The sequence below is a fragment of the Nannobrachium achirus genome (assembly GCF_963921795.1).
Source record: "Nannobrachium achirus genome assembly, chromosome: 17".
NCBI lineage: Eukaryota > Metazoa > Chordata > Actinopteri > Myctophiformes > Myctophidae > Nannobrachium > Nannobrachium achirus.
The window spans coordinates 50,360,330-50,476,334 of NC_137824.1; the positions used below are offsets into that span (position 1 = coordinate 50,360,330).

General features: G+C 41.3%; 3 protein-coding genes across 3 annotated transcripts in view; all 3 read left to right on the forward strand.

Annotated features, from left to right (window-relative positions):
* Positions 1–1,845, forward strand: part of tapt1a (transmembrane anterior posterior transformation 1a) — a gene marked incomplete at its 5' end in the record, with an annotated part of 35,236 nt that extends 33,391 nt beyond the window's left edge. Inside the window, one exon of the mRNA XM_080745439.1 lies at positions 1–1,845. This exon is cut by the window's left edge and continues 1,560 nt beyond it.
* A 3,909-nt stretch (positions 1,846–5,754) lies between these two features.
* prom1a (prominin 1a) lies at positions 5,755–96,106 on the forward strand (the record flags this gene model as incomplete). Its single annotated transcript, XM_080746108.1, has 25 exons — positions 5,755–5,998; positions 42,718–42,776; positions 43,816–43,842; positions 49,505–49,710; positions 66,329–66,449; positions 67,036–67,099; positions 67,707–67,796; positions 69,053–69,282; positions 69,620–69,694; positions 69,960–70,023; positions 70,500–70,659; positions 71,463–71,615; positions 72,527–72,650; positions 73,380–73,483; positions 74,809–74,893; positions 80,681–80,827; positions 82,034–82,105; positions 84,034–84,126; positions 86,011–86,028; positions 87,120–87,173; positions 87,321–87,401; positions 87,491–87,559; positions 88,630–88,719; positions 90,854–90,969; positions 96,003–96,106. The coding sequence occupies 25 exons, from the start codon at positions 5,755–5,757 to the stop codon at positions 96,070–96,072; spliced, it is 2,616 nt and encodes an 871-aa protein (XP_080602234.1). The 3' UTR covers positions 96,073–96,106.
* A 6,458-nt stretch (positions 96,107–102,564) lies between these two features.
* Positions 102,565–103,182, forward strand: fgfbp2a (fibroblast growth factor binding protein 2a; the record flags this gene model as incomplete). Its single annotated transcript, XM_080746109.1, has 1 exon — positions 102,565–103,182. One exon carries the CDS (start codon positions 102,565–102,567, stop codon positions 103,180–103,182), a length of 618 nt encoding a protein of 205 aa, XP_080602235.1.
* Between the last annotated feature and the right edge of the window lie 12,823 nt (positions 103,183–116,005).

The window sequence follows — 116,005 nt, forward strand, 5'->3', positions numbered from 1 at the left end:
CCATCTACACCAACAGCAAAACAATCTACAACATACAAGCCTGGCTTGAGCTTGTGGATCAAAACATTGATCCCCCGCCATTATACGGATGCTGTGTTCAAGTGATTAACCCTATGAACCCTAGCATCCCTATTCTGGGGTAAACATTTGGTGAACATAGCAGATCATTGTGAGCTTGTAGAACTCTGGGTTGTTTAAGTGGTTAACCATTATCAAGATGTATTTATTTCAAGTACTGTACAATAGTAGAGGTGGCTGGTTAATTTTACAATTACATCAGTGGCCACTGTGTGGGGAAAAGTGCATTTTACCTGCTTTTCACTATATGATGCATTTAAAAAATTTACATTTTAAAAACAATTGAGTTAATTCAATATGTCAAATCTAGAGGATTCGGCCCGTAAAAGTGTTGTTTTATCAATGAATGATGTACAGGATTTCTCATCCTAGTGACCATAATTTGTATTATTGTGTTTTCTGTTGTTTTGTAAGAACCCCCCCTCCCCCCAAAAAAAAGAAAGAAAGGGGGAGTATATCTCCTTTAATTCTACCAAACTAATTACACTCATTACATTTTAGAGTGGGATGCCACCAGGACAAACCCCCTTCATTGTTTAACATTACTGTACCTGCTGGGACTTTGCTTGAATGTTTGCACTGATGGACCATGTTGTCTTAAATATGCTACGCAGTAGCATAGAGCATTGCTACAGAGTAGCTGTGTACCTTCGTTTTATGCTCAAGTAACGTTTTAATGTTTACATCCTATGAATACAGAAGCAATATTGCCAAAATCACCTGCCCTTTTTGCCCTTCTGCCTTTTATTTTATTTTTCCTTTTCATTTACTGGCTTTGTGAAGTTGTTTGCTATGATCTGTATTATGAACATGTATAAGAACGTAATATACAAAATATAATGTAAATGCTGGATCATAAGTTTGGAGCTACCATGTATGTACATTTCCGTAGTGTTCTAATTCAGTCTAAGTTCATTTAGCTCAGTTATTTGATATAAAAAATAATCAATAATGGCATGTTGTGATACCATGTTATTATTGCAAAACCTTTTATTTTGAAGACTACATTCATTACATCACAATAATAAAGAAGATACTTCTAATTGTTGAGCTGCCAGTTATGATAATAGTATAATAATATATAAAATAATATATCATAATATAATAACTTGCGCATGAACTCCACGCTGCCTACATGTAGTTTTTTATCAGATACCACGTCTGCCGTGGCCAGTGTTTACCATGCTGTGATCTGGCTGTATTTAAAACCTGGGGACAAAAAAGTAACTGGGCCATTGGCCAAACACTGGCAATGGAAACCTACACTATTTTCATGCAAAAGATCAAATAATGTATCAAACCCAGTGGCTCTCAATTGTTTTCTCGTTGAAGTCAGGCAGGGTCTGATATATCGCAGTAGATGACTTGATGTCCCTTTTAATATTCCCCTTTCTGACTTATTTGGGATTCCAGCCCACTGGTTGAGCAACTCTGACATGCCTTACCAGACTGCTCCATACCATATAAATCCATAAGGCTTTGATGGTACTGTACAATAAAGCTGGTACTAGTCTGTTTCATACCATAGCAATCTATATGGCATTGACGGTACAATATACAGTATCTGTTACCAGACTATGTTCCATACTATAGCAAACAAATTCTTATTGATGGAACTGTACAATAATTGCTGGGCTAAACACAGCCAATGGAGTCGAGGTTGATGTGTTCTCGATGAATGTATAAGGCAATGATGGATCACTGCACTACTTGTTTTGTTTAATCACTTTGGGTCACACTTTTATCCTTCTATTTATATTGTATGAAATGGCCCCTGTTTGAATTAATTAAAGTTGTTGTTTTTTTAAAGCTTGTCTGAGATTGTAATGTTGGAAAGGTAACTCTGGAAGAGATTTCTCATAATCTATAAGGCAAATTGCAGGATGAACCCTACTCATTCTTATCATTGTTAAAACCTTATTGTGCTGAAGATTGTTATTGTTCTTCTTGCCACCTGTTTTTTTGGACAGGTGCTAGTTATGCAGAATATTTAAACTGTAGATACTGTATCATGTTTACACAGATGCTAGGTTCTTTGCATTCTAATCACGTGAGCATTTAACCTGTCTATTATTGACTCGAGTTTATGCCATTTGCTTTTGATGTTGCACTTTCTAAGTCACTTTGGTTAAGCTAAAGGCTTAAATTGTAAAAGTGTAGATTCCGCGATGAATGTGTATCTGTATGCATGTAAAGCAGGGTGATGTTTATTTGTTGCTGTGCTTCACACCAGTGGCAACCTGAGAGGTGAGGGATAACTCTGTTAGAGGTGAGGTAAGGTGGAGTAAATCTGTCTGACTGTTCCACAGGACCATAAGCTCCTTATCACTGAGACCTGCCGTACCTTTCTCTCAGAGAGTTTCCAGTTAACTGCCTTAACATACGTACAGTACAGTATAATAATAGCCCTTCTGTAGTATAGACTTGAGTATAGTAAGCCTTTAGTGTAGTAGTCTGAACTTGGTCAGTAACCTACAGGATTTGAGGATGATATGAGTCAGTCTGTGTGGACTGTAGTTAATGCACATATAAATGAGGAGATGGAACAATATACTGAGAGAAAGAATATTGATACTTCTCTATCAAAAAACGATAGATATATGGGGGCGCCTGCTGGCCTAGTGGTCAAGGCGCATACCACATACTAGGCTATGATGCCTGTTGGCGTCGCTGGTTCGATTCCCGATCCGGACGACCTTTGCCACATGTCATTCCCCATCTCTCTCCCCATTTCCTGTCAGTCTACTATCCTATCAAATAAATGCATAAAAAAGCCCCAAAACAAATCTTTAAAAAAAAAAATATATAGATATGACTACTATGCCCATTAAAATTAACAAGGAGGAAACTGGCCTGACAATTCATAACAGATAAATAGTCCTAAGGGGAAATAAATAATTAGCGTTGATTGAAAAAACATTAAACCCATTAACTTTTATCGTTGTTTAGGTTTAGGACATTCCCTACCTAAATTATTTTAACACATCTACGCACATTTTTTCTGCTACCTCTAGTAAAACACGTTCTCACCCACTGTGTGAAGCATTTATGTTTAGTCTACTCTACAGCAACAGTCTCAACATTTCAGCTATGCTCTAGAGTAGTGGTAGGAAGCAGGCGGCTCTTGGGCCAAATTATTATGATTACACACTACACAGTCTGTGTGCACCCGGCAAATTATTTTCATTTACAATACAGTCTGCAGGTAGATCAAATTATTCAATTTCCCATTCTGTGAATGTTATGTTTTCACTGTAAACTTTCCTCTTGAGACTTGAAGAAAAACTTCTCTCACGTTTAAAAAAAACAACAAAAGCTGTGTTTCACATGCCTTAAATTATACATTGTTTCTCTCCGTTCTTCTAACAGACCTTGAACCATGAAAGAGCTCTTGTTCGAAAAAGAGTATGACTGTCTCTGGATAAAATGTTCTTTTGAAACCTTTTGATGAACCAAATAGGTTTCTGCCACATTCAAGGATGGGGCCTGCACAAAAAAGGATTACACAATGCGATGTGAGAGTGTGGTCTAAGCCATCACCAACTTGGGACACCTGGATCACTGCCCTCCACACCCTCCTATCCATCATCAGGGTCTTGAGCTCTACAGTGTTGTTAGCTAAACTGTATCACCCTAAGTAGGTGGTGTGCTTCTTGCCCCTCCTGGCTTTGCCCTAGGTTGGCTCCCATAGAGTCAATTGACTTGCCTCTAGTTCTGGGTGTCAGCCTCATCTTTCGCTTTCTGAACTTGTCCGTGACCCGTGGTAGGTCCCCATAGAGGTCCTCATTTCTGATGCGGTCCGTCCATGTGACACATAGTGCCATTTGCAGCATTCTTGTGTAGACTCCATCCAGGGCTCTTTCCTGTTGTGCTGTGAAGGTCCATGTCTCAGCCCTATACACCATAGAAACTAACTTAAGGATTACACAAGCATGTATGTGTGCACCTGTAACATTTGATTCCTCCTGCATTTCTATCAATTGTTATACCACACACAGTGTCAATTAGACGATACAACGTGCTTCATGCAGTTGTGGACCACCTAATGGCTTAGAAGAACAATAGCCCGAAGCTAAACTTAATTGCCGACCCCTGCTCAGCACTGACTGACAAAACCGTACGCAGCCTTGCTGATGTTAGGGTCCAGCCATAGCAGGTCTAATCAGGTTGAAGAACGCCTCTGTATTATGTGATCAAAGACGGGCCGGCATAGAATTCCTGTCCGGGGGCTCAAGCAAGACCCTCTGTGTTACTGTTCTATATAGCCTGATCCTACACAAAGACCCCATTGTGTCCGTATACATGTAGTTCCTAAAAACGTGAACCCCACCTGTCCTCTCTTCTTACGCTCTGCCAATCACAGCTCCCCATGGGACGTTGTCACACACAGGTATCCTCTTGTCTGTCAGCCAGCCTTCAGGGCAGGTCAGCAGGGTCAGAGGTCGGGGAAGACTCAGAACACCTGTGTCCTCCTGTGCTATATGAGAGGAGTTTACAGTGCCATGCTGCTGGAACAAACAAAAACATAGGAGTATATCATTAGTTTAATGCAGTGGTTCTCAAACTTTGTAATTAGCAGGTTCATTTGGTTCAATTTGTAGGCTACACACACAGACCTGTTTGGAACCCTGCCTGAGGGTCCCCCGGACCTCACTTTGAGAACCAGCTGGCTTAATGAGATAAAGGCAAAGCATACATTTACAATTTAGGCCTACATTTTAAACGTGTCTATGCCAGTATGTATTCACTTATTCCAGTGGTGGAAAGTAACTAAGTACATTTACTTAAGTACAATTCTGAGGTATTTGTACTTTACTTGAGTATTTCCAATTTCCAAATACTTTTACTTCTACTCCACTACTTCTCAGTTCTCGGATCCAAATATTGTACTTTTACTCCACTTGGTCTACATTTATTTGATATTAAGAATGTTATCCCTTTGAAAACTTGAAATCGGACATTCTGCATAATGAATAATTTTACTTTTGGTACTTTAAGTACATTTTGATACACTATACTTCTGTACTTTTATTCATGTACATTTTGTACAGTATTTCTATTCTACATTACAGTATTGATACTTGTATAGCTACAGAGCTACATAGATAGATACATAGCTACTTTAAGTAAAACTTTCGCCACTACTGGCTCACTAATCATAATACTCTGTTTTCTCCCGGCAGGAGGAGCGCTTCGACGAGGGTTCCCACACTACAACACAACACACTGGAGCTGTCAGACGCGCGCGTTCGTTTCGTTCAACGTCGGTTCGCGCGGCCCCGCGGCGCGCATCTTCTTCCTGCGCGCACATGTGGAAGCGCACAGCCAGTCAGTTCAGTTCAGTCGCGCTCCTCACTCCTCATCCTACTGGACACAGACACAGACCGCGGACTGAAAAGGAGAGGAGAGGACGGACACAACCAGACGAGCACCGCTTGATTCGCGTCCATCAGGAAGGAGCTACTCGCCGTGGGAACGATGACGATCCTAACGAGCTAAAAAGACGCAGTCAGTCCCTTTTTGGGGGGACTTTATTAGTCTTTCCCCTTCCCCTCCTTTTCATTTATGTTCATTTTAGGTTAAGGTTCAAGACAGTCAGTTATCTACCGTCTATTTAAGCCTCCGTGTGTGGAGTCGTTTGGACTGGAGCGCACCATGTTGCTCTCTGCTGGAGCGATGTGGAGGACAGGTGTCCTGCTGCTGCTGTGGGGTCTGCCGTCCGGACACACGCAGCAGCAGCAGAACCACGAGGAGGAGTCCCGGAGGAGACCACCGACGCCTCCGGGAAAGTTGGATTTCGGCTACGTGCCTGCGGGACTTTACGAGACAGTGGCCCACTACGAACCTGGGCCGATAGGGATCCTCTTCCACATGGTGCACGCGTTCCTGCATTTCATCCAGCCCAACCATTTCCCCCAAGGTGAGGGTCATAAATATACGCAATATTGTTGGTCTATAATGTTATTTACAGTGGTGGTGGAAATAGTAGACCTAGAAGTAAAGGTATCAATACTGCAATGTAGAAATACTCTGTTTACAAGTAGAAGTCCCGTATTCAATATTTACCTGTACTTGAGTAAAATTACTGAAGAAGTGGTATGTGGTATCAAAATGTAGCCTACTTAAAGTACAAAAGTTAAAGTACTCATTTTGCAGAATATCCCATTTCACAAGTTTTCAAATGTTTAATTCGACAAATCTTTTCAAAATAGCAGATCTACAAGTTCACAATGCGTCACCATGCGATGCTTTGTGAGCTTGTAGATTGACTAATGTAGGCTGTGTTTTGACTGGAGTGAAGCCATCCGACTTTGCAAAACGGGAGGTGAAGTGAGCCGACGATCAAAGTTCGCTGCGCATCATGTAGTGTAATTACCGTAGGAGCTCGCTGGGGCTGTGACGAAAGCAGGCAATGGTCCTGAAAGATACATAACGTATATTTTGAGTGTTTTATCAACACAAAGCAGCTCTACGGTTTACCCTATAACTCTATGGGTTTACCCAGAGGAAAGTAACTAATTATTTACTCAAGTACTTTTAATTTACCAGAGTAATTTTTTTTCTCAGCTTGTAGATCTGCTATTTTCAAACATTAGTAGGCCTATTTTTACTTTTTCTACTTTTACTTTTATTCCAATACTTTTGTACTTTTACTCAAGTACATTTAGATTTTTTACTTGTAACAGAGTATTTATATATTGCAGTATTTATACTTTTACTCAAGTAATGAATGTGAGTACCACTGGTTTTACCTCATACTATAATCCAACAATAATAGTAGGCCTAATAATAATAATAATAATAATTAATTGGCTAATCATTGACAGCAACTTGAAAAAAAAAAAGAAAAAAAAATCAGTGACCTCATTTTGATTGAATAGTCATGATATTTGAATATTCATGATATTTGACATCTATCTATCTATCTATCTATCTATCTATCTATCTATCTAACCATTACGGCCAAGACCCTTGCAAATTAATACTGTCCTTTGCCGCAGCGTGATTCACACTTGCAAGGGAATTCCGTCCTTGTCCCTTTTATGCACATATATGAAGTACCCTGGTGTCATAAATATTAAGCCCAAGTGGAGTAATATAGCTTCAAAGTGGCCTACAACTACTATAGTAATAATACAGTAATATAGACTTTCTATGGACTTTGAGCTTTAACCAAAACACTTCCTTCATAGGTTTGTTCACCATTCCAATTGGAATCAACTAACAAGGTCCCACTGTACCTCTGATAATAGTTTTGAATGGTTTTACAGTGGAAAAGTGGAGAAATATAGCTCCAAAGTTGCCTACAACGCACATATTTTAGACACTTTCTCTGGACTTTGTGCATTAACCAAAACACTTCCTTCATAGGTTTGTTCACCATTCCAATTGGAATCAACTAACAATGTCCCACTGTACCTCTGATAATAGTTTTGTAAGGTGTTACAGTAGAAATGTGGAGTAATATAGCTCCAAAGTGGCCTACAACGCACATATTTTAGACACTTTCTCTGGACTTTGTGCATTAACCAAAAAACTTCCTTCATAGGTTTGTTCACCATTCCAATTGGTATCAACTAACAATGTCCCACTGTACCTCTGATAATAGTTTTGTAAGGTTTTACAGTAGAAATGTGGAGTAATATAGCTTCAAAGTGGCCTACAACTACTATAGTAATAATACAGTAATATAGACTTTCTATGGACTTTGAGCTTTAACCAAAACACTTCCTTCATAGGTTTGTTCACCATTCCAATTGGAATCAACTGACAAGGTCCCACTGTACCTCTGATAATAGTTTTGAATGGTTTTACAGTGGAAAAGTGAAGAAATATAGCTCCAAAGTTGCCTACAACGCACATATTTTAGACACTTTCTCTGGACTTTGTGCATTAACCAAAAAAACTCCTTCATAGGTTTGTTCACCAATCCAATGGGACTCAACTAACAATGTCCCAATGTACCACTGATAATAGTTTTGTAAGGTTTTACAGTAGAAAAGTGGAGAAATATAGCTTCGAAGTTGCCTAAAACGCACATATTTTAGACACTTTCTCTGGACTTTGTGCATTACCCAAAAACCTTCCTTCATAGGTTTGTTCACCATTCCAATTGGTATCAACTAACAATGTCCCACTCTACCTCTGATAATAGTTTTGTAAGGTTTTACAGTAGAAATGTGGAGTAATATAGCTCCAAAGTGGCCTACAACGCACATATTTTAGACACTTTCTCTGGACTTTGTGCATTAACCAAAAAACTTCCTTCATAGGTTTGTTCACCATTCCAATTGGTATCAACTAACAATGTCCCACTCTACCTCTGATAATAGTAGGCCACTTTGGAGCTATATTACTCCACATTTCCACTGTAAAACCATTCAAAACTATTATCAGAGGTAGAGTGGGACATTGTTAGTTGATTCCAATTGGAATGGTGAACAAACCTATGAAGGACGTTTTTTGGTTAATGCACAAAGTCCAGAGAAAGTGTCTAAAATATGTGTGTTGTAGGCCACTTTGAAGCTATATTTCAAAGCTTCAAAGTTGCCTACAACGCACATATTTTAGACACTTTCTCTGGACTTTGTGCATTAACCAAAAAACCTCCTTCATAGGTTTGTTCACCATTCCAATTGGTATCAACTAACAATGTCCCACTCTACCTCTGATAATAGTTTTGTAAGGCTTTACAGTAGAAAAGTGGAGAAATATAGCTTCAAAGTTGCCTACAACGCACATATTTTAGACACTTTCTCTGGACTTTGTGCATTAACCAAAAAAACTCCTTCATAGGTTTGTTCACCATTACAATTGGAATCAACTAACAATGTCGCACTGTACCTCTGATAATAGTTTTGTAAGGTTTTACAGTAGAAATGTGGAGTAATATAGCTCCAAAGTGGCCTACAACGCACATATTTTAGACACTTTCTCTGGACTTTGTGCATTAACCAAAAAACTTCCTTCATAGGTTTGTTCACCATTCCAATTGGTATCAACTAACAATGTCCCACTCTACCTCTGATAATAGTAGGCCACTTTGGAGCTATATTACTCCACATTTCCACTGTAAAACCATTCAAAACTATTATCAGAGGTAGAGTGGGACATTGTTAGTTGATTCCAATTGGAATGGTGAACAAACCTATGAAGGACGTTTTTTGGTTAATGCACAAAGTCCAGAGAAAGTGTCTAAAATATGTGTGTTGTAGGCCACTTTGAAGCTATATTTCAAAGCTTCAAAGTTGCCTACAACGCACATATTTTAGACACTTTCTCTGGACTTTGTGCATTAACCAAAAAACCTCCTTCATAGGTTTGTTCACCATTCCAATTGGTATCAACTAACAATGTCCCACTCTACCTCTGATAATAGTTTTGTAAGGCTTTACAGTAGAAAAGTGGAGAAATATAGCTTCAAAGTTGCCTACAACGCACATATTTTAGACACTTTCTCTGGACTTTGTGCATTAACCAAAAAAACTCCTTCATAGGTTTGTTCACCATTACAATTGGAATCAACTAACAATGTCGCACTGTACCTCTGATAATAGTTTTGTAAGGTTTTACAGTAGAAATGTGGAGTAATATAGCTCCAAAGTGGCCTACAACGCACATATTTTAGACACTTTCTCTGGACTTTGTGCATTAACCAAAAAACTTCCTTCATAGGTTTGTTCACCATTCCAATTGGTATCAACTAACAATGTCCCACTCTACCTCTGATAATAGTAGGCCACTTTGGAGCTATATTACTCCACATTTCCACTGTAAAACCATTCAAAACTATTATCAGAGGTAGAGTGGGACATTGTTAGTTGATTCCAATTGGAATGGTGAACAAACCTATGAAGGACGTTTTTTGGTTAATGCACAAAGTCCAGAGAAAGTGTCTAAAATATGTGTGTTGTAGGCCACTTTGAAGCTATATTTCTCCACATTTCCACTGTAAAACCATTCAAAACTATTATCAGAGGTAGAGTGGGACATTGTTAGTTGATTCCAATTGGAATGGTGAACAAACCTATGAAAGAAGTTTTTTGGTTAATGCACAAAGTCCAGAGAAAGTGTCTAAAATATGTGCGTTGTAGGCCACCTTGGAGCTATATTACTCCACATTTCTACTGTAAAACCTTACAAAACTATTATCAGAGGTAGAGTGGGACATTGTTAGTTGATACCAATTGGAATGGTGAACAAACCTATGAAGGAGGTTTTTTGGTTAATGCACAAAGTCCAGAGAAAGTGTCTAAAATAAGTGCGGCCTACAACGCACATATTTTAGACACTTTCTCTGGACTTTGTGCATTAACCAAAAAACTTCCTTCATAGGTTTGTTCACCATTCCAATTGGTATCAACTAACAATGTCCCACTCTACCTCTGATAATAGTAGGCCACTTTGGAGCTATATTACTCCACATTTCCACTGTAAAACCATTCAAAACTATTATCAGAGGTAGAGTGGGACATTGTTAGTTGATTCCAATTGGAATGGTGAACAAACCTATGAAAGAAGTTTTTTGGTTAATGCACAAAGTCCAGAGAAAGTGTCTAAAATATGTGCGTTGTAGGCCACTTTGGAGCTATATTACTCCACATTTCTACTGTAAAACCTTACAAAACTATTATCAGAGGTAGAGTGGGACATTGTTAGTTGATACCAATTGGAATGGTGAACAAACCTATGAAAGAAGTTTTTTGGTTAATGCACAAAGTCCAGAGAAAGTGTCTAAAATATGTGCGTTGTAGGCCACTTTGAAGCTATATTTCTCCACTTTCCTACTGTAAAACCTTACAAAACTATTATCAGAGGTAGAGTGGGACATTGTTAGTTGATACCAATTGGAATGGTGAACAAACATATGAAGGAGGTTTTTTGGTTAATGCACAAAATCCAGAGAAAGTGTCTAAAATATGTGCGTTGTAGGCCACTTTGGAGCTATATTACTACACTTTTCTACTGTAAAACCTTACAAAACTATTATCAGAGGTAGAGTGGGACATTGTTAGTTGATACCAATTGGAATGGTGAACAAACCTATGAAGGAGTTTTTTTGGTTAATGCACAAAGTCCAGAGAAAGTGTCTAAAATATGTGCGTTGTAGGCCACTTTGAAGCTATATTTCTCCACTTATCTACTGTAAAACCTTACAAAACTATTATCAGAGGTAGAGTGGGACATTGTTAGTTGATACCAATTGGAATGGTGAACAAACCTATGAAGGAGTTTTTTTGGTTAATGCACAAAGTCCAGAGAAAGTGTCTAAAATATGTGCGTTGTAGGCAACTTTGGAGCTATATTACTCCACATTTCCACTGTAAAACCATTCAAAACTATTATCAGAGGTAGAGTGGGACATTGTTAGTTGATTCCAATTGGAATGGTGAACAAACCTATGAAGGAAGTTTTTTGGTTAATGCACAAAGTCCAGAGAAAGTGTCTAAAATATGTGCGTTGTAGGCCACTTTGAAGCTATATTTCTCCACTTTTCTACTGTAAAACCTTACAAAACTATTATCAGAGGTAGAGTGGGACATCGTTAGTTGATACCAATTGGAATGGTGAACAAACCTATGAAGGAAGTTTTTTGTTTATTGCTCAAAGTCTAGAGAAATCGTCTAAAATATGTGCGTTGTAGGCCACTTTGAAGCTATATTTCTTCACTTTCCTACTGTAAAACCTTACAAAACTATTATCAGAGGTAGAGTGGGACATTGTTAGTTGATACCAATTGGAATGGTGAACAAACCTATGAAGGAAGTTTTTTGGTTAATGCACAAAGTCCAGAGAAAGTGTCTAAAATATGTGCGTTGTAGGCAACTTTGGAGCTATATTACTCCACATTTCCACTGTAAAACCTTACAAAACTATTATCAGAGGTAGAGTGGGACATTGTTAGGTGATACCAATTGGAATGGTGAACAAACCTATGAAGGAAGTTTTTTGGTTAATGCACAAAGTCCAGAGAAAGTGTCTAAAATATGTGCGTTGTAGGCAACTTTGGAGCTATATTACTCCACAATTCCACTGTAAAACCATTCAAAACTATTATCAGAGGTAGAGTGGGACATTGTTAGTTGATTCCAATTGGAATGGTGAACAAACCTATGAAGGAGGTTTCTTGGTTAATGCTCAAAGTCCAGAGAAATAGCCAAAGTAATATATGCGTTGTAGGCCACTTTGAAGCTATATTTCTCCACTTTTCTACTGTAAAACCTTTCAAAACTATTATCAGAGGTAGAGTGGGACATTGTTAGTTGATACCAATTGGAATGGTGAACAAACCTATGAAGGACGTTTTTTGGTTAATGCACAAAGTCCAGAGAAAGTGTCTAAAATATGTGCGTTGTAGGCCACTTTGGAGCTATATTACTCCACATTTCTACTGTAAAACCTTACAAAACTATTATCAGAGGTAGAGTGGGACATTGTTAGTTGATACCAATTGGAATGGTGAACAAACCTATGAAGGAGTTTTTTTGGTTAATGCACAAAGTCCAGAGAAAGTGTCTAAAATATGTGCGTTGTAGGCAACTTTGGAGCTATATTACTCCACATTTCCACTGTAAAACCATTCAAAACTATTATCAGAGGTAGAGTGGGACATTGTTAGTTGATTCCAATTGGAATGGTGAACAAACCTATGAAGGAAGTTTTTTGGTTAATGCACAAAGTCCAGAGAAAGTGTCTAAAATATGTGCGTTGTAGGCCACTTTGAAGCTATATTTCTCCACTTTTCTACTGTAAAACCTTACAAAACTATTATCAGAGGTAGAGTGGGACATCGTTAGTTGATACCAATTGGAATGGTGAACAAACCTATGAAGGAAGTTTTTTGTTTATTGCTCAAAGTCTAGAGAAATCGTCTAAAATATGTGCGTTGTAGGCCACTTTGAAGCTATATTTCTTCACTTTCCTACTGTAAAACCTTACAAAACTATTATCAGAGGTAGAGTGGGACATTGTTAGTTGATACCAATTGGAATGGTGAACAAACCTATGAAGGAAGTTTTTTGGTTAATGCACAAAGTCCAGAGAAAGTGTCTAAAATATGTGCGTTGTAGGCAACTTTGGAGCTATATTACTCCACATTTCCACTGTAAAACCTTACAAAACTATTATCAGAGGTAGAGTGGGACATTGTTAGGTGATACCAATTGGAATGGTGAACAAACCTATGAAGGAAGTTTTTTGGTTAATGCACAAAGTCCAGAGAAAGTGTCTAAAATATGTGCGTTGTAGGCAACTTTGGAGCTATATTACTCCACAATTCCACTGTAAAACCATTCAAAACTATTATCAGAGGTAGAGTGGGACATTGTTAGTTGATTCCAATTGGAATGGTGAACAAACCTATGAAGGAGGTTTCTTGGTTAATGCTCAAAGTCCAGAGAAATAGCCAAAGTAATATATGCGTTGTAGGCCACTTTGAAGCTATATTTCTCCACTTTTCTACTGTAAAACCTTTCAAAACTATTATCAGAGGTAGAGTGGGACATTGTTAGTTGATACCAATTGGAATGGTGAACAAACCTATGAAGGACGTTTTTTGGTTAATGCACAAAGTCCAGAGAAAGTGTCTAAAATATGTGCGTTGTAGGCCACTTTGGAGCTATATTACTCCACATTTCTACTGTAAAACCTTACAAAACTATTATCAGAGGTAGAGTGGGACATTGTTAGTTGATACAAATTGGAATGGTGAACAAACCTATGAAGGAAGTTTTCCATAGAAAGTCTATATTACTATATTATTACTATATTACCTGTAGGCACTTTCTACAATAAAACCTTAAAAAATTGTTATCACATGTACAGTTGGATAATGTGAGTTGATTCCAATTGGAATTGTGAACAAACCTATTGTGGAGTCTTTTTTTATTTTATTTTCAGAGAAATTGTCTAAGTAATATATGACAGACAGACAGACAGACAGACAGACAGACAGACAGACAGACAGACAGACAGACAGACAGACAGACAGACAGACAGACAGACAGACAGACAGACAGACAGACAGACAGACAGACAATGCCTGGTTGGTTGTTTAAGTTGGCCAAAACCTGGCCATATTTTCCTAAATATGGAGATGACTGATGTCTCACATCATAGATGTCTGATGTCATAGACCACATGAGATTGACACAATAAGTCCATATATGGGCATTCCCAGATTTGGGCTTAATATTTATGACACCAGGGTACTTCATATATGTGCATAAAAGGGACAAGGACGGAATTCCCTTGCAAGTGTGAATCACGCTGCGGCAAAGGACAGCATTAATTTGCAAGGGTCTTGGCCGTAATGGTTAGATAGATAGATAGATAGATAGATAGATAGATAGATGTAAAATATCATGAATATTCAAATATCATGACTATTCAATCAAAATGAGGTCACTGATTTTTATTTTTTTTATTTTTTTAAGTTGCTGTCAATGATTAGCCAATTAAATATTATTATTATTATTATTATTATTATTAGGCCTACTATTATTGTTGGATTATAGTATGAGGTAAAACCAGTGGTACTCACATTCATTACTTGAGTAAAAGTATAAATACTGCAATATAGAAATACTCTGTTACAAGTAAAAATTCAAAATGTACTTGAGTAAAAGTACAAAAGTATTGGAATAAAAGTAAAAGTAGAAAAAGTAAAAATAGGCCTACTAATGTTTGAAAATAGCAGATCTACAAGCTGAGGAAAAAAAGAAAATACTCTGGTAAATTAAAGGTACTTTAGTAAATAATTAGTTACTTTCCTCTGGGTAAACCCATAGAGTTATAGGGTAAAACGTAGAGCTGCTTTGTGTTGATAAAACAGACAGACTCAAAAGATACGTTATGTATCTTTCAGGACCATTGCCTGCTTTCGTCACAGCCCCAGCGAGCTCCTACGGTAATTACTACATGATGCGCAGCGAACTTTGGACGTCGGCTCACTTCACCTCCCGTTTGGCAAAGTCGGATGGCTTCACTCCAGTTGTGTTTTGTATAATAGTTTTCTTTCAAATAAATGTAGTGGAGTAAAAGTAGCCTACAATATTTGGATCCTTGATATAGTGGAGTAGAAATAAAAGTATTGGATACTCCAGTAAAGTACAAATACCTCAAAATTGTACTTATAAGTTTAGCACTTGAGTAAATGTACTTAGTTACTTTACACCACTGCTAAGCACAGCATACTAGACTATGAATTACCTAATAATTCGAGGACCAATCAAAAACAGCCGAGGCTGTTACTAGGCCTGTTGTAGCAAGGAGTTTTCAGATAGGACTTCGTAAGTGGTTCGATTTAAATTGAGTTCTAATCTAATTGGACCACTCCAGCTACTAATTGGACGGTGGAGTATGTATTGCTGAAATACAAATGTAGCATACAGTTTATTTGGAAGCAAATTCTAATTTTCCTACAAGACTGAAATCAGTTTTCTCCTCTGGTCTGGATCACTCTTTCATAATAGGCCACTGGTTCTCAAACCTTTATGTCAAGGACCCCAAAATGTACTCTTATTAGCCCTCGGACATTTAAAAATGTATCCCAGATACCCCCATAAGAGAAGCTTTTTACGGTTCTAGCTGTGATTCCCAACCATTTTAATTGCAAGGACCCCCAGTTTGACATGCATTAGGCTATACGTATACGGCCTACGGAGCACGGACCCCCATTTAATGGTATTTTTATCTCTGAGACCCTCATTTATAATGTAAAATCAATGTTAATTTAACTCAGAGTGTATCATTTTGCTGAGGCCCCCCTGAAACTCTTCAAGGACCCCTGGGCCTGGGGGTCTGACCACTTTGAGAACCATGTCCTATGCTCTTGAGGCTAGTAATGTAATGCTGTACCCAAGGGTGTCCCACCAAATTCTGAGCCCTTGGTACAAGGATTCACTGCGGGCCCCCCATGAATGTTCTTCATAGGGGGTGGGGGTTTAACCCATTTAGTCTGGGAACGCATTATTACGCATTATTTTGTGCTTTAACAAAAACATTGCAGATATACAAGCTCACAGTGTGGCACCGAGTGCCACACTGCGAGCTTGTAGATCTGCTATTTATGAAAATTCGTGAACATTTGTTCAAGTCTTTGAATATTTCAAATCCTCCGAAGGTTTTTTGAAAAACCTATGTTTCTATGTCAGTGGTGCTCAAACCTTTTCATGTGAAGGACCCCCAAAAGAATATGTATTTGGCCACAGATCCCCATCTCAAAATATTTAGTTCCAGTTACCCCCCAGAAGCTGAATTTGAGTTACATAATATGTTCGCTTAAAGAATACATATATTCAACGATTTGCACTCATTTTCAAGACTTTTCAAAAATAGCAGATCTACAAGCTATTTTCAATAGATACAGTATAAAATAATTAAGGCCCCTCCACCTTGGGCCCTAGCAATCTGGCTAGCCATCATCAAAGAAAGGGGAACGCCCACTCGGGTTGTCCCTCTTCCTTTCTTCAGTAGCTCCAGGTCCAGACTCTGTCTCGAGAGAATGGGGCCCTAGTAACTCAGTCCCACTCCCCCCCTTGTGATGCCCCTGGCTGTACCCAAAAGCCAGGTTTTGAAACTGCACACCACCCTGTCCCTGATGCGTAAAACGGCGGTCTGCTATCCGCATATTGGAGACGTCTTCCACGGGAAGTTTATCCTTGCGCGTTCTAATTGCGTCCAACGGAGCTGACAGTGCACTTGATGGTCGCATTCTGCCTGTGATGCACGCTGTGTCAGAATAATTACAATTACCCATTTCCAATGCTGACAGACAGTCAAGTCCTAACTTGAGCAACAGTAAAAGTAGTGAGAATCAGAATGGATGCCTGATCAGGCTATGGCTCACCGCCATAGAGTCCAATGTGCGCACACAGCGCTGTACAGCAATTTAATGCAATTAGAGTTGACTGCTTATTGCTCAACCATGTGAGGTGTGGTGTGTTTCACTGCCTGGGTCGTGGGTCGTGGATATTTAAAAGATATACTACTGTATGGTCTCTGTTTGTGTACTCAATTGGAACATGGATTAGTAGCTCTCTCCAGTCACCTTGTTAATGAGAGGTAATCTTATTATAAACTCCACCTGCCATATGCTGCTGCCCTTTTGTTTTCTACTAGTAAGTCACCGGTAGCCTAATTGTGATCTGAATGGCATACGAGCGCTGAAGCCAAGTGTGTTTTCAGTCACAGAGAGGTCCAGACATCACAAGATTATATGCTTTGTTTTCACATAATTTGTATAATGGCAACACCTCATCATTAACCCTATTAAACTGCATAATGGTTGTCATCAGGCTGTGAAAGGTGGATGGTTGTGGAATGTGGATAATGAGCTGTGCAGACAGTTATTGAGGGTAGGGTTAGGTGCTGCAAGTTTGTCTGGATTGTTGGTGAAGTATGAGGGGATGGGTATAGGATGCTGGATATTGAAGTGTGTGTGTGTGTGTGTGTGTGTGTGTGTGTGTGTGTGTGTGTGTGTGTGTGTGTGGGGGGGGTTAGGGTTAGGGTTAGGGTTAGGGGGGGGGGGGGGGGGGGGGGGGGGTTACTGGAAGGATGTGTGGATGCTTGTTTGGGTGTAGGTATAGGATGCTGGATGTTGGAAGTGTGAGTGGATGCTTGTTGTATGTATGTAGAGTAGGTCCTGGGTGTTGAGTGGATGCCTGAGTGCAGGGTGGGTACTGGATGTTGTGGGTGGGTGGAATGTGGTTGGTTGCATGTGGCGCCGTCTCTTCCCTTGTCTTTGGGTGAACTGCAATGCCAGCTAACTCACACATTGCAAGACATGACGACCTGGAGGAGTTATTTAATCCTACGTTGAGTTGATATGCCGAGGAAGGATTCCAAACCGCTCACCCCAAAACACCCTCGCCCCAGGGGCAAATCCGGCGACCGCCGAACGGTCACCCCAAGCCACGTTTGCATTGGTGTGTTAAAATTCTCTCTATTGGCATTGTTCAGGGGTAAGACACATTTTAGATTAAAATGTCGTGTGCACAACCATGGACTGATTGGACTCTACATGAATTGTGGGCAAACATGCAAACATTCTGCTCGTTCGGGGTGTCCGGCAAACTGAGGGCGAGTGTGTATTGGGGCGAGCCTTCCGGTTAACCTGAGGAAGGATCACGCCGAAACGCATCTGTGTTGGTTGCTGCCCGTGCCTAATTAAAAAAATTACAAAGATTGAACTGAGTGCTGGTTATCTTATGATGATGTTGAACTTGTTTTGAACCGTGCGCCCGGTACAAGTATGGTTATGTAATCCTACATAACCATACAGTAGGAAATAATCTGCCAACTGTACAATGGTCACGAATAGCGTGAAAAATGTATAAAACATAAATAGATGAGTTCAGTTCAGGCTCTGCTAAATATGACTCAGCATGTTAGATGACAACCATTTAAGAGCAGGAAGATATGCTCTGACATGGGTTACAGCGTATTGCATAACCGGGTGGCGCATGCATGCATTCCCAACTTGTATCGTTCCCGACTTGCGTGGTCTAGTTATAACAAACTCCCCCAGGGGAAAACGGAACCCTCAGGGAAAACAAAGCCTACTGGTGATGGAGGCAGCAGCCGAGCACATATACTGTACAGCCTTCAGTGACACTGACAGCAATAGGATCTAAGAACAATGAATGAGGTGAGCTTAAATAGACAGACAAATTGGTCAATTTGCCACATCACATTCCGAGTAACTCTCAGTGTATCTGAAGTGCGAGCTACAGTACGCATAAAGATAGGCTGTACCTATTAGGCCTAGTGGAGACATCTAGGCTCTTGAAGCTACCAAATATCATAATGTATTGTATAATTAATATAATATTTATATAATTTCTTCATCGGATGCTTTTGCTCTCTCTCTAACGCCATCATCATGTCCTCTGTAGGCTGTGTGAATGTCTTTATAATAATTTTCTTAATAATCTCACCATGGATTGGTGCTTTTCTCTGGAATCAAACAGACTGTGAAGCGTGCTGCCTCCCAGTGTGTGTAGGAGGCATTAGTAGCTGTGAAGCAACAGATGTCTATCACTAACACACCCACAAATGAACAGAGGCATATTCCAATGAAGTTGTTTTCTTTCTTTCTCTGTTGAGTTGAAGCCGGCAAGAGCTGTTGGCAAACACCCACTCTCATGCACGCACGGTCGCACGCTCACACACACAGTGATGTAGACCTTACACCCCTCTGCCCCCCGATGCACATATCTAATCTAACTATTAATCTACCGAATGTCTGAATGTCCGTCCGTCTGTCCGGAACCCGCATGCTGACAACACTGATACTTGGGTGTGAAAAACACATGCAATCGTAATTGAAGGACACAGCGGATGTTGGTGGTATACTGTGTATATCGTGCTGTTCTCATAGCTCAAGTGTGTGTGACTCAACACATCCTCCCTGTCAGTGTACACTAGAGGAAAACACACACACACACACACACACACACACACACACACACACACACACACACACACACACACACACACACACACACACACACACACACACACACACAAACAGAAGCTCAAATACTAGTAGGTTAAGAATCAAGTATTTCAGTTATGGAAATATTATTTCTAACCTTGATGGCTACCCGGCCTTATGACTTGTTTAATCATGTCTAGAACAAAGGATTAGGTGACCTGATGAAGGCTGTATTGACATCGAAACGTTGTTACATTATTTTCTTGCACACTCTAAATAAAAACGGCTTTAATTGTCAGATTTTGCTCCAGTGCCTTCCTCCTTCTAGTTTGTGTTATTCAGAATTCCAACCAGAGGTGCCAAATAGTGAAATAAATAAGAGTGAAAGTTTATATTTTGATCCCTAGGGTCTTTGCTTTGACAAGGGACCCTCAGTCATTCCATTAATTAGATTGTTGTTGTAGTTTAAATTATCCAAACTAAGTGATATACTGTATAGTCTTAGTGATTGGAAGTTCAAGCAACTCCCCTAATTCCTTACCGTCTGTCATTATACCACTTCCTGTTGTTGCTTGGCAGTCGTTTGGGTGTAGATAATAAACTGTAGCTTCCGCTGTGGTCACTGCTGGAGTGCTAACAGCAGTAGATACTGTATAGGAGATGATGCTAGAGATGGATGATGCTAAGCACAGAAATGGAAGCTGATGCTATCAATTGTAGAGATAAGGGGCAGATAATTCTAACAGTAGAGATAGAATATGATGCTAATAACAGTAGAGATGGGTGTCGTATGATACAAACGACAGTAGAGATGAGGGATAATGCCAACAACAGTAGATAGAAGATGACACTAACAACACTAGTAGGGCTGTCACGATTACAACATTTAAGTTTACAATTAAATGTAATTTCTAGGCATTGTAAACAGAATCTGCACAATAATGTAATTACTTTTAAGCATGATGAATAGTGGAATTAGCAGAGTGGAAATAGCCGATCTACAAGCTCAAAGCTTGTCACATTGCGTCACGTTTTGAACTTCTGCTATTTCCAGTCCACTAGATAGTTTTTTTATGTTTGAAAATCTATGAACATTTTTAACATGGTAATGATCACGATGATTATGCAAAGAATTCTTACGGTTATGTGATTATGTAATGATTGTGACAGGCCTAGACAGTAGAGGCAGATGATGCTAACCAACAGTCCAGAGACTCCAGACTCCTTGAGATGGATGAATGCTAAGCACAGTAGAGATGGGAGATGATGCTATCAATAGTAGAGATGGGTGACAAATGATTCTGACAGCAGTAGAGATGAGGGATGACGCTAACAACAGCAGAGATGGCAGATGACACTAACTACAGTTAATTGGACACCTGCTGAAAAGGCTTCAGTGTTTTCTTTCTCTGTTCAGGAACACGTTACTACAGTATAGCTGGAACATTGAGTCAGTGGACTGGTTAACCTAACCGTAGTTGAGCACAAGCAGTGGTTGCCAAGGAAACCCAGCAGCAGCCATCATTGCCAGTATATTTTGGTTGACCTCAGTGACCTACATATGTGTGTGTGTGTGAAGAACAACAAAACTACTGAGCTTGAAGGGGTGCACTTGTATGAAAGGTCGATTTGTACAGTCTGCTTTAGTGCAAGAAATGTGATCAGTGCAACATATGGTTTATTATGGCAATTTCAAGACATTTAGAAAATATAAATAATATGTAAATAATAACTTGATCGGATCGGTGATTGATCGGTATCGGGTGATCAAACTTTTGTGATCGGTGCTCGGTGATCGGTTCCAAAAAACCTGATCGGACCATCCCTAATGGCAAGATATAATATCGTCGCTGTCGGGCAGAAACCAAATATGAAATATCTCCATATTTCAGCTTTTCTTTTATGAATGCCCTGCTTGATCATACTACAGTGTCACACAAACAAAAGTATCAAAAATAGTACTTGTAGATCTGCTATTTTTGAGCGGTGGTCACAACGCTCCTATACGTGGCCGTGTGTGTGGGTATGTCTGTCTGCGTGTCTGTCTGTCTGTCTGTCTGTCTGTCTGTCTGTAGCCTGCAGTAACCTTTTCTGACCACACATGTTAAGGGAGGGGCGCTGTTGTTCAGGCCAGGCCAGACCAGGCACACACATACACACACACGCACACACACACACACACACACACACACAGGGGGGAAGGGGGGGGGGAACCACCGCTCAGTTCACACGGGTGTGATTTTTACTTTAATTTTAATCCTGAAAAGTAACGGTTTTGGACATGAGGTATTCACCCGACAGCAAAGATATGAAAGTTTCATGTATCATTTCATAATTTCTTCTTAACCCATTCAATCCGGGAAAGCATCAGTAGTATCATATTAGATTTTAGAGTTCAGAATACAACAGTGGTTTACTGTTCAAAACTTCCAACAATACAGTAAATACTGACATTATTTTTGGCAAAGGCTGTGTGTTGAGACCGTAGGTCGCAGTTTACTATGAAACTCGGCAGATCCTGTCCGTACGGCAGTGAGTGGGTAACGCCTCAATGTCTATAGCTGGCCTGTTGTGACGTGATGACCTCACGGACTCCATATATGGATATAGCTGACCTGCTCTGACATCACATTGATGACTCGACCAGCTCAGCAGAAGGGTATACATGCCAAAGCAGCATGTGCACACACCCCTAAAGGGCGAGGTCGCACTCGCTTCTCGCCCTTAGGGTGTCTCACTGGTATTATCTGTGGTCCTTTTTTTTAAATAGCTCAAATGATGATCCTCCATCATTATGACAACCAGTTGCGGCTACATTTCCTAATTAAGAGGTTTAATGCTGAAACCAGCTGGAACAATTGTAGGGAACAACGTTGTTCTGTTTCCCAAAAGGCTTGGCTAATTATGTTTGGCAGATCTGTATCTTTTCTCTGCTGATAGGGGGTACATCAATGACTTGCTTTGTCAGCTAGATGGTTTAATTAATGGGCTCATATTGTATTTTGTGAACTTTGATCATATGTTTACTTGTTGTCAAATAATTGTGTTGGAGTGTGGGATAAATTATGACCGCCTTGTTGGTGGTGTAGGAGTAGGATTCCACAATGTCTCTTGAGGCATGCTCGTGGATTAAAGTTGCCATGGCTGTTTTCAGTCATCTGGATTCCATAGAACTTAAAACGTAAAGAGACAATTGTAGATCAGCTGTCTTGAAGTGGTCAAACTAGCAATATGTTCAGAAGCAAAACAATCTTCATTTAGTCTTGTTATTTCATATAAAAGCAAAGGTTAAAGCCTCAATCAACATAGTTTTACATATTGTGTTATTTGCTTTGGACACAGCAATAGTGCCGGGGGGCTATAAGGACAAACTTTTGAGTCATGAGATTTTATTTTGCTTTAATCCATGCTGCTGCAGAATGCATTGGATCCTTGAGTAATTCAGATGACAGCAACATTAACTATACTAGATTAAACTGACGCCAGTTGAGGAAATGCGAAGCAATTTGGGCATTAAGCATACACTAGTTTGTACCAATCGTAATGTAAGCTGTGCTAACGGATCCTGTATTTGTTGAATATTTCTACCATTGCAGTGGTGCTAGGGCAGATGCTTAGGGGTGAATAGGGGTTATGGGTCATGCTGGCTTAAAATTGTACAATTGTGTGTGTCCCAGAAAGCACGTAAAGGGGAATGCACAACTGGAGTAAAGGGCCATCAGGACCCTCTGTGATCAAGACCGCTCCATATACTGTACTCCAGTAGATTCAGCACTAATATTGTATGTGTTCTGTACAAAATTCAGCCAGGAAGCAGAGTCACAACATCTCCCATAAACTGTTATCGAATGTAATTGCATAGCAACACCCACTGCCTTGGGCACAAATATGTCTCCCTGCGTTAGAAAGGCATCCGTGCCCTTAATATTTGATGTATTTATTTTTTTCTCCTCCTTCCATCTGTTACTCAATAGCATGAAATTAGGTTACATTATGAGAAGGGTTCCGTTCTGTATAAAACAATCACTTGATTCATCTAATTTACACCTACAGTAGGAAGTAGCAAACCAGTGGTCCCGTAGCATCCATTTGTGAAATGGATGTATAGTGTTCCTTAGAAAAGTTCTAACCCTGACCAACAGCACATGCATGTTTTGCTCAGTATATCATCTCTGTTGTGTGGAATGAAACCTCATGTCAAAAACTGCTACTTTTCAGGATTCAAATTCAAAAGTAGCAGAAATAGCACACCTACATGCTCAAAATGAGCTGCTACTTTTGTTTTGCTTTTGTGTGAAGCTGTAGTACACGACTACACAGGTCTTCAACAGGGGGTGCGGGACCCCTAGGGGGTCCTCGGAGTTACCACAGGGGGTCCTCCAAAAGTTTTCTCCTTTTTTACATTAACCACTTGAACCTAGTGTCAATGTTCTGAGAACATTGGCCAAATCGGCTATTTTTGGCCAAGAGGTTTTGTGTGGAGGGGGAAAAAGAGCAGATTAAGTACAGAGTGAAAGGTCAAGTTTGTTAGGTATTGACGGTTCAAGTGGTTAAATATCTGAAAACACAAATTGACATGAATCCAAAATACGCTGATGATCGTGCTGTCAAACAATGAAACTACTGTATATGGAATCTATGATAAGGTTGTGGGGGTCCCTGCTTCATCTCTCTCTCAACTAAGGGGTCCTTGGCCTGAAAACGTTGAAGACCCCTGCTGTAGTATGATCAAGTATAGCAGGGAAATTATTGCTTTAAAAAAAAAAAAAAGATTTCAAAAGCTTTTTTTTTTTTTTTTGCCATTTTTCACATTTATGTTAAAAAATAAATCATGATTCTATCCATTTTGAATAGCTTGAATACATGATTACTATGCAATTGACAGATATTATTGACATTGGTTCTCAGTTAATAAGTAGTATGTTTAGAAATGGTAGTGGTACGGCCCACCCTGCTCGCTGTAACTTGTACATGTTTAAAATAAAAAATATGTCGTAGCCCCGACCCCCCCCACCCTACGAGGTGGTAGGGGGTCCCTGCTCCATCTTCCCAACAGTTTGGGGGTCCCCGGCCTGAAAACGTTGAAGACCCCCTGAAGTATGGCATTGATTTACCAAAAAACACAAAAATGTTAAAATATGGAGACAAGAGGTTTCTGCCCGACAGCGACGATATGTATTCGTGTTCCTCTGCAGTGTGTCTGAGCTGTCTCACAAAGTCAAGTCAGCTTGGTTACAGTGATGCCTGTGGCGTTGCACTGCTCCAGGACACCCATGGGTATGGCCCTCTCCTCAGCATAATGCCAGCTGATCACCAGAGGCAATGTGTCAATCTGTCACATAGCTGAGTAGGCCAAATGTACCAGGCAGTGTCTTAACACACATATTGTAATTGCCCATATTTTTACACATCTGTGCACATTTTTAACAACTGTATTTGCTGTGTGTGTGTGTGTGTGTGTGTGTGTGTGTGTGTGTGTGTGTGTGTGTGTGTGTGTGTGTGTGTGTGTGTGTGTGTGTGTGTGTGTGTGTGTGTGTGTGTGTGTGTGTGTGTGTGTGTGTGTGTGTGTGTGTGTGTGTGTGTGTGTGTGTGTGTGTGTGTCATGTGCAGTGCACACTAGGCGTTCAAGACAGGCACACATTGCTCCTGCAATTTACGAATGCTTCCGTAAATGAGCAGCTCTGAACATGAGTAGTAAATATGGCAGATATCCTGTAATTTCCCCATTTGCATGTCCCGATTAGAGCTGCTTAAGTAACTTATTTAAGATCTGTTTCAAAAGACAATAACTATAATATAACTATAATCTTTTTTTTTTGTCACTACTGTAGAGTTGTATAGATGGGTCATGAGCGCCCTATTTCCATGCTCACAGCTGCCTACTTTGCTGTGATCAAATGTAAGATGTTTTAAAATACATTTTTTGGGAACACTGTGTCGTGATTGGTAAAATACCTTGCGGAATAGCATTTCCGTTGGAAGACGGCAGATTCCTCTTCTTGAATTAAAACTGCTGAATTACTGTACAGGCCGTCTCTAGAGAGGATCTAGAGGTTATTTTCTTTCCCTCCAAGCCTGAGAATGCATATTAAAATATGCATTAAATGTTGCATTTGAAATGGATCCACAAATCAGGGATTAATGTTGTCTGACAGCCCTGCTAATCTGCAGGGACTAGGGCACTGTACCTAGATGACAAAATAAAAGATTTTCCATTTGAAATGCGTTACGGGTCACAAAATGATACAAACACAAACTGTATTTGCACAGTATGTGCAGTACATCCATTTCAGGATGGGGAAAGGAAAACCTCAGTACATCATTCAATTGGTATCTGGAACCGTATAAGCCGGATCTAACATCAAGGAACCAGAATCGGTTCCATCACATTTAGAACTGTTTCTGGAACTGGTTTTATCACACTGGCAGACTTCATGTCTGCTATACAATTACAATACCAGTGGTTCTCAAATGTTGGAGACCAGTGCAGGCCACCATAACTCTGAGAGAATGTACACTCTTAGAGTTGCAGACCTGTAAGTGTCCATTTGGAACCCAAACATTTTCAGGCCAAGGACCCCTTAGATGAGACAGAGATGAAGCAGAGACCCCCACAACCTTATCATAGATTCCATATAGTTTCATCGTTTGACAGCACAATCATCAGCTGTGTACTTGGATTCATGTCCATTTGTGTTTTCACATATTTAACCACTTGAACCGTCAATACTTAATAAACTTGACCTTTCACTCTGTACTTAGCCCGCTCTTTTCCTCTACACCAAACCTCTTTGCCGAAAATAGCCGATCTACAAGCTCACAGCGAGGCGTGAGCTTGTAGATCTGCTATTTTTGGCTAAATTTCTCAGAATATGGACACTATGGTTCAAGTGGTGAATAAAAAAAAGGAGAAAAAAGGGTTTATATCACTCAAAGATTTGGAGGACCCCCTGTAGTAACTCTGAGGACCCCCTAGGGGTCCCGGACCCCCTGTTGAAGACCCCTGTCCTAAAGGATCCCAACCGTAGGCACGACTGAGAAAAACAAGCATGCATGGCCTCTGGCCAGTCGGCGTTCCCTAGATGAAGGATAACCAAAGTGGAGGATAAGATGAATTATGTGACATTTAAATGGTAACTCGGTAGCATGTTGAGCAAATTGAGGAAATGTCCTGAATTATGGGCCATGAAATTGATTGTCCTTTTCCTGAGCTATTAGTGTGCTTTTAGCTCTTACGAGCTTCTTGGCGTGTCTGAGTTGCTCCCGAGATGACATTTAGTTTTAATGGAGCCTTACACTTGGATTGATTAAAAGAAATTGTTTTTATTTTTCATCCTCTTTTCTACCCAAGTGAAATTTGTTTCACTTAAAATGTTACCCTATGGACATTTAGCTGATGCTCTTTGATCTTATGAAGAGAAACTTGTAATGAATGAACATCTAGCCACTAGGCAATCCTGCTGTTTATTTGCCAATTGCCGTATATTTGATTAGTTTTCTTGTTAAAGAACTGGAATGCAGTCCAGCACTCGCTAAACATTACAGCTCCCCTCTGCATATCAGTCAGTATTGTCTCCTTGGGGAAAAACAAGATTCTCGACTAGTGGAGTTCAAACTATTCGTTGCTACTTTAAAATTATGCTATGTCTAATGCAGGTTAACTGATTAACCTTCTTCAAGGTTGTTATGTTCCCTTTTTTTTAGCTGCTCAATAGGTGTTAGTCCTTCATGGAAGGTAGCCAAAACACCATTCCTCAAACATAATATATATTTTTAGAAGATATAATTACATTTACACAGACTTGGCAACAATTATCCAAAAGCAGTGAATGTAGAGGGCTCTGACAGACTGCTAATTGACTCCTGGAATGTGTTGCATAACCACCACCCACCCACCCACCCCAGCCCCTGAACTAAGAAGGCCACTAAATCTGTACCTCCTTGATCATTGATGTGTACTCTTTAAAAGGGGAAAGAAGTTCAACAGTATAGCAAGGCATTTTGCTGGAGTAATGCAGCGATTCTTACAGAGGCACGAAGTGCATATCATTAACAAAGCCTGCTTTAACAGAGGCTGGCTGAGTGACAAAGAGAAGATAAGTGCTGTGGCATTAAGATAGCTTTAACGTTTAGACATTTCAAGGTAATATTATAATGCCACTGCCAGCTTAGGGCTCTGTGCTATCTGACAGAGCAGCTAGAGAAACGGATAAATCCAAAGAGAATGAAAGCACGGCTACAGGAGAAAATCTAAAGATTCCAGGAGCAAGACAGGCCAAAAAAAGATAAAGGGTTATTTGTAAATCATTTTGTTTTATTTTAACATAGTTTTATTGGGGGGTATCTTGCAGATTACTGTAGTCAAAGGACAATGAATCAGTTCCCCTTTTGAATAAGAAGAAAAAGGACAAACAAACACTAAGACAATAACAGACAAGGCCAAAAAAAGACTGAACCCCTCCCACCCCAAAAGAAAAAACAGACAAAAGAAAAAGAAAAAACAACAAATCAGCCAAAAAAGAGTAGCTGACAGCATCAAGGACAGAAAACATTAGATCATTTTGTAAATATAAAAGAGACAAAGAAATCAAAAGCATGCTTGGGGTTGTTTTGAGAGAAAGTAGCTGCTACTAAAACTAAAGCTACAGTGTCTTGTTTTGGGGCATGTTATATTTGGGTCAGGCCTGGGTATCTAAGCAGGACTGGAGCAGGGTGAGACGAATGAAGCAATAGCCTCTGTCCTAGTGAATTGATGACAAGTCATGCATCCCCTGTCCCCTTTTGTCCTATTTCATTGGTAGTCCACACTGTGGCTATGGAGACACAGCAAGAACGTAATACAGGTTCACCAGGTTCAGATTGGAGTAAAAAATAATGTATTGAGAATGATGACATTAAGTAACTCTGCCTGTTGCCCAGAAGCCTAAATACCCCCCCTGCCCATGAGGGGATTCCCTTTTGACTGAGCAGTAGGTGCTTGTTTGGGAGACACAGGCTCTATTCCAGGTGGTTACACAAAAAACACTCAATTAGTGCAGGACTGGTGACTGACGAGTACATACGCAGACAATGTACATTCAGACAGGAGACATTAGAAACTAAGGCAGCAGACAAAATCCCAAAGCTAAAACATCTCGATTGCCTGGGTCCAAAGTACCAGAAGTAGTCGTATGATCGCATAGCCTTACATTAAACGTGGCTTTTAGCCTCAAGCCTATACCAGGCCTTGGCTGAGCTGAGCGATGTTTCTCCCACCTGAGTGGAACATGTCACGGGAATGAGGGCGAATAAGAGGGTGAGTAATTCAGCACTTGACGATCGACTGGAGCTGTAGTATGCCTCTAGTCTAGATACCATCATTAATTCCTTAATGCTAAGTAAGTGCTTCAGGATCCATGCTATCTCTTGAGCCCATCGTGATTTTAAACGATCACTTGTACACCAGTGGTTAAATGCCATTCATGCCATTTTGGAAGTGGGAACTTTACCAATTTCGAGTAGGAACAATCGAAATGAATGGTAGCCCAACTCATATTCCTGGTCAAACTCTGGGCTTTCTCAGAGCCCTGACTTCTCTGAAAGACATTCAAAGTGAAGGTTTTGAACAAGAAATACATAATGTTGGAAGGCTTCCATTTTCTAACAATTTAGTTACATGTCAATGTGTATGTCAATTCCAAATTTTTCCCATACTTGTCTAATCCCTGTCACTGCTGAGTGCTGACCCATAAATGAGTTGGTCATGTGGGAGAGTGTAACACAGTGTAGACCTGTCTCCTCTGGTACACATGAAGTTGCCAGCTGCTTATTTTCACCTGATGGAGAGGAGTTTCACTAGGAGGGCATAGCATGTGCGGAGGAACACGCCATTCAAGGATCTGAGGACCCATTGCAAGAGCTTGTGTCAAGGCCCTCACAATAGCTGCCCTCCCCCACAAATGAAAAACAAATCCAACTTAAACACATGTTATGCACTTTCAGCACCATGGAGAGCTCAACACAGAAAACTTCAAAACTGCTTAAAGGAGTAGTTCACCCCAAAATGACTTTTTTTTTATTGATTACTCACGCCATGGAGACTTGAGTTTAATAATATTTTTTTCTATTTGTCGCATTCCTAAGATAACATTTTGATTTTAGTAAATTTACCCTATTGATTCTGGAGGACCCAAATGCATCCGGAATCAATGGGAGGAAATGTATTGTCTTAGGAATGTGACAAAAAATTAAAAATATTATTGAACTCAAGTCTCCATGGCGTGAGTAATCAATAGAGTAAAAAATAAGTCATTTTGGGGGTGAACTACTCCTTTAAACAATTACCTTGGGAAGTGTCTGAAACAGCTGGTAGTTTACAGCACTTCACACTTTTCCAGATAGCTCACATCAGTTGGGAGAGCGAGAGACAGGGGGAGCGAGCGGGAAAGAGAAATCAGGAAATAAGTGGGTCGCCGCCTGTACACAGAGAGAAATAAGTTGTTTATTATTCTAATAATGTCAGCCCCCTAATGTGTGAGTGCTGCTCTGATAAGATTGTCTTTGTCCAGTGATCTTGTTGCGTCATGCTAAATTGAAATCTGAGCAAGAGCTGACAGTCACCCCTTGAGTCATGCCCGCATGGATGAGCTTGAAGCGTGAGAAACTTCTCTCCCCAGTTGTTACAGTCACAGGCACTGTCAACATGAATTTCATAGCAACGCTGAGCTTGGAAAGCAGTTCAACGAAATTGTCTCTGCAATTAATTAATCTGCAGGCCAGTGGTTTCTTTAACTTTCTTTCCCCAGCAAGGCACTGATTGCAGCCGACATGTTGCACAAAACATCCTCAGCATCTACATTGCCAACCGTCCTCCATGTTTACGCAGCTGTTTTTTTTAGTGTACAACTTTGGATGGCCTTTTTATTTCCTCTCGAGCGTAAATAAAGCCAAACAGACGGTAAAATTACTCCATCATTCATAATCCATAATTCAATTCTTGCATGTTAGTTGGGAGCCTCCTGGAGTGCTCTGTTCTTCGCCCTCCTGAACAGCCACCATGACCACTTTTAAGCATATACTTTCCTGCTTCTGTTTATGCTAAAGAGGTAGCCTACTTCTACAAAGCAGCCAAACAAAGTTTCAATTGATTGGCTGTCCATTTAGTTCTGACGTCAACCACGCGAATGCTCTTGAGGTGGGAAGTAAGTCGTTTCAAGTCGAAATCTTCTCAGTACCCACTTGGTGTAAACACACCAATAATATCCATATTAGAAGCCGGGATGTGACAGCTGAGTCTGCGCTCCTACAGTGCGTGCAGTGATTGACTGATAGAGCCACCAAGGCGTGGATGGATACCCTTGAGTGATCTTCAAAATCCTTGCAGAGTAGTGCTGCAGACAGTTCAGCACCGCCACTGGTTAAATGGTCTCCTCTCCTCCTCTGTCTTTGGATCATGTGATCTGTCTGTCATTGTCGTCATGGCAGCATGGCTTTAGCCACAGTAAGCTGATAAGGTAATCAGGGAAAGTGTTTACCTGCCCCCCCCCCCCCTACCCCAGCAGCAGCATAGACAGTCCCCTGGGTTCCCTAATAGCCAACACATCTGGTAGACAAGGTTGCATGCAGACCACTTATCCTTCTGGCCGTGAAACTGTTTAATTGACATGAACTGAATTATAATAGCTGTGTAGGATGATCATTGGAATACGATCATTTCAAAAGGTCTTAACAATGTTTAGTTAGAGCATGAGTTGTTATGCCCTTGATCAGTCTCAAAATAATCTTGTCTTTTGTTAAGGATCCCCGTTCCCCACATTGATATTAGGCCATGGATCCCCATTTGAAAAGATGTTGTTGCAGTGTACCCCATAAGAAAATATTTCTGTTTTAGATTAGATTCAGTACATAATTCTACAACTCTGTTTACAATTGTAGAAGGTGGGCAAACACAAAACAGTGGAGGAAAGTGAAACCGATGATCTGAATATTCGTCATTCATATTCACTTTTCTATTGGGTTAACTTCTACTGGGTGAAATAAGTTTGAAATTAAACTGAATGGTAATGTTCATTGCAGCTTTTGTGAAACTTACACAGTTTATCCGACCCAATTAGCTCACTTCAAGATGCCACTAAAAAGAATGGCTTACTGTCAGGTTGCTGAGGAAGTGGCTATAACTGGGGCATCATAGCGAATTAGACAGCCATGAGTAATAGTTTGTGTTTGGAAAAATAAACAGAACTGTGGATCCATGGAACAACAACTCTAATAGATATATCATTTGGGGCGAAAGTGGAAGCATTGTTGACTCTAGTTTGTCCTGGCAAATGGAATAGCATGAAGTTGTTTGTTGCTTTTTAATACTTGTCATTAATCTTTCTGTAAATAGTTTCCAGGGAAGCAATTTACAGTATTCAACCCGTCCTAGTTCTAGCCTGGCTATTAAAATGAAATAACACTGATAAAACAAAAGTATGAATATTCTTTATACAGTACAGTGTAAGTTCAGGGCTCAGCACAATCTCGATTACACTGCAAAATCCTGAGTGTTAATTTATTTCTTATTTAATTCGTCCTGGATTTGTGTGCCTCATTTTACAATTCCGTGAATGACCATGAAAATGTAAGTACCTAATGACCCGGGTCAACATGATATACTGTAGCTGTGTGTGTGTGTGTGTGCGTGTGCGTGTGCGTGTGCGTGCGTGCGCGCACGTACATGTACGTCCCTCCTCTCAAGCATGGGGTGTTCTTGCCCTTGACAACATGTTTTCCACTTGAGTACAGACTGTCAGGTTGGCATTTACTGTGTATATATAGTTTGTACATAATAATGTATTCACGTTGGCAGGCGTTGTGCCTGTGTTCTGTCCTAGAGATGTTGGCTTGTGCCTCCATGTGAGTCCATCTCGCTCAAATGTTCACTTGGCACAAGTTGGCAGCCAAGTGGAGGCGGAGACGGTTGATTTCAGAGTGGACCTTCAGTTCTGTCTGTTTAGCCTGGAGACGGCTGTTTCAATCGAATTCACTGTAATCCACGTGTGTGTTCTCAAATAGGAGTACAACAGTTAATCAAACAAATACATTTTAACGAAACAAAAATTGCGATGTGTTGTGAGCTTGTAGATAGGCTTTTTTTTTACTGACACATCATACGACAAAGTGTAAAATAGTGCTTAATCAGACTTTATTTTTCACAGAAGATAATAGATTTGAGTTGCAGCCCTAATACAGAGACATACAGTATGGGTGCATGTATGCACATGCACAGTTGCATACACACAAACACATGCAAAACCCACATGGGTCTCCATGTGCACACACTCGCGCACATACGCAAATCTAGGACACTAGAATGATGTCCGCACACAAACACAACCAGAAGCTCTACATTGCATTTGCACAGCAATGCTGTATGTCACAGAAGAAGATTAATGCTGCCATATTATCTCAGCATGCAACCACTTTTTCCCCTCGAGCCTAACGCCGGTATCAACACCTTGTTAATTGAAATGTTTTGGGTTGCGTTTCTCACTGCGGTTTAAGTCGGCTTGACCACTTAATACCTTTTTTATTAGCTACAGCAGCATGGACATAAATGAAGAGGAGTCTGTCTTATCACTCTCTCTCCAAGCAGTCCCTCTTTTTCTATGCCCCCCCCCTCTCTCTCTCTCTGCACTCCACACCAGTCTCTTTGATGCACTCTCTCTCTTTGTCTGTTGGTCTACCCCCCTGACCCCACCCTCCATCTCTGGCGGTGTGAAGTTGAGCTTGATTCCCATCTCCATAGTTACAGGTGCCTTGGCAACAGTGTGTTTACCTTGTGCGGAGGTGTTTTTGAGTGCACTCAGGAGGAACCTCGCTTCTCTATACAGGCACAGAGCAATTTAATTCTTCGCTGAGGAGAAAAACTTCAATCTTATCCCCTGTGTTAGCAGCACTTATGGTATGGGTGTAATTAGTTATGGCCATTGAGTCTAAAACGGTTGAAAAACATTCAGTATTTATCGTTGGTACAGAAATGGCCAGTGTAACATTAAATAGGGCTGTCACAATTATTACATAATCGTCTAATCGTGATTATTTGACATTATCGCAATTATTTTGTCATAATCGTCATAATCGTGAATGTTGAAAAATGTCCAAAATAGTGGAAATAGCAGATCTACAAGCTCACAACGCGTCGCATCGCGACACGTTGTGAGCTTGTAGATCGGCTATTTCCACTATCAATGTTCTTTTTTTAAGTATAAAGTTGTCAGATATGTCAGTATTTTCTTTGTATATTTAGGCTATGTGTCATATCTACCATGTGCAACTTAAAAGCCTAAAAGCCAAACAGAAATGTAATTGTCAATGACAAAAACACAATTAAATCGTTAATCGCCAATTATTTGAGTGACAAATAATCGTCATGTAAAATTTCATAATCGTGACAGCCCTAGGTATGGGTGTAATTAGTTATGGCCATTGAGTCTAAAACTGTTGAAAAACATTCAGTATTTCCAGTATTGTTGGTACAGAAATGGCCAGTGTAACATTAAACATTAATACCATTATGAGTAGTATAACCATTGTTTCTGTTAAACTGTGCCTCATAGAGTAGATCCAGTGGGAACAGACCATCCCTCTACCTGCAGCCAACCTCATAATGCTGTATAGCTGGGGTCTTCAACAGGGGGTCTGCGGTCCATCTAAAAATGTTTTTTTTTTTTTTCATTTTTCACATTTATGTTAAAAAATCACACCCGTGTGAAGTGGAGCTGTGTGTGTGTGTGTGTGTGTGTGTGTGTGTGTGTGTGTGTGTGTGTGTGTGTGTGTGTGTGTGTGTGTGTGTGTGTGTGTGTGTGTGTGTGTGTGTGTGTGTGTGTGTGTGTGTGTGTGTGTGTGTGTGTGTGTGTGTGTGTGTGTGTGTGTGTGTGTGTGTGTGTGTGTGTGTGTGTGTGTGTGTGTGTGTGTGTGTGTGTGGATCATGTGTACCGATTTTTGTGACATTTGAAGAAAATATGTAGGAAAAGGAGCAAAAAGTGTGTTTTGGAGAAAATTCAAGATGGCGGAAAATCTATCATGGCGCAAATGGGCGTGGCCTATATGGGGAGATGCGTCATGACCCAAGGAATCCAGGGAAAAAATATTTTTAATTTTCCGACCTACGGTTCAAGAGTTACAGGCCAAAACGTAAAGTGGGGTGTTATGGCGCCACCATGCGGCCAAATGACACAATTATTTTTTATTTAATCCTTGAAATCATTATGAACCGCCTCTCCAAGTCTTGAAACTCTAGCCCCTATGGTTTGCGAGAGACAAATAATTGAATGTGAGTTTTTGCGATTCCCATTATAAGTCAATGGGGAAAATTAATTCACTAATAAATTAATATCAATTAAACTATTGAACCTTTCTCTTAGCAAGTTACTAGCCCACGATTCCCGAGTAAGCCTGTCGATTTGACATATGGCGCGAGTGTGTGGTGGCAAAACTGTGGGACTAGTAGCGTGCCGAAGTTTAGGAAGTTCAGGCTACATACAGACACACACACAGACAGACCCACACGGCCACGTATAGGGAGCCTGTGCTTCACACAGCTCCAAAAATAAATCATGATTCTATCCATTTTTAATAGCTTGAATATATGATTACTATGCAATTGACAGATTGTTGATATTAATGACTTTGGTTCTCAGTTAATAGTATGTTTAGAAATGATAGTGGTACGGCCCACCCTGCTCGCTGTAACTTGTACATGTTTAAAATAAAAAATATGTCGTAGTCCCGATCCCCCCACCCTACGAGGTGGTAGGGGGTCCCTGCTCCATCTCCCCATCAGTTTGGGGGTCCCCGGCCTGAAAACGTTGAAGACCCCTGCTGTATAGGCTACAGTACATGCAGTTACCATTTTAATCCAGGTTACTAACACAAGTAGTGTAAGTACTGTACACTAATACAACTTGTTGCCTGTTCCTGGGATTTCATTCATTACAATACTTTTCCATAGCTTGTTAGACAATGAATCCTCTGACACAAGGTAATAAAGAAAAGAATACTAAACATGATTTGGCAACTGGCTGCATTAATATAACTGTATAATACTTAGTGTTTTAAACCGTAAATGTATTATAATTTATGGTGTCAATAATTTTTAGTGTAAAGGTACAGTAAGGTTTAGATTTAGTATTAGAATCGTTTGTTGGTTGTTTTTCCTTCACTCCCAGGGTTCTGTCAGCCACATTGCATCATGGGTAAATGATACACTGTCAATCAGAAGAGCGCGAAGGGCTAGGCCTTCTTTTCATTCTCCTTTTGTTTGTTAGTTGATTTAGTTTGACGGCCATACTTTCCATTGTTCTTCCTTTCTTACTATCTCAGCACATGGTGGGTCCTTGGGCAGAATAAGCATTCAGCTGCTGCTGTCACCCAGTGATTTACTGTTCTGGGTGGGCGTCCTGCACCCGTAGCCTCAATGCAGCAGTTAACCACCAACAACGAAAAAAGAGAAATAATTGGGTTCTTCATCAGTCTTTCTCCCAGTCTCCCCCTCCCTCCACCCTTCTCGTTCATGTGTCTGACATGACATTTGTACCAACAACCTACTGCCACTTCACTCTGTCACTTGCTGATGATGATGTGGTGACCTGACCTGCCATAGTAGTTGCTCAATCCCTTCATGTGATGCACATGTGCACACAAGTTGTTGTCATGCACTCTTTATTTGTGGCTGTATATTCATTTAGATGAGATGCCACACGGTAAAATCCTGAATGTTCATTTAATCTTGAGGATTTTACCATGCAGTCAGTGTGACATTGTGACGCACCAGTTTTGTTTGTAATTTCCAAAAATAGCGTTTGACTTGACTCGACTGTACCGTCACGTGACCCACAAGGGATATACAGTAGTGCTCCATTTCGTGTGTGTGTGTGTGCAAATAAGAGTCAAGAGCGGGGTTTTTTTGTGCTGCCCAACTCCTCACGCGTTGTCAACGTGTGAGGCTGGCTGACCCCCGGCATTTAGAGAGGACATCTTGGTAGCATCCATTAGAGAAGGCTCTCTAATCTCCTGTAGGAAAAGGTGATAAGCTTTCTCCTTAAGAGTGGTGTGGTGTGATACGTCTTGTCTTTTGTTAAAGTGATGTTATCGTTGGAGCCTTTCCTGCACTTTGAATCCAAAGGTTCCTCAGCTCCGGATTAGCAGGAGTCTGTCACGTCACTTTAGTCCGGTGTCCTCAAGAGATAATAATGGGTAATTTATACTCGGTTGCTACATTTTTCTGTTGAAAATCTGTTCTAATCAACGAGCGGCACGGTCTGATATCTTAGTTTTTCGTACCCCATATCTATCGGACAGTGAAATAATTATTGACATCAATAAACGGAGGAAACACGTTATAAGTTATAATAGTATCTGGGTTTATTCCAGGGAAGGGATCTTACAAGCATCAGAACGACATGGTTCCAGATCAATTCTTCCTACGTTAACACAGTGATACAAAGGTTTTATACACATTGCGGGTTACGTCTTTACGTCAAGCCATCAGTCGACATTATTAATGTGCTCCGTTTCCTAGGCAACTATAGGGTTGGTGTGACACCAAAACTTTAAACAACTCTGGGCTTAACTTGATATTATGGCTTTCTGTGAGAGATTCTACCAAAACCAAGCTGATAACAGCCTCAGAGGCACAGACATTTTAACCAAACGGATACTCCATAGACATGCTGGCTACCTAATATGAACGAGCACATATATATCGATAAATACATATTTTCACTATCACGGTCGTTCGATGAAGTACGTATCAGCCATTCCATAAAAAAAGGGCCCCAATGCAATCTCCACTACAGCCATGTGTCATGTCGTGTCCAAAGGCAAATACTGCGTCCCCACTTGCTTACTCGTTAGTCAGATGATAATAATGGTGTTGGCTTAGTCGGTGCCTAGAGACACTATGCAGGGCCCTGTCTGGATCCACAAAGCTGCTGGCCTAGAATCTAATCCAACCAGACAGAGCCTTTGTCTTGCGAGCCTGTCTTCTTTCTCAAAGATGGGGGAACAGACCAGCCTCTCCTCTTTTTAAGAACAGAAAATGTTGAGGGCAATGTTGTCATCATCACAGGCGTTTTACATTGCTATAGAACTATAGAACTGTCAGCTGGATATGAGAGGAGAGGAAAGGCAATCAAAAGCTTAATGGCATTATGTATTTACCACCAACACAGGCACCATTCAGCTGAACCGGGTATTTAAAGTCGTATTTTATCTCGGAGTGCGTAGGCTTGGATGCTTTACTCAAATCAATTAACCTCCCCCATAGACACCCAGGGGGACCGTTGAGCACATTACTCATGAGGGATCATACTTTAGTCTGTTTTATTCTTTATCATCTTGTATCTTGTCTCGCTAATAGGATAGGACTTAAATTACCGTAAACTCAGATTCCTAGATTACCTTGCATCTTGTAAGTTGCTATCTCTGCCAGGCCCGAACTGCCCGGTTATGTTTTTGCACCTGTCCATGTGTCTGTCTGTATGTGTCTGTGAGCTGCAGGTAATCTCAGGCGCAGCTGGACCTATTGCTGATCGATGGTTGATGGTTTAGGGCCAAAATACCAAAAACTACTATGGAAAAATACTCGCACTACTGAAAATTGGAAATACTCCAGTAAAGTACTTGAGTAAATGTTTCTTTTCACCACTGCAAAATACTGTACATCTTTGACTTGCTTATACATTATGAACCAATGAGAAGTCTCATCATTCAGGACCAGCCTCCTAACTGTGTGTTCACAGAGTTAAAGGTGTGTGAATGGGTGAATATAATGCACATTGTAAAGTGCTTTGGCTAAAAGCGCTATATAAATGCATCATTAGCGTTAATGGTTAACAATTAACTTAATTGATGACAGCCAATGATTTTCATTAGACTGAAGCTACTGAAAATCTGGGTCATCTTATTAGAGTTCAGTTAAGCACAAAACAATACCTGGCCCCAATGTGTCGACAAAGATTTGTCCCCCCAAAAAAGAGAGAACATGTCTACATTGCAAAATATTGTCATCATATTTTAACTGTTCTATATTTTTGCACTCTGAGTTAAATTGACAGACAGGAATTTACAATGTAGTACGGATGACTCCCCCAGGCTTCTCCCACTGGACAGAGCCAACTGGGAGTTGCTTTGGCGGTGGGCAGACTAAGGCCATGCTGGAGGGATCTCCCAGCTGGTACCGAGAGTGCCCTCAGATCTCCCTCGAGAAGCTGAGGGAAAAGGCTCTCTTTGACCCAGATAAGCATTGAGAATTGTCGGATGGATGGATGGATCCAGTCAATGAGAGGACAGTGTGCATGGATGGAACCTGGCTCAAACTACACCAGTTTGGTGCAATTAGAGACTTTAGTCAACTGTATCCTATTCACTGACTGTAACCAAGACTTGATTTCAGTCCAGCATTTCCTGTCCGTCTTCCCTTTACTAATATCTACACAGCCTACTGTATTATTTAATATTTTCTCTCACTTTCCTCCTGTTGCTTTCTAGTCATACTGTATTTCTCTCTCTCTCTCTCTCTCTCTCTCTCTCTCTCTCTCTCTCTCTCTCTCTCTTCTCATTCTCCCATCTCATTTCTTCTTTGCTTTTCCCCACTGTATTTCCGCCTTCCTCTTTTTCTCTTTATCTGTTCTCCTCGCTCTGTCTGCCTCTCCACTCTCATTCCCACATTTCTTTTGTTCTTATGCACTCTGCTTCTGTCAGTGTGAAAAACACATTCATTCATATGTCAATTCATTATCTCTCTATCTCTCTCTCGCACGCACGCACCGACCAACGCACATACAGTCACACAGCGGTGAAGATTCATCCTGTTGGAATCTCTGATGGCCTATCCATCCATGAATTCTTTTCATGAATTCCCCCACAATAAACATTATTTGAACTGGGGACTCCCCTCCCTGACAAGCACTTGGAATTGTAGGAGTTGAGCCATTACATGGTTTGACTCGGTTCCATAGATAAATAATATAATAGCAGATGTACAAGCTAAGGCGTTGTGAGCTTGTACATCTATTTTCAAAAATGTTGTCTCTTTCTCATATCATTTGTTCATTACTTGCATTACTTCAGTATTTATTTTCTTTCTTTTTTTGTGTTAAAAGTCCTTCAACTGTCACTTAACTGTCATCTGGGGACCTAAAAGATACTCTATATTTCTCTCTCAACCTGCCGTCCCTTTAGGCATGTAATTTAGTAGGTTACATCTTATGTAGTTTAATATAGCAGGAAAAAAGATATTGCAGCTCATGCATCGCAACGTGAGTTTGTAGTTCTGTATTTTTTTTTCTGTTTTTTTTTTCCGGCTATGAATTTCCCGGTGTGCCTTTAAGTTTAAAAACCTAAAATTCATCAGCCACCACCATTATCTGCCAGCATTTGACAGACCATGTGGTAATTTTCCACCCAGGTCTAGATTGAACACCAGGTCTAGTGATTTCACATTTGTAAAAGAAAGTTACTGGAAAGTTTCTATTCTTGTTAGAAGGTCAATGGAGTGCTCCTACAAAACCAGGTCAGGCAGGGCTTTTATATGGAACCCAACACCCATCAGAATGGGAAAAGTGATACATAAAAGTCTGCCTTCAATTGTCTACTTGCCGGAGTTGCCGCTTTCCCCCGCTGTTGACTGCATCGCTTTACACTGACCCAATAACACACAATGGTTCCAGCCGTAGGCCATTTGAAGGTATGGCTGTTAACCTACAAAAAGGTAAATGCAGGGTGGAGGGGTGACCTACTGAGACTTGAATGAAAAGTTAGGTAATTGTGCTGTAACAGCCTATTGATAAGTTTACCACACACAGAATTACAGAACATCTTATCTAATTACAGTACCTACACCGGAAATGCCAGAATTAACTCTTGGCCCTCATTGTGTCCTTGTACAGTTAACCACTTACAACATGGCATTCCTATTTTGGGTAAGCAATTATCGATGACAAATGTAAAAACATTTTCAAGAACATTTCAGAACTTTTCAAGATCCAGATCTACAAGCTTGCAGCACCTACCGATGTGACGCTTTGTGAGTTTATACATCAGTTATTGTTGGCTAGCCGTATATACAGTAACAGGGTCTGTTTGTGTGTGAATGTCACACAAATTGCTTGACCAATCTCAGTGGTAAACTTTTAATGCACACAGAACAATACAATTTTCCTCATACTGTGTGTTTTATACGTTTTGAAATATTTACCTTACCGTTTTTTAATGGAAGTCAATAGGGCTGTGATCCTGTTGAAACCTTGCCAAAATTTGGAGTCCATAGCGATACTGTAGATCATTGCCATCATACTGATGATGACTGATTTCATAGGCTGTCACATAAAGTCACATAAGTGGTTAAACGTATTTTATTAAATGATTTCACCCACCTATCTTCTTACAATCCATGGCAGGTCTCCACATAGGCCCTAGCTTTACACACAGTTCTACAGGACCTGGAACAGGTCCATCCTCTCCTTTGTAATGTATTCGTAAATATATTATTTGTTTAGCAAAAGTGTAAAAGTTATCTTGCTGGGGAAGACGAGAGAGGAAATGACTCCCTGCCGCCCTGGTATGTTTTAGTATTCCGTCTCTTCCTCCGACACAGCATCATGAATAAAATAAAACCTCTTTAAATGTGTGTGCTGAAGAAAAGCACTGCTGTTCAGGGATATTTTAAGATGATATCTGATTCTAATTTATGTACTAGTTTAAAGTGAGCCTCCTCACAGATAGAGAACTGTTTCACTTTTCCTCTGGTTTTGTTCTGTTGGCGGCATTCCTGTGTTTGTCAGGTTCAGTTGGAGGTCGGACATTCTGGGGGTATTCTGAGCTGTCAGTGATACAGTCTGTTCCAGCAGCAGCACAGCTTTCATCCTCAAAAACCAAAGGATCTTATCTCTCCCAAAGTAAAGGCTTCTCATACTGACTTTCAGTGTAGCAGAGTGGTTCAGAGCCTCTGCCTGATGCCCAAAAAAAGCCTAATAAGGGGGATTCCCCTTTGGGCTTGTGCAGTGGTTCTCAAAATGTGGGTTAAAGTAAACATGATTTTGGCGGGCTCCCCAGATGACAGTGAAGTGACAATTTAAGGACCTTTTTAATACCTAAGAAGGAAAATACCATTATTGCATCAAAAGTAATCAACAAAATATACGAACTGGTCAACCATTGGCCAAATTGTCAAATTATTATGTGAAGCGTATTTTCACAATTAGTATGTGTGTACTGTGGAATCGAGTCAAACACAATGTAATGCCTCAACTGCTACATTCCAAGTTGTCAGGGTGGGGGATAAAACATAATGGTGGCTTCTGCATAAAGTTTATAAACGAATGCTACTGTACATGTTCCTTAAACAATGGCTGGTTCTTTCCTAAATTAATTATTAGCCTATTATCGCTTTGTCTTTTAGAATCTCCATAAAGTAAAAGGAAGTATGCAATATGCATTAAATGTCCAAACAACAACAACGCCTGTGTGAAATAGAAGCTTTTGGACATCTTCCTAATACAAATGTCATGCTTTGAATAATGGATTAAAAATGAACAAAAAAGACAATGCTGTCATTTATTCCTTGCGATTGAAAATATTCATTCTTCGTGGGAATACATTGTGCCTGAATGCGTTGCAGGGAGAGTAAAGCCCTTGTGTGTTGCATCTTTATTCTTCTAAGCCTCTTGCCCCTGAGAAGCATGTCTGTCTGTGGTGTTATTATACAGTACCACAGACAGTGGGACACCATGCACGAGGAAACCTACATTACTGGAGGAATACTGTAGGCTCATTGTTATTGCTTTCTACTGATTTCTTTCTGATGTCTTGGATTTTAACTGTAGATTGTCGGAAGAAGCACAAAACACAGTGGAAAAAACACATTTCTGTGTGTGTTTTGCCAGGGCTGAAAATAATTTGCTACACCAAATTAAATTAAATAAAAAATAAAAAAACGTTATTAAAAGGACTAATGATGCCTGGTGCAGAACACCTGGCATATAAATCATCATGCATGTCAGAGTGGGAATCTATTGGCATCAATCAATGCAATTGCACTCTAATTACACTATTTCAAACTGTACATGTCATGAAAGCGTGTGAGTGTAAGTGGTATTATGCATTATGTTTGACATGATTTGTCACCCATAACCACCAGTAACATGGCTCTTGTTTTTTGTTTGTTTTTTCTGTTACAGACCTTATTACCAGCCTGGCCAAGGATAGGTTTGGAGCCATCCAGAATGAATATCAAAAGGTATAACTTCAAAATGTAAAGTGTTTGTGTGAGCTTAGAATTCGTTTTGGTCCATTTCTCTACTGCTTGTTGCATTGTTTTTCTGATAAATTGTATACACTAATTAAGAATATACAAATTATTTATAGATCTGCCGGAGCTACTCAGTACATCTGTACTATGCAGCTTGACTTTGAAGCAATGTGTTAATACTTGCCAAAGCCAAGGTGAAACCACATAAAATAGTCATTTTCTCCGGCACCACCTCGTGTGAACACACACTGAGTGAGAGGGTGACAGACTGTGAGGCTGATAAATCATTTTTCATTTATTTTTTTTGTAGCTCGAACTCCAATTACCAACATTTATCTTCACGTATTTAATTACTCTGAAGTTCTGTAACCTTCCACAGCACATACATTTAAAGACTAGAGTGTGACAGCTGGCTGAGTGTTGTCAGTGGATGGGGAACTGACAACCAGGTAGTTCTCAGCCTGCCCGAATCCGCTGTCCACTACAAACAATACCAACTGGCAATCAAACACACAGCACATTGCATGAGAGCTTATGTATTTTCTGTCTTCTCTGTGTGCAGTAATATTCCATGCATGTCAGACTGAGTTATTTAGTTTTTTGTCTTGTTTCGTCACTGTCAAGCAGAAGCCTCGTATCTCCAAGTTTAAAATTTGTGTTTTTTTTTTTGTAAAGTAAAGCCCTGCTTCATCATACAAGGCTGTCGCACAAGACTAGTGAAAATAGCCGATCTACAAGCACACAACGCGCGGTGGCACCGCGAGGCGTTGTGTGCTTGTAGATCGGCTATTTTCACTAGTTTAAATCCTTTTTTAAATGATAAATACAAAACGGACGATTTTGGACATACAAGGTTTCCACCCGACAACAATGATTTATTTATCCATACTGTATGTTTTTGAATCTGTGGCCTTTTTGTGTTTTTCTTTTGCTCTTTCTTTGACTCTGTGTTGCGTTTGTCTTCTGCATGCCCCTCTTCATCTGATCTGATCTGATCTGATCTGATCTGATGCGCCCTCACACACAGCCAGAGAACATAGTGCTGAGCCTTCAGGTAAAGTCTGCTCATCTGACCTCCAATAGACCCAGCCATCATGTCTAACCCGCCATCTTTAACCATCATACTAGTCTAGTTATTCCTATAATCACAGTCATCCCTTCCTATTAAAACCCCACCTCCTGCCCTCCTAGAATGCCCCAGACCCCCATACGGTGTATGCTCTGTTTGACAAGTGTGGTTGCAGTAAATAGAGCCATATAGCATTGGCACACATGTACTTAGATGAACTCTGTAGTTAGGGAAGATTAGTGAAAATGTGACGGTTCCAACTGTATTTTTACAACATACTGGTAACCAGGCCTGGCATTTTGTCATTTTAGGGGCAAGGCCACTTGACCTTTGGAGTTGTCAATTTTTTGAGGGCACAAAGGCCAAATGCCACGGCTGGAAGGCCATCAAATAAAACAAGATTTTAGTCCAAATAGATAAATGATGGTATTTACAATCTGATCCATGCTCAGCCCTGCACCAATCAAAGTCACTGGATTGGTTTAAAGATGGGGACTCGGGGGAGTTAAGATTTCAGAATCTCAACAAAAGACACTGGTGTCTACATGACAAGAAATTGACACCAGTGTCTACTATCTACATATCTACATATTGACAAGAAAGAGACAGAGGAGAAAGTGGTACAGCCAGCTGATTGGTTTAAAGATGGGGACTCGGGGGAGTTAAGATTTCAGAATCTCAACAAAAGACACTGGTGTCTACATGACAAGAAATTGACACCAGTGTCTACTATCTACATATTGACAAGAAAGAGACAGAGGAGAAAGTGGTATAGTCAGCTGGGGCAATGCAACAGTGTGCACTAGGTTTCTGAGGTGGAGGTTAGGCCAGCTTGATGTGTGTGTTCTTCATGAGATGAGAACAGAGCAGCTGAGAGCCAGACGTCGCAGGTGAAGCACAAGACATGATAACTGGGCCAAGAGTTTCTAGTCACTATGACAACAGCAAGGCACAAGTTACACATTAGGGCATCTTCAAGATGTTCTGGCTTTTGGAAGAACACAATAACATTTTTATCAGAATGTTATGGCGGCAGGCACGACATTTGAACATTTTAAACAGTACTGCCACCAGAGTATAACTTTGCTCCTACTCGTCCAAACATGGTTATGATGCAGTATGAGCTTCCATTATGCCTGATTTATAATTTGTTGAGCATTGTGTTGCGTGCCGAAATTAGCTGACGCATCACAACGTGCTACATTGTGAGCTTGTAGATCAGCTACTTGCGTTGTGTGACACTGCCACCCAACTAATAATAAATCAGGCCTTAGGTTTCCAAAGATAGAAAATGTAGTTCTGTTTGTGTTGGAGAGCAATGTGCAAAAATGGGTCTCATCTCATCTCCCTGGTATACAGTATCAAATTTGTTTGTTAACCAAACTTTGGTTGCTTCTTTCATGCCCATATCAAACCAAACTGAGCAATGTAATAGAAAAGAAAAAAACATACTCCTGTATATGGGTAATGGTATGGCTATTTTAGTTCATTTATGCAATAGGACATTGCCTCCTCAGCTGCATTTCTGGCTAATATCCGCTCAATTCTCAGAGATGAATTACACACACACATGCAAGCGCACGCACGCACGCACGCACGCGCACAGGCACACATTCACACAGCAGAGAGAGAGGCCTATACATTTAAATCACTGCCGCACATACACACAATCACACACATGCACACACTTGATCTTTGGTGTGCTGATGCACCAAGAATCCTCTCTGTAATGTAATTCCCATGAAACTGACCTGAGCCAGTGATTTATTTAGCACTGCTACAGCCTATATGCAATCTCAGATATTACATTCTGCAAAGAGAATCTCCAAGTATGTATTCAGAACATGGCCCTCAGACAGGCCATGTTCACAGAGATGATGTTCAGCGGGGTAATTGCCCTGTTGAGCTTCTGTTTGGTATGGAAGCCATGTAATGTCTTGTTGGTTACCAGACTTAGAAAACTTTAATGTCCTCCGAGAGGCAAGTTACAGAACATAATGGATAAATTAAAAGCACATGAAAGCCACAAAAATAATCCAAAATCATCTATGGAAGCAATCATATATATACCGAAATCCTAACTGTTAATTTAACACTAAATGTTGCTCGTAAAACTGGTCACTTTCGTGACTCGTTGATATCGCAGACCTGATGTGCGAGTTGTGATGATGCCAACATTCGCAACACTCTCTTCTCCTGTCTTCCTTGTCAGTCTGTCTACCTGTCCTGATAATTGGGAAGCATAACGGTGTTTCTTTAATCTTTACGCCTGTCTGTTGTTGTAAACTACCTGACAGGCAGCCAGTTGTGAGAGTCTTACTCAGCCGAGCGGCGGCTTTGCACGGTGGATTACATTCCACCGCTGCCGATTGTAACGTTTGCACAAAGATTTGTTCAAATGAACAGGAAGTGGTGATGCACATCGGAAATCGGTCCAGAGGAAGAGGGGGGGGCAAGAGAGAGACTGTGTGAGTCCATTCACTGGTGTAGTGATGATAGCATAGCCCGGCTTTGATCCCCCGACCACAAGTAGAAACCACTAAACATTGTTATGACAACTTACAGTATACATATGCCATGGGAATGACCAATCCCCCCTTTCAATTTCACCAATTTCCAAAGCCCCTGCTGAGCTTTTCAGACAGGAGAAGATTAAGGGAATAGAGTGTGTGGGTGTGTGTGCATGTGCATGCACGTATATGCGTGCACGTGTTGGGGTAACATGAAGAAAGGAGGTGTGACATGCTCCTGAGAACCTGCCACGAACTGACTGCAGTTGATCTCTCTGCGTAGGGAATTCATGTAATATTTTATGAGACTGGGGCTCTGGAATTCTTGTTGAGTCATGTGGGATGTTTCTCGCGTTCAATCAAAGTTGCGGATTATCTGAGCTCTGTGATGAATAATGGATACCGTGGTACAGTGTTCTGTAGAATAGATGTAATACCAAAGCTGTCAGTCGCTGACAGTAATCCTTTTTGTTTTTGTAGACGATTTATTTTTGTATCTTTTTCTTTAGTGAGGTAAATGGGAGGGAATTGCTGAATGGGACACAGTGTAGGTGAGGCACTGTTAGATGAACACCGGTAGACAGTATTTAATCCTTGTGTAGCAGGGGAAAGTCTGGTTCATGAGACAGCAGTCTATGAACCACTGCACCATCACTGTATTCAGACATCTCAGCCATGTGTTCATCAGCTTCATTTGACATAAACCATAGTTTTATGGGGGCCGTTTTTAGCCCAAGAAATGTTTTTCGTGCAAAACAAATGCTTGCATTGGATTCAGAATCATGAAAAAACCCTAGTTTGACCCCTCACATGCTACTTAACGCATATTTATTTTTTGTATTATTTTACTGTATAGTATTGATTGGCTCCCACAAGTTTCCCTAGACAAATCTGCGATGTCCCTATAGCCAAAAAGTTTCCATATGGCATGTTCTAACTGTGTGCCAAATGTCATGCTTTTATCATAAAGTGCACAATTCCATCAAAATACTGCCCGAAACGCCCAGACTATACTACTTCGTCTTTTTCTCCACCCTGCTAACCACCTTACTGTCCAACCTTTAATGCTAATACCTGCCTAAATCTCTGCCCTATGGTTAATGCTTTGGTTCGACAAATGTCTCTTGACAAAAATATTTTCAACAGAGAAATTATATTGGCTGGTTGACAAAACATTCTACAGCAATGATATCTTCAAGTGTACAGTATGCAGTGATGTACTGTATTTTCAGATATTGTCACTGTCGGATGAAGTTGGATTTGTAGAGAGAGAGAGAGATGGAGTTGGACCTCTCTACATATTTTATAAAATTGTGTTGCAGAATAACGTTTTCATAGATTTCATAGATAGCTTCATAGACTTGTTTGACAGTGCTCTCGTCAGTATGGGATAAATTCATGTTTTTTGGTTTGTAGACTTATCTAATATGGTGGATTCATGTTAATATGTATTTTCAGACGTTTTACCACTTACTGTGAATACTCAAGACTACAGTAAGTCAACTTGACAAGCACACAATTTGACATGCACACAACGCCTCGCAGTGTGCTTGTAGATCGTCTTCTCGGCTTATATTCCCCTCAAAATAGAGATTCTAGGTGGTTAATGAAAAAGGTTCCAATCTCACTAAGATTTGGCAGCACCCCTGTAAAAACTCTGAGGACCCCCTGTTGAAGATCCATGCCATACTATTGTTCAGGCCGAGCCTCAATCTTATCATGGACAAAGCCATGTGTCTTTTCTATGGATGTTTTCTTATCCTCCTACCTCGCTTGTGTTAACATCCTGTCTTTTTTATTGCATTTTCTTTCACATTTCACATGGCTTTGTTTTATCATTTTTAATCTGCTATTAATTTGACATTTTCAGGGACTTTTCGGTGTCTTTGTGTAAGACAGTACTGTATGTGTAACAAAACACCACCATTCACAATCCTCACAATCTCACAATCTCCTCCTACAGTTAAAGTGGTTCAAAGTAATTTTGGTATTTTTATCTTATCTTCTCTTTCCTCGTCAGTCCTCTGTTTCCTATGTGATATCCAATCTAGATTGGAATCAACCTCTTTAGCAGTTTTCTGATCCGGTCTAGAGCGGATATAACTTTGCGTCGTCAGGCGAGTGGAAACCACGGCGGAAATCAAAAGCGTGCTCCTCTGAAATGATTCCCCTCTACCAGATTAAATTGATAATAATGATTAATCCCCAGTTTCTTCAAGTGCCCATAGGGTAGTTGTTTGTTAAATCCATCTTTCGTTCCAATTGGTAGCGTGACTGGCGAGAAGACTACACTACTCAATTCTTCATTCATGCGGGGGAGGTGGGACAAAGCGGATTCAACCAGAAACCACAAGTGGAAACCACTTCCTAGATATGATCGGCCTAGACCAGGGGTCTTCAACAGGGGGTCCGGGACCCCTCCTCAGAGTTACTACAGGGGGCTGCCAAATCTTTGTGATAGGATCATTCTTTTAAATTAACACCTTGAACCCTCGCATCCTTATTCTGAGGAGAACTTTAGCCAAAAATAGCAGATCTACAAGCTCTCGAGAGCTTGTAGATCAGCTATTTTCGGCAAATAGGTTTGGTGTAGAGGTAAAAAAAAAAAGAGCAGACCAAGTACAAAGTGAAAGTTAACTAAAAACACAAATTCAACATAGACTGATGACAGTGCTGTCAAACATGTCCATGAATCTATCTTTATCGATGAAAATCTCCATCACACATTTATACAATATGTAGTGGGGGTCCCTGCTTCATCTCTCTCTCAGCTAAAGGGTCCTTGGCCTGAAAATGTTGAAGACCACTGGCCTAGACCCCATCATACTGGTCAGTTTGGAATGAAAACCAGGCTTTCTTCCGCATGGAAAACGTACTGACACAAGGTCAATCTAATCGCTCGCTTCTCATCTTGCTCTGGCGCCCTGCTTCGCATCTACGTGTTGTGTACCTTCCTCTCCCAATCTTATCCTAACCCTTTCTCTCTTTCTCTTTCTCCTCTCTCCATCCCAATACTCGGTTCCCCTACTCTTGCCTTCTTGTCTTTGGCCTTTTCCCTCTTCTCCTTTCAATCTCACGTCTCCCATTCACTTCTGACCCATCCCCCCCCCCCCCCCCCCCTGTCTTTCTCCCTGTAGGCCATCTACTACGAGATAGGCTTCCTGGTGTGTGCGGTGCTGGGGCTGCTGTTTGCTGTGATACTGCCCATAGTGGGGCTGTTCTTCTGCATGTGTCGCTGCTGTGACAACTGCGGCGGCGAGATGCACCAGCGGCAGCGGAAGAACGCCGACTGCCAGCGCGGCCTGCTGGGCACGCTGCTCTTCGCCACCTCCTTGCTGATCACGTGAGTCAAAACACACACACACACACACACGCACGCTCGCAAACACATACGACACAACATACATGCATGTGCGTCCTCAAACGTGGACGTAGTCTATGTGTGTGCTTGCTCATAGAACCTCACATGCGCGTGCATGCACACATGCACGCACACACAACCAGCCATCATCATACGCTCCCATCCCCCCATGGTGCTCTCGCTATATATAGTAAAGTCATACAGTAGACCCAGTATGTGGCAGCAACCTTCATACATCACAGTATATCCTGCAGAGACAAAGCACTTTTACACGCACCACCGAGACCCATTGTTTCTGTTGGGATTTAGACATAGTGTGCTGGAGAGAAGCGTTTCTCAGTGGTCCTTGAAGGGGTTCCAGGGGGGTCCCCATCAAAATGTGTTAATATAGCTTCAAAATCGGTTTAATCACTTGAACTCTATACTGTACATTGGTTATTTGAATGGCCAATCTACAAGCAATGCCACACATTGTGGGCTTGTAGATCGGCTATTAAAAAAGAAGAACATATGACATTTTTAATATTAAAAAAATGTTTAACTACGCAAATCTTGTATAGGGGTCCCTGGAACAAAATATTTCAGATTGGGGTCCACGGTGCAAAACGTTTGAGAACCACTGTTGTAGAGGGAGGGTTTAGTTTTCGGTTAGAATAAGGTTAAAAATGCGGTTTCCATCTTTGAAGTAACTACTGTATATATAGTACTGTAGTTGAGAGGTGAGAGACACAGCATGTGTGTCAGCTACTATGTGCCAGCTATGTGCCAGATAGACCTGCAATGACTGCAAGAGGGGAAGCCTGAATCACTTGCTGAAAATAATAGATTTTCAAAAACAGATTTCAACCGTTTTTTCAGTATTTTAAGTGGAGCAGTGCAGTTATGTGGTTTCAGCTCTAGCTCGGTACCACTGTTCTACAGTTTGCCCTTTACGAATTCTCTCCATCACCTCCCTCTGTCCTCCATCCCATTAAAAGGCCATCAGTCACTCAGAAGAGCCGGGCTACGGCAAACTCAATCCCACACAATGTCCACATGTTTTATGGACTCTCACAAGTGCTCCAGCCACAAAGGAGGGATCTCTGAAGGCTAAACACCCTTCATCCCCCCTCCCCCTCAACCTCCAGAGGACAGAGGAACTAGGAGTGGTACTTTAAGCTCGACACCCTGAGCTGTCAGGTCTTTATCGGTCAGATCGTGGTTATTAGAAATTCCACAGCAATATCCTAGCCGCCCAGACCGCCGTTGGCCTGTGAGCCCACTGCCTTACATTGCTTGTTATTAAATCTCCCTCAGCGACCAGGCACAGACACAGACACAGACACAGACAGACACAGGACACTCCAGCACTTGTAATGAAGCAATTACAGGGCAGGACTGAGGATGAGCAGAGAGCCCCAGTCAAAAACCCAGTAAGGTTTGATTTTCACACCGCTGCCCAGCTGGGCGCTCCCGAGTCGACGCCTGACAGCTCAGACTTCCCAGGATGATATGTGCATTCAGTCAAGGAGGTGGTATTTATATTTCAGAGGAGTGAGGTGATGGTATTTGAAACGCAGGGTAGGTAGAAGGGAGGACAACAATACGCTGGCTATGGATGAGGGAGGAGGAGGAGGAAACGGCTGTGACTGAACGGTGCCGTTTTGAACTAAAGTTGGTTTGATTCACAGAGAAATATCCCAGGAAACGCTTGTCTCTTAGGAGCCTGTGTAGCCATCTCTGGGGAAACAGAGTGCGCACCAGACGAATCTGCCAGAGCTAAAAAGAATAAGAAGAATAGCCCTGCAGTGATATTACTGGTAGTCTGGCCATGCCAGGCTAGTACAGTACGCGCCTAGCATTGTGTTTTGTATATAAGATGTATTTTTTTGTAAGTGTAAAGGATTTGTCCTCGTAACATGGGTACACCTTCACAGCTGTTAGGGAAGGTCCCTCAGATTTACTGGGGACATGGCCCCAACTATACAATAGTGACATTAGGCCTTTAGACCGCGCTTTATACCATAATAGATTTTATTGTCAGCATTCTGTCTCTAAAATGACAGTGTGAAGAATATAATTGGACAATAGAGTACATACATAGGCATAGAACGAACACACACACACACACACACACACACACACACACACACACACACACACACACACACACACACACACACACACACACACACACACACACACTGTGTTTCACCAGTGTTTCATCACTGTCAATGAACAAAACCACATGACTGCCATTTTGTGTTTTCTTGAAATTGAGTTTTTACTGTCAGAGCAATTTATTAGCCAGGGGCTTCTTGGACATTTTGAAAGTCCATCATTTCAAAAAGTAAGCCAATGAAAAGCTCATTTTGTCACGTATAGGCCTATAGGGTATGTGAGATTGTCCGGTTTTTGACCCAGCTGTCCTCTGGCCGGACACATAATTGTCTGACATTTGCATAGAATATCAGCCATGCATTTCGTTTTGCGCTCGCACCTAACTGTCACTCACTCACTCGCTTGTTTATGCTGGCACGGATGAAACTGACGCCAAGTACTGTAGTTGAAGATGCAAAAAATGAAAACTTCAATTAGAGAAAATGAGTTGATAAAGAAAAGAAAATGGACATGATTATTGTCAGCCACGAAGGGAAAGGAGCCATAGAACGTCATGATTTGACTTTGACAGAATGACTCGATCTGAGAACTGCAGGTAGTCCTACCCTCTTGTTCTTTCCCCATCCTGTCGGATCGCCAAATGAGATCAAAATAACGGCAGCAGATCTATCCAGTATCATATCCTATGACCACAAGTCTCCTATTCTCTTCCACTCTCTCACCGTTTTATCATTTCAGATATGCCAGTCCTTACTAGATTTACATAACTCTGTAATAATTGCATTCAACAATAAGCCAAGAAATAGACAATCTAAACATGTAAAGAAAAGTATTATAAAATATATCATTTGTGAATGGTCTTTGGTTCCTTAACAACTTGGGTGCCAAACTCGTTCAGTAACGAGTTAAGACCACTAGGGGTCACCCTGCCAAAAGGAGTTGTCTCGTTCCTGAACGAGTCAACAAGGGGTTAACTGGTACAGCTCTACGTGCAGCTGCCTGCCCTCTGAATGACCCTAGTCCATACGTCACCCCGTAGCTCAGAGAGAGAGAGAGAAAATGGCACGAGCAGGTTGCATTGATTTCCATTCTAGGCTCAAACATAAAAAGGGCTTTATCTATGAATGAGGTGAAAAGAACGCCAGGGAAGCAGAGATCTGATTGTTTTCACGGCGACACTTTACCGCGATGGTCGGCCGCGGTTTGGATTTTAGTTTCGTGAGCGTTTGTAAACAAATGTATTTTCTTCCTCAATCGTCAGTGGACACCCACGTGCACACGCACGAAGCTTCCGAGGCTCTTCAAAATAAAGCGTGAGTGAACGGCGGCAGCAGCAACAGCTAGAAATGTTATAAACCTTAACATCCCATGTGTTAAATAAATGGGGTCCCCAGCTAAATGACTTAAATAGAGCATCAAGATCAGTTTAAACCACTTTGTACCTATTTTACACGATTTGAAAATATCTGATATGTAGTTAAAAAATAATCTGAGAGTCCTTGACATGAAAAGGTTTGATATCACTGGTGTAAACGCATTCGAAGGGCCGTGTTGGTTCCCCACACAGCGAGCCTGGAAAAGTGTCCTACTTTCTGAGGTCCGGCTGGTGGCCACCCTAGGGCACGTGATAACATACTGATAGGGTATGTGACTTTGATGTTAAGAACCAGTCATGTGAAGTCTAGTGCAGACAAACTGTGAATTTGACTGAAGGCTTGTCTCCAGCACCACACACATACTGTACGCGATAATGGAATCCGTTGGAGACGGGGTTGAATAAATTAGAAGGCGTGGCTTGTGATTGGCTGGAGCGGAGGTCGGGAGCGCTCGGCTGTGGCCACTTGGACCGCGCGGGGGGAATGTTAACCTCTATGCCTAAACCTAACCCTAATCTAGTAACCCTGACGCTGGTGAACCGAAAACAAGCGCCCCTTCCCCCACCCTCTCCGACGATTCCATAATGGCATACTGTACAGTACTCCTGTTGGCCTAGGATTGAACTATGCCAGGGCCTTCTTCCCTCCCTCCTCTGTCACTCCCCTTGAACTGACTGCTTCCGCACTTCAGAGAAGAATACACATGGGAATGATAGGCCTTAAAATAGTGCAAGCCCATGTCCAGCCCACAATAGACTTGAAACCAATAACACTCTTACAAGAGCCGTGATGGTGTTGTTTCATTCACTTTCCAAACTGCAGCCCCGTCTGTGTTTTCCTATTAATTAACATGTCATGTATTAAATCATCCATACAAACACGCAGACCCACATGGACATATATTGCATTGTGCCTGCCAGCCATTGTAAAGCCTCACTCCGCATCATTAAAAAGAATAGCGGGGAGCCTATTTTAGTCCCACAGAAAGCGGCTCTGATACGTCCTAGCCCCCACGCAGACTTATAATGATAAGATGACAGTGAGAAGATCCCTCTCTTTGTTACAGCTGAGAGGAGAGACCCCTGCCTCATGCTATTACCCAGCATGCATTTCACTGGTCTATTTCAGGATCTAAAGTGTCTAAGGCTATTAGCACAAAGGGGTCCTTACAATATGGGCTGAAGTAATACTAATCATTTGGGCAGAAGTAATAATACTACGTGAGGTTTTCTCAGTGACAGGAGAGCCAGCACCATGAGTCATGACAGCACACGCACACTAGTATTTACTGTTTAGTAACAGTGAGGGTGTGTAATTTTTAATTATGAAGCAGAGTTTCTTAGCTATTGCGATTACAGTATATAAATTGCATGTTAGCGCTTGAATAGCGCTGAATATTTAACTGAACGTGACTCAATGAAAGTTAACGGAGGTGAATTTTCACCACTGGCCTGCCTTCTGTTGGGAGTGCAGAGTGCTGACACGGCCACGGTGTCAGGAAACTAATATATTGTCGCTGACGGGCAGAGACCTTGAGCTCTATTATGATCCAGGTCTTATGCCTTATGCCTTAACTTCTTTGCCTTTTTTTTACTATTTTGAAAAGCATTTTTAAATACTTCAAATGCTGATCTACATCTGCACGTTGTGAGCTTGCAGATCAGCTATTTGAAATATAAAAAAAAATATGTCTATATAGTAAAAAAGGCAAAGAAGTTAAGGCATAAGGCATAAGACCTGGATCATAATAGAGCCCCTTGTATCTCCATGTTTCTCATGTTTGTGTTTTTTCTTAAATGAATGCCCTACTTCATCAAGAGTGTCACACTAAAGTAGTGAAAATGTCCGATCAACAAGCTTGTGTTGCTCTCGCAATGCGACTATTTCCATTATTTTTTTAATAATAATAAAAGGTTTTGTACATACAGTACAAGGTTTCCACCCGACAGTGATGATGTACAGTACGCATGCAGACACATACAAACACACACACACACACACACACACGCACACACACACACGCACACACACGCAAGAAATATAAGGATGCATGATAATCCATCTCTTTCTGTCTCTCTGTCGCTCGCTTTATTTCATGTACACACTGTACACAATCTACAGATGCCCATGCATGCATTCATACATGCACACACACACACACACACACACACACACACACACACACACACACACACACACACACACACACACATACTCTCTCTCTTTGTCCTCCACGCTACAGTATCTCTCTTGCAGACAAACAGTTAACATAAATTATATATTCTCTCACACAGAGGCTTGAACACAGATGTGCACAAATGCAAGCATAACATTTGTCATTTTACCTCTCACATCATGTCTCAAACAGACCCGCATTTACACATTTTCTCACACTTAGAATCCTTTGTTAATTAAATCTCACTCTTTGATTAACAGGGATGATTTTGTGCATACACACACACACACACACACACACACACACACACACACACACACACACACACACAGAGCGTCTCACACTTTTACATTAACCACTTATGCCCTATTTTATAACTTGTTGTATGGTGTCGCTCAGCACAAATAGCAGATCTACAAGCTTACAACACATTGTATTGTGATGCATTGTGAGCTTGTAGATCTGCAAATGTTGCTCAAACAAGGATGCCAGGTAGAAAGTGGTGAACAATTCTCCCTCACGTTTGCCGTGCACCAACCCCAGGGAGTCGGGTTTATTTATAGTGTGATTAATCTTAACACTGTGATGAGCATTAACTCAGACTGTCAGTAAAGAATCCACCATGACCGTATACATGTCACTGTGGCTGGAGATGACCTGCTAATGCAAGGCCTGAGGGAGGCAGAGCACCCATCCAAGTGTAACAGGGGTCTCTCTCACAAAGACTGTTGATTTATTGCTGGCATAGACTCAAGTATGTATGCTCAATGCTGGTGTATGAAAGAAGTGAGATAATAGTTGAAATCGATGTACTGTACTGTTACTCTATTAACCACTTAAACCCTATTATGGTTGACCAGAATCCCTCAGGGCTCTATACGTATAGTGTGTTAATCTGCTGAAAATAGTTGATCAACAAGCTCATCATGCGTGTGTTGCAACAAGCTGGGAGCTTGTCGATCTGCTATTTTCCCACAATATGGATTCTGGGGTTTTAAATTAGTCATTCTTATTAATCAGATTCTGTGGCAGTCAAATTTACATGCACACAGCACAACTTCATATTCACAGTAGTACAAAAACAGGTCGTAGGGGTGAACGTTTTTCAGCGTGAGCGTAAAAGTTGAAGTGAGCCGTTGAATTGCCTGGCAACCTTCCATTAAACAAAGAAAATGTATTTGATTACCTCAAATGCACGTTCGGGACATCTCATTTGGTCAAAGCACCAGACTTTTGTCTTTGTTTATTCTAATTTAGGTAGGGTGTTGGATGTAAAAAAGAATGGATCTATATGTTAAGAACACACTAGGTTACAACCCCTTGTTATTTTGTAGATCTACTCAGCGTTGCCTGGCAATGACATAGTCAAATCATCTGTCTTAAAGGGACAGTAGGCCTACCTCCATGACATTAACCAACACCAAACAAAACACTATTAAAAACAGTTTATTCAATATTTAGCTACAGTATTTAAAAAAATATATTTTGGTAATGAGTAATGAGTTCTGTTCAATGATGGGCCAAAACATTTCATTTCCCAACTTCATTAATTTAAGTTAAGAAATGATAAACAATACAGGTTTGTTAATTGTGACCGTTAGGTCGCAAGTTACTATGAAAACATCCACCGGCTGGCTGGCTGGCTGGCTGTCTGTCTGTCTGTCCGTCACGTCACACTTTTGCCCTACATGTGCCCCTACCTGACCTTTAGTGTACTGTATACATAGACCAGTAAGACTCCCTAATCGGGAGATAAGCAACCGTCACGTCACATACACAAACTTTAGAAGGCAGTCGTAGCCAATCAGGAGGGAATATGGGAAATGGGACAGATCCATGTTGATGACATTACTTTAGAGATACCGTGTACCGCTTTGTGTGATTTTAGGGCAAAATCTGTAGGACTTGGGGAACAGAGCTGCCCGTTTCCCGGCTAAAAAGTCTACAGTCTGTTTCTTTTAAAGTGCTGCAGTTTCCACTAACAGAATGACCCCCACGGCTTAACTGAGAAGTCAGTATTCACGTCAGTGCTGGGCTGTGTATTGTGGGTTTAATGACCTGTTGTCTCCAGTCTAGCTAGCACAGTCTGGCCATAGAGGAGGGCGGACAGCAAGTTAATACAGCAACCTCGTGTGGCACTGTGCCAAGGGGCCTAATAGTTCTTTCGTGTCCAAATGAAAGGGCTCCTGAACTAAAAGGCTAAATTATGCATCCACCAGTTGAATTCTTAATAGGACGATGGTACATTGAAGGGAAGGTGTTTAGGCCGTGACCTGATATGACTGACAAAGTCATGTGCGCGACACATGACTCGTCTAAATGGCATGAAAGAGAAACACTTTTTAATGGCCTGATCATTCAAGTGTTCTAATACACTGGTCCTCACACTGGTGGTGTCCGGGGACCCCCAGGGACAAGCGTACAATGCCTCACAATGTAGGTTGCTAGGGGGAGTAATTAAATAGTGGTTCAACCAGATAGGCAATACCACATTTGGTTTATTACAAATGTATTATTGTCTGTCTGGTTGTATCTTCAATATGAAGATACATTGGTTATGGTATCTATAGCAATAAGCTACTGTACCATAAGCAATGTGTGTTCATTCTCAGCTCAGGGGTAGAGAAACCGTCATTAGAGCACAAAGGGTTCCCGAAGGGTTCCCAGTTCGAATCCGGGCTCCCCCTGAGTTAATGTCGAAGAGTCCTTGAGCAAGACTCTGAACCCCTAGTTGCTCCCGGTGAGCAGGTTGGTGCCTTGCATGGTTTACTCTGCCATCGCAGGTGTATGAATGTGTGTGTGAATGGGTGAATGTAATGCACAATCTATGCAAAGCGCCTTGGATATAAGCTATTTAAATGCACCATTTACCATTCATGGGTTGATTACTTCCTTTCCATTTTTGATACTGGAGCACAGTGTTGCTATGAATGTGAATATCCATTCTGTACAAGTATTTCTATGGTGGAGACTGTCTCAGTTGTCCGCCTGCATAAGAAAACGTTGTGACTTTCATTGCTTGTGACTGCTGAAACATGGGCTTATCCTTCATTTTAAAATTGGATGCGAGTTCTGCTATATTAGGAACCGCAGCTTTCTCGTGGCCGCTACACCGTGGCTATTACCGTTGTGCAGGAATGTATTTCATACAAAATGACAAAAACGTATGCCATGTATCACCAAAATGTTTTGGGGTATACTTATATCAATGTCACTGTTGCACTACACAATCTGGCATCCCTATTTTTTATATCCCTTATGTCATTATAGGTAGAAATGTGTCGCAAGCTTGTAGAACTTCTCTTTTTGAAAATGTTTTAAATAGAGCTTCAGTTGTTAAGCAATTGTAAGTTTGGGTGTGTTTGGGTTCAGATGAAATTTGATGGACATTTACCATCATTTTGCACTATATACTGTAGGACATTTTATCATTTTGCACTGAAGTCTGTATTAATCGCATACCTGTTACCGAAAAAATAAATACAAAATCTGTTGGTTGCAGCTCTAATTGTCAATTGTTTTATGATTTTCCTCCTGGGAGTGAGAGAACAGTTTAGCCTGTTGCAGCAGTGTGAGAGGTGGTAGAAGGGCCAGCCGGGACACTGTTCTGACCTACAGTGTAGCGACCCGGTCTGAATGCAGGCCATTGTTAGCGTTAGCAAATAAGCTATGGACCCACCAGACCATGTAACTCTATCCAGCCTCCAGTTGGTGGCCTAGATTCTGGGGGCTCTGGTTTGGACGCTGCTCTGTATGAGCTTCATGTGCCATGTGGGCATTCTTTCAAGAATTTAGTTGTCAGAGGAGCACTGAGCAGGGACGTGCTGGGCCCCTGATTCAGCCCGGGAAAAAGAGTTGGAGAGGCCCTCATTGCGCGCTATAGAGAGATCTCTCTCTATAGCGCTGCTGCTACTCAAAGATTTGGCATTTCAGATCATGACAAGTGACAAGCCAGTGGGCCAATTAAATGAGTTATATTTTGTTGTTGTCGGGTGGAAACCTTGTATGTCCAAAACCGTTTGTTTTGTATTTATCATTTTAAAAATGATTTAAACTAGTGAAAACAGCCGATCTACAAGCATACAACGCCTCGCACCGCGAGGCGTTGTGTGCTTGTAGATCGGCTGTTTACACTACTTTTGTGCGACGGCCTTGTATGATGAAGCAGGGTTTTGCTTTGCGAAAAAATGTACAAATTTGAAACTTGGAGATACGAGGTTTCTGCCTCCCGACAGTGACGATTTACTTTGTTGGCCACCCAGCCCCCAAAATGGAACGAAGGCCGACATTTTATTTGTATTTTTTTCCCAATGGCCAGCACGTCCCTGCTGGTCAAGAGACATTAAAGCATAATTTCTAGACAGTGTTGCACAAAAGGTTGCAACAGCTTCTACGAATAGTCGGCAGCCACGTTGCAATACGAGCGTTGGAAAACTGGACTGTCTTCTAGATTCTAGACTAGCCTGAGAGATGCTCAGGACAGGGTGCATTATTCCTCTGAGAATGAATATACTGAATGACAAGTGCCACCGTCCAATGAATACATAGGCCTACTGTATCTAAATTTAATATGTTCTTTTCTGGGGTCTGTTGTTGAACTTCTTGGATCTCCTGTAGACTCCTTTGAGCACTTATTAAGATCACCAACAGCCAGCAGCCACCTGCACCAAACTCCAGCTACTGTAGCTTACAGAAGCTACATAAGTCAAGAATATTTATGAGACAGATCAGAATTTTCATTGTTGTCTTCAAGACTTCACCAGGCCGACAGTTCAGGAGGTGAATACTATGCTTTTGTCCCTGTGTCTGTCTGTCTGTCTGTATGTATGTCTGTCTGCTAATCTCGAACAGTGTAGGACAGTTTGAAACTTTGCATGCACACTCCAGTAGGCAAGGAAGGAACTCGAGCTCAAGATTTCAAATTGGCCTCATGGTGGCTCTATATCAGGCAACATTACATTTTGGCCGAGGTTTATAACTCTTCAGTTAGAGCCATTTCTGCCTAACTATATTTTACGCCATCTTGCATTTTCTTAAAACTACTTTTTTCCACTACAGGCCGGATTACCAGCCTAGGTGCCTGCACCACAACGCCAGTAATCTGGCTAACCATCGTCAAATAAAAGGGAACGCCCTCTCTGTTTTGTCCCTTTTCATCTGATGCTATCAGAGTCTGTCTTGAGAGATTGCTACGCCAGTAGCCCAGGCCCATTTTATTGTTTTTATTGTTTTGTATTACACTTTTATTACACATGTCTATTTCATCAGCATGCATAACTAAGGTGAGCTACACAAAATAATACCAGACTGAACTGAACTAGACTAAACTAGTCTAGTATATTAAATATGAGTGTAAAGTTAAAGCCATACTGTGTAAGATGCCCAACTAGTGGTCATTAGCCCTATAGCAAACCGCGGTCGCGTCCGCGTCTTTCGGACGTTTTTCGTACCTTCAGACCCCCGCGTCTGCCTCCACCTCGCTGAGATCTATCTTTTAAGGGGTCCCTTGTTCCTGTGCGTTCAGTAATTCCAGAGATACGGACTCCTTCACCCTGCCTGGTAGGCGAAATTACCTAGAGAAGGGATGGTACAAACGGCGACAACAAATATGGCTGCCATAGCGACCCCACTTCAAGATGCGCTGTGATTGGCCGGCAGTTGTATAACCCTCGCTGTGATTGGCCGGTAGTGTGATGACGCAATTTTGGCGCGAGATCCGGTCCACGGCAAGGATCTCAGTTTACATACAGAGAAGGCTTTACAGGCTGAAATTCACGGCGCGGATCTTCTAAAACTTTTGTGATTTAATAGTTAGGAGAATTTTAAGATTTGTTTTATAAAAAAAGTTACATAGTACAACTTTAACTAAATTGCACTAAAGTAAGCCACCAAACAACTAGCTGTTGAATTTAGGAGGAGGATCCTGCACCACACACACACACACACACACACACACACACACACACACACACACACACACTGCTCCTCCTCAATGAGCCATTGTTTCACATCAGATTCCACTCAGCGTGCCCGACTCTGGCAGCAAAGAATGGGCGAGAGACAAATACAGACAGAGAGAGAGAGGAGTCACGTTAGGGTCTCCTCTATGTAGGGGGGTGCAGAGAGGGAGGGAGAGGGAGTGGAAAGGGAAACCAAGGAAAGAGTGAGCTAGAGTGAAAGAAAGTGTTTTTGTGTGAGTGTGTGTTTGTGTGCATGTGTGATAGATAAAGACGATGGCTGAGGGTGTGATTGTTAGATTAGTTTGTATGCAGTGCGTCTGTATGTGAGAAAGAGGACAGAAAAAGCTTACAATAGTCTTTTGTTGTGCGGTAGCCAATAGCTATGTTGCCTCTGCCCTGATGGGGATGGCTCCACTCCAGTGTATGTCTGGCTGCCTGGCTGTTTGGCCCACATACTGGCCCAAGAAATATACTATTACTTTATACCTACACAATAACAGGCTATACCCCCATCTCTCTATAGCAGCATATAGTCCCTGTGGTTTGGCATACGTTCGCTAACGACACACCAACGGTATGGCTCGGGCCTTGCACAGATAACAGGCGGGCAGACACAAATCGTTGCTGTCAGGCAGTAAAGGCAGAAACCTCGTAATTCTTTCTCATAAATTCATGCACAACTTCTTTATACTACAGTGCCACACAAGCAAAAATAGACGATCTACTACCTCACAACGCTTTTTTTTTGTGAAAATGTGAAAGTGAAAATTGTTAATTCTGTCTGTGAGTTCTATAAATATTTAACCAATGAAAAGTATTGACTAGAGCTTGTGACAGTACATAAAACATCTGCTGATGCAAACTTGGACACATCATCACTCAGTGTTGGTACCTGGAGTCACTGGCAGTGTTGTTGTACCCGAACGCGTTCAAAGAACGATCGTTCATGAACACGTTCATATTTTGAGCGAACGTGAACTGAACGTAATTGTTTTCGCTTGATGAACGATATTGTCGAAAGCGGTCATTCTGACGCCCGTGAACGGCGTTCGTCGGCCGTTCATGCCGCGCCTCCGCGGTCGTCTGTCCTCTCGTCTCTCTTTTCATTCACATGCTCCAATAGCACGCACTGCACGCAGCTCCTCGTGAACGTTGATATGCGGTGCTGTCTGCACTCTGCAGCTGCACTGTGAATCTCCTCCTCGTTACGTCTCGCAAGCGAAGCCTGACTATACTTTGTCCTATGTGTGTTGCACGGCGAAAATAGCTGATCTGCAAGCTCACAACGCGTCGCATCCACAAGACAACGTGAGCTTGTAGATCAGCTATTTTAACCAACGCGGAAACATGCTGTGCAATGTTAAGTTCGATGAAATTATTGCTGTGTGTGGTTCTATATGGGCTGTGTCAATAATTTTGACAAATAATAGCATGCAGTAACGTCTAAACATTTATATATATATATATATACCGGTGTGTGTGTGTGTGTATATATATATATATATATATATATATATTTTTTTTTTTTTATAGCCAAAAGTATGAAAGAAATTATGGTTAAAAAAAGAACGAAAAAGAACTAAGTTAGTTCATTTTGGGGAAACATGAACTTTAGTTCAAAATATAGAATTATGAACTATGAAATGAACTAGTTCATTTTAGAAGTTCTGAACTTGAACTTGAACTAGTTCGTTTTGAAAGTGAACTTTCCCAACACTGGTCACTGGGTGTTTCAGGTCTCGCAAAACAGACACCCTCCTCCAGGCGACCCGACCGAGGCTGATCAGACCTCGGCCTCTGTCCAAGTGGCATGCTACTTACTGCCCCCTCTGTCTCTTGGGGACTTAAAGGGGCCCACTGACTAAATAATAACTACCTTGGATCAATTGCAACTCTTCTCTTGCATTTCCTGAAAATTAACAGTTTTGGACATACAGTATGAGGTTTCCACCTGACAGAGATGTTATGCTTTTTGTTATACCATAGTCACTCAGTCAAGTTAGTCTGCTGGTGTGAAAAGCAACAGAAAACCTCAGCCTCAGCAACTCTCTGGCTCTATCTGTGTAACACACCTGTGTAGTGTGTATCAACGCACGCTTACTCTGCGTGTCCAGCAGACACAGAAACACACTTACATAATATTATTAGATTCACACCCAGTAGTGAATGCACTACGCACATACCCACACACACACGCACGCACGCACGCACAATGCAGCCTGGCAAAATGCAAGGCCTCTTTGAGGTGTAGACTAGGGAAAATAAATAATCAAATTAAATAAACAGGCAATGTAACAACCAGACAAGAGCAGCATACTCCACCTCAAGCATGTGTTTGTTGGACACACATTTACTTGTGAATTATCCAGAACACGTACACAGTTATTGCTTTAGAAATTAACTCACAATGAGAGGAATCCACCTGTTCATGCCTACTTCATGTCCAGAGGCAAACGTTCTAAATATTGCATGATCCTAATGAAGCATCATTTCTATTAGTCTACAATAAACAATCACACGGCACAAGATAAACAGACAGACATGCTACATGCAGACAGAGTCACAGACAGCTGCATTTTAACCGATAAAGCCCATTTCTGAGTAACTGGATCATCCTTTTATTTTTTTGTATTTTGTATTTTTTTCTTGCATACTTAAACCTTGTTTACAACAGCACAATGATTCATCTTCCATTGAACTGCGCTTCCCAAAGCCCCAATGGCATCTGAGTCATTTCTATTGTTATTCCTGTCTCTGCGTCATCTGACATCATTCATAAAGCTGCTTATTCCACTCAGCATCTCCAGAAGTGAGCTTCATCCTGTTATACAACCATATCACAAAATCATCGTTTATCGTCGCCGTCGGACAGAAACCTCTTATGTCAATATTGTAACTTTTTGTGTTTTTTCCGTTAAGTCAATGCCCTACTTGATCATACTACAGCGTCACACGAAAGTATAAAAAGTAGCTGATCTACAAGCTTGTTAATCTGCTACTTTTGCTGTTTTTGAATTTGAATCCTGAAAAGTAAAGAGATTTCCACCCAACAGATACTTGTAGCTAGATGTACTGTAACACCGATAGCCCACAACAGTGTAGGAAAAAGTGCTCAAAAATCTTTTGGAAATGGCAGATCTACAAGCTCACAATGCGTCGCATCGCGACATTATTGTGTGCTTGGAGATCAGCTATTTTCAAATGGCCTAAATGTATATAGGGTTGAAGTGGTTAATGTATGTTTTGTAATAATTATCAATCAACAAAGTAACTAGTAACTACGGTTTTCAAATAAATGTAAAGGTACAATATTTGGATCCGAGAAGTAATAGTAGTGGAAACTGGGAATACTCAAGTAAAGTAGCCTACAAAATACAAATACCTCAAAAGTTTACTTAAGTACAGTACTTAAGTAAATGGCTGGTTGGTGCTGGGCTGTACTGTATATAGGGCTGGGATGAGAGAGAGCGAGTCATAGAAACTGCTTAACATTATGGGCTGTCTTCTCCCTTGATGTTGTTGAAGCTAATTAAGCCAATGCAGTGAGCTTCCCTGGTCCGTTTGAAGTGTGCCTTTTAATGGCGTGTATTATGCATTATGCAATCATGTGTGTCTGCATTTCATTTGAATGTGTTCAATATCTCCGGGGCTTTACATTCTACAGATAGCAACTAAGTAACAACCGCTTTTTATACAATTTTCCATGTTTTCCGCTGTATATTGAAGTCTATTAATTACTCATAGACTCTTATCAGTCTGGGATAATCTCTCGGTTTAGTGTTGTCAACATGACTTAAAAAAGAAGAAAGAAAATACGGTATCTCAATTTGTGCTAATTGTGTAAGATTCGGAAACACAGGATTCCCATGGTTCAAGTGGTGCATCCAGCAACTAGAAGCAGTGCTCTTCCGAGCACAGGTCTCCACCAGGCCACACAAATCGGCCTGTTATAGCGCCACCATGAGGCTGATTTAAAAAATGTGGGGCAGAGGTTCTGAATCAGCATCCAGGGAGTGTGTGTGCTCAGTTTGGCAGCGATCGGGCCAACGGCGCCGGAGATTAGCTGGTAACAACCAGGCCACACAAATCGGCCTGTTATAGCGCCACCATGAGGCTGATTTGAAAAATGTGGGGCAGAGGTTCTAGATTGGCATCCAGGGAGTGTGTGTGCTCAGTTTGGCAGCGATCGGGCCAACGGCGACTGAGATTAGCTGCACACAAACTGCGAGGACACACGGACACACGGACACACGGACACACGGACGGACAGACGCACGGACGGACGGAGGGGAAAACATACTCTCCCTCAGCCTTCGGCTGGTGGAGACAATAAGCTCAAGGGCTTGTTGTACATGTGAGATATAATTGTTCTTGGAGAAGTGGATAGGTCGTAATGATGTTGCTGTTAATTCATCCTGTAGGCAGGGTGAACAGGTGGTTATGGTACAGTAGTTTCTGTAGTGTGATGGTACATGCTGACCCCTGCTGGTTAATGGGCTGTACTGCACCATTTTGTGACAATTATATTATTCACCAGCAGTGTTTCTTACTGATGCTTTAGGTAGGCCATGCCATTTGTTTTCATCATTTCACTGAATTGTATTTAACGCTACATGGAATAGGCAGCCTTGCTGCCGCCTTGACGATAAATTCAACTTCTAACTTTCTTAACTCCAGGCAAATGGATCAGCACAAGACAGTTTGTAGTTTTGGAGCATGTGAGTGAGATGATGTGAAGAGGAATTGAGCTAAACGTAACCTATTTGTGTTTTTGCTCTCTCTTTCTGTGTGTGTGTGTGTGTGTGTGTGTGTGTGTGTGTGTGTGTGTGTGTGTGTGTGTGTGTGTGTGTGTGTGTGTGTGTGTGTGTGTGTGTGTGTGTGTGTGTGTGTGTGTGTGTGTGTGTGTGTGTGTGTGTGTGTGTGTGTGTGTGTGTGTGTGCGCGCGCGCGTGCGTGTCTGTGTCTGTGTGTGTGTGGTTGGGCATGCAGGATCGGAGTGCTAATTGCGTATTCTGCAAACCAGAACCTAAGTTCTCAAATGAGAAATATAAGAAGACTGGTCAACACCAACATGAGAGATCTGCATATGTTCGCTAACGACACACCAACGGTACGACTGGGGCCAATTTAACCGTAATATGTTGAAATATTTATATTAGTCACTGTACCACAGATTCTGCAGGTGTCTTTCTTATTATTTTTTATTTTGACTTCTTTCTTATTTTCAGTATTGCTTTTTATATTTTCAGATGGTAGGAATGTTCCCTGCACAGTAATACGTTCCTTCTAGGCCATTGTGCTGATGAAACGCATAAAATAATAAATCATAAACGCAAAGGTTCATTACATGCAAGGCCTCCATAGTTCTTCAGTAATCCAATTTGCTTGTTAAAAAAGATTCAACACGTTCACTACTGTACTGAAGAAATGCAATGAATCCTTTAGATTTATGCTTTAATGTGTGTAATATTTCTGTCTGTCTGTCTGTCTGTCTGTCTGTCTGGCAGATGAGAGAGTGAAAGGCAGGTTCGGTCTGTATTGCATCAACCTGTTTGAAGTGGCTGTGTGTGTGTGTGTGTGTGTGTGTGTGGGGTGGGTGTGAATACTGTAGAGGTGCTAATTAGACGCCTCAAACTATTCAACGTCGCCTATCATTAAACTCTGTTCTGCTCTGTTTTTCTTTTGTTGATTTACAGCAAGTTGATTACCTAATATCCCAGTATGCCACTGCACAGGACCAAGTCATCTATGATCTAGATAGTAAGTAGAGCTTCTCTGGCTTCTCTTGGTGTCTGATTGGGCTCTGTTTATTGAATCATGTAGACAGAAATGATTCACCGGTATGAACCTATCTCTCATGTGTTGTGCTTGTTATCTAAATTCACAGAGACACCCGGTATGACGGGTAGCGAGGCCCTAATTCACACTCGCCCTAATTCTTTTCCGACGACCTCACGCCGACCGCACGCTGGAGCGGTTCTTGTGTTCTTGTATTTGTTTTACTGAGGATAAGGTTATAAATAAGTAAATAAATACATAAGAGTTACAGTAGACATAGTTATACTGAGGTTAAGATTAGGAATAGGGTTAGGTTTTGGCAGCGTTTTACCAATGTTAAGGCTAGGAATAAGGTTAGTTCAGGAATACGTTTAGGAATACCAACCTACCAACCAGTCTGCTGGATAGACGCCCAAGGCGAGTGTGAAATTGGGCGAGCAGACTGGTATTCGTATGACGCAGCTGCTTGCTGTTCTATATTTATATTCTGTTAACGTTTTGTATGTGTGTGTTTTTGCTGTTACGGCACTACAGTACGTCCCTGCTAAAGACGATTTTTTTAACCAAAAATGCGATGTCCATTCTACAGATATAGGTCCGGTACTGGGCGGAAGGATACAGGACCAGTTGGAGAAGGAAGTGCTGCCAGCCTTGGAAGGAGCACTGAGTATGGCTGGAGGTACAGTATCCACCCTTTTCTTTCTTTTTCTTCTTTTTTTTATCTGTAAATTACCATACTATTACTGTATGCTTATTCTTTATTTGGCTGACATGAGTTACGGACTGCAGATATATCCACTTTTCTTTATTCATTCTTTTCTTTTTTTTTGTGGTTAAAAAAACGAAAGGAAAACTGAAGAGTGCCTTGAAAGGTAACAGTCACTGAACAGTGCCTGTCATCCCCTGACCTTGTGACCTTTGACGCCAGTGGCTATTGTGATTGGTTCCCTTGTGGTTTTCCTTAAGGCTGGGGGGCCTATCAGAGCCCATTGTGCCATCTTAATGAACGACAGGCATTTACTTCCACATTAAGTTCATGGCATCACCAGATCTAGCCGAATCACCTACTCTGAACTCAACATGCAAACCCTCTCTCCTTCCCCAGTTGTACTCCCCTATACTGACTGTAATGCCTGATTTAGACTTAGTTGTACGACGGACTTAAAAGAGCGATCTACAAGCTTCCAATGCGTTGCATCGCAACACCGTCATACGACTTAAGTATAAATAATGTATTAAATACGGTTCATGTGCATCTCTGTGTGTTTGTTAATCGTTAGAGGGTGTGTGCGTGTGTGGTACATCTCTGAGTCCGTCTTTTACCCTCCTCCCCCTGTCTCTTCTTTCGTCTTCCTCTTCTCTTCGTTTCTCTTTTTGGAGCGGTGAAGCTGGCTCCCACCGTTTGACTTAGTGTGTCCTCAACCCTGTCCCCCTGTCCTGTGCAGCATGAACAGCAACAATGGACCGTGAGAGGTCAATCTTTGCCCTTTTCCAATTTGACCCATTAAGTCAGTGTTTCTCAACCTTTTTTCTGCATGGGCACATTTTTCATGTCCCAAGAATCCATGGGCACACCAACATAATACGGGGGTGTAAATATCGTCACTGTCGGCAAGAAACCTTGTATCTCCAAATTTCAAATTTGTACGTTTCTTCGCAAAGTAAAGCAGCTGCTTCATCATACGAGGCTGTCGCACAACAGTAGTGAAAACAGCCGATCTACAAGCACACAACGCCTCGCGTTGCGAGGCGTTGTGTGCTTGTAGATCGGCTGTTTTCACTAGTTTAAATCATTTTTTAAATGATAAATACAATACTGGCTTTCAAGCAGTTTCAAGGGGCACACTTGACGCTTCTCAGGGGCACACCAAAGGTCCCCAGGCACAGTGGTTGAGAAACACTGCATTAAGTAACATTCCTGGTTTTCCTGTGCAGCCATTCGTGAGAGCAACGAGGCGCTGGAGAACGCCAGCGTGTCTCTGGAGCTGCTTCAGGAGGTATCGGGGAAGCTGAACTTCAACCTGAGAGTGCTGCGCTCCAGCCTGAACCGCACCCTCAGCGACCCCGGCTGCAGCGACGAAGAGTCGGACGCCACGACTGCCCAGCTCTGCCATGGCATCCGCCGCTCCCTGGACGAGCTCCAGGTCGCTGCCAACTTCTCCCGGGTACGGTACTGGATGGTAGTGGTAGGTAGGTGCTACTTACCGTAGCACTCGCCCACCCTCGATGACCATGAAGTAAAGTAAAAAAATGTTTTAACATTATAATTTTGGAAGTTCAGGTGCTAATTGTTTTCTTAGATTGCCTACTATTTCTTTCGATTTGATGTATTGATGTTGATGTACTGATGTATTTATTACCTTGCTTATTGTAAGTCGCTCTGGATCAAGAGCGTCTGCTAAATGCTTAAATTGTAAATTGTGAATTGTAGGTATAATTATTGTGTATGCATAAGAAATAATGAATGTCGCTAACAATTTCACAATTTGTTTTGCGTTTCAGTTAGACAACTTGAACACTCAGCTGGGAAGAGTTACTGACCTCCTGAGGACTGACCTGTCCAGTATCATCCAGAAGGTGAGCTGTTGCCACACACTGCAAGAAAAACTTAAAATTACTGGTTCTTGACCCTAAAAAACTAACAAAAACAAAACATCCATGATTAGGGTGGTGGAAATATTAGATATTAGATAAAACTCTATGGGGGAATAACATCAATGGTCTCCATATACTGGTACACATAGAACAAAAACACATGGGACAAGACGCTAAAGATGCTTCAGGTGCTACATTTCCATCCTGACAGAAACATTAATGTGATCTCCTCCTTTACAAACCACAGGGCTACTCCTCTCTCAATGACACCCCAACCATGGTATCTGACCAGACTAGAAGTCTGGTGGGAGGTAAGGAACAGTTGACACTCCTACACTGGACCATTATGTTCAGAAAACATTCCTCTTTCTGTTTTAATCTAACAACTTGTGTGTCATGTTGCGCATTTGTGCAACTAAACTTTTGGAACCCAATCTATACCACTTTCTCTGTTTCTTATACTCTCCTCTTTTTCTCTCTCTAACCCCCATCTGTTTCTTTCTTTGATTTGATTTGATTATTTATCTTAAACAAATAAAAAGTGCTGAAAACTCCATACTCCATACATCATCAAGACTTTAACAAAGCAGAAACCTTTGTGTTCAAGAAGGGACAGAGAGAAGCAAAAGCTTATTTTGTCCAGCCTGCTTCTTACCCTGTCATATAACAATACATTGTAAAATAATATGTTATAATACAAAAATGACATACACAAATCAATCATAAAAGTAATATCTCTGTATGTTTCTCCCCCTCTCCCCCTGTCCATTCACTCCATATCTTTCAGGTGTGCGGGACCTGGTCGCTGACATTGGCATTAACGTTAACAACGTCACCAAGGCCTTCCCCCTGCAGCGCTGCCTGAGTAATTTCACCGTCTTCATCAGCCACACTCACTCCACAATTGAAGACTACTACCCGGAGATCGACCAGATGGACTTCTACAGGTAAATGTGGATCTTCGTAACATACAGTTGTTTTAACCACTTTCAACATGGCTTTCCTATTTTGAGCATGTCAGTATAAGGCGAACATTGTGAAACATGACTGTTTCCTGGTCCTAGAAATACAGTATGAGTATATTGGGCTTAAGTGGCTAAGTGTTTTTTGTTTGTTTTATTTTATTAAAAGAAAGATAGCTGTCATGCTGTGTCATGCTTTGGACGTGTAGATTTGATCTTGAAGTTCATGCTGCACTGTGCAATTTTTAGACAATGAAAAGTATTCAGACACAAAGCTTGGACATGGTAGATTGTTGCATAAAAAGATATCTATACCTTTGTCACTATATTTATTGAGAACATTTAGTGTGTTATTGTTACCTGTTATTGTTGCTATTTCTCTAACCATTACCATACCTTATAGTGAGGGGTCAGACTGTTAGTCTGGGCCTGCCCCCTACAGGTTAACTAGCTGTATTGCAATGGTATTTGTGCCATGACCAGCAGCTTTAGCTCTGACGTTAGTCGTTGCAAATTTAACGTTGGCTATTCAAAAATAGCAGATATACAAGCTCACAGCGCAACACTTTGTGCTGTGCTGCAAGCTTGTACACCTACTATTTTCTAACATTTATTGAAAAATCTTGAAAGTGTTTGGCAAAATGTTGTATCGTTTTGAATTACGAAAACATTTGACAACTACCAATTTAGAATGCATTTGTTGAATCGGCGAGTTTGTCTCTGCCCGTCATTGACGGAACTGCGGCTGTGGCGTGGCAGTGAGAGAGCTGTGTTCTAAACCTCTACAGGTGGATTGCGTGCATCGCCCTTTGCTGCATGGTGGTCCTGGTCCTGGCCTTTAACTACCTGGGCCTTCTCTGCGGCACCCTGGGATACGACAAGCACGCCTCGCCCACAACCAGAGGCTGCATCTCCAACACGGGGGGAACGCTGCTCATGGCGTGAGTGGACTCAGCTACTCACCATGTTCCCTTTCATTTGTTTTTAACTCTCAAATACCTGGAACGCGCCCGAGTCGCGTTAGATTTTAACCACTTTAACCATTATTTTATGCTTTAACTATTGAAAAATAGCAGATATACAAGCTCACAGCGCGGCACCGAGTGCCGCGCTGTGAGCTTGTAGATCTGCTATTTTTGAAAAATCGTGAAAATGTGTGCAAGTCTATGAATATCTTTGACCCGATCTTTGACCCGACTTCTAAATCCTTCTTCTAAATCATGTTGTTCTCAAACATTTTCATGTCAAGGACCCCCAAAATTACAGGTATTTGGCCGCGGACCCCCATCTCAAAATATGTTGTTCCAGGGACCCCCCAGAAGCAAATATTTGGTTTACAAATGTTCGCTTTTAAATAGACATATTCAAAGACTTGCAAAGAAAAATCATGATTTTTCAAAAATAGCAGATCTACAAGCTCGCAGCTGTGAGCTTGTATATCTGCTATTTTTCAATTGTTAAAGCGGTCATTAATCCTAGGCCTAAATGGGTTAATTACTGTTGCCAGAAGAATGACCTGTTCTTTTATATTGACTGTGAGATTATTGAACTTTGAATCAAAGTTCCACTTTTGTATTATGAATTCACTAGACGGATTCAACAGACTGTGCACCCGCATTAATACAGTACAATTCTTACGCTCGTAAAAGTATTATTACGCTGTGAAATCTAGCGTTGGATTTAACTCTGACACTGAGAGTGACAGAATTGATCCATAAGGTTCGCCACATGAATGTGGTCAAGAAGTTAAATGTATTTCTCTAGCACATTAATAAAAAAAAAAAGAGTAAAACATGTGTTTATTGATTTTTCAAATGGCAAAAGTATTCTGTCTGTCTGTGTCTCCCCATAGTGGTGTGGGGTTCAGCTTCATATTCTCCTGGGTGCTGATGGGAGTGGTGACGGCCATCTTCCTAGTCGGCGGCAACATGGAGAAGTTGGTGTGTGAACCGTTCCACACAAAGCAGCTCTTCCAGGCAGGTTCCACAGCTGAAAGACCTCACATTTATAGTATAGCTGACAGAACCAGGGGCGTCACAAGGGGGGGGGAAAGTGGGACTGAGTTACTAGGGCCCAAGGTGAAGGGGCCTTAATTATTTTATACTTTAGCGCTATTGAAAAATTGCAGATATACAAGCTCACAGCGCGAGCTTGTAGATCTGCTATTTTTTTAAAGTCGTGAAAATGTGTGCAAATCTTTCAATATGTATTTTTGTACATTTTTGAACATTTGTAACTAAAACTTTGCTTCTGGGGGGTCTCTGGAACTAAATATTTTGAGATGAGGGTCCGTGGCCCAATACATATAATTTTGGGGGTCCTTCAAAAAACCTCAGAAGGATTTGACTCAGAAAGACTTGCACAAATTTTCAAGATTTTTCAAAAAATTGCGGATCTACAAGCTCGCCGCGCGGCACTGTGAGCTTGTATATCTGCTATTTTTCAATAGTTAAAGTACAAAATAATGCGTAATAGTGCGTTCCTAGTCTAAATGGGTTAAACCCCCCCCCCCCCCCTATGAAGAACATTCATGGGGGGGCCGCAGTGAAGCCTTGTACCCAGGGCTCAGAATTTGGTGCGACACCCCTGGACAGAACTATGGTAGTGCTGATCTATTCTGTAGGGCGATGATCTGTTGTTAATGTACTGCAAGAAGCCAGCTGACTTAAGAAAAATGACATGTTCTTTCTGGCTTCTTATCCCAGGTGGTGGACACTCCACATCTGGTGCAACCTGAGTGGAGGAACTTTGTCCCGGGATACCTGTACAACGACTCAGAGCTGGAGCTAACAGTAGAAAGTCTGTACAGGTAAGATTGTGTCCAAATACCTGAACATACTGTATTGTGTAGCACTGAAGCTGATATTCCATAATGCATGCAAACGGAATTATGCTAGCGATCGGCCAAATATATTCATGTAGAGCAGGGTTCCCCAATAGGCTTCCCCATTTGCGGCCGCGGGGGGGTACTGTCTGGCCCACACCAACCCCAGTAATAATGGTGGTATAAGAGCAGCAACAGCACTAGTATATTGTCGTTGTCAGGTGGAAATCTCGTATCTCCAAATTTGTACGTTCTTTTGCAAATCATACAAGTCCGTTGCACAAAAGTAGTGAAAACAGCGGATGTTGCAATGTTGTGGCCCTCGGCTTGTAGACATAATTCGGCCCTTGGGGAAAACTAATTGGGGAACCCTGATGTAGAGTATGTAATATAGCAGCTTGGTTAACAACTCATATCCATTAACACACTGTATATACTTTACTATCATTTGTCCAAATAAAAGAATATCAATTTAGATAAGACTAGCTCCATTCCTAATACAGTGTCAGTTACATAGGGAGTGCTTAATTAATATTCCCTATGTCAGTTACTATATATTTATTAAAATTGTACGCACACATAAATAATGAGTCTGCTTCTGTCATCCTTTACACAGGAATACTAACCTATTCTTGCATTTAAGCCACTGTGCTTCGGAGGTCCAGATGTGTATTTATGCGTGACATTTATGCATTGCTGAAGTTTGGATGTGTGATGTTTAATTAACTTATATAAGGGAAGTTGTTTCTTCCCAAGACTTCTTGTATAATTACTTGGCCAGTTATTTGTATTTCATAAGTTGTAGTTGTTATCCTCCATGGATATGAACGTAATTATGGTAGAAATGGTGTTCATGTGTAAATTCTTTTGTTTATGGGATTACATGAACTTCCTTCATCTCCGAGGGCATGTGTTCAATAGCGTGGAACGTAGAACCACTGTCCTTTTTCCAAACAGAATTGTCTCATAAACCTGGGATAACAAGTCATTATACTGTATTCCGCTCTTTTAGGACAGAATGGTTTGATCATATGCCTGTAGTGTATTTTTTTCCCCACAGGGTGGCAGCAGACATTAGATTGGAAACTATGGAGGTGTTCATGGCTTAAAGCTGACATTTCATTCCATGTTTCTGTTTTATCATTTATTGTGTGTGTGTGTGTGTGTGTGTGTGTGTGTGTGTGTGTGTGTGTGTGTGTGTGTGTGTGTGTGTGTGTGTGTGTGTGTGTGTGTGTGTGTGTGTGTGTGTGTGTGTGTGTGTGTGTGTGTGTGTGTGTGTGTGTGTGTGTGTGTGTGTGTGTCATTCTCAGTGACTGCAAGGAGAACAAAGGTATCTACACAGCTATGCGACTGGACAAGGTCTTCAATATCTCCTCCTTCCTCAATGCTACACTGGTCAGTGAAACAGTCACACTCACAGTCACACACACACAAAAAGGTTCTGAGCAGTTAACTTGCACATTGTCCCATGTCTGTTGGACATGGAATTTACTTTCACTTGAATTGAAAGACATGAATTGGTATGCCCAAATGCAGTGGGCCAGACCACATGCATGCACTACTGTACTTAGTGGTATTCTGCCTTATTAGTAATACCGGTACTCATTCCTAGTACTCTACTTTAAGTGCTTCTCTTGCAGCCTGCATTGAATTGTTTAAAAGATTTAAGATTTTCACCTGACAGGTTGAAAGTAGTCACAGTCAGATGTTTTAGAATCAACCTATAGAGCATCGCAGCGGAAGTGGATTCCTGGGGTCACTTAATATTCCCCATTCATTTTCGCCATAGACTTTTACAAAAATATGTATAACAATTATGTTAAGCCTCGAACCAAGCCATCCAGGATGGAGGTGAATCATGACCATATAACCTTTTTTTTCTATGAAAAGAACATTTTGAAAATCGCTAAACAAAGGGTAGTTATTAAATGTAGTATATCAAATAATGTAATATTAAAATATGTTTTCACATAGGATCAAAGGTTATATGATCAGGATTCACCTCCATCCTGGATGGCTTGGTTCGAGGCTTAACATAATTGTTATAAATATATTTGTAAAAGTCTATGGCGAAAATGAATGGGGAATATTAAGTGACCCCAGGAATCCACTTCCGCTGCGATGCTCGATTCCAATACTGTGTATTAGAATGGCTCCATGGTGCCAAAAACAACACCGTCTGATAAAAATGTCTTAGTGTTCTACAAAAACAACAAACATGGAATTAACTTCAACAACTCTTAATCTCACTCTCTCATTAGAGTGTTTACTTGACCCAATGCCAGCTCTATCTGTTCACCAAAGACGTTTAGTACCAGCCTTGCCAGTCTGCAAAATTATCCAGCCTCTTGTTATTGTAAAGGATGCCAATCGATAACACTGTCTGATAAAAATGTCTTGGTGTTATACAAAGTCATGGCTAGCGGCTGGCATTTCTGCTACGTCAACACTGGTCATTTGTCATCATTTTATACACATGCCATATAAGGAGTTTTGTTCCAAAGCCAGAACACCTACCAGTTGAAGAATGTGAGCCCTACCCTGACAAAATGACTGGGAGCAACAGTTGCTGTGGTCTCCCCTCCATGCTCATAATAATGTATGGTGGAGTTGTATTGCTCAGTTATAGTTATTGGGGTGTTAGCAACATGTGTATCCCCAAGTGCTTTGTATTTATAATTCATAATTCACATTACATCAATAGATCAACATTATTTTCTTCAATTTTGACCTTTCAACTTACAGTAAAGAGTTTGTTGCAAAATTAGTCATCATTGCAAAGAGTGTTTTACATAACCACAGGAACCCTAGTGTCCATATTTCTGGGGTGAACATTCACAGAGAATAGCAGATCTACAAGCTCACAAAGCATCGCAATGCGATATGTTGTGAGCTTGTAAATTGACTATTTTTGTTGAAGATATGTTGAGTAGACGTGAAAAAGGAGGGGGCTTAGTATAGACCTCTGGGGGACCCCAGGTAACTAAGAATATAGGTTTTTTTAGGATGTTATCATGTGTACCAACCCTGAGAATGGGGTCTCATTCTGTGAAGCTGGGTGCAGTGCAGTCACACCCAGGCTGTGCACACCCTATACTGTACTGTATTTATGCCATTAGCTTCACCTTATTGCTAGAAATCTCTGCCTCTCTTTACATATGACTCACATAAAACAAAAGCCAAAGAGACAAATCATGCAGCCTGATCTGGGATGTGTAGGACATAGATAGACTAGAGGGTTTATGCAAAGTAGAAATTTCAGAGGATGTGGTAGAAGATATTGGCAGCATGTAGTAGATCACACTCCAAAACATATCCATCTTAGGTATTGAGCCTTAAAATCTCATTATTTCCAAGAAAATCAACTTAAAAGAATTTGATCTACCGATGGCAGTACAGTGATGTGCCTTTTGTACGATACTTTACTGGTTTATAAGAAGCTGAACATTGTTTCACTACTTGAAATCTGTTATTATTATTATTATTATTATTTGTCACAGCCTAAATTACTGTAGGCTACATTTGAAGAAAAACAACATTTTAAACATAAATCCTTACAGAAATTTGTTTATTTTTTATTATCTTTTTTCAGCGTAAAAGTAATTGCACATGGCCCATGGGTTATATAACACTGTATCATCTAAGTAAATAACAACGGGTGCCAACATTTTGTTCTTTTCTCTTTATAGTGTCGGGCAAAAACTGACTCTGTACTGACTTTTTTTTATGATGGGAAACTGATGTTTTGTTTGTGTCTGTGGTGTGGTTGCATCTTGCTATTCAGCAAAATAGGTCAGCCTTCAACTTACTGTACACTGGTTATGGTCCTTATAAACCATGGAAAGCCAACCAACTATTGGAATTCAATTGTGTTGATTTTTGTACTGTTTGAGCTGTGTATTTGATTCCCTGTGAGAAATCTATAAAGATTGACTGGGAGAAAACCAAAACCAAATAGTTTCTAATGAACACCATGTTTCTCTTGTAAAAGTGTTTTTTATTACTGCTACTCCAAACGGTACATCTTTTACATCGATGGTAAACTTAAGCACAGGGGTTTCTATTTGTTTCATTGTTTTGGCCGTTTTTATTTTGTTTTGCTGCCAAAAAGAAGAGCTCTACCAGCTAACAACATGCTGCGTTGTAGATGTGTTCTTTTTGACAAACGACAGTACCACAGTATACGACTTTGTCTTTACTCTCTTCTGCCATGTTGTTCCAATTGATTTAGCTCATTGTAATGCTAAGAGGAATTAAGACACTGGTAGTAAGACAGCTATAACCTTGAGGCTCCTAAATGGCCAGTATGTTGCTACACTGAACCTCAGTTTATTGATGCCATTTTACAGACCAAGTAGTGTTGTAATGTAAGTGATGTTTATAATATATTAGTCACAGTAACAAGCAAGTAAGGGTCAGGAGGACAATGGTGGTACACAACTGTATATTCCCCTGAGCCCACAATTATTATGGCAAGGATAATAAGTAATTTGTCAACATACAGAGAGATCCCGCCAGGGGAGCAGGAGTTCCCATTTGCCCCAGGTTCGATTCCCGACCTCATTTTGTCTTAGTCGATTCCAGGCTCTGGCCAGCAATGTGTCGAATATTGCTTTCACAGGGGAAATTCAATTCTCAATGGATACAGTTTCCCTTTTCTTTTCTTTCTTTTTAATTATGTTTTTTTTCCCCGCTTGCTTTTGCCATTGTTTATACCGCATTGCATCTTCCAACCAGTAGAATAGTGACACACCCACTTTGGTTCCCAGTTCAGGGCAAGAAAAAACAAGTACTGCAGTTTTCACCACCCTCTACGGTGCAGAGCAGTTCCCATACGGTGATGGAGAATGTGAGAATACTCTCCATCTTAAACCTTTAGAAAGCCTCCGGCACTGAGGTATTTAGGCCAGCCTACCTCAGCCTCCTGAGGAAATAAAGGCGCTGTTGGGCCTGCTTTAAGATAGTTGTTAGTGGTCCTAGGACACACATGGGCAACATAAGGCCCGGGGGCCGGACCCGGCCCTTTGACCATGTACTGAAAGTTCTTAAAAGGGGTGAAATAATAGTCTGTGAAAAAAACGTTTTAGACAAAGTTTACTGAAGTGCTCTGGTAGGTTGAATACAAACGAAGAAAAAGATACAAAAATGGCTTTGGTTTACAGCAGCGTTAGCTGGCCGGCTCTTGCACAATATCACAACAGCACTGTAGCAAACGGAAGTATAGTTTTCCCGGCTGTTTTCAGGTTGTCACATTACACAACGTTAAACCAAAACGTAACTTCCTGTTGTTCTCTTCAAAATAAAATGTCTTACGTGGTTCCAAATAAAACACAAATTGTGTTTTTAACTGTAAATAGCATTTCTTTTTAACTGTTTACTATTTATTAACTCAATGTTTTTATCACAAATTAATTTATACTTTTTTAACCACAAATCAATATGATTATGAAATAAATAACAACAGACCATCTCAATCCGGCCCTCAAAGTCATCAAAGAAAAACTAAATGACGCCCCCCCCCCCCCCCCCCCAAAAGAGAGAAAGAAAGAAACTACATTCTATAAATTGATTTAACTTGACTCCAATTAACAGTAATTAATATTGACGATTTGAGTACATACCTCCGTATGATGTACTCACATGTTTTTGTTTATAATGTAACAGTGAAATAGTCAACCTTGAGTTCTTATTTATAACATCATCTAATGTGTTTTATCAATGGCCTATGGAGTGGTGCATGTCAGATTAGATACAGTATAAATGTATAGGCTAATTTAAAAGATGATATGGCAGATTCTTTTATATAACTAATAAACTATAATATCTTTATTGTAGGCCAGAGTGCAGTCCAGCTGTCTCGTTGTGAAAGGACCTCATTGTAAAGTAGTCTGGCATGTCTAATTGTCTAATTTATGCAGTTTTAACATCATTCTTAAGTTATGTGTTTCAAGTTTCAATTCAATTGTACAATGTGTGGCCTTTCACTTACTTTAACGTCGTTAGTAAGGCCCTCTGAAAATAAATGCTTCCCACCACTGTCCTAGGAAATGACCCCCCCCTCCCCCATGGAAACTGCGGTGCATCAAAGCTAGAACAGGTGTAGCCTAGCTGGAGCTAGACTTCATCCCCACACATGTTAAAACATGGATATACGCAGTTACTAGTTAGCTGCATAGTATATAGGCTGGCCCCAGGCTAGAACAGGTGGGCCTAGATGCCTAATAGAGGCTGTTAGACTGGTGAACTCCAACTCCAACTCTCAGAAGTAATGTTGGAGAACCCAGACCGGTGCCCGTTGGGAAGAATAGTCACCATTGATATCCAGTTGTGCAATACCCGTTGTATCCGCCTGTCTGGCTCTTTTTTTATGCCCATATATGGTGTTCTGTGTCCAGGCCAGTCTGTGATGTCATCTCCAAATTTGGGCACTGTAGTGATGTCAGTCAGTGATGTCATTTGGGCATTGTTTCAGCATGCTGCTGTTATGATGGCGACACTGTTTATTTAGTGTCAGTGATGTCAGCATGCAGACAGACGGCGGACAGACAGACATTCGGTAAATTAATAGTTATGTCATCATGCTGTCGTGTCATCCTGATTTGATAAATGCTGGATGCTATACTGTTATTGCCAGACCCATGAAATGGGTAGGCCTACATAAGCAAATGTCGGTCTGTCCCTTTTCTATATAAAGGGTATATATGATGATGACATGATGATGACATGCCTACAAAAGGCATGATGTCATAAATGATGATGACAGACAGGGGGTCTGGCACAACCAGGTTGACCTGGTCTAGTTAATATGCTGCTCAGTTTTAATTATTTTTTCCCCCCTTTCTTTCCTTTTTGTTTACTGTACAATGCTGGTCCTGGGTTTTCATTTGTAAGCACGTAAATGACAAATAAAATGTACTTTGAACTTTGATTAATAACACATTTTCGAGGTTGAGTAACATGTTGCATCCCAGTTGTCCGACGGATTTGGAATGGCTGTCAATGCTACAATAATAGTACAATAAGTGATCCAAACTATATCGTCCACGGCAACAGTTGTCATTATAGTTGTGGTGTGCACACTGCCATCCATTTGAGTTAGAACGATTTTCAAAACAACATATTCATAGTTATCGCTATCATGCTCGGCGCGAATTGCCCTTTAATCCCATGTGGCATGTCCAGTTCACTAGGGACGTGGTGGGTGGGCTGGACGGGATCAAGATCGACCTGAGGGGAATCGTGCTGCTTGAAGCAGAGGGCAGGCAGAACCTCCTGGCCTTCTCTGACGCTGGCCTGTCCGACATCAACTACGCAGACTATCTGGAGGAGGTGAGACGCGTGCACACACACACACACACATGCACACTAGGGCATTAACGACTTGTGATTTTTGCAAGTCTACTCGACTCAGTAAAAAGGTGAGTTGAAGTCGACTTTATGATTTGATGACGTCATCACATCACACACGACCCCCCAGTTATTTTGGGGGGTCCCCAGATGATTAACTTAATGTGAAACATTGTTTTCTCACTCAACTGTAAACAAACCAACACAAAGTTTAAGTGTATAGAGGGTATCTTCACATTTCTAAAGTGCTAATTTAAGGACTTTTCTAATAAAAAATTGTCAAATATATAGAGGCAGAAATTGTAAAAATAGCCGATCTACATGCTCACAACGCCTCGCAATGCGAGGCGTTGTGAGCATGTAGATCTGCTATTTTCACAATAGAAAGTATTTCTTTTTTCTTTTTTCAATTTGGACTTTCGACTTTCTCTGGTGGGAGTCGACTTGTGTAATGAAGTCAACTGAGTCCACTTATCGACTTTTTCGTTTATGCCCTAACACACACACACACACACACACACACACACACACACACACACACACACACACACACACGCACACAGTGTCTTCTAACAGCCCATTTAGTGGTAATGGTCACTAAAACGAGCAGTAATGTGATTTCATGCTCTTTAGCAGTCAGTACAGTACGTGGGCCTGCCAGTGACCACTTCCACATTCATCCTCTGTCAGTTCCAGTGACACACAGCAGACATGCATGCTCTGCGTCCCTATCAGCTGCAGCGTGCAATTCAGTACACTGCTGCCATCTGTCCAGGAATGCTGACGCTTGATTATCCCAAACTATCTCTGCCAAAGCAAAGAGAGCGTAGGAACAGACCGGGCAGGGACTGTGCTAGACACCCTGACCTGTCAGGAAGAGTCACACATTTTTTTGAAACGTCAAATATGACATGAATCTGACTCTTTCATTCCCACTTCAGAGTGACAGCGAGCAGATGGATGAAACTAAATAAAATGTTTTGATTTACACCAAATCTCTTTGCCGAAAATAGACGATCCACAAGCTCAGTTTGTAGATCTGCTATGTTCGCCAAATGTTTGTCGCTAGGGTTTGCCGCTACGGTTACAAGTGCTTAAGTTGAGACATACAGTACTAGTAATAAGTGTGAATGTGCTGCACTGAGGAATAAAATGGAAATGTTATGCTTTATTTCCAATAATCTCCAGGTCAACAAAGGAGTCACTGAGGTGGACCTGTTGTCATTTGCCAATGAGCTTGAGGCTCAGACAGACCTCATGGTGAGACCGCCTTGTTGCCATACAAACCTCTCTGCACTGTCGTTGTCGGGTGTATGTCCAAAACCATTCGTTTTGTATTTATGTATCCTTTTGAAAATGATTTAAAAGCACACAACGCCTCTCATTGCGAGGTGTTGTGTGCTTGTAGATCTGCTATTTTCACTAGTTTTGTGCGACAGTCTTGTATGATGAAGCAGGGCTTTACTTTACGAAAAAACATACACATTTGAATAGCCGATCTACAAGCTCTGATATTTTCTAAATATTTGTATACATTTGAAAACTTGAACTATTCTTTTATATGAATTGATAGGATGTAAACAAAGTGTCAGCCTGACAATTGCCAAAATTATTATTTTATCATTATTTTACGCTTTTTGTGGAAATCTTTGAACAGAAACACATATATGAAGCATATTTCTTTTATAAAATATTTTTGAACATTATTTTTAATTTAGCATCCGTTTTTCAAGAAAAGGTTGACTATAGCTCCTTTTAAGTAAAACAATTTAAGTACTTTTTCCACCACGGCTATCCTCTACTCCGCTGGAAAGCAGACACATAGTGTAATCTCTGGGAGCGGTTTGAGTAGCCTAGCCAGCTAGACATCCCGACCCATGTTAAAACAAGGAGGCAATGATACTGCAGTTAGTTAGCTAGATGCATTAGTATCTAGGCTGGCCCCAGGCTACGGTTTGAGTGCTCCATGCCTTCAGGGTGGCTGACACTGGTGGGGGCCAGCACATGACACATTCATTTCCTGAAGTAGTTGTGAGTCCGGAGCAAGGGTCCTGTCAGGGCTATTAACCCTCCCTGATCAAAGAGTGTCCCCCCTGCTCCTGATTCCTCATCCTCCCCTACGCCTGCTGGGCTGGCATTCATCTGCTGTCCATCTGCCCTGGCCAGGGCAGGAGTCCAGTATAGTGTGTGCCAGCGGCTACGTCATTGTAGTCCTTAGCGGCCATCTTTTGGGACAAAACACAGGTGTTTCAATTGTTTGATTGCATAGAACTAATGCTTTACTCCAATCAGAACACCTGTGTAAGGCTGTGTTTACCCAAGAAATGGCCGCTCTTAGAACTACATTTGGCACACCCTATAGAGCTGTCACGATTATGACATTTCAAATGACGATTAATTGTCACTCAAATAATCGCGATTAACGATTTAATTGTGTTTCTGTCGTCGACAATTACTTTCCTGTTTGGCTTTTAGCCTTTGAAGTTTCACATGGCAAATATGACGCTTAACCTAAATATACAAAGAAATTACTTACATATTTGACAACTTTAGCTTGAAAAAGAACATTGATAGTGGAAATAGCCGATCTACATCCTCTATTTTTGAATAATTGTGATTATGTCAAATAATTGTGATATGTAAAATATGATACAATATGTAATAATCGTGTCAGCTCTAGTCCAGTAGTTCTCAAACTTAAAAAGGTCATGGAGCCCTATAACTCTGAGAGTGTACAAATGGAACCAAAATTGACCCGTAAGGTTCCATTTGTTTCCTATTGGTACACTCTCAGAGTTGCAGACCTGTAAGGGTGCATTTGGAAACCCCCTCAAGGAACCAGAGGGTCCCTGGACCCCAATTTGCTTTAGTCACTCAGGAAGCAGGTCTACATTACTTCCTTTTGGACATGGGGCAAAAATAACAATGGACTGCTATTGGTTGGCTGGCAGAATAGTGACAGATTGCTAGTGGTTAGAAGGGAAAGGAATGCATGTGCTCGTGCTTCATGTCCACTTGAATTATCTTGTGTTTATGATCTGTCGTAAAACGTTAAAATTACACTGTGTGTGTGTGTGTGTGTGTGTGTGTGTGTGTGTGTGTGTGTGTGTGTGTGTGTGTGTGTGTGTGTGTGTGTGTGTGTGTGTGTGTGTGTGTGTGTGTGTGTGTGTGTGTGTGTGTATTGACAGCCCAAAGGCACTTTGCAGACGGCTCTGAAGGACCATGCCAACAGCTTGCGGCAGATCCACAGTCACCAGGTCCTCCCCATGGAGCAGGGCATGGTAATCAATAACCAATTCTCTAATAGCTTCTCCACGTCAGATATTCGTGTCACACATTTGGGGACCGATTTTCAGGGACATCTCAGAGGGGTCTACTACCTTTTCCCCCTCTTCCCCCCCCCCCCATCTTCGGGCATATAGTAGAGATCTTTCCGAGATTGAAACTACGCGGGATCTGACCCGGTCCAAGCCGGGTAACGGGGCCGTTTACGAGCCATTTACCTCGGTGCGGTTCGGTGCCACTATGGAGTGCGCCGGTTCTCTGATCGTGACAAGAGCGGTTCCATGATACCTGAATGGACCCGGCGATGGGTGTCGCTCTCCATTCCGACATGTCGCCACTCCGAAATTGACTTCTTATTGTCGGAGTGGCGACACTTCCATAGAGGTTAGTTTAGGGTAAGGGTTAGAGATAGGGTTAGTGACGGAATGGTGACATGTCGGAAAGGAGACATGTCGGAGTGGCGGGGTGTAACCCCCGGCGATTGGCTGTTACATCTGTCAATCACCCCCGCACCCCCCTTTTTTTTCCTCCGGTCAGTGCTATTGGCTGCCTTGCTGCGTCACGTGACTTTTCAGGAAGTACTGGCACTACTTTTAATGCTAAACAAAACAATATGCTCTGCTGCGACATAAATTAACAGTGGATTATCATTAACAATGATCTAAAGAAAACGTGGATTTATTGTTCCTGTCCACATTATTGACTGGGAAATACGTTAATGTCCAGGGGTGAGCAGGAACATGCAACGGTAAGAGAGAAATACTTTTTACACCTCTTCATAATAACGTTGACATTCGGTCATTTCGGATCTCGGCTCCGGTTCCGACATCTCTGCCCCGTTATCGGATCTAATTTTTGTAATAACAGGCAGGGCCATTCGGCCCGGATCCATCGTGTTCCGGGGCTGCTCAGGTAACGGTTCTCAAATTCCAAATAATAGACGGGGCCATTTGGGTCCAGCTCCATTTTCCCCGGGTCCATTTGGGTTTGGGTTGTTAAAATTGGACCCGTGAAGACCTCTAGTCTATAGTTTGCTAAAAGGCCTGGATCGAGGGTAGGCTTTTTGAGAAGAGGTTCGATTACTGCGGTTTGATTATTGAGTAGGGATGGACCAATCTGGGTCAGGACCTCTTCAAGTAATCTAGTGGGGACTGGATCGAGGAGACAGGTCGTTGACTTGGAGGAAGTTGTAATCGAGGGGAAATTCAGAGAGCTCGATTGGGGAGAGACTGTCCAAATACACACTAGGCTGCTGAGCCATCCCTGAGGAAACGAGGACCAAACTTGACAAGAATTCTGGGAATTCAGATAGAATTAGAGTGTAGGGGCCAGTTGGGGCGGTACACTGTGACAAATAATAGTGGCTGTGATGATTTCCAGCTTGGGTGTGAAAGATTAAGAACTATGCTTTCAAATTATTGAAATGATGAAAGCTCGAGTTGACCTCCCGTCCGGCCAGTGTCACGAGGAATATGTACCCTAGCATTCCTGTTCTGCGCATGTCATAATAGGCAAATATTCTGTGAAATTCTGTAAACATCTACAAACTCACATATAGGGTTTAACTAAGGGGGTTAAACACTTTCAAGGTTTTTCTCAAATGTTAAAAAATAGCAGGTATATACAAGCAGATATAAAGGCTCTGCTTATTTTGATATATTTTTGAAAAATCTTGAAAGTTCCTGAAAAGTAAATGTTCAATCATTTTGAATTACGAAAATGTTTGAGAACTACCAATTTAGAGGGCAGTTGTAGAATCGGCCTCAGGTCTTAATGGGTTAATAAGGACTTTGACATTTGGGGCTTCTGCTTGTACATTGCATCTCAGATGTTTTCTTTGTCTGTTTCTGTTATTTGCTAAAACCGCATTCAACATCCAGAAATATGTTAGAGCGAGGGTAAGCATCTCTATCCTGAGTCAAACTGTGTACACCTTCTCCGTTTGTGTTCCCTCCACTCCATTTATTCCCTCCCATCATTTGGTGCACAATGAAACCTAAGTATCATACTGTATGAACGTGTTGTAAGACGTGGTCGTGTAATGTATTTTGTGTTCATAATAAAACCAGTTAGAATGTTTCGTTCTTTCTCCAAAATAGTGGTAGCACATTTTTGAACATTTCTAAATTCACCTTTCAGATTTTAGATGTTTCCATTGGCAGTAATGTGGTTGGCAGTCCCTGGACTTCTCATATTGGAATGAAATTCATGTTCGTGTTTGTCAAATTAGAAGTTTTCCTCTGCGTGTCTTTAGTGAAAGCTGACTAATGAATTGTATTCCTGCAGTTTGCCTAGAGGGTGCACGATGTAGCAGAGTTCCCAGCAATCAGAGGGATCACCAGTACTCACGGACATGTCCCTCACACACTTTTTATTTATTTAGGCACGAGCAGCATCCAGAACAATTCACATTTCAGCACACACACTTATTCAGCATTATCTTAACTTTAACATTAAAGCTGCAATCCAGATCCTTTTTTTGTGTGAACAAAACGTTTATTTTGACAAATCTGTAATGCAGAGTATTACTAGAACATAACTAGTACATTTGCAGTGTTTGGAGATGTACAGCTCTTCTATTGAGACATTTTGACCCTGTGTTCGGGTGGGGCCACTACAAGCTGACAAGTGGTATTGCCTGAAGCTCAAAGCACAATATCTCCCCTGACCACGCATACGTTCCATCTTAGCTCATTGGTAGAAATCTCCCGTGCGAGGAACTGGGTTTGAATCCCAGGATGGACATTTCCTTGAGCGCGGGTAATCCCTCTGATTGTAGTGAAAGCATGCCGAGATGAAGTTTTCGTTCTTGTCGGCAAGAAATGTGTACCGTGCAGTATAGATTATGCTACAGTCTGGTTGGTTCCCTGCCTGCAACTCCCACTCCGCTGTGTTTCATTGGTGTACATACATGTATTCCTAGGTGACCCCAGCATGTAACCGCTGCTGTTCGACAGTGTTCATTTGCATTGTTCATTTCCTCTTACAGAGCACACTGAACCAGAGCATGAGGTTTCTACAGAGGACGGCTTCAGATCTGCCGGTCAGTGTGAAATTCATTGTGCAACATACATAAACATTTCAAAAGTAGGAGATAAAGTATGAAGTGTGCGGTTGGAGATAGCTGTTTCTAGTTTAATATGCTTAAAGTCAACAGACTTAATTCTCCTTTCGTTTTATTCATTTTCAGAATAAAGTCTTGGTTGTCCTCGATGCCATTGACGCTGCCCAGTATCTCATCTCTCAAAATGCAACACATTTGATCAACCAGGTATGCACCGTTACTTTAATTCAGTGTAAAGGTGACTCCATTCAATGCAGGGATAAAGTCCAACTGATATATTTTCCAATCTTTCCCAGGAAACAGGGAAATACAAAGGGACCATTCGTAGCTACTTCCATCAATACCTAGAGTGGGTCATGACCTCTGTAAGTATTGAGTGGTAATTCATTAAGTCATAGATGCTCAAAGCTCGCTATGGTGTTGTATAATGACACACAGGATGTACATGATGTTGTGCCCACAGATTACTGGAATATAGGATGTTGTGTGCTGTGGTAAAGAGCTTTGCATGTTTGGGTATAAATATAGAGTGGGCCAATAACAATGTCAGTCTCTATAAAGTCCAGGAATTTGCTTTGTGGCATGCTGGTTTCTGTTAGATCCTGCTGTGAAAATGCAAAACAAATCTGAAAAAAGGCCCTGTTGAGTTGTTTACCCTGAATATATTGCTCGGTTCACTTGTTTTGCGTAAAGAATTAATACGACAGTCTGTAATCAGTATGACCATGACCAATATAGGCAATTGGTCTGCCTGGGGGAAGCGGCACGCTCAACCTCACAGGATCCACCCTTTTCCGATTGTAGTATAGGACTGCTAGGCAGTTAGGCCTACTGTCAAACAATAACAATGTATAAAAAACAAGACCTTTCACTTGCACACAATTACAAGAAATCATCTCATTCATGGGTCTTCAACAGGGGGTACGGGACCCCTAGGTGGTCCTCAGAGTTACTACAGGGGGTCCTCCAAATCTTTGTGTGATAGAAACTGTTTTTTCTCCATTTTTATATTAACCACTTCAACCCTAGCGTCCATATTTGGAGAACTTTAGCCAAAAATAGCAGATCTACAAGCTCACAATGCCAGCGCGAGGCGTTGTGAGCTTGTAGATCGGCTATTTTCAGCAAAGAGGTTTGGTTTAGAGGGGGAAAAAGAGCAGAGTGAAAGGTCAAGTTTATTAAAGTATTGGTTAAATATCTGTAAACACAAATTGACATGAATCCAAAATACACTGATGATTGTGCTGTCAAACGATGAAACTATATGGAATCTATGAAAAGGTTGTGGGGGTCCCTGCTTCATCTCTCTCTCTCTCTCTCTCTCTCTCTCAACTAAGGGGTCCTTGGCCTGAAAACGTTGAAGACCCCTGATCTAATTGACTCTGCACAATTATCTCCATTATGACTGTTTGATTGTTCTCTGTTTGTGTTGCAGCTAGCTATGGAGGTAGCAGCCTGCAAGCCTTTCAGCAACATGGTGGATACAGTTGAAATCATGGCCTGTAGCTTCCTGGTTGATTCCATGGTAATGACCTCAGAGCTCTTCTGAAACCCAACTCTTAGGGGAGAGGATGTGTGTGGGTTTTCACAACACAAACAACATATTTCCAACCCGGGGTTCGTGCCCAAATACATATGAATTTGGGGGTTCTTGATAGCCAGTGTCCATGGCTTGATTCTCTGCATAGTTTAACGGGTTAGTTTAACCAGATTTAATAGGATCCATAGCCTGTTTTGCTCAATGTGAAGAGAATGGGGCTAACATTACAAGTTTGAGTGGATCATTCCCTGTGCAATTCCATTTGCAGAGCAGGACACTCATAGAGAATGGTGCTTTGGATAGAAGCAACCACCTAATGACAGCACAATTACATAATTTACATAGTTGATGCAAAGAAAGAAGAAGAAAATTATCGCTGTGTTGCATTGGGAAATGAAGTGAACCAGGTGATACAAATGCAGGAAATTCACCTCTTCATCATCTTCGCACCAGTTGAAATAACTCAACTCTGTCAAAGTTAACTTTGCAAATGAAACAACGGGAAAAATATCTTTCCCTACTGTTTGAATGCAGCGTAAGTCAAAGGCACATGTCTCCTAGAGTGGGTATGTACCGTACAGAGTGTTCTAACAGGTCCAGACATAACGCTGTACATTTTACAGACATGAAAACACACACATGGTTTACCTCCAAATGTCCCAGCCAGATATGGTAACAAGAAACTATAGGTTACGTAGATGCCTATGTAATGTTATGTTGTATTTAAAAACCTAATGGGGGTGTGTGTTTGTGTTTCTGCATGTGCAGTGAGTGTGGCAATCGTAAAGTGTCTGCAAGCTGATTGTCTGTGTGTAGTATATATGTATGGTATGTGCGGTGTGTGTGTGTGTGGTTCAAGAGATTGATAAGGTGTTTTCCTCCCAGCAACACATGCGTGCGCGCGCACACACACACACACACACAGAAACCGTAGAGTGAATTCTGAACATTTGACCTCGCTCGGCCCACTCACATATACACAAATATACACACTTGCTCCACATGTCCTTTCCCATGCATAAACTGTATGTACATGCGTTATGCACACGTGCAAACATAAACAGAGATGGCTTCATTCCTAAGCCAGTAACATAAGTGTTAGGTAAAATCCATGTTTTTTTATGCATAAACTGTATTTGCACGCGTTATGCACACATGCAAACATAAACAAAGATGGCTTCCTTCCCAAGCCAGTTAAGTGTTATGTAAAATCCATGGCTTTTATGTTCAAGATGCAAGTCATGGGGTCAAGTCCTTAGCGGGTAAAAAGAAATGCAGTGCACTTACTGGAAAGGAAGTGACTTGCTCCCAGTCAGTTTATGGCCGTTAGGTCTTCATGAGAATTCTGGTGAAGACGGGTCAAAACGTTAATGAACTGACTGGGAGCAAGTCACTTTCCAGTGTGCAGACTCTGTCTTTTCACCTGCCCTTTGATCAGTTTGTCCCACATCTGGGTTTTTATAGTGGATGTGCAAACTCTCTTATTCTTTTAACAGGTCCTTAGCGCCCTTGAAATTCTCCTAGATTTGTGTGATCATGTGAGACCTCATAGAGTAGTCACGTAACAAAGAAGGGCCACTTTGAGAATTAGGGGACAAGAAGTAAAATGGTAGAATTACTTGTATTTTGTTAACAGTCCGACCATGAACCCATAATGTGTTGTGCCGGTGGGGGGGTCTGGTTAGAAGCAGAGTCAGGAAGCTGCTCATTAAAGCCCCTCTTCCAGCCTCTACAGATCCCACCTCTGGCTAATTGACATTGAGTTGGAACAGAATGTGTCTGTAAAGCCACAAGCACTCTCCTTAAAGACAAAACCGGTCATTTTAACAGATGGTTCAGACGATCTGTGATATATTGCAAAAACTAATTATACAGTGTATATTTCATTTTTGACAGATATAACATTTGAAATATGAATTGCCATAAATGTGGGCATTATGGAGATTTTCTGGAGATACTTTAAAAAAAAAAAAATTTGTTTCATTAGACCGTACATTGTAGATACATGAAAGAGGTGGGTGACATGTAAAAGCAATTAAAGCTATTATACTTTGTCAAAAACATTTTCGAAGAAAGAGCATCATGATGTCTTGATGTGTGAATGTTGTCTTTGTAACAGAACACATTTTGGATGGGCCTGGGCTTCAGCACTCTGTTCCTGTTGCTTAGCATCATCCTGGCAGTGAAACTAGCCAAGTACTACCGCCGAATGGACACAGAGGATGTTTATGACGAGTAAGTAGCCTTCATTCTACTATTTTAAGTTAATATCTAGTGTAGCTTAATCCAACTCCACTTTTGTCCAAATAAAGTTGGCAATTATAGTCCAGCTACCTACTGTACTGTACCTACATATTCAATAGTTCATTCAATAGGTAGATGTGCGGTTCATGTTCTCCATTGAATACATGAATGAGCTATTAAATATTTAGATGGAGGCAGTGGATAGTGTACTTAGTCAGGGAATATTAATAAAACCTGGGAATACATTTGTTACCAAACGATTTCTTCACCAATGTGTTCGTAAAGGTGTCTAGTAACATATCTAACCAAGATTGAAATTCAACATCCCTAGCAAAATGTTTGACACCTAGGGTAATTCTGGGTCTCATTCACTTACTACACACTACTATAAGGGGAAAAAATTACTGCCAAAAGATATGCTTTAAGTGGGATGTGAGGGGTGTTTTTCATTATTCTGAATCCATTGGAAGCATTTGTTTTGCACGAAAAACATTCCTTGGGCCAACAATGGACCCCATACAACTGTGAAAAGTGATGACTCACCACTAAACCATCGTTCTTTTGGGAGTGTTTTTGGCCCAATGGATGTTGGGCCTAAAAAGAGAGAAAAAAAAAACCTAAAGAAACTACATTCTATAAATTGATTTAACTTGACTCCAATTAACAGTAATTAATATTGACCATTTGAGTACATAGTACATACCGCCGTATGATGTACTCACATGTTTTTGTTTATAATGTAACAGTGAAATAGTCAACCTTGAGTTCTTATTTATAACATCATCTAATGTGTTTTATCAGTGACCTATGGAGTGGTGCATGTCAGATAAGATACAGTATACATGTTTAGGCTAATTTAAAAGATGATATGGCATTTACGCAGATTCTTTCATAAAACGAATAAACTATAATATCTTTATTGTAGGCCAGAGTACAGTACAGCTGTCTCGTTGTGAAAGGACCTCATTGTAAAGTCGTCTGGCATGTCTAAATTGTCTAATTTATGCAGTTTTAACATCAGTTTCAATTCAATTGTACAATGTGTGGCCTTTCACTTACTTTAACGTAGTTAGTAAGGCCCTCTGAAAATAAATGCTGCCCACCCCTGCCTTCTAGTATAGTGTATAGTAAGTGAATGAGACCCAGAATTACCCTAGCTGTCAAAGATTCTCCTAGGGATGTTGAATTTCAATCTTTGTTAGATATGTTACTACCAGACACCTTAATGAACACATTGGTGAAGAAATCGTTTGGTAACAAATGTATTCCCAGCTTTGACAGGTATTCTGCTAAAATTCCCTGACTACTGTTTGGTTGTCTTTACAGTACATGTAAATTTAACCCATTAAGACCAGAGGCCTATTTTTATTTAATGGCTTTAATAACTCGACTCCTTTCTTCCTTTTGTACAGTGCCAAAAAAACGTCATATTTACAGTCGTTTTGATATTGAGTCTTCAAAATCTTGTACATTTTGGTATCTTTACATAAGATTGCTCATTCTTATAGCATCAAGACAAACTGGAACAAGGTGAAATTGGAAACAAGTGAAATGATCTATTTATTTTTCTATATACGAAAATATATTTTTAAGACTCAATACAAACACTGAAACGTATGCATAGTGTCGCTGTTGGGTGGAAACATTATAATGTATATCCAAAACCTTTGCTTTTCAACAACATGTTGTGTGAGCTTGTAGATTGGCTACTTCTACCACTTTTTCTAGTCACATGTTCAAATACTGAATTCTGATTGGTTTAAAACAGTGGTGAATAGGCCAACAACCTTGAGTTGGCTCATGGACCCCGCCCACTGAAACAATTAATGATTGTAACTAAAGATCCTTGCAAGTTAGAACTGTGTTTTCTTTCATTTATATGGAAAAAGTGGTAGAAAAGCAATTTACCTTTCGAGGTCGTGGGTTGTTACTTGTTTGCTGATTTACCACTGTTTCAGGGTTGTTTGCCACGAGCCGCTGAAACAGTGGTAAATCAGCCAACAACCCACTCCCTCTCATGGTAAATGGCTTACTTTCAGCACTTTTGTGCGACACTGTCAAGTATGAAATGGGGCATTCGTTTATGAAAGAAACAAAAGATGAAATATGGACATACAGGTTTTCTGCCTGACAACGACGATATTATGTAAATGTGTGTGTGCCATGTAGACGTGGTGGTCCACTCTGTTAATCTGTTCTCTCCTCCACTCTTCTTCTCTTGTAGTTCCTCTGTCTCGGGGACATGGCATTTTACTTTGTGATAACCATTTCTACTGGTTCCATCTTCCATCTGTTGTCTTTATTTTTCCCATTCATTTGTTCCGTTTCATTCCTCTCTGTCAAGCACTCTGCACTTTAAAAAAGAAGGAGTTGATGGATTTGCATGTCATGGGTCCCGCTGCAACCCTCCCCGCCGATCCCCCAACCTCCCCCTATCCCGGTGCACACATGCAATAGAGACGTCAACGGCTGATCCGTGACGTTTTTCCCGTCACTGGATCAATACTGATGCACAGAGCCTTTGTTGGGACGTGTCTGTTGCTGAAGATCTCATTAACATGTTTACATCTGTTTTTTTGTATCATTATAGCATTGAGCTACCCATGAAAACGTAAGCTTCGTTACACGATTTCCGCTCCTCTCTGCTTCCATTCTTGCGCATCGTTCTGTCACTGGTCTCTCTGGGTGTGTTGTTGTACATATAACTACTGAACTCTTGGTGCTGGTCTTCTTATGTCTTTTTTTCTAAGCTACAGTAATTGCTCTTAACTGGGTGGATGGTTTCGCTTGTTGTCGTATGCTCTCTTTGAAAAAGTGCCCCCTTACTGTTCAATAAGGGCTCTTATAATCATTACCTTACAAAAGCACCATATCCGCCTGTCTTTGTAAGATGGTGTAAGATTCTTTTTTAAATATATATATATATATAATATAAATTATATTTAAAGGCTTTATAAATGTACAATTCTGTCCTGACACTTGATAGTACTATAGGGATTTTGAAAGCAAGAGGGGGAAAAAGCTTAAGCATGCCATACAGTATATCATGCATTTTTCATTCCCTTTTTTGTATGCAATGTCGTGTTTTCTGTTTGGACATTGGTAATAATGGTTATCATAAGCGTATACAAGGTATCCCCGAATCTGATAATCACAAGGTAAATACCATAGTAGTAATAATGGTGTTGCATGCATGTTTTTTGAGAGTGGAGGCATGCTGGATGGCTCGGGAAGGCCATGTGTTAATGAGCTTAATGAGTCGGATGAATGCAATGGCACGATGCATGCCCACAGGGAGCTGACTGATCATTCAGACACACATCTGGAGGTCAGCGGGATGTTTTGCATCCTTAATTGCTCCTCAACCATGGAACGATCAGACAGCTGTAAAAAGTAACAGTTGCCACTATAAGAAAACAGTGTCTGCTATGTACAGTACCTACTTTCCAACTCAAAAGCCACAGAAGAAACATTGCCACTGTATGTTTATTCATACCACAGATACAAGCATTCTCAGCGTTTAAAATCTGGCGTTTAACGATGTGACACGTTGTGACCTTGTAGATCTGCTAATTTCTACATTTTTGTAATATGGCTTCAAGTGGTCAGTGTATGTAAGTTTTCGGGTCAAAAGTACAATATTTGTATTTGAAATTTAGTGAAAGTCTGGTTTCGCAAAAACCAAATACTAAAGTTAAGTACAGATACTCAAAATAAGTACAGAAATCAAGTAAATGTACTTTGTTATTGTCCACCATTGGAATCGGTATAATCTATTTTGAAATGGCAAATACAGTTGTACGTGATATAGGCATATAGGATTGAGTCGACATAAGTGAAACGTTGATATGCAACTTTTTTTTTTACGTCTAGAAAAGTCAACATTCAATGTATCTGTGGTTTGCAGTCACGCACAATGCCAATGTTTTTCTTTTGTGACCAGGCTGGTATTTTCTTTGGTCATTGAACAAAATATTTGACTACACTCCCGGTGTACGGCATGTTTGGTTTTGGTAGGAAGGTGATACAAATAGTTGGCCCACTTTTTGGTCTGACAATGTTCTATCCTCATCTTTTTTCAGTTTCACTAAACGTGTTATTGTAAACTATTACGTGTTTATTGGGGTCTTAATGTATCACTAAGTCACTAACCCACTGCATGCTCGCTCTGCACGCGGAATGAAAATCCTCCTGTTTCCTCTGTCTAGAGTCAGCCAAACTCCAACGAATATACACCTGGTCCTTTTATTCAGAGAGAGGCAAGCATGTCTGAATGCTTTGGTGTGACAACTGAAAATGCCAGCTTGTTTTGTCTACTTGTTCTAACATGTTCTTTTTTTGTTGGATCAGGCTGTCTAATCAGCTTTAGACAAACTACTTTGAAGGCAGGCAGAGAGCAAAGACACACAGAAAATGTCTGAGGAAACCAGTCACTAGATGCTTTTTGCTCCCATAATTATATTCCATCACTTCTACTAATTGGACATTTTGAAATCTTTGTTTTATTGCATGAATTGATGTGATTTGTTCCACAATGTCTGCTCTGATGGAAAGTGGTGGTTGTGGTGGTGGTGGTGGGGGGGGGGGACTTTTGGATTCTTCTTGGAACCTTTGCCTTTCATATTCAGGACATTTGAGAGGACAGAGTATGGCATTTTGGAATGAAACCTAATTGCACGGTTACCCTCAAAATAATTCCAATTGGAATTAGGTGCTGTTTAACCACTCTTAAGCCCTCAAAATAGATAGACCAGGTGTTCTGCTCTCTGACCTGTGTAACAACTGTGCCATCATGCTGAGGCTCATGGGAGAGCAGCTGGTGTGTAATGTGAAAATTGTCCCGGGCGCAAAATCTACATTTTAGACACATTGCTGTCAGTGACAGAGTCGGTGCAATTTCCGTGCCTGGTACAATTTTCACATGATGTCTGCCCTAACAACAATCGAGGCAGTTGAGAATGTCCCATCTGGCTGATGACGGTGTCCCCTGTGTGTGTATGTGTGTGTGTCTGTTACCACTGTAGCATCCCTGCCTATGACACTATGAACAGGTTCCCTCGGGCTTCTGCTCCACCGAGGCATATTGACTGGTGACAGAGAACTGTCCTTTTACATCTGCTCCTGAAAGGTACTTAAAGAAACCACGCCATCACACCGGATCTATTTCCTTTTCATCCATCTGCCATCACCCTAATGACGTCTGTCTGTCTGTACTCACCTACTGTACTTCCTTCACACAGCTCTCGTCTCATGTCATCTGCCTTCTTCATTCCATCGATATCTATCTCCTTCCTGTCTTGTTTTGGCATAATTATTTGTACTTCACTCTATTGGACTTATGCTTATGCCCTCCCCTCCCCCTCCAATATATTTGTTCTAACCTTTCTTTACAGCTTGTCTGAGCCCTCGTGACTCCTGTCATGGTGCTGTAGACAATAATTGGTCCTGTGTTTGTTCTAACTTTAGGATTTGCTTTGGTTAGTGTTAGGGTTTGATAGAAGGCAATCTGGGAACACATCGTCAAATGAAAAACAGCGCCCTCTCTGTTTTGTTTGATTTGTTTAGAGAATCTGTCTTGAGAGATTAGATAGAAAGTGAAATAACTTACAAATGTCTTTTGTTTTTGTTTTTACTTTTCAACTGTTACTGTTGTTACATGTCGTTACATGTAACTGTTGTTACATGTCGTAAAGCTAATGGCCTGTCTTTAAAGGTTCCATATCAACCTAAATTATACCAATAAAATCCTAAACATTAAACTGTCAAAACCACACATGACAGTATTTGATCTTTGTCTTTGTTGAGTAGATTGGGTGCAATAGCAGCTTCTTCCCAAAACGGATATATACAGTACTGAAGCATCTTACTTCCCACTAGGAAGCATCTTACAGTTGTGATATGTGTAGTGAATAAGAATGTTCTCCTTGAAAGCCCTCTCCATCTTTAATACATAATAACTGACTGCATGCAATTTCATGTTTCATTTCACAACCCAGACAGAACACCCTCAATCTCCTGTGACATTGCACACAGCAATGGGCAACAATGTTCTGAAATATGAATGTGATGATGGGGGTTTGGGTGATATTTTTATTTTTTTAACCCACAATTTGGCTTTCCACAGTGTCCTCGAAAACTGGAACTGAAACTGGACAGTAAGTTTTTCTTATTCTTTTTTCCAAGTAAGTTTAGGATTTTCCCAATAAGATGCAGTTTACAGCAGTACATAAAATACAATATGTGTTTGCAATAGAAAAGACTAAAACCAAACACACGTCAAACAACCAACACTTAAGCCCTATAGCTGCAAAGGTTTCTATATTGACAACATGGCCAAAATATGAACTGGTCTCAGCTGAACTGGTCACACTTTCCTGTGGTTCAGAATTAAATCAACATTCAGGATTAAGGATTTACTCTCCCAATTTGTCTACTTACCCTGAAAAACGATGTTTTCCGCAAGCAAGGAATAGAACAGTATAATTCAAGGTTCACACGTGTTTCTGCGTCTATTAACCAAAGCCATTTCCCCCCATTGTCTACAGTGGTTCATTGTGAAACCTTGGCACCAGGCGATGCTTCTACAGAACGCACCCAGTCCTCAGAAGGAGACAACCATCCCAAACCCTTTCCGCTGGTCCCTCGCTTGCTCGCTCTCTTTCCACTGTCTTCAATAATCACCTGAAGAAAAGAAAATCACATTGTAGTACACCTGCCCACTTCCCCCAGAGGTTCCACCCACTGGATACTGCCACCCCCTACTCTACCCCCACCCTCCATGGCATTAATCTGAGCCAGTGTTCCTTTTTTTTTAGAGAGAGAGAGACAGTGGTGTCTGCGTTTACATTAGTTTGGACACAATAAGAGGCTGAGAAGACATTCAATGCGAGGACATGACAAAACTCTTAATACGCATCGAGGCTCTTTTTAACTTTTGTTTTTGTACTTTGTGCTGTGGAAGCAGTGGCTGCGGGGTCATAGCAAATTGACTGAGGAGGAGAGACTTGACCATTTGTTCTAAGAAACGATGAGTCATTTTCAGACACAAGCGGACATGTAGTTCGGAGCAGCACACATTTGAGTGACTTTTCAATGCAACATAATGCATTTCTCACCTTGGATATTATTCCTCATTGTACCTGAGGAGCAAGTGGGAGTCTCTTGTGTTGCTAAAGGACTGGAATCTGTCTGCAACATATAGTGATGACAAATGTTGTGACTTATGTTATTTTGTCTTAAAAAGTCAAACAAAGTTGTTCTGACATTAAGGTGTAATGAGCTGAAAGCTGTATGGTACAGCTGAGCTCAGAAGGGGGATCATTTGAAAGAAAATGAAATATAACATGCTTTTTATGTTTACAGTATTGTATGACAGCCAGGGTTTGTCATCTTTGCTGGTTTCAGGGCACAAAGCAAACAACTGGATGCCTTTGAGAGTACGTCTAACCAGAGCATTTCGACCGATGTGGCCCTTCACGTTTCAAATCACATTTCAATTGGGAGCAAAACTGTCTAACCACATGACACCAGTGTCAGAAGCATAGAATAGTTGTTTAATTGATTAACAGTAACACAAAATATCATGTTAATCTCACTAACGTGGCATTTTAATCAAGATATTTCTTGCTTTGATAATGTCAAACTTTTTCAAGCGGAGAAGTACTTTTTCCAAGCCAAATTCTATTTTTTACTTTAGGTCTCAGGTCATAGTTGTCTTTCAATTATATACATACTGTATATAGTTTCAGCTTTTCTGCAATCCCCGCTATGGATACATTTTAAGCCATGAAAAGGATGAATGTATTCTGCAGCTATGTATATGTGTATTTGCTAAGATGTCTGGTGGTCGCCGTTGTCCAAGTTACTTTCGGCAATCTCCAACACACTGGACAGGCCATTCCAATGACTTTACCCATCTTCCACTCACTTAACAGACTAAAATATATATTCACTATAACTGTCAGCAGAGTAATATTGAGAAAACATTTGACAATCTCATATACTTGGGACAAGTAGATAAATGTGTTGTCAATCAAAACGCAGAAACTCCAATGAAGGCTTTATGGTTTACATGCCTTAATACTGCAAAGAAATATATCTACCATTTGTAATGGGAGATTTGATCATGCATTGATTCTTAAAATCAGCTTTTTATCATGAGAAACAAATCTAGTTAATATTTTTTTTTATATAAATCTATTGAAATCTGTATGTCAGAGGTTATCAAGTTTACAACAGTATAATGCCCCTTTTTATGCAAGACATTTGCCTCAAAGAAGTTGGGTTGCTCTGGGAACTGGCAGTAGTAATATAATCGCAGTGCCAGATTTTACCTTTTGTTAACAGATTTTCTGTCTTGATAAAGACCAGCAAATGTTTTGCATTCTAACTTCCCGGTGTGCAGTCTGTGCACACTTTGACAGGACTATCGTTGATGTAGTACTTTACATTGTCTTCGTAAGACCCTGAAAATGTATGATTTCTACACTCTTTACTAAGTGCTTGAAAACACACTTTTATCGACGGACAGTTGGACACTATTAGACACGACACAATGGTAAACGAGTGGAACTGTGGCATTGGCATGGAGGATGGAGAGAATTTATTTTTTATGTGGTGGAAAACTGAGTGTACAGATTGTGAATATACATTCAATCTCAATTTAAGTCTTGCTTATGCCCTTTTCATTCAGGTTTTGTGAGCATGCTGAAGTTCCAATAGAGTTTGTTTTGGCGACGACACGATTTAAATTTAGATTTAGGCCATTAGATTGAACTAGAAATACTGTTCCTACGAAACAGTGTGGGCTCGCATGTAACACCATGTATATGGGCACAAAGATCTACCCTTTGGCTGCACCTCATTGGCTAAGGGCCCTGCCTTTGTACTGTTGAGGAGAACTTGACTGATAGATAAATAATGAAGATAACATACGTGTGTGCTTGCTTTCAGCGAGCCCACAATTATTATGACATTAATGTGACAAAAAAGTGTGTGCGCACATACGAGTGCATACAGATATATAATCATGTATATTTAGCAAAAGAGTGAGATGTAGCCTAGGGATGTTAAGTTACTGTGTGAGGGAGTGTGTGTGTGTGTGTGTGAAGCAAAACCAGCCCTATAGAAGTTCCCTTAACAGCGTTCACCATATGACAGCTGGCACACGCATGGAGCGCAGTAAGAATTTATAACTCTAGACCGCGCATTCTTCTCTCTGTTATGGTGTTCTACCATCGGAGGGCAGGACCCACTGTGCTGCATACGCGGGTACAGGGGCGTCACAAGGGGTAGGAAAGTGGGACTGAGTTACTGGGGCCCAAGGTGGAGGGGCCCTTATAACTTTATCTATTGAGAAATAGCAGATATACAAGCTCACAGCGCGGCACCGAGTGCCACGCTGCGAGCTTGTAGATCTGCTATTTTTGAAAAGTTGTGAAAATGTGTGAAAATCTTTGAATATGTGTATTTTTTAAGCAAACATTTCTAACTCAAATTCTGCTTCTGAGGGTCCCTGGAACTAAATATTTTGAGATCGGGGTCCGTGGCCAAATACATAATCATCTTGGGGGTCCTTGACATAGGTTTCTTGCACACATTTTCAAGATTTTTCAAAAATAGCAGATATACAAGCTCGCAGCGCGGCACTCGGTGCCGCGCTGTGAGCTTGTATATCTGCTATTTTTCAATAGTTAACATTCATGGGGGGGCCCGCAGTGAATCCTTGTACCCAGGGCCCAGAATTTGGTGTGACGCCCCTGTGCGGGTATGAGCTATTTTCAATAGGAGATGATTATCTTATTCTGTAGCCTTAAAGCGCAGCTCTTGAGGTTTCTCCACTCGGAAAGTAAGCTACCCACGAAATAACAAAACAGAAAACACAGCCACAGAAACCTCACGCCAACATAATTTGCTCACATCTAAATCAGCTTGGCTTTAAAGCAAACTAAGAGGGCTATAGCAGAGGAAGTGGTACGAGTGGTCTTTATTTATTTTTTGTCTAGGCTATACTGATGAAAAGGTTCTGTTCTAATGCTTTTTGTAAAAACAAAATCACGTTCATCAACATGTGCTCGAGTGTTGACGTGAGACTCAAAAGAAAACTATAGGCATATAAATTCATGGGCAAGTTTACCAAGTGTGAAGGTAGAGCCATGACTGAATATTTTGCTTCATCTTGTGTGCATCTATCCAAATAGAACTGCTATAGACAAGCTCTGAGCAATAGCTAGAACAACTGTTAAATTATCTGGACTCGCTCCCCGCCATAATGGGTTGGAGGTTTCTGTCACTGACCCCACGTCACACACAATTCCCCCTTTCCTCTCATTATGACTTAATTGCTGTGAAAATAAAGCTGCCAAAGACGTGTAGCCTACTGACCCCCCACACACACGCCTGTGTTCGGTCCAGGCACACTCTCTGGCTCAAGCGTGGCACATTTGTAGAAACCTCTGTTCCTTGTTCTGCCTTAATGGGCACGGTAATTACTTCCCCTTGCTGGGCAGTGATTGCCCCTGTCTGTATGTTAAGAGCAACCGATTTAAAACATGTCACTTCGTGGCCGAGCATTTTAAAGTTTTAGGGGAAAAGCAGACATTGTGCTGCCTGTAGGCTACATCAGCAGCAGTTGGCAGTCTGCACATGAACTTATTCTAAGCATCTTGAATGCACACCATGAACCACATCAGCATGGCAGAAAGAAAGAAAGCAAAGCAAAGAAAAAGATCTAATTAATGTTTTGCAGCTTTGCTGCTGACGGTATAGGCTACTATAGCCTAGCCCTGTGGTTTTCAAAGTGGGATCTGGGGACCCCCGGTGGTCCTTGAGGAGGTTCCAGGGGGTCCCCAGCTAAATCTGTTAAAATGGCATCAAAATCAGTGTAAGCAAGAATAACCACGCAATTTACAAGCTCCCATTTTTGAAAATGTTAGAATTTTGACATTTCAAATTTTGAACATAAAAAGAAAAAAGAAAATCTTCTCTTGTGGTGGTGGTGGTGGTCCCTGGCGCTGGTCCCTGGCGCAAAATCTCAAATGTGGGTTCCGCAGGCAAATGCAAAAAGAAAATCACCCCTTTTGGTGCTCAAAAATCACCCCTTTTGGTGCTCAATGTCAGCCTGTCAGTTAGTTGGTGTTTCATCCAGTGTTTTTATTGAGACGTCAAACATGTTTGTGTGAGTCTGTGAGTGATGGTCTGACAAACTGACTGTGGTGTGTGTGTGTGTGTGTGTGTGTGTGTGTGTGTGTGTGTGTGTGTGTGTGTGTGTGTGTGTGTGTGTGTGTGTGTGTGTGTGTGTGTGTGTGTGTGTGTGTGTGTGTGTGTGTGTGTGTGTGTGTGTGTGTGTGTGTGTGTGTGTGTGTGTGTGTGTGTGTGTGTGCGCGCGCGCTATTCTCCTCCCCTTTTAGGAGGCCCTTTCTAGTCTGACTCCCCCCCCCCCCCACCACCACCACCACCACCACCTGAATTCCGTCTTTGTAAGGACAGACGATAAATAGCGGGAGGGATCGGAGGCTCCAGAGGCTACTTTCCTCTTCTCTCAGCATCCAACCATCCATCCGCCACCACCACCACAGAGCCGTCATCATGTGGACTCAGCTCACCGTCCTGTTGCTGACTCTATTGGCGGTGGCCGACGCCCAGAGTTGGAACGAGCCCATCAAGTTCAACACCAAGAGCAACGACCACTGCACGATGACCATCACCGGCCAGGGCGACACCACCCGCCTGCGGATATCGTGCTGGGGCAAGCAGCGCACCTACTACTGCGACTACGTGGGCAAGCCGCAGACGTGTCGCTCCTACAACAACAACCCCCGCCACTACTTCACGCAGATGATGTGGGGCCTGCGGAAGCTGCAGAACGCCTGCCAGGGGCCCAAGGCGGTCAAGCCTCAGATGTGCAAGAAGGGGCCAGAGGAGGCCCAGATGGTCCTCGCCTATGCGTCTGTACCCTCCTCCTCGGCATCATCAGCACCTGCACAGCCGAACGCCAACTCTCGCCAGAACAAGGTGCTGGTGGTGAAGCCCACTTTGCCGATTAGGAGGAACAGGCCTACTGCTGCAACTACAACAACGACCACCACGAGGAGCGCTGCCCCGGGCCCAAAAGACCCCAGTGCGGCCAAAAAGATAGCCGAGCAGTACTGCTGGAGGTCCCTCAAAGGCGTCTGCGGCTTTGTCATCGGTTGGTTTAAAAATTAGTGATGAAGGTAAGCAATAAATCTGCAGCATTTTGCCTCCCCCTAACTCATTTTGTTTGGTTTAATAGGCCTACTTAAATAACAGTTTGCAAATGGTAGACAATGGACATAGGCTTTTAATTACAGTAGACCTAAGAGTAGAGTAGAGTACTAATTGGATAACACAAAAGGCCATGTTGTCAGTCAATTCAATTTTCAATTCAAATAAGCTTTATTGGCATGAGAATGAGATAACACGTTTACATTGACAAAGCAAGTGTCACAAATAAAATAAAAACAGTCATTGTGGTGTATTGTGTATTCAGTTAATCAAGAATCAAATTTAGATAGTTGTTAGAATAATGCAAGCTGAGTGTTGATTAGACTCCACTACATTCTAGGAAGTAATGTAGGCTTAATTGTAATATTATAGGCCAATACCTATACGTTTGCACAGGCTATAGCAATAGACCTGCTCCTATAAGCTACCTTAACTGAAGTTTAACTCAAGTTTGACTTAGTTTCACTTGTAGTTGAGTAATATTTGACCTGGAGTGCTTTCACTCAACTATAGCCTAGGGGCTGAGTACATTGTCCACCACTAATGCCACCAATAGCCGAATACAATGCAAGTCTATGCAATTCTTTGATTAAAGGAGTAATTCACCCCCAAAATGACTATTGATTACTCACGCCATGAAGACTTGAGTTCAATAATATTTTTTGTTTTTTGTCACATTCCCAAGACAAAAAATGGATTATAGTAAACTTACCATGACGGTTTCCCCATCAAGTGCCATGCATTTGGGTCCCCATCCAGGGCTATGCATTCGGGTCCCCGTTAAGAATCAATGGGGGTAAATTTACTATTGTCTTAGGAATGTGACAAATACAAAAAAAATATTATTGAACTCAAGTCTCTATGGCACGAGTAATCGATAGGAAAAAAAAGTCATTTTGGGGGTGAACTACTCCTTTAATGGAGTACACAGCACCCCAATGGAAACATCCTTGGCCTACTTCCCTGTAGCCTACCCTTTTCAACTGTTAATAAAGTATTAAACTGTACAATTATATTGTACAGTTATTTATTTTTATTGTACAGTTAGGCCTACTTATTTGTTATGATGCTCACTTATCATCTCCACGTGCGCCTCCCCTACAGATTGCTTTCTTTTGGAGAAGTGCGACCGGAGACCGGAGTAGAGCGACGCCTGGAGAGAATTCCTTTAAAAGGAGCTTGCTGGTGAATCGAAGAGCTCTTGCGACCCCTACAGGGGGAAGCTTTAACACCACCACGAATGCCAACAAAAAAACGGGCGTAATCTATATTTTACACTGAGCTGTGCAAAACTGTGTTATTGGGACTTGGGAGCTGTTGTCTGATGCTTGTAAGAACATTATTCCAAATGTTACTACCTGGGGTTGGTAGCCTACTGTCTCTATAGCTGGCGCAAAAAACATGTTTAGGCTAATAGCTGAGTTATAAACTGTTATGGTCAGGTTGTAGCCTATAGCTAATCTACTCAACCTTCCAAAACGTTTGATAGGTGACAGGAAGAGTGGGTTAAAAAATATTTTTTTTACATTTTGGACAAAATACCCAATTTTTCATCAAGGTGCCCAGCCCCTATATATATCCGACTCACACGGATATGGTTCACGTCCCCTGTATTGTGTGTTATATGTTTATATGTAGGTTATATGCTAACATAAATTATATATTGGAACTTAGGCCTATGTTATTGAGATTGAGAATGTTTTCTTTTCATTTTGAGCAAATGAGGGTTTGACACAGATATTGATTGTTTTATTCAATGAATAAACATAGGCTATGTTCTTAATTGCTGTGTGTTGTTTCGATTGGTTTTCCACGGGGGCAAAGAAAAGATGTTGAAGGGTGGCACATACAGTACATTATAGGCTATATAGAGCAGTGGTTCTCAAACTTTTCAGGCTGTGACCCCCCAAAATCCTATTTGAACTGGGGATGGGGACCCTGGAGAATACAGTATAGGAGTTGAGGCATTCAAGTTTGACTTTACTTTTGACACATGGTCTTATTTTATATTATATTTCATTTTAGAGGTATTAAATTGTCAACTTTAGAAATGTGCAGAATGATATAGGCCTACCCTGCACCAGGGACGTGCTGGCCATTGGGAAAAGCGAGACAACTCCCGAACGGCCGGTTCATTCTCGGTCGGTCCAGGCCGGGCCATTAGGAAAAAATTAAACTGTTTGCACAAAAGTAAAAATTAAACTGTTTGCACAAAAGTAGTGAAAACAGCAGATCTACAAGCACACAACGCCTCGCACTGCGAGGCGTTGTGTGCTTGTAGATCGGCTGTTTTCACTAGTTTAAATCATTTTTTAAATGATAAATACAAAACAAGCGGTTTTGGACATACAAGGTTTCCACCCGACAACAACGAAATATAGGCCTAATTCATGTAATTGGCCCACTGGCTTGTCACTTGTCATGATCTGAAATGACAAATCTTTGAGTAGCAGCAGCGCTATAGAGAGATCTCTCTCTATAGCGCGCAATGAGGGCCTCTTCAACTCTTTTTTCCCGGGCTGAATCAGGGGCCCAGCACGTCCCTGCCCATATAGGCCTATAGGCTACGCTGTATGTTTGTTGGCTTGTTTAGGCCTATACTGTTGAGTGAGAAAACAATGTTGCACATTAAGCAAATCAACTGGGGACACCACCAAAATAATCGGTGACCCGGTCCCGATCGACCTATGGTCCCGACCCAGAGTTTGAGAACCACTTGAGGAGAAAATTGTAGCATCTTATTCTGTCCAGTGGATGGCAATGTTGTAGTCTATATTAAATCGAAGACATTTCTGTATGTGTAACTTTACCCCCTGGTTATTTTATATTAATGTGTTAACGTGATTTTGTACTAACAGACTTACATGTTCCCCATGATTAAATCGTAAGCTATTAAAACAACACTATGCTCTTGAAAGTATCTGTAATTTATCATTGCAACTTCAAAAGCATGTTAATTGGATTGGCTTTTTGGTCTATCGATGCTATATGTTTTATTTTTCGCCGGCCAATGTATGCCTGCAGCATATTCGATAAATCTTGCTAGCACCCCCGTCCTGAGAATTGGCAATAATAAATCAGAAATCCAATAACAATCGACGTGAAATAAAATGTCAGCTATGTTTGCTTAAAAGCACATGCATCTTGCATATAGGCTGCCTACTCCAGGTGTGTGTGTGTGTGTGTGTGTGTGTGTGCGCGCGTGCGCGTGCGTGCGTGCGTGCGTGTGTGTGTGTGTGTCTCGTGTGTGAGGGAGGAGCATTTCTCCGCAGCAAATCTTAGCCAAGGGGAACGAAACTGGGTGCACGGTAAAGTAGCCTACAAACTCAACCCCTAGGCCTAGGGAACAGAACAGAAAATAGTTTTTACCGTCCGTAACTTGAAAAAGAACAGGTAGGTTCATCCGTTCATTAAGTTCTAGCCTAACTAGCTGCACTCTACTGAACTAAACATACAACATGGATAGAATTAAGCCTTTTAATTATTCATTTTAATCATTTATAGTTTTTCTACGTCTTGCAGGTTTTAGGAGAGACTTCATGGCGCGTCTCACGAATGTAACCACCTTGTTGGTCCTTGCGTGCATTTCCCAGCAGTTCATGCTGGCCAGCTGTCACTCGCGAAGGGCGACAGAGAAAGCAAAGGACAGGGAGGAAAGTCCCAATAAGTCGCCTGTCAAGGGGAAATTCACCGCCAAAGACAAGTCACAGTGCACCTGGGTTGCGACAGGTGTCCACGACTCAACCCTCGGCGTGACCTGCAAGAAGGGAAGCAAGAGTTTCAACTGCGAGTACGTCGCAAGACCGGCCGCGTGTCCCCAGTATGTTTCAAAAGTGAAATTATATTGGAAGCAAATCGCACGGGCTCTTAGCAAACAGAGGAAGCTGTGCCAAGACAGTGGCGCTCTGGTGAAAGCCGGACTGTGCAGGAAAGCTCCGGAGGATGCTCATTTCAGACTCAACAATGCGCCCAGGACTACCACGCCTTCTCCCCAACGCCCCGCAGGGTTGAAGGCTTCTTGTCAAACAGACTCTAGGACATTAGCGGAGGAACACTGCAACGGGTCATGGTCGAGCTTTTGTGTTTTCTTATTTTCCATGGTGCAGAATGGTGAATGCTGAGGAAATAGGCCTAGGCTATACGCGAACCATCATCAGGTCGACTACAGCAATGATGGTTTTCACTGTGTGGGGCGGGCTCGTTCCTGTTGCTGGGATAAATATATAGGCCTATCTTTCATTGAAATACTATGTTCAGCTTTGTGCACAACATGCATTATTTTACAACATGCATTATTTCATCCTGATGTTAATGGTGGTTGGCTCTACCTCAATAAATGTTTCAAGTTATTTCTAATTGTTGCTCCTTGATGTCCCTTTCTGTATATCTATCTGTCTTATATTTATAGCCTAGCTGGGATGATGTTTCAGTAATTTCACACACACAACAAAACAAAAAGACATAATTTATTGTTTTATGTGTGAGGTGCCATGGGAGCTGCACACACTTGCTGCCATGCAGCAATAGATGATTAATTATATATTTATTATGTAGAAACATTTCATACTTCAAGGAAAGCACTCCCTGTTACAATTACACAGAAGACACGTGCCAAGAGATTAGATGTTCATGTCGGATAATGCCACAGTATAAGAATTAACACATTCCTTGGCACCAATGAACCTTTGGAATGGAATCCACGTTTGCTGGGTGCAATGTTTAATACCTTGGCAATTGGCATGGTCTGCTAAATCAAGGTCAATGCGGTCAATATGTATACAGTGTTGGTGGAGTAAGAAACAACAGTGTAGGCCTATGTAGGAGTCTGCCCTGCATTTTTGCACATTGGCCTCATAGCGCCACCAGGAGGCCGCCTTATTTTCTTTTATAAATGAGCGGTGCAAACCGCTCCTACATTTCACTTTGTGTGTAGGGCAGGCCTATTAGCCAAATGTAGTATTAGTATGAATCTCCATCGTGCTGCTCATGCATACAAGGACGTGTGTCGTGTTTGCACCACTCACTTTGCAGTTGCACTGGTGAGTTTTTTTAAAAAGTAGCCTATTCCTTCAATTTTGCATGCACATTCCTACTACATCAAGGAACAAATGGCATCCTTTTCACATTGGCCTGTTATAGTGCCACCAGCAGGTTTACTGTGGCAAAACACATTTTTGGTAGAATTATGCTTCAAATCATGAATGCAACATCTGATTGTCATGAAATTCAGAAGAAGACATGGCTCCCTTTTCACATTGGCCCATTATTATAGTGACACCATATAGGAGGCCACAATAAATTACCTGACCTGTGCTCGGAAGTTCTCAAACATATCACGCCCATAATAATAATTGTATAGGTATAGCCAGATACATGTCCAGCAGAAGGTTGTCCTTCATTTCATCCAGTTTGTAGGCCTACTTGGACTTGAATTATATATATATATATATATATATATATATATATATATATATATATATATAATTATATATATATATATATATATATATATATATATATATATATATATATATATATATATATATATATATATATATATATATATATGTGTGTGTGGCGGAGAGAGTCACAGCCCTAGCCTGAAGCCTCAAAAGTCTAGTATCTGCTCTCGTTCCATAGGGATATTCCTTTGGATATTGGACTTTCACGCGGGAGACCCGGGTTCGAAGCCGAGTGGGGAGGTTCGGATTACCTCTGTTACTATATATATATATAATATATATATATATATATAATATATATATATATATATATATATATATATATATATATTGGGTCCCGACCCCCAGTTTGGAAACCAGTTTTGGAAACCATTGCTGCTCATCTGCTGTACAATTTACGGTGTCACACATCATGACATGTGTTGCTTGTAGCAGTCAATATGTGTCTGCAAGGCTTACCTGTTGGGTTGACTAGCTGTCCAGATCCATTACAGGACTTTCCCACACACAGGTAATTAGCCATCTGGTAGCTGATTGATGTATGAGTTGGAGGAATGCTGTTTGTAACTGTACTGACCCACTAAAGTGGGACTTGTTCTAACACAATATCTACATTTCTATCCAGTCAACCGCAACTCTGACATTTTCCCTCCACCATGTGTCACTATAGGTAGGACACGCATGGGCAACTGCAGCCCCCACCTTCATTTGGCCCACAGGCTCAAAGTAGCTGACAGAGTACAGCATCTTGCAATGGGCCTGGTGTACAAGATACACTACACCTCCAAGATACCCATGTACCTGACAAACTTCCTAAAGGTCAACGATGTCCACAATCACAACACCAGAGACAGCTCCACTAATCATGTTCAACCTAGATTTAACACTATAAAAGGCTCTAATTTGTTCTCCAGCTATACCACCAACACGTGGAATGCCCTTTCGCAAGCCTTAAAGGAGTGCAAATCCCTAGCCTCCTTCAAAATTGGTCTGAAAAGTCACCTTCAGGTGGCTGCTACTCGAGACTTGTAAATAGACTAAACCCCTGTGTTTTTTCTCTCCATTTTCTGCTTTTGTAATTGATGTTATGCTATGTAAAGTATTATGTTCTATCTGTCTGTCTTTCAATGTTAAGCCGTAAAAGCTTACTAGGATCTCCTTTTAGTTGACCTTGTACCAGTGTTTGTGCTGTCACGAAACTGTACTTTTGTATTTGACAGCCCATGCAATCTTTCATCTTGCCCCTAGTTTGGTGTCTACCTCTGCTAACCCCACCCTGTCTCAGACAAGTGCCTACATGAAGTAAACATTACTTTTGCTAGCAATTACTGTAACATAGTAGTGTTATTTTAACAGTCTTCGTGTCAAAATAAATGTTAGTGATAGGTATTTTGTTATGGTTCATATCATCTTTTTATCAATACATATTGATGACCACCTGAAGTTGAAGGCACAGTGACTGTGTCATAAAATGTCATGTACAGTACAACACAAGGTCTCCGTCTGGTTGAAATCAGACCTTATCAACTGCCTGGAGCCTGTACCGAAAACAATGAGAATTGTTTTGGTTTATAAGGCTCAGTGTCATCCAGACACGAGCAAGGACATCTCTCCTCCCAGGAACCCTGTATATGGACTCTTTGTCTTGTGTTGAAACGTTGAAACATTGACTGATGAAATGACCATACTTATACTCATGTCAAAACATAATTTGTCAGAGAGAGCACGAACCATTGATTATTCTGTTGTACCTTTGTCTTGAATACTCTCTCTCCATAGTAAACATTCCATTCTCACTCTGATCACTCTCCTGTCTTATTTCTGTGTGATGGATTATTGTATCTCATATGGGAATAAGAAGGTGTTGTTGTTTACAAATAATATATTCATCAGTTAGTGTCTATAGCCTGCTGCCAATCTATCAGTAAATCTATCAAATGATAAATAATTGGTTCAACTGTGGCCACAATGCTTGCATTTATGCATCTCTAAGGCCCTAAACCCAAGGCCAAGATTATTTTATGAATGATTCATGTGATACATTAATATAATAATAATATTGATTAGATTCCAGCTCAAAACATCTACCCTGATGTCTTTCACGGCATTGATAAAATCTGAAGGAGTAATCTTTTGAAAAAGAAAGTCTGTCTCTGAATCCATTGCAAGCATTTGTTTTGTACAAAAAACTTTCCTTGGGCTAGAAATGGCCCCCAAAAACACCCCAAAAAATGTGATGATGACTCATCACTAATCCATCGTTTTGTGGGGTCTAGCTAAATCATTAGAGCAAGCCCTGGGCTACATCTGTGCAAAATGTGGCGCTTTTAGACTGATTCTTTCCACTTCAATCTGCTTTAGCAGCCAGCAGTCGCCCAGTGCGTCCAGCCAGCAGTCACCCAGTGCAGCCAGCCAGCAGTTTAGGGAAAGTTAGCCTATTCCTAGACCAATCTGGGAACTGAATCTAGATCACTAGATTTTTTCACAAATGTGTTCATAACGGTGTCTATTATCACCTCTAAACTTTGTCAAACCCAACTCCCTTGACATACTTTGTGGGAGCCAATCAAAGTTGGGGGTATCGGGATACCCAGGCCAGGGCCTGGGATTAAAGGGGGGGGGGGGAAAATGGCCAATATGAACGTATGAGGTGTGTAATTAGGGTATTGTTGGGCTGCTGAATCCATTCCAAACATTAGTTATCAGTAAAAATGACTCCTTGGCCATAAAAAAGGCCTAATTGGCTAAGGCTTAGCCAATCATCATTTGAGTTCACCTGTGTCCTGTTAGTCCCTATGTTTTAAACCCTGTGTTTGAGTCTTCCTTGTCAGATTGCATCATGTTATCCTGTGTGTCATGATGTGTGCTTACCCACCTGATCTTGAATAGATTTCATGAATTCAAACCCTACTCCAACCTTTTTTTTTATTGCCACTATTATATGTCTCATGGACACACAAAAGTAGGTGTGGCCTATTTTATGGCCAAGGAGTCATTTTAACTGAAAAGGAATGGTTGGAATGGATTCAGCAGCCCAAAAATACCCAAATTACACACCTCATACACGTTCACATTGTCCATTTTTTATTTTTCTCTCTTTAATCCCAGGCCCTCGGGATACCCTATAACATTGATTGGCTCCCACAAATTATGTCAAGGGAGTTGGGTTTGACAACGTTCAGAGGTGATAGTAGACACCTTTATGAACACATTTGTGAAGAAAGCTAGTGATTTAGATTTAGTTCCCAGATTGGTCTAGCAATAGGCTAACTTTCCCTAACAAAGTGCGTCCAGCCAGCCAACAGGTGCATAGTGACGCCTCCCTCCAGCCTTACATGCCTTACATGCCGCAGTTTGGTGAGGTTTGAGGATTTCGATACCCATTTGTCAAACTGTCATGCAAAAGAATGTCCTGCTGCTGCTGCTCCCACACCAGCACTGACAGCGCCTCAACCTCAAGCTGCATCAGACAGTTCTGCTGCTCCTGCACACACAGACACTGGACGTTTCACCCAAGTGGCACATGGAGCACAGCACTCTGGGTGGGTTTCTATGGCTCAATCGGGCCTCTCCTATAATCCACACCTCGACGCTCCAACTCCTCAGTATCCGGGTGGGTGCGCACACCATCCATCCATCGACTGCTACAAACCCTCAGTATCAGAGTGGCTGGGGCCAGCCATCACCTTTTCCCACATTCCAGGGCAGTAGGACCATACCAGCCATCACCTGCTCCCTTCCCTCATCATCAGAGTGGATGGTTTGGGCCATCGCCAGCTCCCAATCAGTCTCAGGGAGTGTGGGCTCTTAATCCTCAGTCTCAGGGCGGGGCAGCATCTCTACCAGCATCAGCACCACCTGCTCGAAATCGCCACCGTGAGTGGAGACTGAGAGTAAGGCATCTCTAGAGCAGTGTTTCTCAACCACTGTGCCTGGGGACCTTTGGTGTGCCCCTGAGAAGGGTCAAGTGTGCCCCTTGAAACTGCTTGAAAGCCAGTATTGTATTTATCATTTTAAAAATGATTTAAACTGGTGAATATCTACAAGCACACAACGCCTTGTGCTTGTAGATCTGCTGTTTTCCCTATACTGTTGTGCAACAGCCTTGTATGATGAAGCAGGGCTTTACTTTGCGAAGAAACATACACATTTTAAACTTGGAGATACAAGGTCTCTTCCCGACAGTGACGATATTTACACCTGCGTATTATGTTGGTGTGCACATGGATTCTTGGGACATGAAAAGTGTGCCCATGCCCCATGCAGAAAAAAGGTTGAGAAACACTGCTCTAAAGGATCAGGAGTGAATGAAGAGCTGAGCGCCTCCAAAGAAGCGACTCACCAAAGAGACTTACCAATATAACTGTAAAGCATGTGGTCAGCCAAAGAATAAAACAACTGGCCATACTCAGGTGAAAGGCAAATGGTACTGCAGCATCTGGGCTTAGCATTGCTGAGCACAAACACATAGTTTGCTATTCTCATTTTATGTGATGTGTTATTTTATTTTAGTGTTTGTTTTAAATATTCGAATTATTTAAATATATATTTTTTTAATATATTTTAGTGTTTGTTTAAAAGACAAAAGAGACACAGCCATCCTGGGTGATATTGTTTTATTGTGGTGTTTGCATTGTTTCACAGTTCACATTGCTTGTGGCTGTGGAAAAAAAAGACAACAAAACATAACTCTTGTGGTGGAAAGTAACACAGCCATCCTCTGGGTGGAAGATCCAGGTGCGAGTCCTGGCAAGAGTGACCTTGTTTGTCTGATCAGTCATTTATTGAATAGTCGTCGTTCCTGATTATAACTGTTTTCAACCCAAACACAACCAGGCCATTTTGGTCAATCTGTCCCAGCCCGGATTTGAATCTCTGACCTCATAGTGTCATGGCAGTTCCTCTATCCATTGAGCTATGATGATCCTGCTCCACTCAGCAGTTCTCATGCTTTTCTCAAGGAAAAGCTAATCAATACAAATTTGGCTGCCAGGAGCTCTTACTGTATAAGAAAGGTTTGTATTAATTAAAAGATACAAAATGTAAGATGTTTGGAGACAAATAGTCAAGCTGGGGAATCAAACCTGTGACCTCCTGCTCCTAGGTACACTTGAGCCACTGTTCATAAAATATGCTATTTTTTCTTCTTCTTTCGTATTGTTATTGGTTGTTTATGTAATCAGAAGGAAGAATGAAATGAGACAGGGACCAAGTAGCTCCTGAGTAGGTCATTACAGTAGGCCTACAGTAGGCTATCGGTGTCAGGTGAGGTGAGGCAAGCCTGAGAAGTGTTATTGATCGCCGTTAGCTTTTTTTGGGTGCGTTTAATAATAATAATAATAATAATACAATAAAATAAAAACAAATTGTAGGAAACATAACATTAAGAGACCCATAATGTGACTGTGTGACCGACCCTCAAAAGGGTCGCACCAAACGGAGCCAACTATTGGGATACAGTTTGGTCTAAATCTGTTATTAAAGCAACAAAGTAGATTTATTTGAGGTAATTGTACTCTAAGTAAGTGTGTTAACATGTTCTAGGAGGAGTTGACCCTCAAACCCCCGTTGGGGGGTCGTAAACCCGATGTTTAAAAAGATAGTAACTGAGCAAAAAATGAAGAAAATGAACGCAGCTGCCGCCCCGATCGGCGCGGCGGCGGCGGCGATGATTGCCGAGTCACAAAATACCCTTCCGAAGCGCCTAATGAAGCCTGGGTTTCCGAGGCTACAAAATACAACACACACACACACACACACACACACACACACACACACACACACACACACACACACACACACACACACACACACACACACACACACACACACACAGTTGTTGTGATTTGACACTAATAAAATTGAATTAAATTGAATTGTATTATTAGGATGGCGTCAGGAATCACCAGAAAAAAGGACAGGTGTTTTGATTGAATCTATCCTTTAGTTTGAAGTTACAATGGGTTCGTATGGGGGGAGGGGGGGGGGTGTTGATGAAATGAATATTAATATCTAAATGCTGTAAAACTCAATAGACTGAGAGAGTCTCGAACTCCAGCCTCCACTCAGCAGACAAGACGAGCAACCCGCTATAGGCCGCTACACTAACGGCCTGCGTAATGACAGATAGGCCTACTAAAATACAAAGAGTTTTTAAAGATATAGCCTATTATATAAAGGACAGTTTCATGACAGTACAACTGTCCTTTTTCTGTAGGCTACGTCCTCACAACGACATCCCGTTTCCTAGCTGTCAGCCTACTGTGCACCTATTAATAAAGGCAGAAAAAGCCCCAAACAATATCTTTAAAAAAATCTTATTAGGCCTATTGTAATGTTTGTCAATACACAGGCCGTTAATGTAGCGGGTTGCTCGTCTTGTCTGCTGAGTGGAGGCTGGGGTTCGAGACTCCCTCAGCCTATTGAGTTTTACAGTATTTAGATATGAATATTCATTTCATCAACCCCCCCCCATATACGAACCCATTGTAACTTCAAACTAAAGGATAGATTCAATGAAAACACCTGTCCTTTTTTTCTGGTGATTCCTGACGCCATGCATCCTAATAATACAATTCAATTTAATTAAATTTTATTAGAGTGTCAAATCATAACAACTGTGTGTGTGTGTGTGTGTGTGTGTGTGTGTGTGTGTGTGTGCGCGTGCGTGCGTGCGTGTGTGTGTGTGTGTGCGTGCGCTGTATTTTGTATTTTGACTGAAGAGGGTTGGTGTTTGGAGATCTCGGAACTCGGACGGTGTTTCGCCGTTTCTGCGGTGCAAGAAGACGAAACAACATCCCGGTTCCTGACGCATCGGAGACGTCGAAACAACATCCCGGTTCTGCAGGTTGCAAAGCAGCCGCTGTTCTTGGCTTCGCCCTGTTCGGCATTCATCGGCAATCATCGCCGCCGCCGCCGCGCCGATCGGGGCGGCAGCTGCGTTAATTTTCTTCATTTTTTGCAGTTACTATATTTTTAAACATCGGGTTTACGACCCCCCAACGGGGGTTTGAGGGTCAACTCCTCCTAGAACATGTTAACACACTTACTTAGAGTACAATTACCTCAAATAAATCTACTTTGTTGCTTTAATAACAGATTTAGACCAAACTGTATCCCAATAGTTGGCTCCGTTTGGCGCGACCCTTTTGAGGGTCGGTCACACAGTCACATTATGGGTCTCTTAATGTTATGTTACCTACAATTTGTTTTTAATGATTTTTTTTATTTTTATTATTATTATTATTATTAAACGCTCCCAAAAAAAGCTAACAGCGATCAATAACACTTCTTCAATCCCCTATTAAACAATACTCAGGCTT